This window comes from Tachyglossus aculeatus, chromosome 22 (assembly GCF_015852505.1).
Source record: "Tachyglossus aculeatus isolate mTacAcu1 chromosome 22, mTacAcu1.pri, whole genome shotgun sequence".
Classification (NCBI taxonomy): Eukaryota; Metazoa; Chordata; class Mammalia; order Monotremata; family Tachyglossidae; genus Tachyglossus; species Tachyglossus aculeatus.
In genome coordinates, this window is record NC_052087.1 from 20,925,867 (window position 1) to 21,058,271 (window position 132,405).

Below are 132,405 nucleotides of genomic sequence, written 5' to 3' on the forward strand. Positions count from 1 at the left end.
TATTTTATAAAAATTATTTGAGCAGCAGAATGAAATATAAACTGGAGAGGGGAGAGGCTGGAGGCAGGGAGACCTGTGAGGAGACTGGTAGAGCAGTCTATTTGGGATAGAACAAGTGCCTGACTGGGGCACTGCCATTTGGTTGGAGAGGAAGGGAAGGATCTGGGAAATGTTATGGAAGGAAAACCAGCAGGAGTTAGCAACAGATTGAATATGAGAGTTGAAAGCGTCAAGAGTCAAGGATAATGTTATGGCTGTGGGCTTCAGCAGCAGAGATAATTAGAATAGTAGCTAAATAATAATAATAGCATTTGTTAAGCACTTACTACATGCCAGGCACTATACTAAGCATTGGGGCAAATACAACCAATCTGGGTTGGACACAGTCCCTGTCCCACATGGGGCTCACAGTCTAAATCCCCATTTTACAGATGAGGTAATTGAGGCACAGCAAACAAGTGGCAGAGCCAAGATTAGAACCCTTGACTTTCTGACACCCAAGCCCATGCTCAATCCACTATGCCAGGCGAACTGGATGTAGACAAGTCTGCAGAATTCCACTATATGGCCTTGGTGCCAGATTTTTCCAGTGCAAGTGATTGGGACCTTTGAGAGCTCTTTAAGGCCCTTTGGTCTCTATTTGGTACACCAAAACATTTACTTACAATGTAAGGGCCTAAAAGAGTTACTGTCCATTCAAAAGGTGCCTTAGCGTATTCTTGGGAAGTGATCTGTGCCCTGAAACAGCTAGACTCCTCATGTGATTTCTGGTTTTAAAAAGCATCCCATTTCGATAGAGTGATCCCTTGAGCATGTTTGGGCTATACCACAAACCGCAGGTTATTTTTCTGAGCTACAGACAGAGAATTATTTTGATTCCTGTCCAGCCAGAGAAATTTCCCATACATCCTTGTTTCTTTTGGTCCTGCTTTGCCTAAGGCAGTCATGGGTCACCCCATTCAATCTATATTTTAGGTTTGTGAATCCTGAAAATAAGTTCCTCTTCTAAGCTATGGGAAAGTGCCCCATCGTTGACTGTGCCTTAGTGATCCGGACCCATGTTTAAGGGCTGACAGCTCAAAACACCTTTAATGTACATTGAGGAGCCTGAAATTCATCTTTAGATACAGATTGGATCCAAATTACGCATCCTACTTGACAATCCCAACCTGATTATCTTGTATCTACCCTAGTGCTTAGTACAGTGCTTGGCACATAGTGAGTGCATACCAAATACCATAATAATAACGATTATTATCCACCAGTCTGAGCCTTTTCCACTCCAGTGTGGGGAAAGAGATGGGTAAAGGTGTCTGCACGATATGTAAGCATCACACATCATCCTCTAGTACCAATTACAGTGATAAATTGAAGATGACAAGTGATTTTATGACATAAATGCAAATCAGCATTTACTTCACTGCTATTTTCCATTGCACTGGCATTTTAATAGGGCTCATAAGTTTCTCTCACTTGCAGCAAGCATCAGTATGTTCTCAGTCAGCCAGAGAATTTATTTTCAGGTGGGGAGTGCAATGTCAGCACACCGTCTGACTTGGAAAAATGATCACATCCCCTTCCACAAATTATTCACGGAGCTAGTTAGCACTTCAGCTTTGTTGGTGGAATAACACTATAAATACACTTTGTCAGGAGAAATCATTTCCACCTGTCAGATTTGACTCTTCAAATGGCAGCCATTCACAGATTCTTCTTGGTGTTTATAAGAAAACAAACACCTGTTTGGCATCCTTATACAAACTGGTAAGGAAAGGAGGACCCCCCGACTTTGCTGCCAATTCTTTGCCCACATCCTCCCTCTGACCTGCAATCCTCTCCCACTTCTTACCCAAAAAACCACATTCTCCCCGCCCTCAAACCCCACTCTACTAAAATCACATCTTCTCCAAGAAGCCTTCCCTGGCTAACCCCTTATTTCCCCACTCTATTCACCCTCCCCTCTGCATTGCATATGCACTTGTGTTGGTACCACCCCCTTCCGTACTTGGATTCATTCATTCATTCAATTGTATTTATTGAGCGCTTACTGTGTGCAGAGCACTGTACTAAGCGCTTGGATACCACACCCCCAGCTCATCAGCATTTATGTACATATCAATCAATTAATCAGTGTTATTTATTGAGTGCTTACTGTGCGCAGAGCACTATCCTAAGTGCTTAGGAGAGTACAATACAATGGAGTTCCTTATATTCTGTCATTTGCTATATCTGTAATTTATTCTAACATCTGTCTCCCCTTCTATTGTGGGCAGGGATAGTGTCAACCAACTGTATTGTATTTTACTCTTCCAAGTGCTTACTACAAGGCTTTGCACACAGTAAGTGTTCAATAAATACTATTGATTGATCAGTTGGGTCATTCTAGAATGGGCTTGTCTCCCAGGTAATGTCAGTTTGAAGCCTCCCAGGTGATGTCAGTCTGAAGCCAGACTCAGGACCGGCTGTGGGGATGCAAACGGGACAACCAGGCATGTTAGTGCTACCCAAAGCAAGGGGAAGCTGAAGCACAGGGGCAAAGGCAGGCATTACCTGGTTGTGGGGGAGGACAAGCGAATGGTCAGACAGGCAGGCAGTCTCTCCCCAGTAACACCTTGTTGAATTGTTAACTCCAATCAATCAATCATCCAGCATTTAGAATCATGCTTGATACATAGAAAGCACATACATAATAATAGTCAATAAATCAATGGTATTTATTGAGTGCTTACTATGTGGAGAGCACTGTACCATCCAGGATATTAGTAGAAGTAAGCCACTGCAATATCCACAACATCAAAACGATATGAGTTGACAAGGGGGAAGTTGATTTTGTGGATTTTGCCAATTCCATAAGGGGAGATGCTGCTATCTTTTTATTTTGAAGAATGAGAAAAGCAAACATATAGCCTAAAACCTCCTCACAAGGAACTTTTTCTCTTCTCCCAGCCCCTCTGCCTACCACATATAAATGTTAGCCTTAATAGCCAGTTGATGCTTTTAAATACATATCTAATTAATATAAAATACAACTTAGAGAGTCTACTAATTGTTAAATGGAATTTTATAAGGACATAAAGATAATCACAAAATTAAGCCATTAAGAGTGATAATGAAGTAGGTGAACTCTTAGGGGATGTGGGAATAACAAATCAAATAGTTAAATCACGAATGTCACTTTTCCATGCCTAACAAATTCATATCTCAAACAAAGCCCATCAAATAATCGCCATCTCTTCCGATGCTGGGCAGTTTGTTCATTTTTCTGCCTCACACACAACATTGCGGCTTGGAACTGTTTGCTTATTTCTATATGTTCAGCGGAATAGTGAGATTAAATGGTGGGAAATAGCTGCGGAAGCATTTCATATGCACCTCACAGAGCAACAGAGTTTTGCTCTATCAACACTTTTCTTAAGTGCATTGCATTAGGCATTCTGACATGTTACCACTTCAAGGCAAATTCCTTTCCTCTCCCATCCCCCAAACTGAACCCACCATCTCTTCACAATAAGTATTTGATTTTCCTTTGTTCAGAATAAAATGGCATGTAAACTATGTGTTGCCATGGATGCAAAACCCATGTTGCATATAGACCCCTTTGAAGCGGGTACATTTGAATCAAGCCAAGCTGACATGATGTTGAATTAGGCAGAGTCGGGACACCACCTTCCCACAACATCTTCCAACCTGAAAGTTTTTGGTTTGGAGGATAGGCAGTGTGGACATCATGCTGTGCTGAAACTGAGTTTTTGTCTGGAAACATTTCTGGGAGTTTGGTTTGCTAGGCGTTTGCTAAGTATTCTCCTGCAAGAGTATTCTTTTAATTCTCTTTCTCACACTTCCCTGATAAAGTTCCTGAGCAGAATTCTCATGGTCTCTTAAGGACTGGATCTGGGGAAGATTTCCTTGACAGCAAAAACCTAAGGTTAGCCTGGAGGCAAACAGTGTTTTCTGATTCATTTTAAAACCTAAATTTATTTTAGAGCAGCTCCATGGAATCTGAGAGTGGAGGCAAGGACTGCTTCTGGGAAGAGGCATAGTATCAGGAAGGCTGAGGAACCACTTTACTTTTATTCCATCTTGGGGCCTCTCCTATGGAATTCTAAAGAGTTCTAAGAGCCAACGGAAAGGGAACGTTTTGCAGAAAACCCACCACTTTACAGAACAACTAGGTCCTACAGCAAGGGTCCTCTCTGTGAAGAGAGCCAACCAAAATGAAACATTTGAGTGATCAGTGTGTGGAGAGCCAATCATATGATTTATGAGGCCCCCATGTGACATGTAATGTCATTCCATCATGCTGCACATGGCACAATATTGGGGAGAGGGGATGGAGGTGGGAGGAGTGAGGAGGAAAGGAGAGGGAAGTGGGAGGGAAAGGAGAGGGAAGTGGAAGGGAAAGGATAAGGAAGTGGGAGGGAAAGGAAAGAGAAAGAGAGAGGAGCAAAAGAGAGGAGGAGAGGCACAAAGGCAGAGGTTAGTGCCTGCACCTTCGCTTCTTGCCGCCTTTGACCTCCTCTCACTTCTTTTGCCTCCTCTCACCTTTCTACCCCCAGATTTATGAGAGAGGAACTGTGAAGCCTGTTCAGCCGTGACAACACAGCCCCTCTCTCACTGCCCAGATTATACTGATGGAGAAAGGAAGCCCTCATCTTCCCATATGGAAACTGCAATCAGGTTTCCGAAGGCAGATGGATCCTGCTTTCCCCAGCTCAGAGCAGAACGAAGTCCCTCCTTGCTCTTGGGCCACCTGTGAGTTCAGCTGGGGATTCCCCTCCCTCTAGCTACCCCGACATGCAGGAAATCCCCTTCCTGAGCAGAATGGAGTGAGAAGGCTACTAATCTCCTTACCTTTTACCTCCCCAAACTGCCACTTCAGCACTTTTAGAACTCATAAATCCTTTAGTAGTAATAGCAGTAGTAGTAGTATTTATTAAGAAGTTATTGTTTACAAAGCACTGTACTAAGCCCAGAGAAAGAACACATGGGTGAGAATTACACAGGGTCCCTGGCCCTTGAGGGGATCACAATCTAAGAATAAAGGTTGGGGGGGGGGGGGTGCTGATGATGGGCAATAAATGATTAAAACACTGTAAACATAAAAACAAGGGCAAGGATAAATACAAAATAAAATAAAATCTGTAGAGTACTTTGGCTAGAAGAGCAGTTTCAGGTTTTACACTCATGGATTAGAGTCCAACAGTCTCGATTACAGTGGCTGCCACATCTGTGGCCTTCCCAGTATCCTCCACTCTGTGGAGGTGACTCTGCTACTGTGGCTGTCCTGCTCACCGAGATGAAGCCACGCAAGTCCAGAAGGAGGCCCTGGAATATTGTTGAGTCTGCAAGTCTTCCTATTTGTAATTTATTTTACTGTCTGTCTCCACTAGACTGCAAGCTCACTGAGAGCAGGGATCAGTTATACTGAACAAATATATAGAGAACAGGTACACAAAGAAGCAAAGTGGCCTATTGGAAAGAGCACAGGCCTGGGAATTATGGATCTGGGAGCAAGGGGCTGAGGCCTGAGTTCTAATCCCAGCTCCATCACTTTCCGGCTACATGAACTTGGACAATTTACTTAACTTCTCTGTGCCTCAGTTTCCTAATCTGTAAAATGGAAATTCAGTATCTGTTCTCCCTCCCCCTTAATAATTAATAATAATTATGGCATTTGTTAAGTGCTTACTGTGGGCCAGGCACTCTGTACTAACCGCTTGGGTGGATACAAGGTAATCGGGTTGGACACAGTCCCTGTTTTATGTGGGGCTCACAATATCAATCCACATTTTACAGATGAGGTAACTGAGGCACAGAGAAGTTAAATGACTTGCCCAAGATCACACAACAGAGCCAGTATTAGAATCCATGACCTCCTGACTCCCAGACCCATACTGTATCCACTATGCCATGCTGATGAGATTATGACCACAGGTGGGACAGGGGACTGTGTCTGATCTGCTTATCTTATATCTACCCCAGTGCTTAGTACAGTGCTTGGCACAGAGTAAACACATAACTACTGCTCAAATTATCAATTATAATAATAAATGTAATGTACTTTCCAAAATGCTTAGTTCAGGGCATTGCACATGGTTGGTGCTCACTAAAGACAATTCACTGATTTTTATTTATTTATTTATTTTGAGAATGAGCTTCTCAAAATTGAGAATTGAGCTTCTCAAAAGTTGGAGTTTAGAAAGCAAATAAGTGCCAAGACAGCTGTTAGCCTTGAATCCAAGGGTTAGGAATTTCTGCTGGATGAGAGAACTGGGTAGCCATTGGGGATTTTTAAGGGGGCAAACAATGCCCTTTTTTAATGATATTTGTTCAGAACTTACTAGGTGCCAGGCACTCTACTAGGTGCTAGGGTAGATACAGGCTAATCAGGTGGGATACAGTCCATGTCCCACACGGGGCTGAGAGTCTTAATCCCCATTTTACAGAGGAGGGAACAGAGGCATAGAGCAGTTAAGTGACTTGCCCAGGTTCACGCAGCAGACAAGTGGTGGATCTGAGATTAGAACGCAAGTCCTTCTGACTCCCAGGCCCATGCTCTATCTACTAGGCCATGCTACTTCTGCCATCTGAATGGAATTTTAGAAAGATGATCCAGGAGCTCTATGGACTGTATAAAAAAATTCCACAGCTGTACAGACTGAATAGGAGGGATGTTGGAGGTAGGGAGACCAGTGAAGAGGCTACTGTAGTCATCCACCTGAAGGGTGATGAGGATTTGTAACAGAATAGTGGCAGTAAGGGTGGAAAGGAAAGAACCAATCCAGGAAATATTGTGGAGGAAACATTGGAGAATGTGTGGTCCTCAACATCTTGCAAAAATAGGAAACAGCCCTCAGCCTCAAATGCAGTTCCTGAAATTCTCCAGTGGGTAGTACTCAGTGTAGATTCAGAATAATAGTAATTAATAATCATATTTGTTAAGTGCTTACTATGGACTAAGTGCTGGGATAGCTATAATATCATTGTGTCAGACCCTGTCCCTGTCCCTCAGGTATATAATCTCTATTTTAAAGATGAGGAAACTGAGGAATTACAGAATTTAAGTGAGTTACCCAAGGTGATACAGTAAGCAAGGGTCAGAGACAGGATTGAAACCCAGGTCCATAAACCAGTTTTCTGGGATTAATTAGTCAATTGCCCCCCAGGGTCCAGGTGGCCCTTTGGTTGAGCTGAGGATAGTTTCACTCACAGGAATCACAAAGAGCAACAAACCCCGACAGCTTCCCCTGATATCTCTTGGCACCTACTTTTTTCAGTAGGTTTCTTCTAGCCAATCCCAGTTCTCTTAAATGATTTCCTTTTTCATTCCCTTTAGTCCCTCTTTTCCTGAGCCATCCTCAACTTTGTGCATCACCCTCATCCTCTAAACTCTATTACTTAAGAAGTTCTGCAAGTGGTGCACGAATATGTAAATCAGATCAGATATGCAAATTTGGGGCTTTCTGGGCTACCCAGGTGAGGATTTTTTTTATGGTATTTGTTAAGCACTTACTCTGTGCCAGGCACTGTACAGGAACTTGGGTAGATAGGAGCTAATCTGGTTGCACACAGTCCTTGTTGAGAAGCAGCGTGGCCTAGTAGATAGAACACGGGCCTTGGAATCCGAAGGTCATGGACTCTAATCCTGATTCTGCCACTTGTCTGCTGTGTGACTTTGGGCCTCAGTTACCTCATCTGTAAAATGGGAATTGAGACTGTGAGCCCTACGTGGGACAGGGACTGTGTCCAACCCGATTTGCTTGTAACCACCCCAGCACTTAGTACAGTGCCTGGCGCACAGTAAGCAATTTACAAGTACCATAATTATTTTTATTATTACTCACAGCCTTAATCCCCATTTTACAGATGAGGTAACTGAGAAACAGAGAAGTTAAGTCACTTACCCAGAGTCACACAGCAGACAAGTGCAGAGTCACCTCTGCCACCTGGTAGAGGCCTTGATTAAAAACTCCCTTGTTCAGGCACTTATAGGTAATGATTGTCTGGTACTTGATTCTAGAAGTCATGGAAATGGTTTGACTTGATACTACTCAATAAGTGCTTAAAAATACCTTATAAAACCAGAAAGGGATAATCCAGGGAATTTTTTAATGTGCCTTGTGGGCTATAACATTTTCCGTATATTTTGTGGTCTCTGTCAGGTATCTGGATAGTGTATCCTGTTGCTTTAACTGGACACCCTTGCACTGAAATATCAGCTGGCCTTGTAATTTAGCACTGATCTCTAGGCATGAAAGAACTGCCCTGAAATTGTTTCATTTCACAGTCTCTTTAGAATATAGCCTTGCCCATATTAGCCACCAAAATAGTTTCATTCTACTTCAAATTATATCTTCCCCCCAGGACTGCACTGGTATTATTATTGCCTTCACTGGAATCTTGCATATAAAAACCGAGTCTTTCATGAATCCTGGATCACCCTTTTAATGAGTCTAGGGGATTGCAGCTCAGTGCTCCACAAAATCTTAGGGCACATCATATTCGTTTCTCCACAGTAGGTTCAGCTGAACCTATAGAACTGCCATCATGTGCTCCCAAATGGGAGGGGAGCTCAGGAAACCCTGAGAATGAATTAGCCGTTCATTCAAAAGTTCCATTCCTGTGGCAAGGGAAGAGCAGCAGGGGGTAGGGGGTGAAAACTTGTCAGCCATTGTTTTCTTTGTTCAGGAAAGTTTTCTTCCAGTAGGGCTATCTGCATCTCATCTTTCACCAGAATTACTGGGGCAGGAAAATTCATTCTTCTTTGTAACAGAATCACAGCTTTAATAAAGCTATTGTGTTTGACCAGAGGCTTAGGAAATGGTAATATAACATAATAAGAGAAGATCATTAAAGTCCTATAAAGCTGGCATTCGGCTCCAACCATCTCCAACATTCCCAGCCCCAGATAAGAGGTAACCTATTTTTTTAATTAAAATCTAAATAGCAGTAAATTTCACTTTTCATTTCATTTCAAGTATATTTCCAGTAGGTATATGTTGTTCTCCAATTTCCTGCTTAAACCAGATGTAATATGGGCCGAAGGAGATGGATTATAAATTTTCAGAGAGTTTTCCAGACTGCAACCCCCAAATGAGGCTTATGTGGAGCCTATCAAGAAGAAAGAGTTCAGAAAAGAGCAAGTAAAATGATTAAAAGACCAGAGATTGATTTTTAGGAACAAGAGCTAAATGACTTCAATTGGCCAAAGAGCAGCTAATTGGAGAAAATGATAATTCTGTATCTGAAACATTGATGAAAAGCAGGAAGTAATTAGCATGATGCGAGGGTAATTACCAAAGCCAACAAATGAAATTAAGATGAGGGAAACGTGTGTGATTTTTCAGGGGAACTTTCCAGATGATGATTTGTACTGGACACAAAACTGATGGAATTGCTGGCAGGGTTGTCCGTTGAGATATTTCAAACTAAATTATTTAAAGTTTAGGGAACTCTAAATGCTGAGGGGACACATGAGTTGCCCTAGAATACCAGGGGAGGGCTAATTGAACTCTTTCCCATTTTATATTAGCATTAGCATCATCAAAAGTGAAGGCAGGGATGATGGCGGTTGTTCCGGATGTCCATGAAGATCGTCGGATGACTAAAGAATTAGTCAGACAGCATGTGACTGCCGAAAGTTTTAATAAAGTTTTATTGGTAAGGCCGAAGACCGAATAGTGGGTAATGCACCCAGCGGGCTCATTTCCTTAAGGGAAAAGGCCCCGAGTACCCAATGCAACGGGCTTATATACTGCTGTTGCTGATCACAGTGACTGGTAGATTTGAAAACAGCGGGGACCAGATTTGGTGCAGATTTGGTGCAGAGCTGGGTGGAGTCTATCTCCTTATTTTGTTTGGTTCCCGGACCCCGCCAGTGGGCTGCAGGGTCTAAGGCCCATGCCAAATATGGCAACAGGACCGCATACATTCAAACAATATCTGCAACCTTTCCATGGTGCATGGAGTCCCCATCAGCAGGGTTAAATAGTGTCAGCCATATGAGGTGGTCTTTGAACGCGTGGGTGCAATGACAGCAGCGAGGTCTTGGGATAGGGAAGTAAGATCAAGGACCAAGAACAGAGAGCCTTAAAGGACCCCTCTGGGCAGCATATGATGGGTTATTGAGGAGGCTCCAAAGGAGGTGTTGTAGAAGTGTCAGAATTGTGTGAGGCACACCAAGCATCCAACACCATCTAGCATCCAACACCATCAGGGAGGTTAGTGAGAAGAATCCCAGATGTCCAAAGCTACAGAAAGGCCAAGGAGGAGCTTCCAAACCCTGCACAGCAATCAAAACTGAACATGTGGAAACCATTTCCACTCAGACCTAAGGGATGAAATTGCAATTTCAGTGTGATGTGGTTAAAAAAGTTAGCTGCAACAGAATTCATCAAGACATTTCCCTGGTCAAATAAGTTTTCTTTGGATGATCCAGTGATTCCATGGACCCCAGAGTGCTCTCTTACCATCAACAGATGATTGGTGTTCCAACAGGCCCCCCAGCCCACTGTGGGTTTCACAACAGCAATCAGCCTCCTCTCCAGTCATACTTCACTCTGCTGCCCCATCCTTCTTCTAAAACATCAGTCTTCTCCAACTACACCCCAGCTTGCATGCTTCATTCCTCTCAAGCCAACCTCCTCACTATGCCTGGTTCCTTTCTCTCTCATCACCAACCTCTTTTTCGTATCTTCCCTTCCACTTGGAAGTCCCTCCCCCTCCGCATCTGGCAGACCAATGGTCTCCCCATCTTCAAGGCCCTTCTGAAATCATATCTTCTCCAAGTGGTCCTCCCTGATTATTATCTCATCTTCTCAGCCTATATAATAATTAATAATTATAGTAATTATGGTATTTGTTAATAAGTGCTTACTATGTGCCAAGTAGTGTTCTATGTGCTACGGTAGATACAAGCTAATCAAGTTGGACACAGTTCCTGTTCCACATGGGGCTCTGTCTTAATCCCCATTTTACAGAAGAGGTCACTGAGCCCCAGAAGAGTTGCGTGAGTTGCTTAAGGTCACATATCAGAGAATTGTAAGAGCCAGTACATTAGAATCCACATCCTTTGACTCCCAAGCCCGATCTCTTGCCACTAGGCCATGCTAAGTCCATGTTATATCCCTCCTAACTGCCACTTCAGCACTTCTGTATCACCTAAGGACTTGGGTACTCACTTTCCTCCCCCCAGCACCCCACCGCAGAACTTACATACATATCTTTATACTCTATTTGTTCCTCCTACCTGTAATTTTTTTAGTATCTGCCTCTCTGCTAAACTGTAAGCTTCTTGAGGACAGGGATCATATTTTATAATTCTATTGTACTTCTATTGTACTCCTCTAAGGTCTTAATGCAGTGCCTTGCACCCAGAAGATGCTCAATAATTACTATTGCTTGATTGGTTGATTGAGAGAGACAGAAATCAGCATTCTGAGCAGTCCCTCTTGCATGCACTTCCCAGTCCACCCATTCAACCATACTAGCTAGAGGAGAGAGCTGTGGGTGGAAGAACAAAATTAAAGAAGATGACTCCCTAATTGGCCAGGAAAGTCTACCAAATGTGGTCTAGAGAGTGATAAGAAGATGAAGAAATTATCCAGGGTCCCAGTGGGTTTTTTCCCAACTGGAATTGTAGTAGAAGCAACAGAAAGTAAATATCCTATTCATTCATTCATTCATTCAATCAATCATATTTATTGAGCGCTTACTGTGTGCAGAGCACTGTACTAAGTGCTTGGGAAGTACAAGTCGGCAACATATAAAGATGGTCCCTACCCAACAACGGGCTCACAGTCTAGAAGAGGGAGACAGACAACAAAACAAAACATATTAACAAAATAAAATAAATAGAATAAATATGTACAAATAAAATAAATAGAGTAATAAATACGTACAAACATATATACATATATACAGGTGCTGTGGGGAGGGGAAGGAGGTAGGGCTGGGGGAATGGGAAGGAGGAGAGGAAAAAGGGGGCTCAGTCTGGGAAGGCCTCCTGGAGGAGAAGAGCTCTCAGTAGGGCTTTGAAGGGAGGAAGAGAGCTAGCTTGGCGGATGTGTGGAGGGAGGGCATTCCAGGCCAGGGGGAGGATGTGGGCTGAGGGTCGATGGCGGGACAGGAGAGAACGAGGCACAGTGAGGAGGTTAGCGGCAGAGAAGCAGAGGGTGCGGGCTGGGCTGGAGGAGAGAAGGGAGGTGAGGTAGGAGGGGGCGAGGTGATGGAGAGCCTTGAAGCCGAGAGTGAGGGGTTTTTGCTTTATTCGTAGGTTGACAGGCAGCCACTGGAGATTTTTGAGGAGGGGAGTAACATGCCCAGAGTGTACAAAGATAATCCGGGCAGAAGAGTGAAGTATAGACTGAAGTGGGGAGAGACAGGAGGATGGGAGATCAGAGAGGAGGCTGATGCAGTAATCCAGTCAGGATAGGATGAGAGATTGAACCAGTAAGGTAGCGGTTTGGATGGAGAGGAAAGGGCGGATCTTGGCGATGTTGTGGAGGTGAGACCAGCAGGTTTTGGTGATGGATTGGATGTGTGGGGTAAACAAAAGAGTGGAGTCGAGGATGGCACCAAGGTTGCGGGCTTGTGAGACGTAAAGGATGGTACTGCCATCTACAGTGACAGGAAAGTCAGGGAGAGGACAGAGTTCGGGAGGGAAGATACGGAGTTCAGTCTTGGACATATTGAGTTTTAGATGGTGGGCAGAAATCCAGATGGAGATGTCCTGAAGGCAGGAGGAGATGCGTGCCTGGAGGGAGGGAAAGACAGCAGTGGCAGAGATGTAGATTTGGGTGTCATCAGCGTAGAGATGACAGTTGAAGCCTTGGGAGCGAATGATTCAACAAGGGAGTGAGTGTAGAGAACAGAAGGGGACCAAGAACCGACCCTCGAGGAACCCCTACAGTAAAGGGATGGGAGGGGGAGGAGAAGCCCTTGAAGGAGACTGAGAATGAACAGCCGGAGAGATAAGAGGAGAACCAGGAGAGGATGGAGTCTGTGAAGCCAAGGTTAGATAGCGTGTTGAGGAGAAGGGGGTGGTCCACAGTGTCTAAAGCAGCTGAGAGGTCGAGGAGGACTAGGAACCATTGGATTTGGCAAGAAGGAGGTTATTGGTGACCATTGAGAGGGCAGTTTTGGTGGAGTGTAGGGGATGGAAGCCAGATTGGAGGCGGTCAAGGAGAGAGTTGGCATTGAATTTGAGGCAGCGAGTGTAGATGACTTGTTCTAGGAGTTTGGAAAGGAAGGGTACGAGTGAGATAGGGCGATAACTAGAAGGGGAGGTGGGATCAAGAGAGGGTTTTTTTAGGATGGGGGAGACGTGGACGTGTTTGAAGGCAGAGGGGAAGGAACCAGTGGAGAGTGAGCAGTTGAAGATGGAAGTTAAGGATCAGTGTCCATTTCCAGAGGTTACTCTGTTAACCGCAGTTTAAAACAGGAATAACGAACAAACTGAAAGTACTGTAAATTGTGTTTGTAGTTAAGCCTCCTTGTTTCATTCAACCACAGAAGAAGCAGTATTTTAATTTGGATACTCAAACATTATCCACAGCCATTGGCTTGCCCAAGAAATGTTGATTGCTCATAATGGTTATGTTTTTACCTATAATGTTCTCATTCCCTGTGTCCTTTCAAGCAAGATCATATATGGGATATAAAGTGGGAGTGAGTTCCAGGCCAGAAACAGAATAAGGTCACCAAGAAAAAGGAAGCAAATCTTTTGTACTCTCTCAAACATTTAGTAAGGTGCTCTGCACATGCCCAGATCATTGCAAAAGGACAATATGTAAATATAATTTTAAAACATTACTTTTATCAAAATGCTAGTCTGGTCCACAAAATTGAGGGTCTAGTCTAAGCCCTATTGCTGCTATTAGGTCTTTGAAAAAATCAAGTATTCTTTCTGTATCATGGCTTTCCATTTGTTAAATGGGAAAAACAACACCCTCCCCTGTCTCATAGTGATGTTACAAGGATGAATATGAGAAATACCTGGAAAGAGCTGTGTGTTTTGGAGGAGAAGAAAATTTCATGGACACAAGATCCTCTGATAGCACACAGCAAGGTCTACTGGAAAAGAGCATGGGGTTGGAGTCACAAGGTCTGGGTTCTCTGCCACTAGCCTGTTGTGTGACTTTAGGTGTATCATTTAATCTCTCTTTGCCTTGGTTGCCATATCTATTGAAAGGGAAATAATAAGACCTCTGTCTCCCTACCTCACAGGAATGTTTTGACCACCAGATGAGATAATGGATATGTAAAAATATCTTAGGAAAACAATTATTAAAACAGCACTATTCAAACACACACACACACATCACACACACACAAAAGAGAGTCCATCTTAGACAAACCCAGGAACTATTTAGCAAAAGTAATGGATTCAATTCAAAATATTTTGATTGATGGCCTCTCTGGGGTTGTCCTGTAAATTTATTCTTCGTTTGAAGGTTTTTTAGAAACATTACAAATTTACCAAGAAGTGAGCCATAAGCATATATAACTAAACAAGTGCTGGTCATAATTAGCATCTCCAGGAGGGTGTCAGGCAGGGGAGTTGTTTAAAATAGAAGTCAAATTGCATTGTTGGGTGCCTGGAAAGCATCAGGCAGGGATGAAAATGCTCCATTCATTGTATTTTTGAAAGGATTTGATAGGCCAGGGGACAGCATATTTCACTGCCTTGACTCTAATAGGATAAGATGTTGGCTAATATGATAACAGCATGAGATGAGATTAAGGTGATCTCATGGGCATGTCAAGCAAAATGAAATCAGTCATAAAAGTGACAGTCTAATTACAAACGAATGCAATGTGCATACAGGGGGTGAGGAGTCATCAGTACAGCATTATGGTGCATTGAATTCCTCCCTTCTCTCAACTTTCATCAATTTTCACGTAACAAAAATAACACAGTTCAACCCGGTGAAACCAAGATTGTGGTCGTGTGAGCACCGAAGTTCTTTTATTTGGGGGCGGGGGGGTGGGGAGCCGCTGCAATGATTTTAGCAGATGTAAGCCTCTGACAGATGGGGTTGTGTGGGTGGCAGCTCCATTTAGCAAATAACGTGGTGGGCTTGGAATCAACAGACAGGGGTTCTATTCTCAGAGGTGGAAATGAAAATGGTTTACTCTGGGACTTCGGACTTAATTACTGTTAAATTATTTGCATAACATGAAAATGATTTGCATATTGCTGCAGCTGGGTTGTCCTGAAACTCAATTTTGTCTCCCAGATTCCCACCACCAGTGTCTTATCCCAGCTTGACCACTGTTAGGTTTGCTTACTCTGGGAAAATTGTTACCTCTTTGCCCTAGTTTTTCTGAAAACAAAATGATCTTCTCTAGTTCTTACCCTGTGAGACTGGAACTCCTGGAAGTGGAGCATTATGTAAATAGAATGCATTCTTCTCGGTTGAGAATGTGTGTTCTCCTGTGGTGAGAAAATCCTGCCCTCTAGCTCCCTCAAAATCACGGATTGAGCACAGGCATTAATAAACAGCAACTTTTCCCGATTCAGTGTACAGGCTTATGACAATTAGTAAACAGGAAAATTTAAATTAACCAGATCAGACTGGTGACAGGAGATGAGGTCCCTGGAGTCACTTTAAAAGAGTCCCTTGAATTCTGCTCACCTGGAAGGATTTTTACTGTAGTCAGATCAGTCTGGTGTCTGGGATGATTTAATACGTTAGGTACGACTGATTGATTGATTGGGATGATGGGATTGTAACTACACAGCTTTTAGCACAGTATTTGGCATTTCATTCATTCATTCAATCGTATTTATTGAGCACTTACCATGTGCAGAGCACTGTACTAAGCGCTTGGTAAGTACAAGTTGGCAACATATTAGAGACGGTCCCTATCCAACAACGGGCTCACAGTCTAGAAGGGGGAGACAGACAATAAGACAAAACATGTGGACAGGTGTCAAGTCATCATTGTAAAAATAAGTGCGGTCTTTAAGTGGTAAGCAAAGACCATACCTTTCTTTACAATTATGATTACTATTAAAAAACACGCACAACTCCTGCTGCCCGTGTCTATCCCCATCCCCATCCTCTCTTTCACCCTCTGCCCTCCTTTTCCTACCCTTATCTCTTCCATCAGCCCTGCCCAATCTCGTAATTATGGTGGTATCTGTTAAGCGCTTACTATGTGCCCGGCGCTGTATTAAGCGCTGGTGCATATGCAACTTCTGTCCTGTGAGCCCATTGTTGGGTAGGGATTGTCTCTATCTGTTGCCGAATTGTACTTTCCAAGCGCTTAGTACAGTGCTCTGCACCCAGTAATTGCTCACTAAATACGACTGAATGAATGAATGAACTTAATGAGGTTGGATGCAGTAGAGCCCTAGATTTAGTGGTTTTTAGGAACCTTGGAGTAATGAGCCCACTGTTGGGTAGGGACTGTCTCTATATGTTGCCAACTTGTACTTCCCAAGTGCTTAGTACAGTGCTCTGCACACAGTAAGCGCTCAATAAATACGATTGATTGATTGACTGATTCCAGGTGATCAGAACCCGAGCGCACTCTTTCGGGCCAAAGGAACTGCCCTTCCTCCCAAGAGAAGGAGAAATCACGGGCCGGGGAGCAGATGGGTCTTCCAGCTGGTCAGGGCCGCCCCCCGCCCCCAGCAACGAGCTCCCGGCGCGGCTGGGAAGAAAAAGGGGCCATTGCCACTTTAAATGACTCAGGAAGTGAAAAGGAGGCCGGCCGGAGTTTCACAGTGAAAGTGGAATGTGGTCCCGCTCGAGGGGTTTGCGGTAGCCCGGATCAGCAGAGAACGTGGTTCCTGGGCCCGAGGGGTAACAGTTTGGACGCTCTAAGTCGCCACTTGTTCGGCCGCGGGGGAGAGGAAAGGAGCGGCCGGACTCCGGCAGGGAGAGGCCCCGGACCAACAAAGGCAGCAGCTGCAGCCAGTGCGGATTGCAAACTGCAGCCAGTGTGGATTGCAAGCTGCAGCCAGTGAGGTTTGCAAGTTGCAAGCAGTGCGTGCCGCAGCCAGTGCGGAGAGCAGCAATGGAATAGGGCCTTTAGGCGTGCAGCAGGGAGCAGGCCGGAGGCGGGAGCTGCGAGATAAAAGGCTGTAGCTTGCAGCAGGCCCTGCCCTGCTCAACCCCCCTTTCCCGGCCAGGTGAAGGCGGTGGGGAGCTGGGACCCGGGTGGGGGTCGTCTGGGAGCTAGGGGGGGTATCGGGCCCGTGAGTGGGGGGCGCCCAGTATGGCCTCGGAGCGGGGTTTGGACCCCCAAGAGCGGCTCCCCCATGACGGTACCTGCGATGCCTGCGAGCCCGATGAAGCCCAGGCCGCCGTCAAAGTGTGCGAGGATTGTGGCTTTTGCTTCTGCCGGCCCCATGCCGAGGAACACGGCCGAAAATACCGGGCTCACCGGCTGGGGGGCTTCACCACCCACTCCGCGCCCACGACCACTCCGCCCGGCCAGGGAGGAGGAGGAGGAGGAGGAGAACACGAACAAGAGTGTGACAAGTTGGAGAGGAAAAAGTGCGAGGAACACGGGCAAGAATTGAGTCTCTACTGCAAGAAGGATGAGCAGATCATCTGCGTTCTCTGTGCCGTGACCGGTTCCCATCAGCATCACCATCTTATCACACTGGATGAAGCTTATGAAGCTATAAAAGTGAGTATTGGGCAGGCGTTTAGAAACGGGATTGGGTATCAGGAGTCTTAGGTCCCATTTCCACCCTTGCACTGGTTCTGGGTTTAACTGCTGACATCCCACTTTATCCCGCTTTCTCAGTTCATCCATCTGAAAGCCTGGAGATTCCTAGAGTTGGAAAAGGCTGCAAAATATCAGTAGGCCCAATATTTTTCCCTGGGCAGGTAATTAAATCAACTAGGATAGGTGACTCTGATCTTATCAGCAATAGAAGCTGCTCCATGTCCTGCACTTTCACTTAATTCCAATGTTTTGTCACTCAGGCCGTCAAGATGAGTTCTTCCCATTATCCAGTCCAACTCTGTGGAAACTTAAACTTATGTCTTCTTGTTTGGTTCTTTCTGGATATGGCGGACAACAGACCATTGTCATCCCAATGGCCTGTAACATTTAAGTTTTGCCTCTTTTCAGGCTAAGTAACCCCAGTTCCTTTACCCTGGCTTCCCAGGAGCTACTCCTCTTCCCTTTTAAACATTTTTGTCTCTTCTCTGCACCCTTTGTAGTTCTTCCACTTTCTTTTTAAAGTGCTACCATCACATTTAATACAATACTGTAATATTAAGTATTTGCCCAAAGTACAGGACCAGAAAGATCAGCAACTTCTTTTATCTTATGCATGTCCCTTATCTAGTTCATACACCTCAGTATCATGTGGGCTTTTTAAGTAATGGTTCTACACTGATGATTCCAGTTTGTGGTCTGCTGGTTCTCCAGGACTCCTTATAGTCATGGCTAAAGAATCTTTCCGCACCCTGCATCAAGGTATTTTTGTCTCTCATTCTCTTCTACTGATTTTTTTTTTTGCTAGCAGAGCAATTTTTTTAATTGATCAAGGTATTTTAAATTGTATTATCTTATAGAATGTTACCATTTGAGAATGAATGTTACCATTCACGTTACCAACCTGCCCAGTTATCAGTAGTATCACTTGCAAAGTGTTCATTCAACTGCTGGGCAGGGGTTGTCTCTTTATTGCTGTATTGTACTTTCCAAGCACTTAATACAGCCCTCTGCTCAGGTAAGTGCTCAATAAATACTATTGAATGAATACTTTGCACAGGTTACTGGTAGATATTGAGTAACAGAGATCCCAAGACCAAGCCATATGGGATGCCGCTCCAGAGAAGCAGCATGATGTAGTATGGATACTACGTCATAGTAAGTAGGATATGTAGGATGTCTGCTGTGTAATCTTGGGCAAGTTAATTCACATTTTCTGTACCTCAGTTCCCTCATCTGTAAAATGGGAATTTGAGACTGAGCCACATGTGGAGTAGGGACTATGCTGCCAACTTGTACTTCCCAAGCACTTAGTACAGTGCTCTGCACACAGTAAGCGCTCAATAAATACGATTGAGTGATTGACTGTGTCCAACGTGATTTGCTTGTGTCCACCCCAGAGCTTAGTGCAGTACCTTACATATAGTAAACACTTAACAAATATCATAATTATTATTTATTATTATGTTGCCCTGGTTAGCAACCCCAGGTGATCAAGAGTCAGCTGTGGAGTGTGACTCTTGATCCAGCTGTTCCTTGAACAAACTGTTAAATAGTATTAAAACCTTTTCTAGCCTTCAAATGGGAATGGACTACTGGGTATTAGTCTACTTGATATGTAGAAAGTTCTACCTTGCCCCTTTTGTCAGCTCCCTGAAATGATACCTTAGGAGAACTTAATATATGTAAAGCTGGGGGTGAGCTACTAGGCAGAATGTAAATTAGTTAATCACTTCCCTGCCTCCCTCGTAGACGAGTTCTAAGCCTGTAACACTGCTGAGAAACAGGATAGCCTAGTGGAAAGAGCATGGGCCTTGGAGTCTGAAGGACCTGGGTTCTAGTCCTGACTCCACCACTTGTCTGCTGTGTAACCCTGGGCAAGTCACTTAACTTCTCTGCTTCAGTTACCTCACCTGTAAATGGGAATGAATATTGTGAGCCCCATGTTGAACAGGGACTGTATTCAACCTGATAATATTGTATGTAGTCCAGCACTTAATACAGGGCCTGGCAGATAGTAAGCACTTAACAAATACCATAAAAAAACAAAAATAAATTAGTCACAACTATAGTTTTCTGGTGTTCGGAAGATGTATCAGGACTTTTGACTCTGTCCATTGGTTTTCTTTGAATTCATCTTGTTGCACCAAGATCTGAAGGTTTACTTCATTCTGAGATTGATTAGTCAATGGTATTTATTGAGCACTTATGTGCGGAGCACTGAACTAAGCACTTGGGTTCAAAGCTGTTTTGAGGGCACATCTCCAAGAGGCCTTCCCTGACTAAGCCCCCCTTTCCTCTTCTCTCACTCCCTTCTGTGTCACCTTGACTTGCTACCTTTGTTCATTTCCTCCCTCTCAGCCTCACAGCACTAATGTACATATCTGTAATGTATATTAATGTCTGCCTCCTACCCTCCCCCCTTGACTGTAAGCTTGTTGTTGGCAGGGAATATATGTTTATTGTTGTATTGTACTCTCCCAGCTGCTTCATTCATTCATTCCGTCGTATTTATTGAGCTCTGCACACAGTAAGCACTCAAATATGTTTGATTATACAACAGAGTTGGTAGATATATTTTCTGCCCATCAGGGGATGCCTCTGGCATTGACTAATTTGTTTTTTGTTCAGCACCTATCACTTATTGAGGAAGGACCCCTACATTTTTGGTGACTGAAAGCCCCCTTAAGAAATAAAATGTGCAGAATATATAGGATTTGGGAAAAAGTCACAATTGTGTAATCTTAAAAGTACCTTGCAGTGTGTTACAATGCCAAATGATGACATGAAATGTTGAAAGGACCCTTTAAATCAAGTCACCAATCTCCAAAGCATCCTGATATCAAATCCTACAAGCTTCTGAGTTTGGTGCTCTCAAAAGTTGGGCTTGTTTTACTTAGTACAACTTTGTCCATTATAACGCCACAATTATCACTCTGTTATATTTGGAAAATAATTCACCTGTTCCATCTGTTACTCTGAAGTCTCTAGCCCCTAAAAAATCTCCTGAAATAATAATAATAACAATAATAATAATAATTGTGGTATTTGTTAAGCACTTACTATGTGCCAAGCACTCTTCTAAGCACTGGGGGGTTACAAGGATATCAGGTTGTCCCATGTGGGGCTCAGTTTTAATCCACATTTTACAGTTGAGGAAACTGAGGCACAGATAAGTTAAGTGACTTGCCCAAAGTCACACAGCTGACAAGTGGCAGAGTTGGGATTAGAGCCCATGACCTCCGACTTCCAAGCCCAAGCTCTTTCCCGGGCTTGGGAATACATGCTTTGGGTTTTCTGACCCTCACTTACACTTTTTTTAAATTTAAGCAGATCCTTGGACCTGAATCAGATCTGAGATCCCTTCACAGAGTTCAAACCACTTTCTATGTCAGTAACCAGGTGCAATGGAGGCCTGAAGTTCAGTAAGGCCTACACTAGAAATAAGCCGGTTACAAAAAAAACAACAACCCAAAAACCTGCCTAGGGAACAAAGTTGGTTGCTTTAACAAGTGGCTGCTTGATTTGTATTAAGCCTCAATCTTCCAGTCCTGAAGTTACTGTCAGAAGCAGTTATTTCTCCAATAAAGTATTGTGGCAAATGCATTTTTGAGCTTAGGCTAACAATGGAAATAATGGCAGAAACCCAGAAAATAAACTTACTATTGATTTGTCCCCATTTTTGTCTCCACCCATGTATCTCACTGTGTCTCTCTGTGGCTTCAAGGAAATTCTCCAAAAGCTACATTAACTTTCTTGTGGCTGAATTCCCTCTTTAAGGAATTCAACTCAGTACCTATTCAGTTTACTTCCTAAGTGGGTGTGTGTTCTTGTTTTGAAGATTTTATTTGTGTATAGATAAAGCTGAAAAGACTGATGCGCTACTCGCATTCCCTTCCTCAAAGTGCACATGTAAGTTTGCCCTCTGTTATACTGTTGCATTTGCCATATGTGGGGCCAGGCAGCACTTCCGATTTGGTTTATTTATATCACAGATTTTCTTCTGCCCTAACGGAATCACCTCTCCTGAGTGGAAAACAGACTGTTTTTGTTGTCTACTACTGTTTTCCAGTAGTTCTCAGTGTTGTCTGAAGTTGTACCTCACAATGTCTATCAGAATTTTTCTTCTACACTAAGTAATACTGCCTCTAAGAGGTCCTCCCTTTCTCTTGTAGCCTACCTACTTACAACAAATATTTGAGAAGCAGCAAGGCCTAGTGGAAAGAGCATGTGCCTGAGAGTCAGAGGACCTGGGTTCTAATCCTTCACCTATCACTCTGTCTGCTGGGTGACTTTGGGCAAGCCACTTAATTTTCTGTGCCGTTTTCTCATTTGCAAAATGGGGATTCAATACCTGTTCTCCCTCCTACTTAGACTGTGAGCCCCATGAGGGACCTGATTATCTGGTATCTACTCCAGTGCTTACTGTAGTGCTTGGCACATTGTGTTTACCAAAAAAAACCTCACAAATATTTGGTGGTTCAGTAAAAAAACAACCATAACATGACCAAATGGTACTGTGGTAGCCTGAAAGAATTAATGCATTCTCTGAAGATGTTTATTACTCCTTGAAAATAGCTTGGGCACTAAGGAATGTGACCTCTTGTGCATCCTCAAAATAGAGGATTTGATTTCACAACTAAATGACTACTGCTTTATGCCTAAATTGTGTGCTTGTACTTGGGAATGAAGATTCAAACTTCAACCAAGTTTGAAGTCCACCTTCTGCATTTCAATGAGTTAGTATGCTTGAATAAGGGTTTTTTTTTTAAATTAACCTTTGCTGCATTCCTTTCTCTCTTTAAAGAATCTCTCTTTGCAGCATCTTTAGTTAGTGCTGCCAGTGATTTATTACCAAAGTACCGGAGTTGTGAGTTAAGTTGAAAGTCATTCCAATCATAGTAAGAACAAGGCACTTAGTTTAGTTTTATCTGCTTGTCGCCACTTCTGTCCCAGGGCCTGCTTTGATAAATACTGTTTACTGATCTCTGAAAATAAAGAGTCTATATCTCCAACCTGTATCTGATGCAGGTGTTTGACTGGATTCTTAAGGAATGCCCATCGAATTCATGAAAACCAGTGCTTCATTACCCTCAATCCCTCTCATTCCCCATCTGTCTCTTGGTACTTAATGTCTTGGTACTTAAAACCAATTAACCCAGGTAAAATGATTTACTGGGTAGCAAAAACAATGAGTCAGTCCTGTAGTATTTGTTTATTTTGTGCCACACACTATCCTAAGCACTTGGAAAAGTACAAGAGTTAGGCAGGATCCATATCCTCAAGGAGTTTATAATCTAGCTGGTGAGATGCTGAAATAAATTACAGGTAGGGGGAAGCAATAGAATGTGTGGCTATGTACCTGTGTAGAGCTAAGTACCCAAGTGCTTAAGGTACATGTAAGTGTTGAACTATAGCTTGGGGAGATAAGAGAAATCAGAAAAGACATCCTAGAGAAGGACCTTGCAGATGGGGAGAGCAGTGATCTGCTGATTGAGAAGGAGGAGAGAGTTCTAGACAGAAGGGAGTGCACAAATAAAAGGTCGGTGGTGAGAGAAATGGGTATAAGGCACAGTGAATAGGTTGACTTGAGGGAAAGTGGGAAGTTTATCTTTCTTGGAGAGACATGAATCTGGCAAGGTGGTAGTCATGGGACAAAGGGTGGGTAAAGGGAGAGAAGCAGCTTGTAGACCTTAAATACTGCTGAAATTTAAGTTTTAGTCCCAAAGGCACTCATTCTGAGCACACTTTGGGAGCAATTCTGGGCACCTGACTTTTTTTTTTTTTTTAATGGTATCTATGCACTTTCTTTGTGCCAGTCCCTGTACTAAGCATTGGGTAGATGTAAGCTAATGATGTTGGACATAGACCCTGTCCCACATGGGGATCCCAGTCTTAATCCCCATTTTACAGATGGGGTAACTGAGGCACAGAGAAGTGAAGTGACTTGCCCGTGGTCACTCAGCAGAAAAGTGATGGAGCTGTGATTAGAATCTAGGTCCTTCTGATTCTATCCACTAGGAAACACTGGTTTTCAACAGCACTGAAGACAAGACACCAATGTGGGAGGGATTCTTTGGTCCACCTTTACTCTTCCCCCTTACCCTTTCATTCATTCATTCATTCATTCATTCATTCATTCATTCATTCAATCAATCGCATTTATTGAGCACTTACTGTGTGCAGAGCACTGTACTAAGCGCTTGGGAAGTACAAGTTGGCAGCATATAGGGACGGTCCCTACCCAACAGTGGGCTCACAGTCTAGAAGGGGGAGAAAGAGAACAAAACATATTAACAAAATAAAATAAATAGAATATGTACAAGTAAAATAAAGAGTTATAAATACGTACAAATATATATACACAGGTGCTGTGGGGAAGGGAAGGAAGTAAGGTGGGGGGATGGAGAGGGGGAGGAAGGGGAGAGGAATGAGGGGACTCAGTCTGGGAAGGCCTCCTGGAGGAGGTGAGCTCTCAGTAGGGCCTTGAAGGGAGGAAGAGAGCTAGCTTGGCGGATGTGTGGAGGGAGGGCATTCCAGGCCAGGGGGATGACATGGGCCAGGGGTCGACGGTGGGACAGGTGAGAATGAGGCACGGTGAGGAGATTAGCGGCAGAGGAGCGGAGGGTGCGGGGTGGGTTGTAGAAGGAGAGAAGGGAGGTGAGGTAGGAGGGGGCGAGGTGATGGAGAGCCTTGAAGCCGAGGGTGAGGAGTTTCTGCCTGATGCGTAGGTTGATTGGTAGCCACTGGAGATTTTTGAGGAGGGGAGTAACATGCCTATTAGCGTTTCTGGACAAAGACAATCTGGGCAGCGGTGTGAAGTATGAATTGAAGTGGGGAGAGACAGGAGGATGGGAGATCGGAGAGGAGGCTGACAGAGTAATCCAGACGGGATAGGATGAGAGTTTGAACGAGCAGGGTAGTGGTTTGGATGGAGAGGAAAGGGCGGATCTTGGCAATGTTGCGGAGGTGAGATTGGCAGGTTTTGGTGACGGCTTGGATGTGAGTGGTGAACGATAGAGCGGAGTCGAGGATGACACCACGGTTGTGGGCTTGTGAGACGGGAAGGATGGTAGTGCCGTCAACAGTGATGGGAAAGTCAGGGAGAGGGCAGGGTTTGGGAGGGAAGACAAGGAGTTCAGTCTTGGACATGTTGAGTTTTGGGTGGCGGGCAGATACCCTCCATCGTCACTCTAAGGTTGATACCTCAGTGAAGCCCCTCCACCCGACAAATCAGACCTGCCTACTTGGATTTGCCTAGGCTGGTCTTGTGACTTTGTAACAATCCCCACTTTCTGTTCAAGGGCCACCATATGAGGTCAACTCTACCCCACCCAGTCATATCATCATCAATTGTATTTATTGAGTGCTTACTGTGTGCAGAGCACTGTACTAAGCGTTTGGGAAGTACAAATTGGCAACATATAGAGACAGTCCCTACCCAACAGTGGGCTCACAGTCTAAAAGGGGGAGACAGAGAACAAAACCAAACATACTAACAAAATGAAATAAATAGAATAGATAACCGCTTCAGATTCCTATATGATTTGGAGATAAGGTAACTGAGGCCCAGAGAAGTTAAGTGACTTGCCCAAAGTCACACAGCTGACAAGTGGCGGAGCTGGGATTTGATTTTGATTTCCTCAAAAATCTCCAGTGGCTACAATCAATCTGCGCATCAGGCAGAAACTCCTCACCCTGGGCTTCAAGGCTCTCCATCACCTCGCCCCCTCCTACCTCACCTCCCTTCTCTCCTTCTGCAGCCCACCCCGCACCCTCCGCTCCTCTGCTGCTAATCTCCTCACGGTACCTCGTTCTCGCCTGTCCCACATCGACCCCCGGCCCACGTCATCCCCAGGGCCTGGAATGCCCTCCCTCTGCCCATCCGCCAAGCTAGCTCTCTTCCTCCCTTCAAGGCCCTACTGAGAGCTCACCTCCTCCAGGAGGCCTTCCCAGACTGAGCCCCTTCCTTCCTCTCCTCCTCGTCCCCCTCTCCATCCCCCCCATCTTACCTCCTTCCCTTCCCCACAGCACCTGTATATATGTATATATGTTTGTACATATTTATTACTCTATTTATTTTACTTGTACATATCTATTCTATTCTATTTTATTTTGTTAGCATGTTTGGTTTTGTTCTCTGTCTCCCCCTTTTAGACTGTGAGCCCACTGTTGGGTAGGGACTGTCTCTATATGTTGCAAATTTGTACTTCCCAAGTGCTTAGTACAGTGCTCTGCACACAGTAAGTGCTCAATAAATACGATTGATGATATGTACAAGTAAAATAAATAGAGTAATAAATATGTACAAACATATATGCAAAACTATCCTTAAGCGTTTCTCTGCTGCCTCTACTTTCTGCTGTATGTTGAGAAGGCAGGCAAGGGAGAAACACCAGAAAATCTGTCACCTGTAGAGGCTCTGGTGGGTTTCAAATCCTCTTCTTGGAATATGACCTAGCTTATCAAAACACAGCAGGCAGGTATGACTTTTAAGCCCAGGGAATCTTGGTGGAGGTTCTCTTTAACTGTGCTCTCAGAACTGTGGGAACATTTTAGAACTTTGAAATTCCAGTGAGGGAGTAGAATAATAATGATGGTATTTGTTAAGTGCTTACTATGTGCAAAACACTGTTCTAAGCGCTGGAGAGGTTACAAAGTTTGTAACCTTTGTAACCAAAGGTTGTCCCACGGGGGCTCACACTTTTAATCCCCATTTTACAGATGGGGCACAGAGAAGTTAAGTGAGTTGCCCGAAGTCACACAGCTGACAGTTGGCGGAGCTGGGATTTGAACCCATGACCTCTAACTTCAAAGCCCGTGCTTTTTCCACTGAGTCACTGCTGCTTAGATTCAGTAAGAAATAGATTCTTGTTTGTTTAACATTGATGGGCAATGAGGCAGTGTTTACTTTGAAGTCTCATCCTTACATCTTAGTACATAGTATTTATTGAGCACTTAATATGTGCAGAGCACTCTACTAAGTACTTGGAAAATAGTTGGTAGACATGCTCCCTGCCCACAAGGATCATACACTCTATGGGGGAGACACATTAAAATAAATTGTGGATATGTTAATAAGTGCTGTGGGGTGAATATCAAATGTTTAATAGGGACAGATCCAAATGTATTGTCGATGCAGGAGGAAAAGGGGGTGGAAAATGAAGAATTAGTGGGGATGGCCTCTTGGAGAAGATGCACTTTTAATAAGGCCTTGAAGGTGGGAGAGTAGTGGTCTGTCATGTATGAAAGAGATAGTTTTAGGCCATGGGGAGGGTGTGGACAAGGGATTAGTGGCAAAATAGAGGAGATCAGGGTAACCTGTAAATAAAATCTGATGCTTGCAATCCAGATGCCCTTCTTTGAGACAGAATACATGGTTGATGGGGCCATTGGGTCTGATTCAGTATTGCATAATTTTTGTTCTCATTGCTTATAAAGAATGCATTTTCCTGCCAGTGAAATCAGCCATAACTGAGATGGTAGAACTTTTAATTTCCCGCCCCAGTACAGTCATCAATTTCCTATGTGTTTAGCCCCCAGCATTTTTTTCCAATTTAATCATCAAGTTTTCTTCAAGCCCTGGGTTCATCAACATGTGATGAGTACTTTGTTGGGGTTATTTACTGATACTGACATTAAGCAGGTGACTTTGATTAATAAACCTTCAAAGAAAAACAGTATTTTACTGAAGTATTCTTTTCCTGCAAATATTTTTAAATGTATTTGTTAGGTAATGTGGATTTAGTAGTGACTCCGTATGATGGGGCCTTAAGGGGTGGGAGTCAGGACAGCCCGACCAAAGGGGCTGAGACAAAAGGAAAAAAAAGGAAAGGATAACAATAACAAGAGTGATTGGCACATGGTAAGTGCTTAGCAAACACCATCATTATTGTTATCACTAATGTCAATTTTTGTCTGATTTTTGACTAACGGTCTAAATTTCTGATTTGGGGTCTCAGAAGGGAATCCATTATAGGATTTAATGGTCCAGCCTACATTTTATGTGTTTTATTCTTCCCTTACTGCCCTCCTTTTTACTTATAAATGTGGGCCACCATGGAAATTTGAGTAAGGAAAAAATGTCTGGATGGGGAGTGATGTTACAATTCAGGTCCTTCTGGTTTCTCAGACTGGACTGGGTTTGGTAAGACTCCTTGTTTTAAGTCCTTTGTCTAGTGCACTGAATTATAGGAACCAGATTAGGCTGGCTGTTATTTACACTTGTGCTGACAAGACCTTTTTTATCCTGTTACTCTGTTCTTTGTGTGATTGCACAGGAGGCATTACAGACTAATGCAAAGTGCCCCGCCTGGGAGTCAGACAGTTGGGTTCTATTTCTGGCTTTCCCTCTGACTAGTCACTGTTGCCTTTATTTCTGTCTTCTCCCCTTTCCTCTCACCCATTTTGGTTTTTAAAGACTAGACAATCCTTCAAAAGCTTTGCTTGGACTGGATTTCGCTTTTCATCTGGATCTGATCTAGTCCAAGTGCCCTCCCATCCATAGTCAACAGGCAAGGTGAAAGTGTGGAGCCCCTTGTTCGAATCACAAATTAAAACATTTTGCGAACACAGTCAATATGGCGAGGGCACTGACTGCCTTCAGTGGTATTGAGAATAGGGGGATAAAGCCTGAAAAAGATGGTGTTTAAATCCTCACTTAACCCCTTTTCTCCCCTCGGTCCTCCTTAGTCTGCAATGAGACAAAGGCAATGGGTAAGGGAAGTAATTATCTTAACCAGGGTTGAATCAGAGTTTGACTATGTACCAACCCATGTCTGAGGGGCTCCAGGCCAGGATTCTGTAGACTTCCATTGCTTGGGTTTCCAGAAATTAGGGCAAATGGTGAATACTGTCCAGCTCCTGGTAGGCAGGAATCATATCTGTCATTATTGTGTGCTTAGTACAGTGCCCTGCACACAGTCAGTGCTCAATAAATACTTAGGACTGATTATCCAGTTGGTAGTGTGAGATGCCCTGTACTTTCTGGGTTTGAGTTATTCATTTATTGGGCACTTACTGTGTGCAGAGCACTGTACTAAGTGCTTGAGAGAGTCCAGTATTAACAGATACCTTCCCTACCCACAATGAGAGTACACTTTTAGACATATATACCACTGCAATACTCATTCTTCTCACACTACCTCCCAGAGGAGAAGGAAAAAGTGAGCCCATTGTTGGGTAGGGACTGTTTCTATATGTTGCCAACTTGTACTTCCCAAGCATTTAGTTCAGTGCTCTGCACACAGTTAGTGCTCAATAAATACGAGTGAATGAATGAATGAAAAAGGAATGTAAAACATGCTGAAATTTAGCATCAAAGTTGCTCTTCTGGGTGTAATCTCATCATCCTACCCCTAAGGCTGGTGCATGCTGCAGCTTTCCCCCTTACCACCCTACCTTCTCTGGGGCTGTGTTTCTCCTAGAGAACTGGCAGGTTTCATTTCTGTTTGTGGGTTCTCAATCCTACTGAACTTCTCCATTCCTCTGGATAGTAATCTGATACTGGGACTGGCTAGTCTGCCTTGGAATTGAGTTCAATTTGATCATATTTATTTAGGGCTTACTGTGTGCAAAGCACTGTACTAGGCGCTTTGAAGAGTACAGTATGACAGCAGTCACATTCCTGCCCACAACAAGCTCACAGGTCAGAGGGGGAGAGAGACATTAATATAGATAAATTACAGATATATACATATGTGCTGTGGGAATGGCAGGGAGCAAGTAAGGAGCAGCACTGAAGGGAGTGGGAGAAGAGGAGAGGAGTATTTAGTCAGGGAAGGAACAGTGATCTTCCAAGTGCTTAGTTCAGTGCTCTGCATACAGTCAGTGCTCAAATACCATTGATTGTAGACTGTAAACTCTAGGTGTACTAGGCTCTAGACTGTAAGCTCATTATAGGCAGCAAATGTGTCCACTAATTCTGTTGTACTCCCCAGGTGCTAGTACAGTGTTCTGCACATAGCGCTCAAATACCATTGATTAATTTCCAGGCTGCCTCCTGCAGTTGAGTGAACAGACCTGAAAGCTGTGAGCTTTTGGGCTATGGGTCATAATTTTAATACATATCAACAACACATGCCTTCTTAGTGTATAATCTACTTTAGCCTAATGTAATTATTTCAGATCTTTGTCCTAGAGACCCTGGGCTAATTTGCATGAGGAACTGATAATGAATTAGGATGGGAGGGTGAGTTAAATGAGGTTAGACCCACTTAAGTCTGTTCAGACTCAATAATTACTTTTACTTTAAAGCACATTTATTTTCATTTTGATTTCTTATTTTAAAGCTGTTAAAGGCCAATGCCTTACATTCCATTATTGTCCTGAAGAGCATCTCCAGACTAAATCAACACCACTGCTCCTTAGCTGGGTGAGTCAAGACATTTCTGGCCAGTGAATCTAGCACAGTCTTTGCTATTTACCCTTCAGAAATGTCATGTGAAATAAAGCTTCCAAGCCTGCTCAGGGTACTTGTTTAATATTCTATGGGGAGATGCCTTGAAGGTTAGGGTAACGATGCCTTTAGTTTCACGCTTCACAGTTACCCTGGGGTTGTTGATGCTGATGCTTTGTGAAAATGTTCTGTTCAGTAACAATTTTGCTGATGAGCCATGTTTTCTGTGGGAAAGGACAAGGCATAGCTGAATGAAAACAGCCTCTCTGCTGAAGGAGAGGCTCCTTCCTCAATCCCCTGTTCTTGTCCCCAAGGTTTTAGAGCAAAGTTTGAAGCATTACTGTTTGCCCTCATAGTGAGCAAATGGAGAGGGAGTAGTGGAATTTTTTTTTTTCCCCTAAGAGCTTAAAACACACACTAGCAGCTGGGTCATGGGGGAAGAGCTTTCTGAAGAAAAAAGCAACAACTGTTCAGCCAATGAAATGTCAAGTTAGTAGAATGACATCATAAGACAAGCTAAGCTCCTTGTCTGATTATCCCCTGAAAGCAGGGCACTGTTTCTGCCAGTTTAACCCTTTCCTGAATGAATCAATTCTTATTTATTATGGTTAATAATCTTTTGATTTCTTTCACAAGGCAGGTGTGAAGTTGCAGACCATAAGCAGAGGGGTTCAGGGTTGTAAAAATGGTAGGTTTCTGTGTTCATGTGTGTAATTTTGACAGTCCAAACAGGAAAGAGGTTAGGAAATGGACTAAATTATCCAACTATTTCTAAATAAAATGCCTTTGAGGCATTGTAAATGGTTCTTCATTTGTAACAACCCCCCTATATTTGAATCTTATATATGCTCTGCTTAACAGATGTTTGCTAACTCCTTGTAGTAGGGAATGTATACCTATGTATGTACATAAGTGCTATAGAAGATTGTGAATACACTGGTGAATAGGTGGTGTAAAAGTGCTGAAGTGTCATTGGAGAGCTACAATCTACGGAATGTACCGCAAGGTTGTTTTAAGTAGTAGTTCTCGTATTTCGTAAGTGCTTACTGTGTTCTAAGCACGGGAAAGGACTCATAGGAGAGAATTAGGCTCACAATCAGTATTTTTAGTGATTACTATGTGTAGATCACTGTGCCTAGGAGAGCATGGCACAGAGTTCGTAGACGCAATCCATGCTCTTAAGGAGTTTTTCAGTCTAGAAGGGGAGACATATTCCCTTGTCACAATCAAATATTAAGAAGGGGAAGGGGATTGGTAGCAGACCCAAAAGGAACAAATAAAGTAAAAACACATCCACTGCTAGCACTTGCTTTTGCAGTACTGGCGATGGTTTGTGTTGAGCCACCCACGCTCTACCATCCAGACCACCATGTTCAGTGGCATTCATTAAGAATCAGCTGAGACGGAAAATGGGTGCAGACTATGGTCTTGGAACAGGATGTCCCTGAGATTCCAACAGCAGCAGATACCCCTGGGCCCTCACCCAGCTTGTACGCCATCTCTGAGAATGATACCTGGAATCAATCAATCAATATTTTAAAAAAGGTATTTAAGTGCTTACTCTGACACCCAAATCTCTGTCTCCTCCCCTGTTCTCTCTCCCTCCTTCCAGGCTCACATGTCCTCCTGCCTTCAGGACATCTCTACTTGTATGTCCTCCTGCCACCTAAAAAATAACATATCCAAGACAGAGCTCATTATCTTCATTCCCATACCCTGTCCTCTCCCTGGCTTCCATCACTGTGGACGGCACAACCATCCTTCCCGACACACAAGCCCACAACCTCGGTGTCATCATTGACTCCGCTCTCTCATTCATCCCACATATCCAGTCTGTCACCAAAGCCTGCCAGTCTCACCTTTACAACGTATCCAAGATCCGCTCTTTCCTCTCCATCCAAACCACTATCAAGTTAATACAATTACTTATCCTATCCTGACTGAATTACTGCATCAGCCTCCTTTCTGACCTCCCAACTTTCTTTCCCCACTTCAGCCCATACTTCACCCTGCTGCCCAGATTATCTTTCTACAAAAATGTTTTGGACCTGTCACCCCTCTTCTGAAAAATCTCCTGTGGTTGCCTATTAACCTTTGTATCAAACAAAAACTCCTCACTATTGGCTTCAAAGCTGTCCATCATCTTGCCCCTTTTTACCTCACCTCCCTTCTCTCCTTCTACATCCCAGCCCGCACATTCCGCTAACCTTCTCACTGTACCTCATTCTCACCTGTTCCACTGTCAACCCCTGGACCACATCCTAATTCTGGCCTGGAATGCCCTCCCTCCTCAAATCCGCCAATCACTTTTCTCTCTTTGCCCCCCATCCCCACCGCTTCAAAGCCCTCCTGAAGGCTCATCTCCTCCAAGAGCCCTACCCAGACTAGGCCCCCCTTTTCCTCAGCTCCCCCTCCCCTCCACACCACCTCGACTGGCTCCCTTTGCTCTACCCCCTTCTTCCCACCCCACAGCACTTATATATTTATATATTTATACTTCTATTTATTTATATTGATGCTTGTTTACTTGTTTTAATGTCTGTCTCCCCTCTTCTAGACTGTAAGCCCAATGTGGTCAAGGATTGTTTCTCTTTATGCTAAATTGTACTTTCCAAGTGCTCAGTACAGTGCTCTCAATAAATATGATCAAATGAATGTTTCAAGCACCATTCTAAGCTCTGGGGTATATACAAGACAGTCAGTTGGATGTGTACAGTCCCTGCCCCACAGGGCTTCACATTCTGTCAGAGGGAATCAAATCAATTGATTCTGAATCTAATTCCAAGTGCAGAATGCTTAATAAGCATTGTAGACAAATATTCTCTCGTGCTTTACTCCCAAAGTGTGAGTGTTAATGGTCTTAATATTGAGTGCTTATTATGTACAGAGCAGTGTTCTAAGTGCTTGGATGAGTACAATACAACAGAATTACCAGACATGTTCCCTGCCCATATATTAAAAATCATCCCCAGTGTGAAAGTCCAGGGTAAATATAACATAACAAGCTAGAAGTAATCGGGATGGAAGTATAAGAATTTCTCCTGTCACCCACTCTTCTACACAGCCTCAGCTCTTTAGTTAGCCCAGGCACAGTTGAGCCTGAAGACAAAGCAGTGAAAGAATCAGCCTGTTCTATTGCATTTCATTTCCATTCCAGGAGAGTTTCTAGGTTACTTGGCAATTTTTGTTCCCTGGCTCTCTTTGCCCATGTCCAATGTTTAGAAGAGAGCAAGGCAGCCCTCACTGGTGGTTCATGCCTTCTTGCTGATATAAAGAACTGCTTCCTTGGTATTGTCTGTGAGAATCCTGTATGTGCTTGGTAGAACTACAAAGTGCTAGCTGATGACTTTTGACTTTTTTTCTCCCAGAATAGAGAACCTGTTGATCTGAAGGTGGCAATGCTGGAGATGGTGGAAAGGTTAAAGTTCAAGTGTGCGGACCCTAAAGTAAGTGTTGTTTCTGAACTGACTTTTCTACTTGAATTCTTTCCTGGCTCTTCATTCTCCTTGAGCGAATGCAGGGTATTGTTAATGATCATCTATCTGGATATGGCATTAAGATCTAATTAAGCCCATCAGTTAGGAAGAGAGCGTGATTCTCTGATACCAAGAGATAAGTTCTCTCCTTTTTTCCCTTCACCATTCTCTGCCAGCACATCATTAATTGTTTTCCCTGAACTGCAGACAAGTGCGTTTTTAATCTCCTTCACCGGCCCTTTGAGACTGATATCTTCCATGGTCTGTTAAATCCAGCAAAATGTTTTAGACGCACAGATCAGCTTAGGAATCGGACGCAGGCTTCTCCAGTTGGTGTCTGCTGTGAGCATGTCTCCTTTTCTCATTTATAGAGAGCCAGCTGCTTTTTGAGAATGCTTTTGTCCATATGACCTGGAGCCTGATTGGGGCGGTGGGTTAAGCCCTCTGGCTTTGTCTGCAAGACACTGGATTTTGGAGGTTTGGCATTCTGGGAGGTGGCATTCCAAGGTGGGGTGGGGGGGCAAACCAAAGACTGAATATGTTGGAATGATTTGGACTGTATTGCACATCCTCTGTTTCTGTCTAGGCACTTATTAAGGCACTGCCAGGTGTTGGTGCCAGCTGGCTGTGCCTGAGAACTGTGCTGTCAAATGAACAAGAACCTGGACCAAGTCTATTTCTGCCTCAGTATTGGAATAGCCAGGACATATTGATGTGGCAGGGGGGATATGGCGATCCCACTTCTCTCCTCTTCTACTGACCTCCAATAGCAAAGCTATGGAGACCCTGGCCTGGAGCCCCCTCCCTCTTCATATTCAGCACACCACCACTGTCTCTGACATTGAAAGCCTTATTAAAATCACATCTCCTTCAAGAGGTCTTCACTGACAGCCCTCATTTCCCCTACTTGCTCTCCATTCCATGTTGCCTATGCTCTCAGATCTGTAATTAATAATAATAATAATGGCATTTGTAAAGTGCTTACTATGTGCAAAGCACTGTTCTAAGCGCTGGAGGGGATACAAGATGATCAGATTGTCCCAGGTGGGGTTCAGTCTTCATCCCCATTTTACATCTGTACCTTTTAAGCATTTAATATTCACCCCACCCTCAGCCCTACATTACTTTTATACTTTTGTACATACCCTACCGTTTCCCCTGTATCTAATACCATTTTCCCACTCTAATTTATTTCAATGTCTGTCTCCCCTTCTAGACTGTAAGCTTCCTGTAGGTAGAGAAGCAGTGTGGCTCAGTGGAAAGAGCATGGGCTTGGGAGTCAGAGGTCATGGGTTTGAATCCTGACTCTGCCACTTGTCAGCTGTGTGACCTTGGGCAAGCCACTTCTCCATGCCTCAGTTACCTCATCTGGAAAATGGGGATTAAGACTGTGAGCCTCACGTGGGACAACCCGATCACCTTCTATCCCCCCAGCACTTAGAACAGTGCTTTGCACGTAGTAAGTGCTTAACAAATACCATTATTATTATTATTAGAGATTGTGTCTACCAATTCTGTTTTATTGTACTCCCCAAAATTCTTAGTACAGTTCTCTGCATACAGTAAGTATCCAAATACCATTGATGGAATAACCCAGAGCCTGCACCTAAACTTGGACAAAGAATGGAGATGGGCAGAGGAGAAAATCAGGCCCAACATTCATCAAATTATGGTACTATAGTGGTCTGTTTTCGGTGGAGGGGGAGGTGTTGTGAAAATGCTTTGAGATCAGTCAGTGAAATTTGAGTGCTAGCCATGAGCAGAGCACTGCACAGAGCAGTTACCATTCAATACGGTAGGTTCGGTAGGAATGATTTTGGCTTTCAAGAAACTGACCTGAGTATTTTAGTGACTAGAGAGGAATAGAGCATCACCAAGTATTGCTGTCACCCCACAGATGTTTGGGGCCTGCTGGAGAGGGAGAAACTTTGTCCTCTCAGCATCTGATCTGGGATGATAAGTGAGGCTGGGTCCCTGAAGTACTCCACAAAGAATCAAGCTAGATCAGGCACAGCATACCTCTGACTGTGACTTTCCCACAGTCGAAAATCAGGCCCAACATTCATCAAATTATGGTACTATAGTGGTCTGTTTTCGGTGGAGGGGGAGGTGTTGTGAAAATGCTTTGAGATCAGTCAGTGAAATTTGAGTGCTAGCCATGAGCAGAGCACTGCACAGAGCAGTTACCATTCAATACAGTAGGTTCGGTAGGAATGATTTTGGCTTTCAAGAAACTGACCTGAGTATTTTAGTGACTAGAGAGGAATAGAGCATCACCAAGTATTGCTGTCACCCCACAGATGTTTGGGGCCTGCTGGAGAGGGAGAAACTTTGTCCTCTCAGCATCTGATCTGGGATGATAAGTGAGGCTGGGTCCCTGAAGTACTCCACAAAGAATCAAGCTAGATCAGGCACAGCATACCTCTGACTGTGACTTTCCCACAGTCTTTGGCTTTGGAGCAGCTGCTAGCTTTCTGGGTTGTTTCTTTAGACCCAGAATTGCACTTCATGTGTCATGTGCTTTGCACACCTGGAGACAGCAGGTCATAGTGCTGCTTAGCATCCAGGCACTAGATGAGACAGTGAGCTGGTGTGAAAACAGAGCATTTGGGTACTTAACTTCCATCTCAAATAAGATTATTGTGTACCCAGTAAGTCTGCCTAAAAATAAATCTGCTTATTTCAGAGGTGACGACCGTTTCTATCCAAGCCCCCATTGACAAGATCTCTTTTTAAGTTGGTTTTCTCAGGCTGGGTAAAAATCCTTCTATTTTTGTCCTATGTCTGCTCTTTCAGAGGCAGCCTTGGTTCAAGGAGAACTGTTCGCCCTGAACCCACCCTCCCTTCTTTACGTACTTCCTGTAGAATTATCTCCAGTCACAAAGCTTGATGGAGTTCAGGCATTGGAGTCCCACTTGAGGCTTCTTGGCTATCTTTCACCCTTGAGATTTGCCGAGAGCCAGATGAAAGTGTCTGCACTTGGTCACAGTGTACATTTTTCTGACCCCGTGTTCATTCTTGGGTTAGGGATGCTTTTCCTTTCCACACTTGAATTTATTTTATTTTATTTTTCTTTAAGATGCCAAAGGGGCCAATAACTCCAGGAAGGACTGGTTGTAGAGGTGGGGAAGCAGGTGGTGAGGAGGCTGAGAGGAGAGGGCAGCTGCACTAGTGTAACTGTCTGAGGATTCTGAAAGACAAGAAGCAGTGTGTCCCAGTGGAAAGAGCACAGACTTGGTAGTCAAAGATTCTAGGTTCTAATCCCTTCTCTTGCCAATTGCCTCCTTTGTGACCATGGACAAGTCACTTAATTTCTCTGTGCCTGTTTCCTCATCTCTAAAATGTCTGTTCCTTCCTCATAGACTCAGAGTCCCATGTTGGACAGGAACTGTGTCTGTCCTGCTTAGCTTAGATCTACCCCACAATACTTGGCACTTAATAAAAGCTTAACAAATACTTATTGTTATTGTTATTACTGCAGGGGAAGCCATTATTGTTGTTACTGCAGGAGAAGCCAGGCAGCCACCTTGCTCTAATATCTAGAAATGTTTGGGAAGCAGAGCTTAAAGTTTCAGATGTGTGAGGAATTTACGTCTTCCCTCCCACTCGTAAGGGTAGTGCCTTGGGTGCCTCTGGTGCCAGGCCTTAGGGCTAACTCTCATCCCAGTGAACAGTTATGGAAATCAGCGTGTGTTCTCTAACTAGCCAGACTTCTGCACTTCTCATGGGCTTGTAGAGCAGGCATGCTAGACTGTAAGGACCTTGAGGCCAGGGATCATGTCTGCTGACTCTGTTGTATTCTTCCCAGGACTTAATACAATACCCTTCACAGAGGAATCACCAGTAAATACCACTGATTGATTAAACCTGGCATTTAGAGCACATGTTGCTTTAAAGAGCTCAAAGCACTGTGGAGCTTATTGATAAATCATATTTATTGAGAGCTTACTGTGTGCAGAGCACTGTCCTCACACATCCTTTTATGGCATTGCTAATATTCTTATGAATTTTTTTGTTTTATAGCAAGAACTCTCTAAGCAAAGAAATAGATTGAGAAACGAATAATGAAGATTGTGTAATTATGTTTATAATAGTAATTCAGTTTTCTTCCCTAATTGGTTAGCTCTGGAGAGGTTACTTTAGAGAAGAGATTATCTGACTTCATGGAGTGAAAAGTAAAATAATAATAATAGTAGTATTTGTTAAGCGCTTACTATGTGCCAAGCACTGTTCTAAGCACTGGGAGGGTGACAAGGTGATAAGGTTGTCCCACGTGGGGCTCACGGTCTTAATCCCCATTTTCCAGATGAGGTAACTGAGGCACAGAGAAGTTAAGTGACTTGCCCAAAGTCACCCAGCTGACAGTTGGCGGAGCTGGGATTAGAACCCATGACGTCTCACTCCCAAGCCCGGGCTCTTTCCACTGAGCCATGCCGCTTCTCAAGCAACAGAAGTTTTAGCTCTGGCTTGTGATCCCAACTGCCATGCCATTCGAGTTGTGATACCTTTGCTCCTGACGTCCCATGAATCTTACACCCTTCAAATGATGGCAAAATTAAATGCATTTGTGTCATGAGTGTATCAAATCCTCACTTTTCTCCCAACCCAGGGAGAGTGAGTGTTTTTCTAACTTGACTGTTAAAAGTATTGCTTAGCAACATGAAATTGGTTAAATTTGAGATGGTGTTTTATCTTTAGATAGCATTTATATGCATTTAATAATAGCAAAAGAGCCACAATCATTTTTATTAGCAATTTTTGAGGGATGGAATGAAGCCCAGTCATCTCTGCTTGCAGCCTCTAATCAGCCTTTTTTGTCATCTTCAAATTCAGAAATGTTTGTTATTATAAGAAACTTGGAATGCTCATTGTAGGGTGGTCACACCAAGCTGTTACCCAGTGACTCCATTGATCTTGGATCAGTGGTTAAATATTGTTCTGAAGTTTATCAAGGCTCTTTCCTCAGCTGAATAGAAGTGTTTCCCCTGCCTTCCATCAAACAATAACTGTAATATTTGTTAAGCACTTACTATGTAACAGGCAGTGTATGGAGTGCTATGATAGATACAAGTTAATCTGGCTAGACACAGTCCCTGCCCCACATGGGCTCACAGTCTAAATAGGAGGGAGAACAGGTGTTGGATCTTTATTTCACAGATGTGATAATTGAGTCTCTGAGAAATTAAGTGAATTGTCCTAGATCTTAGAGCAGGCAAGTGGCTGAGCTGGGATTAGAACCCAGGCCCTCTGTCTCCCAGGCCTGGGCTCTTTCCATAAGGCCATGATGCTTAACCTTTGGGGAAGGGAGTCAGGGAAGTCCTTATAGCCTAACCAGGCTAGAAATGGGGCTACAGCTTCCCACAGCAGCGGCCTGTCTCTGGTGCGGGGGGCGGGAGGGGTCACTGGTTCATCTCAAGGCATAATAATAATAATGATAGTAGTATTAAGCACTTACAATGAGCTGAGAACTGTTCTAAGCCCTGGGGTAGATACAGGGTAATCAGGTTGGACATGCTCCATGTCCCATGTGGGGCTTACAGTCTTGATTCCCATTTTACAGATGAGGTCACTGAGGCACAGAAGTTAAGTGACTTGCCCAAGGTCACACAGCAGACAAGTGGCAGAGCCGGAATTAGAATTCACATCCTCTAACTCCTAAGCCTGTCCTCTTGCCATCCACCTTTAGCATTACCGTGCACATACATTCAATTATTCATTTCATTCAGTTGTATTTATTGAGTGCTTACTGTGTTCACAGCACTATACTAAGCACTTGGAAAGTACAGGATGGCAACAAATCGAGACCATCCCTACCAAACAACATTTGGTCACTTCACCCCAATATACTGTTGTTAATAACCACTGCATCTTCATTCTTGCTCTTGCTATGCCTATATGATTGACATCTGCTGCCCCAGGACTTCCACAGCAGAGATCATGGTTTGGCACATGGTTGTGCTTACTAGAACAATAAGCACTAAAATACCATCAACAGATTTGACTAACAGTTAAATTCAATAGAGACCAGTGCAGCCAGAAGGTCCTGCCTGGTTTGAACTTTGCTTATGAACCTAATCTTCAGGAAGTGTGACCTAGGTAACACAGTAGCATTACTTATAGCCGCAGCCTATTTTCTCTTGATGAAAGTAGTCATTTCTTGTCACTGAATCCCCAATTTTCTCTTCACCTACTAGTGTAGTTCAATAAAAGTTTTGAATGAGCCCAAATTCAATAGTCCTTATTTTCAAAATAACGTCCAAGTCATCCACCTAATGAAAATTGGAATCTCACGAGGAGACCTAGTCCTCCCATCTGTGAAGCCCACTACGTTCAGCTCTTAGGTTTTATGCAAGTAATATTATGGAGCCTCAGACCTGACTTAAACTCCAGGTGTCTGCTGCATTAAGTATTTTCTTGCTTTACAGGACCAAGATTGCAGCCTTTGATGATTGGAGCTTTATTTCTTTGCCAAAAACAGCCTTGCAGTGTGGCTATGCAAATTCCACCACTTTTCAATGGGATCATGATGACCTGCTGAAATAGCATACATCCGTTTTGAGGGGATAGATCCCTGGCAGATGAGAGCAATTCAGTCTCTGGGCAACCTTTCTACTTTTCATTCATTCAATCGTATTGAGTGCTTAGTGTGTGCAGAGCACTGTACTAATTGCTTGGGAAGTACAAGTCGGCAGCATATAGAGACGGTCCCTACTCAACAACGGGCTCACAGTCTAGAAGGGGGAGACAGACAACAAAACTAGGGTTGGACCCCTCTTCCTTCATTTTGAAGACACCTCGGGAGAGCTGAGTTGGCTACAGAAAACCCCTTCTTCCCAGGTTCCAATGAAATAAGGGGCATCATTTCCTGGAGCTAGTTCTCAGTCACTCAAATAAGTGACCCAAGTTGGTGACCTGTCACAGCCGATTGTTTGTGGGGAGTTGGCAAGGTTCTGCACCTCTCAACGTAGGGGTTGAAAGGAGCGTAAACCTGACACAGAGAATTTCCCCAAAGTACAATGTAGTCTGGTAGCTAATGCAGTATTGGTACTGACACTCATCAACAGTCATTATGACTAATGTACACAACTCTACAGTAACCCAAACAAAAACAACAAAATGCAGTATTAATATTGACAGATATCAGCAATCATTATGACTAATGTACATAACTTTACACTAACCCAAACAAAAACAACACAAAAACCCACAGATGTTTTCTATGCCTGAATTGCAGATCTGTCCTAAAAGCTAGTGCCCACAAGTGGTTGAATTAATATGAGTTATCTATGACAACACACAAGAGGTCAAAGTGGAATGTGGAAAGCAAAATGACTTAGCTTATTAGTAGTAGAAAATTGATTTCTTCATAATATATTTTTATTGAAACCATAACATTATCCACAGGGCCTCATAATTTGATTCAAGCAGTGCAAGATATGGCCTGCCCCTCAAAAGAAGTACAATATTCTTCAAATAGGGGCATGTGTTAGGAAGATCGATTGGTTTCCAAGCATATTTCACCTGTGGTGTGAAAGCATCCTTGGGTTGCTCTATTAGTACTAATTATGGTACTTGTTAACAGCTTATTATTTACCGAGCACTCACTGTATTAAGAGCTGGGATAGATACAGTATAACTCAGTTGGACACATTCCCTTGTCCCACAAGGGAGCTCACAGTCTAAGTAGAAGAGAATAGGATTTAAATAATAATAATGGTATCTGTTAAGTGCTTACTACATGCAAGGCACTGTCCTAAGCTCTGGGGTGGATACAAGCAAATTGGGTTGGACACAGTCCCTATCCCACGTTGGGCTCACAGTCTCAATCCCCCTTTTACAGATGAGGTCACTGTGGCCCAGAGAAGTGACTTACCCAAGGTTACATGGCAGAGCCAGGATTAGAACCCATGACCTTCTGACTCCCAGGCCCACGCTCCATCTACTCTGACATGATGCTTCTGTAAAATGTCTACTATGCCAGCTGTAAAAAGCCCATTTTACAGATCAGTAAACTGAGGCCCAGAAGTTGTGACTTGTCCAAGATCCCACCGTAGACAAGTGGAGAAGCCAGGATTAGAACCCCCATCCTGTGACTTCCACATCCATGCTCTTTCCAGTAGGGCATGCTGCTAAAGCAACTTAAGGAAATACAAAATTTGAGAGTTAGCTCCTTACTAAGGGGACTCAACCTACATGGAACAAGAGCATCAGCTATTGCTCCAGCTCACTAGAGCGCTTAACTGTAGAATTCTTCATTTATCTGCCACATTTTAACATCTTTCAGCCGCAATCCCCAGCAACCTCAGACCTTTTGGTAAATGTAGGAACTCTAGGATTGGAACTGAACCGTGCATAACTGAGGGGCAGGGGTGACTTGGGTCCCATTTCTAACCTGGAGTGAATGCAGATCAAATCTTCTGGGTTCCAACCCAGGCTCAGAAATAGGGTGGCAGGGAAAGGAGAGGATCTGTCCTCAGAATGTGCTCGGTAAAACAGTGCTAATGATAATATTTTTTCAAACATTCTAGCATTCACAGGGCTATACCGCCTTGAACCTCTTCCAAGTTTCAAAAGTTGATTATTGTTAAATATTCTGGGCTATGGTCACTGTCCGTGACGGTCCTCGACAGTTGATCTGCACGATCCTTCAGGATTTGTGTCCCCTTTACCTACAGCACTTCCATGACTGGGTTGCTGCTTAAGTAGCCAACATCTCAGAAACTCTGCATTACAATTAAATACCCCTCTTTACCTCAGGTGACTCTGTCCTGCAGTCTTCTGTGCCAAATGTGACCGCAGCATGAAGCAATCACAAACGGTAAATGATAGTCATGAAAAGAAGAATAAATAGATGTTATGGAAGAATCCAAAATACAAGATTCAATTGACTGATGTTTTTAGGCCCCTCACTTGGAGGGATTCAAGGCAGAGCTCCCCTTCCCCAAGCCGGAACTTGAGGGTGAACTCCAGGGGGAAGGGAGTGGGGGAAATGTCACCAAATGGAAAGCTCAGCTGTTTTGTCACTACTATCCTCCTAAAGTTTTAATATTTAGGTATCGAGGATCCTAAATTAAATGTCAAATACAATCTCCCACTGGAAGCCCGAGATGTTAACGCTGGGGGGGACGGCTCTGACAGCCTCTTGCAGCGCTCCTCAGAGCATTGTCTGCCTTGTAATCAGCTCTTCAGGAATATGAACCAGAGTTGGCAAAGTGTATTATTGAGACTCCTTTGTCTAAGCAGAGCTGGTGGGGGCTGTAAAAGGAGGAGGACAGCAGAACTCTTTCATTTTATTAAGCCATTTAGGGCTCTTTGCTTCCTAGCAATACAGACAGTGGAGACCGGTCTGGTGTTTTGTTTACTTCTCAGTTTTGATTAGGATATAAATTCAATTAAAAACTTTTGGAGGATAAAGGAATGGGAGAGTAACCCACCGGAGATGAGATAAGGTGGAGAATGTTTTACCTTAAAAGCATTTTTTTTTTTTACTTGCAGCCAGGAAGCTTGCTAACTAGAGTTCTTTTCCTCCATAATGATAAACCTAATTGCTTCTTTGCATTGATTGCCTGTTGGTATTGGGAAGATGTAGACCCACAACCTGGATAATACTGGCCCTGGATTTCACGGGGCAAAAGCCAGGTGTGGTATGAGAGAAAGCATTGCCTTTTGTGTGCTTGCTGTATGAAGCTGAACAGTTTTTCTGCATGTCAGTATCACTCTCAGACCTATCAATGGCCTTTGAAAAACTGCAGTATGTGTCACTAATCCTGGGAAGTGTTGATGAAAATTTAGAAAATATTTATAATATTGAGTTTTTTGGGCAGAAGATTTAGTGAATACTGTCCTTGGTTTTTCCATTGTCAGTGATTGCTGCTCCCAGATTATCCTAAACTCCAGCTGAAGTCAGAGGAAGGGGACAGACAGGGCAGATCTTTCCAGGGGATTACCAGTGCCAGTTAAAAAGAACTGTACAGAATCAACACAGTTCTTAATGGCATGTGCCCTTTTACTCATTAATGAAAGGATAATTTGCTACTGGTCTGCAGGGAAGCAGTGTGGTCTAATGGAAAGATCATGGGCCTGGGAGTCAGATGACCTGGTTTCTAATCCTGACTCTGCCACTTAATTGTAGTATTTGTTAAGCACTTACTCTGTGTCAAGCACTGTTCTGAGTGCTGAAGAAGATACAAGATAATCAGGTCAGAAATGTCCCTGTCCCACACAGGTCACACAGTCTAAGTAGGAGGGGGAACAGGTATTGAATCCCCATATTTTACAGGTGAGGTAACAGAGGCACAGAGAAGTTAAGTGACTTACCCAAAGTCACAGAGCAGGCCTGAAGTGGAGCTAGGATCAGAAACCAGTTCTCTGACTCTTAGGCTGTGCTCTTTCCTGCCTGTCTTGCAACTTTGGGCAAGTCACTTAATTTCTCTGTGCCTCAGTTACCTCATCTGTAAAATGGGGTTTGAATCCCTCTGACTTAGGTTATGAGATTCATATGGGACAGGTACTGTATCCAATCTGATGATTTTTTATATACCCCAGTGCTTAGTAGTGTTTGACACATAATAAGTGTTTAAAAAGTACCATTCAAAAAAAAAAATGTGAGATGCTAACCCTGAGACCAGGCAGGGGTGGTTGAAAAGACCATGGGCAATTGATAATCTCCCTGCCTCTTGGTATCCTGATCTTACCCAAAACGTTCACTCAGTGGTATTTATTGGGTACAGGGCATTGTATTAAGTGTTTGAGGGAGTATAGTAGAGCTTAGAGACATGATTCCTGCCCACAAGGACCTTACAATCTAATGGGGGAGGTGGGTATTAAAATAAATTGCAGGTAGGGAGAAAGTGGCGCAGTATAAATATTGCATCCATAATTACTGTGGCGGTGGGGTGAGTAGCAATGTGCTTAGGGGCTCTGAATTATAGGTGACAGAGGAGGGTGACTAGGATGGGGAAGTAAGAGGTTAGTCAGGAGGATCCATGCCAGCCTAGTCTGTCCGCTGCTGCTTTCACCCAAAATTCTATTTCTAAGTGGCATTTTTTGAGCTATGCTTGAGTAAGTTTTAAAATAAAATTATGTCCTGCACACAGTAGGGCTGAAAAACATTGTTAAAGTACATATGATAATTGTATTATGAATATTTGATTTTTCCCTTCAAAAGCTTATTAGCCCTGACAGTTTGTTCAGATGGGTTTGCTAAAGGGAAAGAAGTTTAGAGATTTTGGTTCTGAAGGTTAACTCCTGATACAGCTCAGAGTTTACTTACAAAAGCTTTGAGGAGCAGAACTTGATCTCTCTGCTCTGAGCTTATTTTATTTTTGCCTCTACATCACAAATTGTCTCTGATGCGAAATTCTTGGGTAAGTCACATTACATCAAACTAGAAAAAGAGAGGATATTGTCTGTCAGCCAGAGAAAATGACAGTCTCACCTGTGAACTGAACCAGTGGCATATGTCTTCTCATGAGATTATGCCTTATGAACTCCAAAACACTCAGTAAACCTGTGAGTCCCAAATGGGCTGAATAGGTGTCACTTGGAAATCTTAGCATTTCTGAATTACTTCGATTTGAATGCCTGCAGTTCACCAGGCACTAGTGGGGCTGCTGAGCGCCCCCACAAATACTGGCCTGGGAAGAGCACTTGACATGACTTGTGTTTGAATGGGGATGCAGCCTAATGGAATAAGATCACACGTGCCATTTTGTGACAGCACATAAATTTTACTGACACTTAGAGCGCTTTTCTGGGTGGACCCTTGGTTCATTTCTTTCCTTTCCTGCCCACTTGATGCAAATCCTTTACGTTCCCCTTCCAGATCCTTGCGAACAGGGACGCCATTTCAGAATCACAGAATTCAGAGTCGGGAGCTGTAGCAGGGGAAGCCAAATCTGGTCCTGTATCCGTACCAGACAGGGAATAGGCCCGGTGAAAGCTGGGCAGTCATATGGCCACCAAATTTCATGTCTTTTGTGTCCCTTTTTTTCCTTTGTATGTCATCATCATCAGTGGTATTTTTGAGCACTTACTGTGTGCAGAGCATCATACTGAGTGCTTGAGAGAGTACTATAAAACAAGAATTGGTTGACACGTTCCCTGCCCACAACTAACTTATGGTCTAGAGCGGAAGGTCAACATTAATATAAATAAATCATTTATAATATATAATTTATAGATATGTACCCAAAGTGCTGTGGGGCAAATATCAAATGCCCGAAGGTCACCGATCCAATTACCTGGACAAGGCAGAAAGGACAGGGAGCCAGGGAAAAGATTACTTAATTTGGGAAGGCCTCCTGGAGGAGATGTGACCTTAATAAGACTTTGAGATAAACAAAATAAGGGCACAGGGAGTGAGCTGACGCTAGAGGAGTGGCTAGGCTGTAGTAGGAGATCTGTGAGGTAAGATGAAAGGGGACAAACTGAGTCAGGAGTTTCTGTTTGATGTGGAGGTGAATAGGGGCAACCACTGGTGGTTCTTGAGGAGTGGGGAGGCATGGATTGAACTTTTTTTTAGAAAAATGATCCTGGCAGCAGAGTGAAGTGTGGAGTGGGGAGAGGCAGGGAGGTCAGCAAGAAGGCAGATATCAGATAAGGTACCAAGGTTCCTGCTTGGATCAGGTTAGTACCTATTTGGATGGAGAGGAAAGGGTGGATTTTAGCAATGTTGTGAAGGAAGAACCAACAAGATTTGGTTGACAGATTGAATATGTGGGTTGAATGAGAGAGATGAGTCTATGACAACACCAAGATTATGGGCTTGTGAGACAGGGAGAATAGTAATATGTCTACGGTGTTGGAAAAGACAGGGGAGGACAGGGTTTGGGTGGCAAGATAAGGAGTTCTGTTTTGTTCTTCTGTATTTTTCCAAGCTCCTAGTTTAGTGCTCTGCATGTAGTAGAAGCTCTATAGGAATGAGTAAACCCAGCAGCCCCCAAACAGCTCCCTGGTCAAGGTATTGATGTATTCATTCATTCAGTTGTATTTATTAAGGGCTTACTGTGTGTAGAACACTGTACTAAGCCTTTGGGAAAATACAATACAGCAATGAATAGTGACATTCCCTGTCCGCAGTGAGCTCAGAGTATAGAATGGGAGAGAGAATATCAATACAATTAAATAAAATTGCAGATATATTCATAAGTGCTGTGGGTATGGGAGGAGGGGGAGAGCAAAGGAAGCAAGTCAGGGCAATGAAGAAGGGAGTGGGAGAGGACGAAAAGTGGGGCTTACTCTGGAAAGGTCTCATGGAGATTTGCCTTCAGTAAGACTTTGAAAGTGGGTAGAATTAATTGTCCATCCGATTTGAGGCAGGAGGGCATTCCAGGCCAGAGGCAGAACGTGGGCCGGGGTTGGCGGCAAGACAGGTGAGATCGGAGCATTCACACATTCATTATTTCACAGTGTACTTTAATTATTCTCTTTTCCTTGGCAGATTTTCCCCTGGAGTTTTTCGGGCAGGCAAAGTGGCCTAGCTAGCCCACCACCCTACCATTTGGAAATAGATCAGAAATAGAAAAAGTTCAGAGAAGGAGCCTAGATGGCTGCTCACCCCTTGCCCCTACCAGCAGGGTCTGGATTCCTTGCAGGGCTGGCACAGGCAGGGGTCCCAGCAGCGTGGGCGAAGGGAGCCATTCATGTGGGGCCCTGGTGCCCTTCCCCTTCCCCATCTCTCTCTCCCTTGCCCTCTACTTGCTCCTTCCCTCCCTCAATAGGCCACCCTCCAAAGCTCCAGTACCATATTTGTCCTTTTCTCAGAATGCAGAGTTGGCTTCCCTGAAGCCTGGCAGAACTTAAGCCAGTGTAGAGGCCGTTCCCAGGTAGAGATGTGGGGGAAGCTTTCCCACCCTCCTGCTGCTCTCCCAGCTTTTCTGGCTCGCAGGCTATGCTCCCAGTCCTGGGCCCATGCCCAGGGCATTCCCATCGTCATTGCTGGCCTATAGAACTAGCCAGACTAGCCCTCCCCCCACCTGCAGTGCCCATTCACTGCCACTGTTTTAAATGCCTTGCCATGCCCCTCTCCCTCCCCACATAACAAATGCAATTTTGAATGGCTTCTAGCCCTTCCCATTAAATCACTTCATTTATCCCCTGGACTTCAGGAAATGCTGACAATGCTGACACATTTGTACAGCCATGTTAGTAGCAATAATGAGGGTTTTTATTAAGTACTGACTTTATGCTACACACTGAATATATTGGACACAGGTTTTTGTCCCACATGGGACTCAAAGTGTAAAGGGAAGAAAGAACAGACATTTTAACTGCATTTTTCAGGTGAGGAAACTGAGTCCTAGATAAGTGACTTACCCAAGGTCACACAGCAGATCAGTGGCAGAACTGGGTCTAGAAGCTCGAACTTCTGAGTCCCAGTCCAGCGGTCTTTCCACTCGGTCACAATCCCTACCTTCTAGAAGCTTGCATTCTAAAATCTAGCTAAATGCTATCATGAGGTTGCTGTGGGTAGGCCATTGCCCAAGGCAGTGTTTGTACAGGGTGGTAAGAGCTTGTGTTTTAGCCATAGATTGAAGTGAAGGAAAACAAAATTGGGCTTTTTCTTTGTATGCAAGCCTAATACTCTCTTCACCAATGTTTAAAAATAGTGTCTGCTTGAATAGAGGGCCCCCTTAAACTTTCAGAGTCACTCTCAGCCACCCACTTCCTACACAATTACTTCTGGAGCAGATTCATGTCTTTGTCTTTTATGTGAAGGTTGGAATTGTAAGAGAAGGTGGTGGATGGGGGTGGGTGGGTGAACGGGGGAGGACAGAAAGGAAGTAAAAACACAGAGCTCACTTTTTTGCTTGTACTTACAGCAGAGCAGACTAATATTGTGGGCTTCTGAGAAATTTTGTCCTTGTCATTTAGAGATCCTTCATCTAGAAGTCAGACTCCCTCCATTTCTGTCAAGGGAACAACCTTGAAAGTTTGTGAGATTCCCTTTCCCCATAGGGACATATTTCCTCCCTTGGGATGGGAAAACTGACTGTTTCATGAGAACCCTGAGTGAAGGAGTGAACTGTCCTTAAAGGGTTCACAGCCACCTCTGCTGGTAGCCCCACATCTTGGTTGAACTGACTGCTTCTGAGACCTAGACATTATTCAATCAATAATATTCTCTGGGCAGAGCCCTATACCAACTGTTTGGAAGAGTGTAAGAGTTAGAAGGCAAGATCCCTGACCTTGTATTTTAATGAGGCTGACTGACACTAAATGACAGGGGAAACGACAGTTTAAAAATCTGCACTTAAGTGCTACAGGAGTAGGGAGGGGAATGGTGAGTATCCAGGTGCTTAGAAGGAGGGTAAATCATGCGGGAAGATGAGGTTAATTAGGGAAGTCTTCCTGGAGGAGATGTAATTTCAGAAGGGCCTTGAAGATGGGGAGAGCAATCATCTTCCAAATGAGAAAGCAGAGAAAATTCCAGGCACCGGTAAGGGTGTGAGCCAAAGGCTAGTGTCGAGGGACATGAGAATGAGGCACAAGTATGTTGGCTTGAGAGGAGTGAGATGTGAAAGCTGGGATGGAATGGGAGAGCAGGGGTATAGGTAGGGTTTAAGAGAGCTGATTTGGTGTCTTTAAAGCCAATAATTAGGAAGTTTTGCTTAATGTGAAGAGGTTAACCATGGGAAGTTTTTGAGGAATGGGGACAGTGGTGAAAAACCAGTATTTTAGAACAGTGAAATGGGCAGTACAGCAAAATATGGGCTGGAGAGGGAAGATACTTGGGACAGAGTTCTTAGACCAGGCTGATGCAGTAGTCAAGTTGAGATATGACAAATGCTTGGATCAGAGTGGTGGCAGTTTGAATTGGTCTGGGAGGGGTGGATTCTGGAAATGTTGAAGAAAAACGTGACAGACTAAATTTGGGAGTTGAGAGGGAAGTCAAGGATTATGCTGTGGTTGTAGGCTTGTGAAACATGGAGGATCATGATGTTATTCAACAATGATGGGAACGTTAGGTGGAGGAGATGAGGGAGGAAAGATGAATCCAGTTTTGGACATACTGATCTTGGAATGCTGGCTGGGCATCCATGTAAAGAGAAAGGAGGATTTGGGAGTTTGCATAGGAGTGAGGTCAGGGCTTAGTGAGGTAGATTCGGGAGTCATAGGTGAGGAGGTGGTGGTTGAAGCCATGAGAGCAGGGCCACCAACTGAGAAAGAACATACTGCCACTTTCCCTGTATCTTCTCTGGTACAGATGGCCTTGTGAATGACCAGGGCTACTTCATGGTTGGGGCTTCCCTCCACCCTGCCAACCCCAGGAATTCAACCGCCAAGCTATGCTCCCTTCTAGAGCATTGGAAAGTTGGGTTTTTTTGGTGATCCCCTGCAGAACAAATATTCTAGAAACATGCAAATGTTAGTATAGCATCTTTAGTAAACGTCTATTTGAGCATTCAGTTGAAATGGCAATATTCAACAGACTGGCAGAGGAGCAAAAGAATACGGGGTAGTAATTTGCTATTTCTTCTACCCTCCCATTTAACAGCAAAATAAGCCAATCAGCTGTTGAAGAGAGATGGTCTCCGCAGCTGATTAGTAGGTGCAGGACAAGCTCCAGGGAGTCTATTTCCCCATTTCCCTTGTTAATCACCTGTGAAGCAGGTTCTGGAGAGGCAGAGCTGTAAAGTTATTATTTCTAGCAGGATGAACTCTGCATACTCTTCTCTCCCATTTCATTGGGACTGCTTCTCCAGGCCTGAGAAAGGTGTGGCCAAGCGCTGTTTTACCAGGAGTGCCTTCTGGGCTTTTTCTAGGTAGCGTTTGGTTATTAGCTGCATTAAGGAGACTGTGTGACTGCTGTGTGAATTTGGTCGTCGTTTAACTTCTCTGGTTCTCCCTTACTTCATTTGTAAAATTGGGTTAAGACTGTGAGCTCCATGTGGGACATGAGCTGAGTCCAACCTGATTAGCTTGAATTTACTCCATTGCTTAGTACAGTGCCTAGCACATAGAAAAACACTTAAGAAATACCAGTTAAAAACAAAACAAAAAACCTCTGTGCCTCCCTTTCCTCACCCATAAAATGGGGATTAAATTCCTGAGCCCCCTTCCACCTGAACTGTGGACCCCATGTGAAACAGGGCCTGTGTCTGTATCTGCCCTGAGACTATAAAAAGCCTTCTGCTTTTAGCTTAGCCACAGGTCAATTCCTTTTCAGGAAAATAGGGTTAATGACATGCTTGTCATCAGATGTTTTAAGACTCTCTAGGGAGCATACTGCCCAAAAGAAGCAGTCGTATCATTATTATCCTTCGGGGAGTTCCAGGGCATTAGCTGGTCAATAGCTAGGTTAGGAACTTTTTCTTTTGTCATATCAATTTAAGTGTGCATTCATTTTAGTGTAGGATTAGAGAAAGCCTAATCTTACTCCTCGACATTTTTTTCAATCACCACAGTATTCATCAGAAACTTTGGTTTACCTTGCCATTGTTAGCATTTTCTACTTAACTTTATTGTACTCTCACAGGTCCTTTGTATGGTGGTCTGTACAAAGTGGACACTCAGTAAATATCAGTCGTACTTATTGAGAGCTTACTGTGTGCAGAACACTGTAGTAAGCACTTGGAAGAGTTCAATGTAACAGTATAATAGAGTTGGTAAGGGACCTGGGACTGTTACTTGGGTCTTTAAAGTGAGTCCTGTTTCTCCGCAGCAAAGATCCTGATCATGAATCATGTATATCTTCAGAGTAGGTGAATCACATTTTTGAATGCCTTGTAGGGTCTGCTCAGTAGTTCTTCAGTTCCAAGTTTCCACAGACATTAAATTGTGCCCTTCTGCTGTTTCTGGGACACTGAAGCTCTTGAAGGGTAGCCTTCAGAAGGCAAGTGTTTCTCAAAAGAGCTCATGAGCTATTTGGCCCTTCCTAGTGCTCTTCTTTTTAGAAGGACTGTAATGCAGAGCACCTTTTCCAAAAAATCTGAACTGTCATTAAAAAGAAGAAAAATGGGATGAGGAATTAGCTCCAAGTATAATTGGGAGGGAGGTGGCTTTTTAAAAGGGAGATGAAATTAAATGTTCACTAGTACTGGAATTTTAGTGGTTCCTGCCAAGGACCATTCTGCTTGGGGAGGATATTCAAAGGGGAGCAAGGATCATGGAACCCAGTAGCATGACCTAGTAGAAAGAGCAGGGGCCTGGAAAACAGAGGGGGTTGGTTTCTAATTGTGGCTCTGCCACTTGCCTTTTGTGTGATTTTGGGCAAGTCATTTAACTTCTCTGTGCCTCCGTTACCTCATTTGTAAAATAGGGTTAAGACTGTGAGCCCCATGTGGGACATGAGCCGAGTCTAGCCTGATTAGCTTGAATTTACCCCATTGCTTAGGACAGTGCCTAGCACATAGAAATACACTTAACAAATACCATTTAAAAATAAAACAAAACAAAAAAACCTATGTGCCTCCCTTTCCTCACCTATAAAATGGGGACTAAATTCCTGTGCCCCCTTCCTCTTGAACTGTGGGCCCCATGTGAAAGTAGCCCTGTGTCTGTGTCTGCCTTGATTGTCTTGTATCTATCCCAACATTTAGCATGGTGTCTGGCACATAGTAAGTGCTTAACAAATTCCACTATCATTATATTACTTAACCTCAAATAGTGGCAACCATACTTCACTATCCTAATGGAATCCTGTGCCCATTGCCCATGCCACCTGTTTCAGAACTTTAACTCTGCCCTTATAACCCCCTCTTTCCTCCTTCTCTTGACCCTAATGATCTTGCCCATTACATATATATATATATATATATATATATATATATATATAATGGAGAATCATTCATAGATCATCGAGGGCAGAGTCTAAATTAAAATTCAGACTGTCTCCGTTCTGGGGTTTTTTTGTTTTTTAAAAAATCTGTCACTGCTTCCTGAGGGGTGTTGTCATGTGAAATGAAAACCTCACTAGACTTTTAATACCAGAGACCCAGTCTTGCTTCACACAATCAAAACAGGACCTTCCTCATCATCCTGACTGACTATATTCTTCGCTCAACCACTCAAAGCCGAACAGAGTTCTGAAAAGAAGATGTGGACACTGAAGGAGAACAGCTGAGCCCTTACAGAAGTCTTGGCTTTGAGCTAGAAAGTTGAAAGCTTCCAGCCGGAAGGAGCTGCAGAGCACTGTCGCTGTGCAAGCGAGGAAAACTCAAACTGTCTGAAAAGTCCCATTTACTGCTCTTCAGCTCTTTCAGAACAATGACCATTCAGATAAGCTAAAAGGAACACTTTTATCTGGGCCCATTTTATTATTACATTCTTTACATTCCACCTACATGACAATTCTCTGACCTAAAGATGAGTCAGGAAGCCATTTCTTTCTACTTGGCAGGTAGTCAGTCGAATAGGACTTGCATTTCTGAAGTAGTGCAAATGTTTGTCCATTGCTTATAGCTTCCTGGCCTTGATTCTCCATGTCTCTGAATGTTCATTGAATGCCTTAGCATTGCCTTCTGGAGCTGACTTTTCCCCCTCAGGAAGCAAAGGTTTTTAGTTCCTAAACTTTGTAATGATCCAAATATATGATGGTACTGAAACCTCCTGGTTCAGGCCCAACCAGCTCACCAGGAGTTAATGGCATTTGGTTCTTGGAAGTGTCCTATCAAAGTGTGATGGGTTTTCAAGCACATACTTTTAGTTTGAGGTTTGGGTTATTCAATTACGTGTGTATGAAAACCCGGTTGGTGAGCTCCTTGGGTTTGGCCGACTCTGGAAATACTATTCATTCAGTTGTATTTATTGAGCATGTACTGTGTGCAAAGCACTGGTAAAGCTGCATGGCCTAATGGATAAAGCACAGGCCTGGGAGTTAGAAGGACCTGGGTTCTAATCCCAGATCTGCTACTTGTCTGCTTTGTGACCCTGGGTAAGTCACTTGACTTCTCTGGGCCTCAATTACCTCATCTGTAAAATGGGGATTAAGACTGTGAACCCTATGTGGCTATACTCCAGTGTATCTATTCCAGTGCTTATTACAGTGCCTGGTACATAATAAGTGCTTAACAATACCACAATAATAATAATGATTATTATTATTGTGGTATTGTTAAGCACTTACTATGATTATAATAATAATATAATTAATTATTATTATTAGGGAAAGTGCCATGGGCTTGTTGAGATGACTCATGATGCAAATCTATCTTTTTATGGTTTTTACTGAATGCTTACTATGTGTCAAACACATAGTCAAACAATGTGTTCTAAGTGCTGGGGTAGGTACAAGTTAATTAGGTTGGACACAGTCCCTGTCAATCAATCAATCAATCAATCGTATTTATTGAGCACTTACTATGTGCAGAGCACTGTACTAAGCGCTTGGGAAGTACAAATTGGCATCACACAGAGACAGTCCCTACCCAACAGTGGGCTCACAGTCTAAAAGGGGGAGACAGAGAACAGAACCAAACATACCAACAAAATAAAATAAGTAGGATAGAAATGTACAAGTAAAATAAATAAATAAATAAATAGAGTAATAAATCTGTACAACCATATATACATATATACAGGTGCTGTGGGGAAGGGAAGGAGGTAAGACGGGGGGATGGAGAGGGGGACGAGGGGGAGAGGAAAGAAGGGGCTCAGTCTGGGAAGGCCTCCTGGAGGAGGTGAGCTCTCAGCAGGGCCTTGAAGGGAGGAAGAGAGCTAGCTTGGCGGATGGGCAGAGGGAGGGCATTCCAGGCCCGGGGGATGACGTGGGCCGGGGGTCGATGGCGGGACAGGCGAGAGCGAGGTACAGTGAGGAGATTAGTGGTGGAGGAGCGGAGGGTGCGGGCTGGGCAGTAGAAGGAGAGAAGGGAGGTGAGGTAGGAGGGGGCGAGGTGATGGAGAGCCTTGAAGCCCAGGGTGAGGAGTTTCTGCCTGATGCGCAGATTGATCGGTAGCCATTGGAGGTTTTTGAGGAGGGGAGTAATATGTCCAGAGCGTTTCTGGACAAAGATAATCCGGGCAGCAGCATGAAGTATGGATTGAAGTGGAGAGAGACACGAGGATGGGAGATCAGAGAGAAGGCTGGTGCAGTAGTCCAGACGGGATAGGATGAGAGCTTGAATGAGCAGGGTAGCAGTTTGGATGGAGAGGAAAGGGCGGATCTTGGCAATGTTGCGGAGCTGAGACTGGCAGGTTTTGGTGACGGCTTGGATGTGAGGGGTGAATGAGAGAGCGGAGTCGAGGATGACACCAAGGTTGCGGGCTTGTGAGACGGGAAGGATGGTAGTGCCGTCAACAGAGATGGGAAAGTCAGGGAGAGGACAAGGTTTGGGAGAGAAGACAAGGAGCTCAGTCTTCGACATGTTGAGCTTTAGGTGGCGGGCAGACATCCAGATGGAGATGTCCTGAAGGCAGGAGGAGATGCGAGCCTGGAGGGAGGGGGAGAGAGCAGGAGCAGAGATGTAGATCTGGGTGTCATCAGCGTAGAGATGATAGTTGAAGCCGTGGGAGCGAATGAGGTCACCAAGGGAGTGAGTGTAGATTGAGAACAGAAGGGGACCAAGCACTGAACCTTGGGGAACCCCCACAGTAAGAGGATGGGAGGGGGAGGAGGAGCCTGCAAAAGAGACTGAGAAAGAACGACCAGAGAGATAAGAGGAGAACCAGGAGAGGACGGAGTCTGTGAAGCCAAGGTCAGATAACGTGTTGAGGAGAAGGGGGTGGTCCACAGTGTCAAAGGCAGAGTGGGTCCTGAGTGGGTCTCATAGTCTAAGTAGGGAGAACAGATATTTAATCCCCATTTTACAGTTGAGGAAACTGGGGCAAAGAGAAGTTAAGTGACTTGTCTAAGGACACACAGCAAGCAATTGGCAGAGCCAGTATTAGAACCCAGATCCTCTGGCTTCCAGGTGTGGACTCTTTCCACTAGGTCATGCTGCTTCTCTTCAGGGCAGCTAAAAGGCCAACATTCTTACTTGGTTAGTTTGACCAAGGGACATGTAAATCACAAGCTATTAGATTTAAGAAGTGGGGAATTATGACAAGCATTTGGGACTGGACATAAGGAGACCTGGTGGATACTGGTCCCACTCTGCCTCTGGCCTGTTGTGTGACCTTGGATAAGTCTCTTAATAGCTGTGTGCCTCAGTATCCTTATTTGTAAACTAGGGATAAAATACCTTCATTTTCTCTGTCTTGGATTACAGATGGAATGAAAACGGTATGTCCAATCTAATTACCTCATGTACGTCCTAGCCAGTAAGAGTTTAATAAATACTTACAGTAGTGTGAGTTAAAAAGCGATATTTTCAGGTCTGTGCTTGAGAAGGTTTTGTTTTTATAATAGAGCCCTACTAACCCAGATACTGCAGACTTCCTCTCCTTGCGGCACTTTGTTGGATTCTACTCCTGATTCAAAACTAGGGCAGGAAGGGAATGGATTAGCAATTAGAGACAAGGAATCCTGGCATGAGTTCTTTTTACTCCTCCCCCTCCATGAGTCTCAGAAAATTTTCCTGATGCTGCGTAATTCCGATTCAGGTTATTGGGAATGAGAGGATAAAAAAATAAAAGACCATAATCTCAAGCTTCGTCTAACTGGTCCATACTTTTCTTGGCTGTGAACTTCATTTTACTACATTTGTAATGGTTGTGTGTAACTAAAAAATATGTTGTCAATTTTTATTATACTTTTCATTTTTGGTCCCTAGGACCTGCTAAAGAATTATCAAAACATTCTGAAAATTTTATTAATAATAGTAATAATAATGGTATTTGTTAAGCCCTTACAATGTCTCAAGCACTGTTCTAAGTACTGGTGTAGATACAAGGTAATCAGGTTGTCCCACATGGGGCTCACAGTCTTAATCCTCATTTTACAGATGAGGTAACTGAGGCACAGAGGAGTTAAGTGTCTTACCCAAGGTCACACAGCAGACAAGTGGTGGAGCCTGGGTTAGAACCCATGTCCTCTAACTCCCAAGCCTGTGCTCTTGCCACTTAGGTCATGCTGCTTCTTGACCCCAAGCTAAAATTCTAATGTTTGGCTTCAGAAAGAAACACTGTTTAATTTCAGTGATGCCCAGTCAATAAATCAGTTGTATTTGAGTGCTCACAGTATTTAGAGAGCACTGTACTAAGTGCTTGGGAGAGTTGCATAAATTCTCTGTAGTAATAATAATAATAATGGTAATGATGGTATTTGTTAAGCGCTTACTATGTGCCAGGCACTGTTCCAAGCTTAGACACTTAGTAGTGAGTGGACACCTCAAGCCTTGACTACATGAGTCCACTGATGGGCTGTCTTTTGCAGGTGGAGAGACTTCCTATATAATCAGGAGAGTTTGAGTGCAGTTTTCCAAATCACTTCCGTAGTAAGACCTGCCTGCATGCACCAGCTCAATTTACTATTTTGTACTGCTGTGCTAACTGCAACCAGGAGGACTTGAGGAGGGTAGGTGGGGAACTTAATGGGTCTGAGGCAGGAGAGTGGGTCAGGATCCCACCTCATCCCTAGCCTTCTGGAGAAGCACCACAGGTCCTGGAAAACTCGGTATCCTTTCTGCAAAATGTTGTTATCCTGCACATGCTGTATAATGCATGTGACGTTACCGTGTCCAGTATTTCTGGATGAGTTAATGATCTCCTTACTAGGCTTCAATCCTCCCACCTTTAGCTAGTTAGTGTACAATATAATTAGCCAGTAAGGAGTGCATGGAGAGTGTTTTTAAAAAAAAGAAAGTTTCAACATGCTGTCATTCATTCATTCAGTTGTATTTATTGAGTGCTTACTGTGTGTACAGCAGTGTACTAAGTGCTTTGGAAAGTACAATCCAGCAATAAAGAGAGGCAGTCCCTGCCCACAACAAGCTCACAATCTGGGGTCGGGGGCAAACAAATAAATAAAATTTCAGATATATACAATAAATCCTGTGGAGCAGGGAGAGGGAGGAAAAGCAAAGGGAGTCAGTCATGGTGACGTGGAAGGGAGTGGGAGATGAGGAAAAGTGGGGGTTAGTCTGGGAAGGCCTCTTGGAGGAGATGTGCCTTCAGTAAGCCTTTGAAGGGAAGAAAGTAATTGTCTGGCGGATTTGAGGAGGAAGGGCATTCCAGGCCAGATGGGGGCCGGGTCTGAGCCCTGCCTGGCAGATTCCTTTCTCAGCTTCCCTGCCTGTTATCAGGCAGGCCTGGGCAGTCTGCTTCTTTTGTTTGTGTTATTTTATAAGTTAACTTATGTAAGTTAAGTGCTTACTATGTGACAACCACTGTTCTAAGCTCTCGGGTGGATACAAAGTAATCAAGTTGGACACAGTCCTGATCCCACGTGGGATTTACAGTCTTAATCTCCATTTTGTAGGTGAAATAAGTGAGGCACAGAGAGGTGATTTGCCCAAGGTCAAAAAGCAGACAAGTGGTGGAGCTTATCTGGAACATGCTCTGCCTCTCCCATTCCCAACTCCTTCCCTCAAACCTCCACGTAGGTAGACCTCTTGTACCTCCCCCCATCAATTGGAGTTAAGGGCACCAGAATCGGGATACTGACTACTTAACCTGGCCCCCACACTCTGCCCATCTTCAAAGCTCTTCTAAAAAATCCCATCTCCTTCCTCTCTTTCTGCACTCCTCTTCCCCACCCCACTAGACTGCAAGGTCCTTGAGGGCAAAGATCATATCTACCAACTCTATTTTATTGTACTCTCCTAAGCATTTAGTACAATACACTGCACAGAGTAAGTGCTCAGTAAATACCCCTGACTGATTAAGGTGGGGGAAGGCAGCATAGGTGGTGGTTAGGGCCGAGGTCAGCAGACCCAAAGGAAAAAGACATTGTTAACTGCTACAGGGACAAATTTTACATCTCTCCCTTCCATTGGGATTCAGGGGGGGAGTGACATTTTTGCGGATGACTCTGGAGGTATCAGGGATCTCTGTTGCTAGAAATAATAAGAAATTAATCAAATTCCCCAGGCCTGTCTTTTCACTTTCCTTAGTTTGTTACAGTATACTGGATAACACAGTACATATTTGGAATTCATGCAAATGTACAGGCTGTAACCCAAGAGATTCAATTAAATATGAAATCCACTGCAGTAATTTCACGATAAAGATTTCATTTAAAAATAAAATTTGGCTATAAAAAAGTTATGGCTGTCAGAGCAGTGTCAACTTTCCTACTCTGTTTAGATGTAGTATTTTTGATCACTGATTAGCCTATCAAATCACTTACCCTCCAACGAATGAGTCGTGTGGACAAGTTCCTATGGAAACCTTAGTTTTAACTCCACTTGTGATGGCTTAGAATATTTTGTTGGCCTCCTTCATCTATGCCGCAGCCTGTCATCTTTCAATCCATCAGTAGTACTTATTGAGCACTTACTGTGTGCAAAGCACTGTTCTAAGTTCAATACTAAATATACCCATTGTTTGTTGATCTTCAGTTTCTCCCTGTATTTGTTCCTGCAGCCTCTGGATGTGGGAATTAGCAACTAAGAGTTCAGGACAAATCAATGATACTCAGAGTTCAACTGAATTAAATGTCCTTATAATAAATCCTCACAGTATATTTAGATCTAGTTAAGGCCGATTGAAAGTACATGGAGAAACTGCATTATGATCTAGCAGTTCTAAATAACTATATCCTGTTTAGAAAGTGTGAATTTATGCATTAAGTATCTATCTCTTGCTCAAAGAATAAGATTTTTCTCCTAGGCAGAGTTTAAAATAGCTAGAAGGATTTTTGGCTTCTCCAGGCTGGTCTTTAGAGGAGCTAATGTGACCCAGAAAGTCTGGGGTGGGGAGTGTGTGACCCACAGGACTACGTGGTATTTCATAACTCCATCCGAATCTCTTCATGATCAGAAGTGGGAATGCTGTAGAGTTGAGGCACCCTTGTAGTGAAAGCCTACAGAACATGTGAATGCATAAGTTATTCTCTCTTTCTCTCTTTCTTTTTTCCTTTCCCTTCCCTCTCAACTGCTTCTCTTTCTTCCTCACCCGTGATATTTAGTATAAGCCTGTAGATTAAAATAATATTATCATGGTCTTGTATTTGCATAACACTCTTCTTTCCCCCCCACCCCGCAGCAATTTCACATTATTTCATTTTATCCTCACAAAATCTCTGTGAGGTAAGGAGTGGTGGTTGTTATGCCATTTTACAGATGGAGAAACTGAAGCCCAGAGAGGTCAAGTGACTTGTCCAGGTTCTCACATCAGGCCTTTGGCAGAGCTGGGACTAAAGCTCAGTTCTCTTAATTTCCAGCCTAGCCCAGCCCCAGGACCATGCCTCCTTCACAGATCATGCTCCCAACAGACACCAGACTGCAAACACACATGGGTTGTATATAAATGTGAACTCTGACCCCCAGTTCTGATACATTTTTTTCAGGCTGTTGGTGTCCCTGTCACCAGACCTCTATCTGACACAGGAAGGACTAGAAGAGGGTGGTGACAATTGATGTGGGTTGATGAGCAAGATTATCCTAGCTGCAGAATTATTTTGAGAATGGTCTCCTGTCCACAGTAAAGATGTGTGACAGGGCTCAGGGATGCTTCTGACTAGTGCTGCATCAGCCATAGCTTCTCTACTTCCACTCCAGGGTGTCATTATCTCTCTCTTCCCCCTGTGCTCTGCAGGTAAATCGGAGTGAGATGAAGCTGTGTGTGCAGCAGGAGTTCGAGAAGGTGCGACAACTGGTCAGCGAGGAGGAACGGAAAGCTATTCACCTGGTGGACCTCCAGGAAGCCGTGGCCACGGCGCACGTGACAGAGGTCCTGGCAGAAATCCACTTCCACATGGAAAAATTGATGACAGACATGGTGGAGGTCAAGCGTCAGCTGGGTGCTTTTGATGAATTAGCTCTGCTCAAGCCAGAGGTAATTGGGAAAGTAGTTCACCTTACCTATATGGCTAGAGGGGAGGGGGAAGTAGAGCCCAAGGACCCCTCTCTTAGTGAGTCTTATTGGGCTCTTTACTCGACTTCCAGAGCTAGTAGAGAGGTTGTTTGGTGGCAAGATGGAAAGCCAAGTAATATGGTAATTTGAAAAAACGTGAGGGGTTGGGATTCTTAAATGAAGCAGCATGGTCTAGTGGAAAGAGCATGGACTTGGGAGTCTGAGGGCCTGGGTTCCAATCCTGGCTCTGGCAGTTGTGTGCTGTCACTTCACTTCTATCCCTCAGTTTCCTCATATGTGAAATGGGGATTCAATCTTACACCCTCCTATTTAGACTGTGAGCCCCATGTAGGACAGGGACTGTGCCCAACCATATTAGCCTTTATCTACCCCGGCATGTAGTACAGTGCTCAGTACATAGTTAAGTGCTTAACAAATATTATTATTATTAGATTTTATAAAACTTAGAATATGTTTCTCAACTGCCCATCTTCAATCAATCAGTGGTATTTATTGAGCATTTACTATGTTCAGAGAGCACTGTACTAAGCGCTTGGGAGAGTACAATACTGCAGAATTAACAGGCACATTTGTAATGAAACTTAATGAGCTTACAGTCTGGAGGACTATACTAGCTTTGTGTTCTCCATAGGAAGAGCAGTGAACTTAATGAACTCTTGGAAGAATCTACTGAAGCTAGTGGGCCAGGTACATTGGGAGGTATGCTAATTCAAACCTTTAGAAGACACTCTGGACTACAAGCTTCTTGTGGGTAGGGAACAACAAACTCTGTACTGTCCATTGCGTCTAGTACAGTTAAGCGCTCAAAAAATTCCATTGATTGATACAGCATGTTTGCAGAGCACTGTGTTAGATGGTTGGCAGAATTAGTAGACATGATCCCTACCCTCAAAGAAGTTACAGTCTAATGGGGAAGACAGACACTAAATTATTTCAGATAGGAAGAATAATTATTTAGGGGTACCTTGGAGGTCCTAGATACTTGGCTTCATCACCAGAATGATTTGTATCCCAAAAAGTGCTCTATGAATAACACTATCTTCCAGCCCCTTTTTGGCTTCCAAGACTCCTGTATGGGCTCAGATCATTTGTTTAAGGAAGTTGTAATCAAACATCTTCATTGGAGGGGAGACTGGACAAGCTATCTAAGGGAATAACTAGGGCAAACCCCTCCATGCCCTGTTTGGGGGATTTGTGTGTCTTTTGATTGTTCCTGAAAAAGGAGAACTCGGATTAGGCTTTCTCCCCATGTTTCTAAAACCTGTTTCCCACCTCATAGAGTAATCTGCAGTATGGGCCGGTTGAGCTATGGCTTCCATGTAGAGATTAGGATGTGCTCTGTCTCTTGCAGAACTTAGCCTTAAATATTACTTGTCAACCTCAGGGTCCAGTGGGGAAGCAGTGGGTGTGTGGAGTATTCGCTAGACAAGAATAAGCATTCATCTGTGTCTTACATGGAAAATATTATGAGCACGGGGCCCATCCTATCAAAAACTGCGGCGTCCCAGTCACTATTGGGAAACTGTGCCTTGGTTGAAAAGACCCTGGCTAGAGAGATGAAGACATGGAGCTAAAGTCTGAAATGAATCGGGTCTTCTGAGTAGTCTTGACCAAACCTGAACTGGTCACTCAAAGACCTTCCCTCCAGTGCAGAGCCAGCATGGTTTAGTGGATAGAGCACAGGACTTGGATTCAAAAGGTCATGGGTTCCAATCCCACTTCTGCCACTTGTCTGTTGTGTGATCTTGGACAAGTCACTTCACTTCTCTCTGCCTCAGTTACCACATCTGTAAAATGGGGATTGAGCCTGTGAGCTCCACGTGGGACAAGGACTAAGTCAGTCGTATTTATTGAGCACTTACTGTGTGCAGAGCACTGTACTAAATGCTTGGGAGAGTACAATATAACAATAAATAGAAACATTCCCTGCCCATAACAAACTTACAGTCTAAAGGGGGAGACAGACATTAATAGAAATAAATTAGTTATGTACATAAGTGCTGTGGGACTATGGACCTTATCCACTCCTATTTGCTTGTATCCATCCCAGCGCTAAGTAGTGTCTGACACATAGGAAGCACTTAAATACCACAATTATTATTATTAGAGATGCTCAGTTACATTTAAGTGTCATGGAAAGAATCGGCTTGTGCCTACTTTGCTTTGAAAGATGAAAGAATGTCCATTTTTATGTTTTTTGGAGGCCAAGAATTCCCATTCGGAACACCACAGTGCTTTCATTGTTATCTGTTGGTGAATAGCAGTGATGGTACGTTGTCCTGAAAGCATTATTCCTCAAGGATTTATGGGTGGGCGAACAAAGTCACTTCAATGGGTTGAAGTAATTATGGTGCTGCCCACAGGCTGTGGAAAGAGGCTGGCATCATGTCTTGAGCCAGGGCTGGCTTCGGACATTTGGTCTCCCTGGCCATAGGGCCAAAGTGTCTGTCCTTCGTATTCCATGCAACACCATCATGTCATACTGCATGTGCACATCCCAATGTGTACATAGTGCAATATGCTTTTTTGTCGCACTGCATACACGATGCAGCACATTGATGCGCATCCCACCCATCTTACTGCCCCTGAGGCAGCTCAGCTCGAACTTCCAGCCCCCGCCTTCCTTCACTTCCCAGCAAATCACTTCTGTCCCATTCTGTCATTTTAGAGAAGGGTAGGGGCGTGGCCATCTTTGACAAGTGGCCACTGCCCAGCCTCTGAGGCAACCTGTGACATAACTGACCATCTGAAGTGAGCCCTACGTTCTTCCCAGTTGTTGGGAAAACCTACCATGAGATTTAGCACCCCAGCTGGGGCCCTGCATGGGTTTGGCCAGGTCAGTTAGGGTGGTCTCCAGAAAGGCAAGGCCTGATTAAACTGGCCTGTGTATCCTTACTTTGGGCCTTCTGTGGTCTGGGAGAACGTGGGCAGAAAGTACCAGCAGATGAGGTGGCTATGTTGCTTTGGTTTTGGAAAAAAATATACAGTTCCCAGCTGGGATTACCATTCCAACATCCCACGGGGAAAATTATGTATATGCAAAATGTCATGCATAAACAGCAATTCACCCATTTGAAAGCATGGCCAGAGCTTTTTCAGGCTGTATTGTATCCTTACTCTTGGGTATGAGCTAGGACTGGGTTTTAATCCATGCAGCCTCGGTATTCCTGCTGGTCTTCAGTAGGACTGGCTTGAGACCTCCTTCCCTCCACCCCCCTCATTGTTCTGTGCACATTCTGTACAGTTACCCTGGGGCCTGAGTCTTGAATTTGAGGGGCCACAATGGTATGAGGCCTGAACTGAGGAGAGCGACAGTTGGGGTGGGGCATTGAAGGGATAAAATGGAAAGAGAAGAAAGATGAGGAGGTGTGGGAAGGAAGTTTAGCACTTGCTGTGCTCTCAGTCCTGATATGGGGCTGCTCTTGCTCCTTCCCCTGGTGCCTTTGGGCATCATTGCTTCTAGCTGATAGGAGCTGGGGATGGTTGGCATGCCAAGATGGAAGGGAAGGAGGGCAGGTAGGCATTAGATAAGGGGATCGCTCCCAGGTTGTTGGTGGGGGTGGGGAGAGGAGGTGGAGGCGAGAACAGCTCCAGCTCACCTTGCAGCCAGAGAGGATAATGATGAGAACCTCATGGGCCCACATGCTGAGTTAAAGCCAAGTCATGCCAGCTGAGGGCAAGGAGTAGAGCTGCCATCTCAGGCTCCACATTTGGCCCTTTTCCAGCTCGAAAGGGTGGGGTGGGATAGTTAGGTTTACACTTCTTGTCCAGAAAACTGGGCCAAACTAGTGGTGTCACCCCCACTTTGTCAAGTTCATGGGCACCTTCGCTCCCATCATTACCAAAGATTAGGTCCCAAATTATATGTCAGCCTTGTGATGTCAAAGGTGCAGGATGCTGTCAGCATTTCCCCATCAGAAGGACAACCAGGCCACATTCTGAAGTAACTCACACTATACCAGTGTGTAGTTAAATCACTTGCCAATGCTTGTTGTTTGAAAGGAAGAGTGGGATGAAGTTACCTTTCTACAAGCCACCCTCCACTCACCTCCTTATTTTCACTTTAAAGGAATTAAAAAGAAGCCAGTTCTCCCTTGGCAATAAGCCTCCATTAAGTAAATCTCCCCTGCATTGTGCTCCTTAACAGTTTGAATAGCACTTGGGAAGGGAGGGGTGAAAAAGACCCAGGATCTTGCTATGCATAATATACACTGTTAGTAACAATAAGTAACAGAGCCTTTTCAATAAGCCTGTTATAATCTAATAGCCTCTGTTCCAGCTAATCTTGTAATTCACTGGTCAAAGCAAATTCCCAGCGCATCTCTTATACCCAACAAAGGAGTACAACAAAGAGGAGAAAATTGTATGCTTATTAATTCCAGAGCCTTTCTCGCAAGGATAGTTTTTCTTCAGGACTCCTTAGTGTTCCCCTTGTGTGTTGTAAGATTTTAAAAAATACCTCCAGCATTTTGAATCCTGTTCAAGAGTTTAATATTTATTATACTGAGGGTATTAATCCCCAGTCAAATAATGCCCATATAGAAGCCACATAGCCTAGTGGATAGAGCATGGGTCTGGGAGTCAGAAGGACCTGGGACTGTGTCCATCTTGATTATATTTTATCTACTACCTCAGTGCTTACTCAGTGCTGTTTTGTTTTGTTTTTTAATGGCATTTGTTAAGCACTTATATGCCAAGCACTGTTCTAAGTGCTGGGGTAAATACAAGATATTAGGTTGGATTCAGTCATGTCCTACATGGGGTTCACAGCCTTAATCCCCATTTTACAGATGAGACAATCAAGACACAGAGAAGATCACCTAAGGTCTCCTAGCAGACAAGTGGCAGATTCAGGATTAAAACCCAGGGCCTCTGACTCCCACACCCCTGCTTTTTCCATTAGGCCATCCTGCTCTTAGCTAAAAGACCGAGAAGCAGTGTGTAGCACATAGAGCTTAACACATACCTTTTTTTTTAAAAAAAAAAGAGAAGACTTGAGCTCGTAAATATTTATAATTAATAAATTCAATGATTTTGTTTTAATAATAATGTTGGTATTTGTTAAGCGCTTACTATGTGCCAAGCACTGGTCTAAGCGCTGGGGTAGATACAAGGTCGTCAGGTTGTCCCACATGGGGCTCACAGTCTTCATCCCTATTTGACAGATGAGGAAACTGAGGCCCAGAGAAGTTAAGTGACTTGCCCAAAGTCACGCAGCTGACAAGTGGCGGAGTCGGGATTAGAACCTACTACCTCTGACTCCCAAATCCGGGCTCTTTCCTCTAAGCCATGCTGCTTCCCTGAGTTTTAAGAAACCAAGAGGTAGATAGCTGTAGGATACCGCTTGCATTCTTATCTTTAATAATTGTAATTTAGCCCTTGCTATGTGCCAAGCACTGTACTAAGTGCTGGGATAGATGTAAGCTCTTATTGAGAGCTCCTGTGTACAGATAAACTCTTAAAATATTTATTTCACTGATCCTAGCATCTGAAATGCAGCCCCATAAATAGGTTTTGAGGTTATTAGTTCACGGAAGTCATTTCTGCAGGTTTTTTGAATGGCTTCTGGCTGAGTTTCTTGGGAGAATTGCAGTATCAATCCCAGGAGTATCAGAGTGCATCCGTTTTCATCCCACTTCCAGCAGAGAGACAACAGCCCCACATTGAGGTTAAATCAAGTAGGAAGTTGTTTCTACAGGGATGTTAATTATTCCTTGTGTTTTAAAGTAGGGGTCTAGCCTGAAAGTTTGCCAATAATCAGACACCCACAGTTTGAGGCATAAGAAATAGTCCTGGTTACATCTGTCATGGTTTCTGTGTCTTTGACTCCGGGAACCAGAGAACAAAACAGATTTGTAAGCAGTTTGAGCCTGTCAGGCAATGCCGTTTGTCTCCGCATCCTCAGTGCTCACTGACTGTGTCTGGGAAGCTCCCCAGACCCAACACCCAGAGAAAGAGATACTTGGTGATGAATTTGGAGGCTTTTGATTTTTTTTTTTTTTTGTCCGATGGTGTTTAAGCACTTACTATGTGCCATGCACTGTACTAAGCGCAAGGGTAAATAAAAGCTAAGCAGATTGGGCACAGCCCCTGTCCCATGTGTGGCTCACAATCTTAATCCCCATTTTACAGATGAGGTAACTGAGGCTGAGAGAAGTTAAGTGACTTGCTCATGGTCACACATCAGACACATGGCAGAGCCCGTTTATTGACTCCTAGACCCGTGCTCTATCCATTAGGCCACGCTGCTTCTGATTCCATGCAGAGAGATGGCAGTTGCCGAATCCATCCCCTCCTCCTCTTCAGGTCTGTGGAAAAGTGAAATGGGCTTTCCTCCTCCTCCCTCTCCATAAGAGTGGGCAGAATCCACAACCCTGTCACTTGGCTCCCAAGAGCTTATTGACTCAGATTTTTCATCCAGATTGTGTTTGAGCAGAGTGCAGAGGTTTGCCTGGGGACCCAGATGCCACCACTTCTGAAAGTTGCCATCCACATGGCTGGGAAGAGCATCGTTGGGTCTTAGAAAGACCACTAAACAACTGGTTTCTCTGGAAATGCCATCATTTTTAAAGAAACTCAGGAAGGGGGGAGGCAGAAAATATGATCCCAAAGTAAAGCTTGTTCTCAGCTTTCATTGGAGATTCCATTCTATAAGTCAGAGTTGTGTATTTAGATATCCAGAGATGATTGAAAAATTGTGTTGAGTTTTAACTATGTCATCGATCATTATGTAACTCGTATTAAATCCAAATTACATGGCTGTTTTCCCACCAGATTATAGTTCCCAATAGGCACACCAATCCTTCAGAAATAAAAGGAGGCTGACAGAATTTTCTCTTCTTTCTGAGAGCTTGGTGGGTTTTTAAAATCTTTTTTTCTTCATTCAAATCTTAGTGTGTCTCCTGTTTCTGTGAGTTCTGTTCTCTTTCTCCAATCCCTAGGGGAACAGAGTATCCATAGTGTACCCAGAGGAGAGTGGGGTGTCATCTGGGTATGTTTGCAAACGCTTCCCTCCCCACTCTGAGGAGGTAAATATCCATAGGGAGACTCCCTGCCTTTTGGTGCTCTTGCGAGTCCGTCACAACAAGTAGAAATTAAGACCCACTTTGGCAATAGGTAAATGTGCTGTATCTCCCAGGGGATAGGTTCAGGCGAAGGCACTGTAGACCTTAAAGGAAAGATCTGTTATTTCCATAGGCCAGGCCTCAGGGGAATCGGCTGTGATCTTTGGAGGCATTTTTGGAGCCTGAGTGGGAGACCTGGCTGGAATAATAACCATGGCTTATTGTTAAAGTGACAGAGAAAGGGGAAGAAAGCTGTTAGGTGTCAGGGTGGCCTCAGATGGCAGTTGAAAAGTCTGGGCAGAAAGTGTTTGGCAGAGATGCCAGTGATTTAAGAAAAATAGTAACAGTGTTTTGGTTAGACAGTATGAGGGACTGGTTGTTATTCTGAAGTAGAGCTGTATTGCAGAAACCAAATGCCACCAGCCTTACAGCAGAAGACGGTGAGAGAAATGATTTGATTCCTAAATTTGTCTCCTCTGTTTTTTCTAGTTGCCTGTTCATCTCTACTGGGTGGCCCTTAGGCTTGTTATATCAAACCCTCTATGACCCTGCATTTGTCTTGGACATAATAAACATGCCTGCTAACACTGGTGAAATCTGGATGGAAATAAGAGGAAACAGCATGGCTAAGGGGAAAATTTGGGCCTCAGAGACCAGGTTTTAATCTTGGCTGTGCTACTGGCCAGCTGTGTGACCATGGACCCATCACTGAACCTCTCTGGGTTCATTTCCACCTCTGTAAAATAAGGATTGGAAACCCACTCTCCCTACCTCCTAGATTGAGTTCTGTGTAGAAGAGGGTCTGCGTTCAATTTGATTATGCCAAACGTACCTCAGTGCTCAGTATATAGGTGTTTAATGAATACCATTATTATTATAGAAACAAAATTTGAATGTAGACCATACCATAATCCTGATCCCAACACTCTTTCTTTCTGTTTATCTTTCAGAGAACGGTCAATGAATTAAGGTAAGACCACATTTTTGTTGTTGGTATCTGAATGCAAAAAGAGCTGTTCGTCAAACTTGAAGGGAATAGACCTAAAACGCCTCTTTATACATTAGTCCAAATCCCCCTGAAATGTGTGAAATAGTCAACTGACACAGGAATAGGCTTGTTTCCCTCTATTGGGATTTTTCTTTTTTCTTTTAAGGGGTGAGGTTCCCTCCTCAACCTGGCCAGCTCTACAACCCCTCCCCCTACACCCCAGTCATTTCCTGTAGAGAGACCAGAGCTGAGGAGATCCTGCTCACCTAAGCCTCTTCAGCCTCAAAAGTTGTGATAGATGTAGTTCCACTTCACTGTAACTTGTTTGAATTATAGACTGTCACATGAATTGAACCTTTACTTTTTTATACCTAGATTATTTTTCTGAAGGGTTTCAGATCCAATATCCTTTAGTACATCTTGCATATCAGACTCGGGATAGTGATAAAATTTGTGTTAAATAGTATAAATGAATGTCTTATTTTGTAAAAATTCATTGTTCAGAAAGAGAATGCTTATCTATTTTTACCACTTTGATGCTGAATTAGAAATAATAATAATTGTGTTATTTATTAAGCACTTACTATGTGCCAAGCACTGTACAAAGCACTGGAGTAGATGCAAGGTAATAAGATTGGTCATGGTCCCTTTACCACGTGGGACTCAGAGTCCAACTAGGAGGGAGTAGGAGTTAACTCCCAATTTAAGGATGAGGAAACTGAAGCACAGAAAAGTTAAGTGACTTGCCCAAGGTCACACAGCATAAAAGTGGCAGAGCCAGGATTAGAGCCCAGGTCCTCTGACTCCTAGGCCCATGCCCTTTCTGCTAGGCCATGCTTGCTCTGTCCATAGTAAGTGCTCAATAAATACCACTGATAGAATTACAAAGCTGGCATTAAATCACTGCTTCTTCTGTAAAGCTCTTAGTAGTGGGTTCTGGACCAGTTGCTTTACTTGCTGGAGTCATTTTAATAATGAAAATAGGGCATGTGATGGCTGCAGCCAATAATATTTGAGACATTTTCTTGGGCAAAGTAAGCTACAGTCCTTTGGTAGTGGGGGACAAGCCGAAGGAAACGTTCTGTGATAGCTTCCTGAACTCGTTGCTGTCTCCACTTTTCTTTCCTCTTCTGATGCATCCCTTCCTGCCATTCCCTATTCCCCTGCGTTTCTTGTGGAACTGCTGTCAGATTGGATCAAAAAGCAGGCTACCCTGCTGGCCCAGGACAAGGATCTGTTTTTCCAAAGGGCTGATTTGCATGTGCTTATAGAAAATCTTTGTCAGGATAAGCCTCTTCAGTACTGGCTGACTATTTGGACTGGTAGAAAAGGGGAGTGTGCATGAGGAGGACATAAGGAGATGGGTGAGAAAGAGTTGTTTTAAAAAAGTGAAACATTAATGTCATTTTAACATTAAAAGCTGTGAGGCCCAGAGGTACTTTACTGAAGACCAAGATCGCCAGCTGTCTGCCGAGAACTACTGTGCCCTAGTTGTTGGCAGGGCACAAATTGGGCAGGAGCTCATGAGATCTCAGAGACATAAATCTCTTTATTTTGTTACTGAACCCAATAATCCTCAGTTATCAGGCAGGCAGAGGAGATGTTCATCAAGGTCCTTTTCCTAATGCCTTTAAATCTGTGGTTATTGGTACTGATTAGTTTGTTTGTGTTGAACCACCATTTGGCTCCATCTGTTCTAATTAACACTTCAGACTGATCTAGAATTTCTCTTTCATTTATGATGTGTATTTTACCCTTCCAACAATTTCCTTTTCAAGGCTGCTGGGTTGTTGGCAGTATTGGATTTGGGAGAACTAGATAGAGAGAGAGACAGAGACAGAGAGAGAGAGAGAGAGTGGGTGTTGGTGAGGGGCCGGGGGAAGGATGGCTCTGGATATCCTTTGTGGGGCTGTAGTTCCAATTCAGCTTGGGCGGCACCAGCCCAACTCATGTGTGATCCATTCTGCTCTTTCTACCACTTCTTTATCACTAGTAAATAGATGTTGAGAAGCAGAGTGGGGCAGGACACCAAACCTCTTCCAAAATAGGTATATTGGGAAGATCTTTTTTATCTAAACATTTTGCCCCCCAAACCGGAACATTGCTTATCAACTGAAGCATCACAGCTTTCTTTGTTATATCTCAGTGCTGGATGAAGTCAACTGTCCAAACACTTTGTCTTTTGTTGCCTGTGTCCCAGAGCCATTCTCTCAATTCAAACTATACTCATCAGCTAGAGCATTTGAAAATCCCAGTGACCATGAGACCATCACAAAAAAGTCAGAGCAATAGCTTTTGTGCATCATATCTTTAAATTACGTATTATAAATTACTTATTTATTCAAATCAGTGTCTCCCTCTGTAAACTGTAAGCTTGGTAAGGGCAGGGAACATTCCTAATTCTGTTGAATTGTACTCTCCCAAGAGCTCAGTATAGGGCTCTGCATATAGTAGGTGTTCAATAAATATGATTAGTTGATTGATTTGTGAGCTGCAGGGTAAGTTAGAATCTGAAGCAAACACCTCCGCTTTCAAAACAAAATACAACAAGACCAATGGCAAGGGACGATGACCTCACGTTAAATGTCCAACAGTATTGAACTGACCCATACCTACATTTATCAGGCAGATATCCAATCCAGGAGATGTGTTCTGAAACCTATACTCATGAATTCATTCATGAAAGAGCACAGCTCCAGAAATCAGAATATCTGAATTCTAGTCCAAGCAGGTAGGGGCGTGTTTGCTGGGGTGACCAAAGAATAATTCCTGACTAAAAAAAACATTTTGGTATTTCCCAGGAATACTAAAAGATAGTTACCTGATAAGGGCAGGGAAGATCAAAACAGCTACTAAGTTAACTGCCTAAATGGCTCTGGAGGTTTGGCACTGCACTTGACGCTATGATTAAGTCTTTCTGGCTGAAATATGTCTTGTGAGTGTGGGGTGGGAGTTGCGGGGAGGAGAGAAAACCTTAGCCTGTACTATAGTGAGCTGTGCCCCTGCCCACCATTTTTTCTGTGGTATTAAAGTGCTTACTCTGTGCTAGGTACTATGCTAAGCTTTGGGGTAGATACAGACTAATCAGGTTGGACACAGCCCACTTTCACATGGGGCTCACAGTCTTAATCTCCATTTTCAGATGAGGTAACTGAGGCATGGAGAAGTTAAGTGACTTGCCCCAGGTCACACAGCAGACATGTGGTGGAGCCAGATTTAAAACCCAGGTCCTCTGACTCTCAGGCCTGTGATCTTCAATTAGGCCATGCGCTTCACTTGCTCACTGCACTCAGTGCCCCAGCAGGAATCTGGTTGGCAGGCAGGGATGAGAGAATGGGTGTGATACAGTAGGAACTACTATAATCAATTCCTTCTTGCCACTTCTCAGTCCTGAGGCTTCAGGATTAAGGTTCATCCTTTGTTCTCATCAAGAAACTTTCCTCTAGGCTACTCTGCTTCCTCCAACAAGGAGCAAGTGTTGGTTTTTCCCTCTCTTTCCCCCCATGAAAACTAGGGCTGAATACCTTCCCTGTCTGCTAGCCACAGAGGGCTCTATATGAAGTCGCACATAAAGTCACTGCCTGACAGACTCACTGACAAGCTAATTGGAGTTCATCATACCAATACATTGCAAATGGAAATAAAATGTGCACTTCCCTTGGACTGACTGAATTAATCACATGGTTTTGCCAATTGTCTTTCTGCTTCCCTGCCTCTGTCCATCCATCCATCCCCTCCCCCCCACCCTTCCTTTTCCTTTATCAATCACTGGTATTAAGTATTTACTGTGTGCAGCTCCTCATTCTCAGCTTCAAGGCTCTCCATCACTTCACCACCTCCTATCTCATCTCCCTTCTCTCCTTCTACAGCCTGTATACTCCACTCCTCTGCCACTACCCTCCTCACCATGCCTCATTCTTGCCTGTCCCGTCATCAACCCCTGGCCCATGTCCTTCCTCTGGCCTGAAATGCCCTCCCTCCACACATCCACCAAACCAACTCTCTTCCTCCCTTCAAAGCCCTACTGAGAGCTCACCTCCTCCAGGAGTCCTTCCCTGACTGAGTCCCCCCTTTTTTCTTCTCCTTCTCCTCCTCCCTTATTGCCCCCCTGCCCTACCCCCTTTCCCTCCCCACAGAACATGTATATATTTGTACATATTTATTACTCTATTTATTTTATTTGTACATATTTACTATATTTTATTAATGATGTGTATATAGCTATAATTCTATTTATTCTGATGGTATTGACATATATTTGTTTTGTTTTTTTGTCTGTCTCCCCTCTTGTAGACTGTGAGCCCATTGTTGGGTAAGGACTGTCTCTATACGTTGCCGATTTGTCCTTCCCAAGTGCTTAGTACAGTGCTCTGCACACAGTAAGCACTCAGTAAATACGATTGAATGAATGAATGCAAAGTACTGCACTAAGCACTTGGAAGAGTATAATAGTCAGTGGACACATCCCTAACTTCAAGGATTTTACAATATAGTGGGATAGACAGGCACTAAAATAAATTACAGGTAGAGGAAGGAACCAAGTGTAAAAGTATGTACAAAAAGGCTGTGAGAACAGGGGGTGGAAAGAATAGGTGGGGTGGGAAGTACCCAATTGTGGAGGGTCTATGAACTCAAGTTCAAAGGTTACATATGAGGGAAGGAAAATTGGATTGGGATAGGGATTATTAACGTGTATGAAATAATTATGCTTCGTCATCTTTTTAAGAAGGTGTTTTTAAAACACTGATTTTTTTTAAAGAAAAAGCAGTTTACAGTTTGAGCAGTAATTTTCGGTCATCTATACTATTCTGGAGAATTTGTGTTCACTCTCTCATAGATAGGCTGTACCTCTATTCTTGCTGATGCCTGCTGAGAGGTAATATTTATTTGAGGAGAGAGGGCGGCAGCTGTGATGTGGACCTGCACAATCTGGGGGACTATTGTAAAATAGAAACTTTAGAAGGGACAAACCTTCCTCAAGTTCTTACGCCTGGTGGCGAAGAAAGGCTGATGTTAGAATTTGGTTGTGGTTTTTGTTTTCAGTGAAAGGTAAATTGACTTTTTAAAAATAGTAACAGCCATATTTAGCACCTCGATAGCACTTTTCATCTTCAAGGCTGTCTTTACTCAGGCAAAACTGGAATTGATTTCAGCGTGAAGCTGACTCATGCTGAGTCAGTGATCAAAGTGGAAGCATGTTTTAATGGAAAACATGCTGATGGGGAAGTCAGAGGACCTGGGTTCTTTCTATTCCTGTCCCTGACTCACTGGATGACCTTAAGCAAACCCACTTAACTTTTTGGTGCCCTATTTTTCTTTCCCTGTAAAGCCAGGGCTAATAATACATGCCCCCATCTCTCATAAGAATTCAGCTGGGAGAAGGAATGAGGTGAGACTGATCTGGAATATTGAGTGGAGATAGAGAGAAAACCTCCAGATTGGGAATTCTAATAGCCTTAAAGATGTGGTGAATTTTGTTCTTTAAAAAAAATTGGCACTAGAATCTTTTTTTCTTTAAAATCATAAAAAAAGTTCCTGGGTTTGAATAGTTTAGCAGAAATCCCTTTGTGTCTGTCAAATGCCAAAGGCAGCACAGGATGTAAAATCAGGTAAAGATTCAGTCTTTCCATTAGTCTGAACAACAGTGCACTTGGCTTTCAGTGCTCTTGGTGATGTGAATTCATTGTTTTGTTGTTGCATTATCTCCATTTCAGTGGGCTTAGCTGGAAGCCGAAGCAAATGGCTCAGAAACTAGTGAAATGGAGAGGAAGATATTGAGGCTGTTTATCATTTGCAGTGGTATTCCAACATCCATGTTGGACTGATGCATAAAGTGACTCTCCACTGTCACATTTTCTGTGAAAGCTACAATTGGTTCCCCCCACCCCCTTTCTTTCTCTACATTGTACAGATGAAGGATGCCGATATACTGAATCACTTTGCTTATCACTGGCAAAAGCAGAGCTTCTTCCAAATGTAATTGATTTTCAGATGTTTTGTCATGTGAAAGTCCCAACTTTATTTGGTAAGTTTTGACTCACAGTTGAGAGATTTCTTTCACGGTGGAAAGTTCAGATGGATGTGCTGGCATCCTGTAGCTGAATACTGCAGGTGGTAGTGGTTAAAGTGATTAGGAATGACTTGGATTCTTACACCTTGTCTGGCTTTTTCAGAAAACAGCCTTAGGAAAATGAATTTCAATTGCACACATGCTGTGGGTCCTTTTTTAAGCAACTTTTATGTTCAAGTAAAACAGTGATGGTGCTGTATCCAAGTGGCTGCTTGAAGCAGTTTTCACTGCACCAACCCCATTTGTGTTTTCACCTTAACAGGTCTGGATTACTGCAAATGCTCAGAGAGCCACATTAACCTCAACCGTCCTTCACCCCACATTCCAGGATTTGTAAAGCAGTGAAGCTGTACTCTCATTTTCTCATGGATAGACACTGTCTTAGAGTTGGGAGTGGTTAATTCCAGCTCCTCTTGCTGGATGATTGTGTGGCTGTGAGCACAATACTGAACCTCATTGCCCCCATCTGTGCAATGGGGAAATGGTACTTGGCCATATGCCAGCAATGAAAAGCAGTTGAGGTGACCGAAGATTCTAAATAAGGTACAGTGCCCTTCATTTTAGTTTTGTCTCTACCTAAAACTCTTCGGTCACCAAAACCTGCCGGTCTCACCTCCACAACATCGCCAAGATCCGCCCTTTCCTCTCCATCCAAACTGCTGCCTTGCTGCTTCAGTCCCTCATCCTATCCCGAATGGATTACTGCATCAGTCTCCTCTCTGATCTCCCATCCTCCTGTCTCTCCCTGCTTCAGTCTATATTTCACTCTGCCGCCCTGATCATCTTTGTACAGAAATGCTCTGTGCATGTCACTCCCCTCCTAAAAAAATCTCCAGTGGTTGCCTGTCTACCTACGAATCAAGCAAAAACTCCTCACTCTCGGCTTCAAGGCTTTCCATTACCTCACCTCCTCCTACCTCACCTCCCTTCTCTCCTTCTACAGCCCAGCCCACACTCTCCACTCCTCTGGCGCTAACCTCCTCACTGTGCCTCATTCTCTCCTGTCCCGCCGTCGACCCCTGGCCCATGTCCTTCCGCTGGCCTGAAATGCCCTCCCTCCACACATCCGGCAAACTAGCTCTCTTCCTCCCTTCAAAGCCCTACTGAGAGCTCACCTTCTCCAGGAGGCCTCCCCAGACTGAGCCCCATTTTTCCTCTCCTCCTCCCTATCCCCCCCCACCCTACCTCCTTCCCCTCTCCCCCCAACCCTACCTCCTTCCCCTCTCCCCCCCACCCTACCTCCTTCCCCTCTCCCCCCCACCCTACCTCCTTCCCCTCTCCCCCCCCACCCTACCTCCTTCCCCTCCCCACAGCACTTGTATATATTTGTACAGATTTATTACTCTATTTTACTTGTACATATTTACTACTCTATTTATTTTGCTACTGATGTGCCTATAGCTATAATTCTATTCTGACGGTTTTGACACCTGTCTACATGTGTTTTTTTTTTGTTGTCTGTCTCCCCCTTCTAGACTGTGAGCCCGTTGTTGGGTAGGGACCATCTGTATATGTTGCCAACTTGTACTTCCCCAAGTACTTGTATAGTAAGCACTCAATAAATACGATTGATTGAATGAATGACTGAATAAAACGTGCTACTCTGGGAAAGGAAAATGTCTGTAACTATATTTGAATCTAGTGGCTTTTTTCCTGGCTTATTCTGTATAGGTCAGTATGTAGAGTTGGGTCTTGACCTGTAGCAGCCTTCCCCATAGAAAACAAGAAATAAACTAACCTTCTTTAAGTGTATATTGAGGGTACTTGTAAGAGAGGAAAGGGTATACTAAAATACATATTTATGAAATATGCCATTTTATTCATATTAATGTCTGTCACCCGCTCAAGACTGCATCTTTCTTATGGGCAGGGAATGTGTCTGCTAATTTTGTTGTACTCTCCCAAGTGTTTAGTACAGTGCTCTGTGCATAGTAAGCACTCAGTGCGATTGATATATGCCTGTTGTCAAAACGATAGTTGTTTTGAATGGTTTTCTTGGCAGTTGCATGATGCATTACAAAAATAATCAAAGGACGAATGGTTGCTCCAGAAAATAGTTCCCAAAACCAAGATGCCAGAATTGGACCTGCTCCTAAAGTGTCTGAATCCTGCTCCGCATTGTTCATCTCCACAGCTGTTTCTGCCTGATAGGAAAGAATAATGGGTTTACTGCATCTCCTACAAAGCTCTGTGTTTTTTGTTTTTGTTTTTTTCTTTAAAAGGTGCCATTTCAGAGTGACCAGAGGGTACTGGTACTCAGTGCAACCAGAATTGGTGTTGGTTAGGTTTTTCTTTACCTTTTCCCCATGGTCTCTGTCTATTCCTTTTTATGGCTGTATTTTTTTTTATTGTATCAATGGTATTTTCTGAGGTCTTACTGTGTGCAGTTCACTGTACAAAACACTTGGTAGAGTACAGTGCAACAGAGGAGCTTACGGTCTAGAAGGGAGACAATCATTAAGGTAAATATCTAAATTACAGATATGTACATAAGTGCTTTGGGGCTCAGGGTGGGGTATCAAGTGCTTAAAGGATACAGCTCCAAGGGCATAGATGACATAGAAGAGAGGGAGTAGTGGAACTTGCATGCATTACCAGCATTTGAGAGGTAGCAAAGAGTAAATAACACCACTTTTCAGCAGGTTAAGCTGTAACCCTCACTCCTGCAGATGGTATCTGGGTGGAGAGTCTTTACCTCTTTTTTTCTGGAACCTCTAGAAAGGTTTGGTAACAAGTTCCTATGTGCATAGATTTCAAGAGAATGTGAAGAATGACTGCTGACAGGCAGCCTTTAAAATAATGGCTGAGTGTAAAAAATTCGTGGGACTTCCAAAGTCAATCAGTCAATGGTATTGGCAATGTACTGCATGCTAGGGAGAGAACAATACCTATGTACTATCTACTATTGACACCTATCTACTTGTTTTGTTGTCTGTCTCCCCCTTCTAGACTGAGCCTGTTGTTGGATAGGGACCTTCTCTGTATGTTGCCGATTTGTACTTCGCAAGCGCTTAGTACAGTGCTCTGCACAGTGTAAGCACTCAATAAATACGATTGAATGAATGAATGAACAGTACTGTAGAGTTGATAGATATGTACCCTTCTCATAAGGAGCTCACACAGGAAAGTAAAGTTATGAAATCTGATTCATTCAATCGTGTTTATTGAGTGCTTACTGTGTGCAGAGCACTGTACTAAACGCTTGGGAAGTACAAGTTGGCAACATATAGAGACTGTCCCTACCTAACAGCGGGCTTACAGTCTAGAAATGGAGCCAGGTTGTAGCTTATCTAATGGGTAGGCCCACCTGTCTAGTTCTGATCTCAGAAACCTGAACTTTTAGTTCTAAACTCCCTAAGGCAGACACTGTTTGTCACTTACAAAACTTTGGGGAAGAGAAAGCACTTTGATTCCTTTTTCCCCTCTCAAATTGTTATTGTAAGTTCCAAAGTCTTAGTGAAAAGGGTTTTATTACTTTGGTAGGAGCAGTGATGACGTTTATTAAATGCCCTTTTTTCCAGAGAACTGTACTAAGCAATGGGATGAGAACAGCAAAAAGATCTTGAGCTTGTTGGTGCATTATCTTTAAAGGTTTTGTGAGGAAAAGTTTTAAAACGGAATTAGTGATTTGGACAAAATATCCATGAGGCTTCACTAGAACTTCTCTGTTTGACTATTTTAAAGTACTGAGGTTTTGCCTGGCAGGTAGATAGTACGGTATAATGAATGGGAGCTTTTCTCCCCTGGTGGGTAAACATTGGTTTTTTCTTTTACTTGTGTGAAGGCAGCAAATGCTGTCGCCTCTGTGAAAGTGCGACTGTTTCACCCAGTGGCAGGTGCAGGCCAGTTGTTGTCATGGCAACACCAGGAGAGGCAAGCAGCTTAATTCCAGAATTGATAATTAACTGGGGGTTGGTGGGGGAGAGGATAATTGTAGCATGAGGGGAAGCTCACAATTGCAGGCAAGCAGAGCAGAGGAAAAGCAGGGTCCATATGCAGTCCATGTTCATGACCCATGCTACCACTGGTCATCCCTCTGACTGGAAACTTTTTATCAAAAACGGCCATGTCCTGGTTGACTAAAGCTTATTTTGGAGGTCGATCAGGATGAGGCTAATATTGGGCTCAGGGGGTGGAGAAGGGTTGTGCAGAAGCCTAGTTGAATCACCACCTTGATAATAAATGTGGTATGTTTTAACCATTTTGTGCCAAGCAATGTACTGAGGTAGATGCAATACAATGAAATCAGACCCAGGCCCTGTCCTACAGGGGACTCAGTATAAGAGGAAAAGAGGAAAAATAATTAGTCCCCCTTTTACAAATGAGGAAACTGAGGCACAGATAAGTTTCGTGACTTGCCTGAAGTCGCCCATCAGGCAGTAGATGGAGCCAGGATTAGAATCTATTTCTCCTGACCCTGACCTGCAGTCTTTCCACTTGGCCACACTACTTCTACAGGCTGCTTTTGTTAAACTGCATCTTGTCCTGCAGATGTTTCATCCTATCCTGACTGGATTCCTGCATCAGCCTCCTCTCCGATCTCTCATCCTCCTGTCTCTCCCCACTTCAATCCATACTTCACGCTGCGCGGATCATCTTTGTGCAGAAACTCTCCGGGCATGTTACTTCCCTCTTCAAAAATCTCCAGTGGCTACCAATCAACCTACGCATCAGGCAAAAACACCTCACCCTCGGCTTCAAGGCTCTCCATCACCTCGCCCCCTCCTACCTCACCTCCCTTCTCTCCTTCTACAGCCCAACCTGCACCCTCCACTCCTCTGCCACTAATCTCCTCACTGTGCCTCGTTCTCACCTGTCCCGCCATCAGCCCTGGCCCACATCATCCCTCTGGCCTGGAATGCCCTCCCTCCGCACATCCGCCAAGCTAGCTCTCTTCCTCCCTTCAAAGCCCTACTGAGAGCTCACCTTCTCCAGGAGGCCTTCCCAGACTGAGCACCCTCCTTCCTCTCCCCCTCCTCCCCATCCCCCCGCCTTACCTCCTTCCCCTCCCCACAGCACCTGTGTATATGTATATATGTTTGTACATATTTATTACTCTATTTATTTATTTGTACATATTTATTCTATTTATTTTATTTTGTTAATATGTTTTGTTTTGTTGTCTGTCTCCCCCTTCTAGACTGTGAGTCCGCTGTTGGGTAGGGACCGTCTCTATATGTTGCCAACTTGTACTTCCCAAGCACTTAGTACAGTGCTCTGCACACAGTAAGCGCTCAATAAATACGATTGAATGAATGAATGAATGTCGTAGGTGTTATCCTACAATCATCTGGATTGACTCTCTGAGATGAAGCTTATTATGGGCAGGGAACAGGTCTGCTAATTCTGTGGTATTGTACTCTCCCAAGCCATTAGTATGGTGCTCTGCACATAGGAAGCATTCGATAAATGCCACAGATTGAATGATGAAATGTGGCCCTCAAAACCCTACCTGTTGCACATTTTTTTTGGAAAGTGGAGTGAAGTCTTTGACTAGTATCGAGGAATGTGTTTTTTAAGAAAAGCGAATCAACTGAGGTGAAGTCTGGGCTGGTACGTTAGTATTAGTATGTGTTGTGCCTCCCGCTAAAGAACTCCAAGGCCCTTAACATTATCTTGGGTTCCCAAAGGTCCCTCAGTGGTGTAGGTGGTCAAAGTCACCTGCTATGCGGTAATGAACAAAGGCCCAGGGAAGAAAGGTGATGTCTACTAAGTTGCTGGAAAAAGAAAAGCAGTGTGGCCTAGTGGATAGAACACAGGTATAGGAGTCAGAAGGACCTGGGTTCTAATTTTGACTCCACCACTTACCCAGGGTCACAAAGCAGACAAGCCAGTTTACTTCTCTGGGCCTCAGTTACCTTATCTGTAAAATGAGGATTAAGACTGTGAGCCCCATGTGGGACAATGACTGTGTCTAACCCAATTAGCTTGTATATACCCCAGCACTTACTACAGTGCCTGGAACATAGTAAGTGCTTAACAGCTACCATTTATAAAAAAATAGAGAACGTAGAATTCTCAGCTTCTGTCTGTCTTTCATTCACTACTTTTCCCAGTGCATAAGTGCCATGCTATCAACCCCTTGCCCACGTCTTTCCTTTGGCCTGAAACTCCCTCCCCCTTTATATCTAGCAGACCACCACTCTCCCCACCTTCAAAGCTCTCCTAAAATCATATCTCTTCCAAGAGGTCTCCCCTGATTAAGCCTTCATTTTCCGTATGTACACTCCCTCACTGTTGATTATGCACTTGGCCGCGTACCCATTAGGCACTTTGATACTTGCCCCACAGCACTTATGTAAATATCTTTATATTTTACTGTTTCCCCTATCTGTAATTTATTTTAATGTCTGTCTTCCCCTGCGATCATGTCTACCAACTCTATTATATTGTTGTCTCCCAAGCTTTTAGTGCAGTGCTCAACAAGTACCATTGAGTGATTTATTTAGTATTTGTGGGGGGAAGAGTTTAGCCAGGAAAGGATGACAAAATGAAACAAATTGTTGTTTGTACTGCCTTTTAGGAGAGAGTGTCCATCTCTGAACACATCTTCATCTTAACCCTCTAGACTGTAAGCTTGTCCTTTAGACTATAAGCTCCTTATGGGCAGGGATGTGTCCGCTTATTGTTATATTGTACTCCCCCAAATGCTTAGTACAGTGCTCTGCAAACAGGAAGTGCTCAATAAATCCGATTGAATGACCATATTTCTTATCTACCTGGAAAGAGAGGTGATCGTGTGTCAGTAGGCTAATCCTATACACTTATACACTGTCCTTGTAACCAGGACAGTGCGGAAGGGCTTCTAGGCATTCAGACTTCACCAAGAACAGGAAGTCTATTGAAAACACATTTAATAAATCCTACTGCTTCTGGTGGTAGGCTCCCTTGGCTTGGAGTGCAGAGCTGAGACCTCAGCCGACATTTGGGATGCTTGGGGAGCTGCCCATTTGGGATTGGATGGGAGACAATCCCCCACCCCCATATTGAGGGAATATACACCTCAGTTCTCCTCATATCTTCAGTAAAAGAAGTTTTCTTATTAAAGAAGTGGGGGAGATATGGGAGAGGCATCATTGTGCTGAGAGCCTGTTTCTGCCTTGAGTACCTCTAGACACGTCAGTAGAATCAAGTGACGATTCCCCCTCCCACAAGTTAATGCTGCCGCTCCCTCCCTGCTGCAAATTTTCTTAAATAAATGACAGTATTATTGAAGCCAGAATTATCAAAAACAAATTTTCTGCTCTTGAAGATTGGGGGCACAGTAAAGCTGTAGGCAGTGATAAGTCTAATTTGGGAAGCAGGAAAAAAAGCCTGGTTCCCTGTATGTCACATGGAGGCAGTGGTGTAGGCTCCCTTCAGTTCAAGAACATGTAAACTCATTGTGTGCAGGGAATGTGTCTACCAACTTTATTCTGTTGGACTCTCCCTAGCTCATAGTTAGTGCTCTGGATGCAGTAAGCGCTTCAATACATATGATTGATTGATTGAGGGGCAACCCAGAAAATTCAAGCTTATCACAGCCAAAATGGGACTCATAACCAGATGGTTTTAGACCACATGATAAAGTAGGCAAGTGTGTACCTTTGGGTGTTTACACTGATGATATATGAACATTCACCTTCCTTTCTGGAGGGTTTTGATGCACTAGAACGTTACTGCTGCCTTTCTAAGTGACACCATTAATGCTAAAGTTCAGGTGCTTGACTGTTGCAATAATTACAATGGAAAATGTAATTTTCTCATCATATTGGAGATGGGATTATTTCAAGGATATCTCATTAATATACTATTTCCCAGCGAAGTGCAGTGTAACATCTCCCTTAATAAGATTAGCTCTGGGTCATCATGCACAGGATTGTTGGATCATTTTGAAACTTTTGTTCTAAGGAAATGATCTCTGCTGCCTGGAAGGGTAGGAGCACACGTCATATAAAAGCACTCAATAAATACGATTGGTTGAATGAATGAATGAATAAAAAGCTGGGCTTCCACCATTCCTGCATTGCCTTTCTTCTCTTGATCACTAAGAACCGGTTAATATGGCTACTCACTCTGAAGTCAAGGGCAGTTATCAGTGATTCTCCCCGGATGGTTTGGACAGTGGTCCTCCAGGATGGTTTGTGCCTAGAATCTCTTTCTTTTGAATTGTGTTGATGTTTTACACAAAGATGTAGCATAATCATCGTACAACTCTCCTGAGTGTAATTTGCACACTGCAGTTTGGAGAGTTTTCATTGCATTTCTAGACTCTCCTCTGGGTTGTTTAGCATTAAGATGGGACTCAGCAGCAAGGCCACCATCATTGGCTCGACACTAATAAGGTGAAAGCTGGTAATAGTAGTAATGATAATAAAAACTTAAGTGCTTACTATGTGCCAAGCATTGAACTAAGGGCTGGGGTAGAACCAAGATAGAGAGATCAGATATCCCTATCCCACATGGAACTTACAGTCTAATTTGGAGGGAGAACAGGTATTGAATTTTAGTTTTACAGATGAGGAAACAGAAGCACAGTGAAGTTACGTGACTTGCCCAAGGTCACACAGCAGGGAAGTTGCAGAGCTGGGACTCCTAGGCCTGTGCTCTTTTCATTTAGCCACACTGCTTCAAGTTAGTAAACTTCTTTTTAGGATGACAAATTCAAAGCTATTTAATTGCATGGCTCAAATATTTTTTATCCTTCATAGCAATAATTCAAAGCAGTTATAGACCAATATGCAGTCCTTACAGATCACTGGCCCAGTAATCCAGTTTTTGTCTCAAACTTGAAGTCATAGGTATTTAGAAATAATAGAAATGAAAGTAAATCATCTAAGAACTAGGAAATAGTAAATTCAGTCATTCTAGGACAGGAAAACTTAAGAAAAAGGAAGGCCCTTTCCCTGGTCATTTTCAGACCCTGTTTTGTGTTCCTGGGCTTACCTGGCTGCCGTGTTGCAGTTAAAAAATGGAGGAATCCAGTTTGTCAGGACCTCAAACCTGGAGTTCAGAATGAAGTAGCCTCTTCCCAAGGGGTTGTCAAATTGATTTCTAAGACTTAGGCTTCCTGTTTTGAATGTTGTATATCCAACATCTGGGAAGAATTATTTTTAGCATTCAGACCCAAGTTAGTCTACTTTACTTTCTCCCAGGCTGTAGTACACATTGATACCACTTCCATTTACTCCTAATTTTAAGGGCAGGCTTTATCCCCCTCCACCAGTAGTGATCAGTTGTATTTGTTGAGCGCTTACTGTGCACAAAGCACTGTACTAAGCACTTGGGAAAGTACAGTATAACCAAGTTGGTAGACACATTCCCTGCCAACAATGAGCTTAAAGTCTAGAGGGGTAGACAGATATTAATATAAATAAATAAATTATGGATATGTACATAAGTGGTATGAGGCTGTTTTGTAGGTGGGGAGAGGTTTTGAAGGTGGGGAGAATGATATGAAGAGGGTGGGCATTCCAGGTCAGAGGCAGGATATGGGCAAGATGTCTGTGGTGAGATAGATGAGATTGAGGTACAGTGAGAAGAGTGGCATTAGAGAAGTTTGCGGACTGCATTGTAGTAGAAAACCAGTGAGATAAGGTAGAAGGGGCAAGGTGATTGAATGCTCTAAAGCTGATGGTATATATCACATATAAATGTGTGTATATGGACCTGGGAGTCATAAGGACCTGGGTTCTAATCCTAGCTCTGCCACACATTTGCTGTGTGACCTTGGGAAAGTCACTTAACTTCTGTGTTCCTCAGTTATCTCATCTCTAAAATGGGGATTAAGAGTAAGAGACCCACTTAGGACCGGGACTGTGTCCAACCTGATCAACTTGTATCAACCCTAGCGTTTAGAAGTGTTTAGTGTATAGTAAGCCTTTAACAAGTAGCTTATGTATATTAATGTCTACCTCCGTCTTTAGACTGTAGGCCCCTTGCACTTGGATTTGTACCCTTTATTCACCCCACCTTCGAGCCTACAGCACTTATGGCTATGTATATAAGTTCTGTGGGGCCGAGGATGGGTTGAATAAAGGGGACAAATGTCCAAATCCATAACTTTTTAAATGTGTCTCTCCCCTTCTAGACTGTAAGCTCCTTGAGGACAGGGAACATGTCTACCAACTTTACCATGTTGTACTATCCCAACCCCTTAGCACGGTGCTCTGCAAGCAGTAAGCACTCAATAAATACCATTGATTGATCGATTGATAAGATATTTACATAAGTGGAAGAGGGGATGGTCGTTCAACACCTCGGTACCCTGGTCAGTGGTAAAACCTTGCACACAACAAATTCTCTCTACAACCTACAAAGGCAGTAAAGAGCCTGATGAGTTGGTTTAGCTGTGAAGGTGGATGTTAATCCAGAGATTCAAATGTCAAGAAATCTTATGCACCAGGTGCTTGTGTGCTTTGCTTGCCCCAGTACAGAATACGGTGGGGAATTCAAGCCAGCAATGTTGTGGTCTGCTGCCTTTAAAAAGCAGTGTGTGAAGTTACATTGTTTGTCCTGAGCAGTCTAGTCTTAGAAGACAAGTCCCAAAATAAACAGACTTCACTGCTGACTCCTACCTTCCTTCCTGACAATAACAGGCCTAGTCACTTCTAAAGCCCTTCTAAATGAGCCTCTCTTAACTTCTCTTTCTCTCTCCTCCCCGCAGCTTTAATGAAGGGCCCAATCTCTGAGAAGGCAGAAGTTATCTCCTTTTGAAAGGCAGACCTGACAACTACTGAGAATTTGAGCTTTGTCTCTGAAACCCTGAAATGGTTTGATCAAAAGAGCTCAGATCCTAAGTTTGGCCTAGTAGAGCTAGCTGGGATCTTATAACCTCACTCCAAAAACAAGAGATTACATATATCATGGTTCTTTGGGTTCTGGTCCCTTCACCTCTTCCTGTCCACCACCCCCCCCACCCTTTCCTTGTCTTGTTCATGTGGAGGTGCAGAAAGCATGTGTAATCCTACCTGACTTCTAAGGGATTGGTATCTGAGCACTGAATGGCAATTATAGTATTTGTTAAGTGATTATAATGCTTCAAGCACTGTTCTAAGCCCTGGATTATCTACAAGTTAAAAAGATCAGACACAGTCCCTGTCCCACATGGAGCTCACAGTGTAAGTAGGAGGGAGAGCAGTCATTTGAATCCCTGTTGTACAGATGAGGAGTGTGAGGCACATAGAAGTTAAGTGACCTGCCCAAGGTCACACAGCAGGTAAGTGATAGAGCCGGAATTAGAGTCCAGGTCCTCTGACTCCCAGGCCTGTTCTTCTTTCCGGTAGGCCACACTGCTGCTGGTGTGTGGCCCCTTCTGGAGCCCAAGCACCTCAGTAGCCTCTCGGCTTGTAATAATGTCTTCGGAGCATCTCTGAAATGGGAGCCAAAGAGTACATTCAGAGTTTTGAATGGAATTATTCCATTTGTGTTCTGTTTCCTCAATCTGTAGATGGGGAAACTGTTTCCAAGAAAGGAATTAGTTTGCCCACGTTCCCGTAAACAAATGGTTAGCCGAACTGAAATAGTCACCCTGGTCCTCTGCTTCCTACTTCTGTGTTGGCATGTTAGATCACATTTTGGGAAGACTCTCAGTTTGTTTAGGAAACTTTAAGGAAATAAATCAGTTGCCATTTTGTACAAGTCCTTTTAGGTAAAGCAAATCCAACCAACTTAGTAATAGCACCTCCAGGAAGAGGGGAAAGGTAACAGATGCACCATGTCATTGTCAGCATCAATCCTCTTCTAAATCTAGGAATTAATAATAATAATAACTGTGGTATTTAAGTGCTTACTAGGTGTCAAGCACTGTTCTAAGCTCTGGGGTAGATACGAGATTCTTTGTGCTTTGCTTTTAAAGGGAGAATCTCTGCAGTTCTTTGTCTCTCCGTTCTCTTTTATGAGCAGAGTTGTGACTGGAAAGAACAAGGAATAAGCTTAAGGACTTTTTCCCTGTCCACTAGCAGCATGGCCTAGTGGAAAGAACATGGGCCTGGAAATCAGAGGACCTGTATCTATTGCCAGCTCTGCTTGGGTGACCTTGGGCAAATCACCTAATGTCTCTGAACTTCAGTTTTCTCATGTGTCAAATGGGGATTCAGTACCTGTTCTTCCAACTTAGACTGTGAGCCCCATGTAGGACAGGGACTGTGTCCAGCGTGGTTGACTTGCATCTCCCCCAGTGCTAAAAGCTTGGCACATAGTAAATACTTAACATATTAATGTGGGACAGGGACTGTGCCTAACCTGATTATCCTATGTTTACCCCAGTGCTTAGAAAAGTGCTTGGCACATAATAAGTATGTATCAGATATTTATCTCTGTGGCTGCAGTCTGGGAAAAAGTCAATTTCCCTAATTACTTTTAGTTGCTTCTGGGCCTTTGGCATTTCATTCTGTACAGTGGTAGTCAATTGGCTTGTACCTTGAGCTCTATCTGCATGGGGCAAATTTATGAGGAAATAGAAAACATTTTCAGACTTTTGTCTTTTTATTTGCTAAGTGCTTACTGTGTGTCAAACACTGTTCTGAACTCTGGGGGTCAGGGAGGGGAGGTACAAGTTAAATAGTTTGGACACAGTTCTTGTTCCGCATGGAACTCCCAGTCTTTTATTATTATTATGAGCATCTCTCCGCTCAGCAGGCAGCAACTGCCTTTTTAACAGTCTGGTCCTTTGCAAACAATTTAGGTGTACATCCTCCTGTCTCTCCCCACTTCAATCTATACTTCATGCTGCTGCCCGGATCATCTTTGTGCAGAAGCGCTCTGGGCATGTTACTCCCCTCCTCAAAAATCTCCAGTGGCTACCAATCAACCTATGCATGAGGCAAAAACTCCTCACTCTTGGCTTCAAGGCTCTCCATCACCTCGCCCCCTCCTACCTCACCTCCCTTCTTTCCTTCTACAGCCTAGCCCGCACCCACCGCTCCTCTGCCGTTAACGTCCTCGCTGTGCTTCGTTCTCTCCTGTCCCGCCGTCGACCCCTGGCCCATGTCCTCCCCCTGGCCTGGAATGCCCTCCCTCCGCACATCCACCAAGCTAGCTCTCTTCCTCCCTTCAAAGCACTACTGAGAGCTCACCTTCTCCAGGAGGCTTTCCCAGACTCAACCCCGTCCTTCCTCTTCCCCTCCTTCCCCTCCCCATCCCCACTCCTTACCTCCTTCCCCTCCCCACACCACCTGTATATATGTTTGTAGATATTTATTACTCTATTTTAGTTGTACATATTTACTATTCTATTTATTTTATTTTGTTAATATGTTTTGTTTTGTTGTCTGTCTCCCCCTTCTATCATCATCATCATCATCAATCGTATTTATTGAGCGCTTACTATGTGCAGAGCACTGTACTAAGCGCTTGGGAAGTACAAATTGGCAACATATAGAGACAGTCCCTACCCAACATTGGGCTCACAGTCTAAAAGGGGGAGACAAAGAACAAAACCAAACACACTAACAAAATAAAATAAATAGAATAGATATGTACAAGTAAAATAAATAAATAAATAGAGTAATAAATATGTACAAACATATATACATATATACAGGTGCTGTGGGGAAGGGAAGGAGGTAAGATGGGGGGATGGAGAGGGGGACGAGGGGGAGAGGAAGGAAGGGGCTCAGTCTGGGAAGGCCTCCTGGAGGAGGTGAGCTCTCAGCAGGGCCTTCTAGACTATGAGCCTGCTATTGGATAGGGACCGTCTCTATATGTTGCCAACTTGTACTTCTCAAGCGCCTAGTACAGTGCTCTGCACGCAGTAAGCACTCAATAAATACGATTGAATGAATGAATTTGTTTTTTAAAATCGAGTCCATTTTACTGTTATCCCTGTTTTCACAAAGCATTTGGTTAGAATGCTAAAGCAGTCTTAGGAAGCATCTTCCAATGAGGCACACCTGTCTCTTAAGAGTGTGAAGCGATCTCAGAAGTACTACTTTGCACATGCAGGTGGCATTACACACTCACACACTGTGTCCATCCTAATACCCTATTTCTTAATCTGGGGTTCGTCAAGAATATGACCCCCACATTTTAGGAGAATGGACTGTATTGCAGCCCCGACGAAGAATCAGTCCTCAGAGGCCAAGCCAACCCCCCACATAGCCAGACTCCTTGGCGTTTCGGGAGGGATAATGCCCACAAATAACCAAAGTGACTCATCTCTTCTGCCAGTGTGCCCCTTCAGAGTTTGTTGTGAAAGCAGTAGGCGGGCCTGTAGCTTAAATACAGTCTTCCTATGCTCACTTTCAGTGATTAAACTACAAAACCACATCCACCTACTCATGCACACACTGAAAAAAGCCACACATATATATGCACACACACACACACACACCAAAAAAAAAAAAAAAACAAGAAAGGACTATCAGGAGGTTGAAATCCAGGACTGAAGAGTTAATGAATCTATAGCAGTGCATTTCAAGTTCTTTGTGTGTGTGTGTGTGTGTGTGTGTGTGTGTGTACCTATACTACCCATAGCACTCCAATGGGAGGCAGAGACAGCTGATGGATCCAGAACAGAGAACAAAAACAACACTGACAGGGATATAGCAAACCTACAGTAAACAACCCTTTTATATTAGACATCCACTAGTTACTTGTTTTCCTGTTTGTTCCTGACATTTAGTTAGCCTGCCTTTATTGATGGCATCATGGCATTTATTGAGCATTGACTCTGCATAAAACTGTACTAAGCTCTTGGGAGAGTACAGTATGTCAGAGTTGGCAGACATATTCCCTGCCATACAAGGAGCTTACCTTTATCCTCCCTTTCGAAGCAAGCACTACACTAAGGATCTTGGCTGAGTTCCATCTGGAGTGTTGTGAAGTACCACCAATTGAAAAGCACTAATAGAGCCACATGGACTTTCTGCCTCCAATACCATAGTCTCTTTGGTCATTTGTTGAGGGAGCAGTGGAATTTGCTCAGTGCTATAAAGAAGTAAGAATCACTTGTTTATAGAGAGAGGTGGTTGAGAATGTCAGTAGTCACAAATCAGAAGTCTTTAAGATCCCACCCATTCTATCCCCCTGCCTCCAGGTAGACTGACTTTTAAGGTATCCCATTTCCACAAGCACTTATTCTATTTTCAGGAACTCCAGAGAAGGAACTGCCACTGTCTTCTTCAGCCACCCAGTGTTAGCAACCCTCCTTATCTTCTTTATGGCCAACCTAAATCTATTACAGCTTCAATCTGTTTCCTCCCATCTGACTGCAGTGAAGATTTGAAAACTGATGGAACATAGGGGGATGATAGGGGAGGGATGGAGTTGATATGAATGTAGCATAGTTCCTCCAAGAAACGTCTTTACGCAAATAAGGAAGCTGAACTGGAATCTGTAAGTTGGCTTCTAAAAATGATATAGGTGTATTTTTGTTGACCAAACCTCCAAAACGTTTGTTGTATGGACAGGGTAGGCAGAAATATATGTTGTTAATGCAAATTGTAAGATGCTTGCCGTTTGGGATTCAGCTGGGGCCTTTACCACCTGCCTGCCATCCCTTTTCACTGGTAGTGAGGGTTTTGGGGAGCAAACAGAATTGTTTCTCAAGAATGAAGGGTGACATTTGGGGCCAAAGCATGTCCCCAGATATTATTCCACCCAAAGATGAAACCATTGAGTTTGAGGGAGGGGAGGAGAAGGGAATGTCATAAAAGTATGCCCAGGAGTGTAGGTGCTGGGGCTGATGGCCAGAAGGGTCATTGAGGGAAGTGTCAGGGCAGGAAAGAGATGTCTAGAGATGCTACCAGGGTCCCAGAAACAGAGGCAGAGACTCAAGGGCATAGTCAGAGATGCTCCATCCGAGTAAACCAGGATGCTAGGAAGAACCAGGGGTGAAGTCGGGAACATACCAGAGATGGACCTAGAACCAGATCCTCTCCCTGAGATGGCCACAAAGAGCATAGCAAAAGGTTGACTTGGAAAGGAGAAATGGAAAGATGGAGAGAGATATAGGTGCAGAGATAGGCAAAGGCAGGTAGAGAGGGAAGAGATTGGTCAGTAGGCAGGCTGACCAGCTTGCCCTCCTTGGGTCTTCATCCCAGAGGTAGAGCCTAGACCACTCCTATCAAAGCAGGGAGGCGTGAGACCTGCTGCCATCCAAGCTTGGATAGGAGAGAGTCTCATCTGCCATCTTAGCCCAGCCCAGCCTGTAGCAAAGGGGTGGGTTGACCTAGCCACACGTCATGTCTGGTTCTGGTGACATCATTTCCTTCACCCCAACCCTGGGGTGGGGGCAGTCATTCCCATCATCCTTCCAAACTTGGCCTCCCTGCCCAGAGAGCATTCGAGCCCACATAGTGACTGGCTTGTTCTGGGCCAGGCAAGTTTGCTTCTCGAAGGTTATTTTTCCAAGGAGCCACTGGAGTGGGTCGCAGTGGGGTAGTGTTAGAGTGACCAAACCCTAAAGCAACAGCTGGCAAATGGAAGAATTCCCGGGAGTTGGTTTGGAGTCAAATACTAAGATACCATCCCTCAGACAGTTTCCCCAAGCTGAGTTCAATCTGATATTGTTCTGCCCCTCGGAACTAAATTGAGACCAAAATACTAATAACAAATCCTGTTAACTTTACCTGGCCGAGGTGTCAAATATCATCGGTGCTTTTTGACACCGACAAAAACCTTTGCAGTTTTCTTTTCCACCTGCCCTCTGAAGGCAGCCCTGGATTCTCTTTAAATTGTCTTTGGAGGATTTATTACTCTTAATTTTCATTTCTGTTCATAGACTCCAAAATTGCAAACAGCATTAAGTCATCTTGTCAGTTCCCCTGTCCCCAAGACTACATCCTGAACAGATGAAATATTTTGTTTTGAAGAGGAGATTCCTCTACCACCCTCTGAAACCCATTCCACAATTTAACAACCTTCTTAAATCCCTCCTATTGCAGTCCTCTGCATGCAGGGCCCTTCTTCCTTTTCTGTCTCTTAACCCTTCCCATGCCTATTTTAATCCTCCATCTTCAGGCTCATAACCTCAATTCCTTTAACCTGTTTTACAACTGTTTAATCAGTCATCTGTGTTGCTGTCCAGATTTTCTGTTCATTTATTTGATGAGGGAGTCCTGAATGGAACGAGGACTTGGGAGAGGATCCAATCAGAGCTGAGTGTGTTAGGGAGATTACCTCATAATTCTGACCTCACGGGAGTTCTGTTAAGTCTAACGTTGTGCCTGCTGTCTTTACAGCGGGGACTGCATTTGTACTCATTCCTAAACTTAGTAATATTTGCCTTTATATATTTTGCTGTACATTTTGTAAAGTGCCTTGCATTACATTTTTTATGGGTTAATCCTTAAGAAACTTCCAGTTTTATGGAGTCATAGTAAACACCCTGACATTTTTAGGGAAGAGGAGTTGAAATTATTTTAAGTAGATGGTATTATTCAAATCTATCACCTAAATGTAAAAAGAAGGCTCTGAACACTACCGTTAGTAGTGGTAGTATTTATTAAGGGCTTACTGTGTGTAGGACATTGTACTAAGGAAGAAGAAAAGAGTACAGAATGGGAACTAGTTATGGTCCCTAACTCACAGTCTAAAAATTTAGAAAGTTCAGAGATATGGGACTGGTGACAAATGCTTAAGGAGGGGAAAATAGGAAGAGCAATGTGGTGTAGTGAAAAGAGCCCAGGCCTGGGAATTAGAGGACCTGTGTAATAATGGCTCCGCCACTTGCCTGCTGTACCTTGGGCAAGTCTTTTAACTTCTCAGTGTCTGTTTCGGTAAATCTGTAAATTGAGGATTAAATCCTACTCCCTCCTACTTAGATTGTGAACCCCATGTGAAACAGAGACTGTGTCCAACCTGATTAACTTGTATCTACCCAAGGGCCTAGAACAGTGTTTGACCTATAGTAAGTGTGCAAATATGTTTGTGTATTTGTGTACACACACACACACACACACACACACACACACACACACACACACACACAGAGACAAAATGGTACAGTGGCTAAAGGAGCGTTATTAGAGGCTCTTTGTAGCTCAGGGTCCAACATTTGCAACCACAGCCACAGTGGCTGCTGCAGCAGACGCTACCACAATCTCCCGAAATCTTGTGAAGGCAGCACCAGACTGTGGGTGCTTTTCTCTGTCTTGCCATGGTGGTGGAAAGCAAAATGTGGTAGGGAGGGGTTCCTTGGTGAAGTGGTGGAGAGCTAGTGCTGGATCCTGGACATACAGCACAGTGGTCCTGTAGGGGACGATGCCAATGCCCTGGGGGCTTGTGATTGGATCAGGTGGTAGGGTGGCAGGTTCCCAGAGGAGTCACGGGGCTGTCTGGTAGAGAAAGAGGGCCTGGGGAGAAATCTGCAGCTGTTTAAGTCCTCCTGGCCCACTGGGCATAGGCATGCTGGGATCTGTGATATATATGCATATATATATATATATATATATATATATATATATATATATATACACACACACATATATATATATATGTGTGTGTGTGTGTGTGTGTGTGTACACATGTGTGTGTATACGTGTGTGTGTGTGTGTGCGCGTGTGCGTGTGGTGGAGGATGGGGGAGAGTGTTCGGAGGGTGGCAGGTTCCCAGAGGGACTGTCTGATGGAATCCCTTACAATTTAAACGTTTCTTGTAAATAAAAGAAATATTTCTTACTGCAGCACACTAGCTTCAAGGATCGTATCAGGGCACTAAGCCCTTGAAGCCCTGTTAAGTCCCTTAATTTATGTGATCCACTACTGTTTCTTCATTATCACTTTTATAGACAAGGAACCCAGCAACACATTATTTTAAATGTTCTGCCATTATGAATGCATTTGCTTTTGTTGTAATAGAACCATCGTAATGAATACATTCTGCATTCCTGCAGATGTCATGGGTGTTTTGGAAGCTCCAGTCTAATTTATATTGGTAAGTGGACAATTAAAGTGTTACCCAGACTCTCATTACTCTGTAGCAAGAATGAGGAAAGAAGACACTTCACACATAAGCAAGTGTGTGTGACTGTGTCTAGCCATGTTGAGCAAAGAGACCGTCTTGGTCCAAAGGAAAACTTTTTATTTTTACAGTTAATGTTTAGCCTGGCTTGTCTCATTGGCAAACTCTAGGAGTGGTACACATTTGAATGAATTTGCTGTGTAGCTGGAAAGCACTTCTGTCTATATACCATAGGTATTCTACTGTGATTTAGCACTTAGCCCAGCTTAATGGGCCATTGGAGACATATGCCTTGGAAAGAGAAAGCAACCCTCCAATTCTTTATGGCAAGTGGCCTTCCCTGTCAGATGCCAACGTTGGCTTCTTGCACTCATGAGCATGAGGATGGGAAAAGCTGGGGTGGGGATGATATGCTCACTTTTGGCGGGAGCACTGTCAGTTGGCAGAATGAAATCAGCCTTCCATGAACTGTCAGGAGACAGATGCCTCCTAGAAAGCAAAATGCATCAAGCGCCCAAGAGATTATGTGTGTTGATGTGTGTGTGGTAGTAGCATGACCAGAAGGGTAGGCTTCAAGAGTTCACTTTTTTTAATATACCCCTCTCATGTGGGAAGTTGGACTGTGAGGGCTGGATGTTGTCATGATGAGCAGCCCTTAGTAAACGGGGCCTGGCATCTTCTTGTAGTGCATTGCTATTCCCTGCTAGGATCAATCAGTCAATGGTATTTATTGAGTGCTTACTATATGCAGAGCACTGTACTAAACTTTTGAGTGAGTACAATACAACAGAATGTGCTTATCATGTTGTGTGCTCTATGACCCTACCAATGTAAACTCCTTGAAGGCTGGAATCATGTCTGCTTATTCTGTCATACTCTGCCAAGCGTTTAGTACAGAACTCTGTACAGAGTAAGTATTCAGTAAATATCAGTAATTGGTTACACAGTCTCTGGAAACAACTGACTTACCACCACCCTTTCTCTAGAGCTGGGACTGCATTTAGCATGAAAACCTATAAATACCTTTTGTATTGTTAGATTTTTTTTATTTTTCCAGTATGCTGGAGGAGAGCATAATGGCCTAGGCTGCTCCTTATACTCCTCCAAAGAGGTTCGACATGAGATATCAGTTAATCAATCAATCAATGGCTTCTCCCCCTTCTAGACTGTAAGCTCAATGTAGTCAGGGACTAGGGCTACTAACTCTGTTATGGTATTCTCTCAAGGGCTTAGTACAGTGTCTGCACACAGTAAGTGCTCAGTAAATATGCGTGATTACTTTTTTGAACACCTTCTTCATAGAAAGAACTGAACTAAGCATTTGGAAAAGTACAAAAGAGTAAGAAGATACAATCTCTGCCCTCAAGGAGTTTGTGGTCTAGTGTGGGAGGAAGACACTTAAATAAATTACAGATAGGGAAATAATAGAGTATATAAGATGTGCATCTAAGTCATTTTGTGACCATGGGTCCTGAAGTGTTTAGTTGATGCAGGAAAAATGAATCAATCCGTTGTATTTATTGAGTGCTTACTGTCTGCAGGGCACTGTACTTAAGTACTTAGAAGAATACCACACAACAGTATAACAGACACATTCCCTGCCCACAACGAGCTTATAGTCTAAAGGGGGAGTGAAGGGGCAGATGGAGAGTTATAAAGCTTAGAGATAAGGGGATGTCAGCAGTTCCATCCTGTAAGTGGCCTGACACCTTGGGGATTAGCCAAGGCTGCTAAGGGAAGGTGAACCTTCCCTCACTCCAGGACCTGAAAACTGCTCCAATAGAAACCCAAGCCTACACACGGGCTAGCCGAAGAGGACCTATCCATTGGAATGTATTACCCTTCACTACCTAATTATCAACTATCCAGCAGCACTTGGACTCAGAGATGATACAGTAATCTGAACTTGTGAACTCTTCAGGAATCATTCTGCAGAGGATGATGGGTTGAAACATGCCTAACAAGGGCTTCTCTATCTCTGAACTGCATTTTGGATTCCTGAGTCATTTTCCCCGGGGAGTTGGCATGGCAAATGATGCCTTGTGTTCCATGCAGTTGAGTTAAATGGAGCGGCTGTGCAGAAAATATTCTTTGGAACTTTAGTCTGAGTATTACTCAGTACAGCACCTGTGTCCCCAAAGGTGACCATTTCTAGCCATGCTTCCTTCTACCTCACCTCCCTTCTCTCCTTTTACATACCAGCCCGCACATTCCACTCCTCTGGTTCTAACCTTCTCACTGTGCCTCGTTCCCACCTGTCCCGCCGTCGACCCCTGGCCCACATCCTATCTCTGGCCTGGAATGCCCTCTCTCTTCAAATCTGCCAAGCTAGCACACTTTCCCCCTTCAAAGCCCTACTGATAGCTCACCTCCTCCAGGAGGCCTTCCCAGACTAAGCCCCCCTTTTCCTCTTCTCCCCCTCCCCGTCGCAATTGCCCTGACCCACTCCCTTTGCTCTACCCCTGCTCCCCACCCGCAGCACTTGTGTATATATGTACATATTTATAATTTTAATTCTATTTATTATTAATGATGTGTATATATCTATAATTTTATTTATAATGATGCTACTGATGCATGTTTACTTGTTTTGATGTCTGTCTCCCCCCTTCTAGACTGTGAGCCCGTTGTGGGCGGGGATTGTCTGTATTTGTTGCTGAACTGTATTTCCCAAGTGCTTAGTACAGTGCTCTACATACAGTAAGCATTCAATAAATACGATTGAATGAATGAATTAATGCTGTGGGACTGTGACCTTGTAGCCGCTATGGTCTCTGCCATTAGCTGGTTATCTTACAAAATTCCCGCTGGACCTGACTACCTTTTAGGATATTCCAAGTGGTTCTTTGCTTAGAAATCTGTACCACTGATGAGTTAGCCTCAGGAGTTAAAACTGGCACTAAAGTCTAAAGTTCATGATTCTCAGAGTGGTGTTCTTCTCAGTGGGCCAGCAGCATATCTGAGTGTGTAGAGTCCATGGTGCATGGGAGTGATGAGGGTGATGAAAGTGGAAGATGGGGAGGTCTCCACTCTGCCAGTTCCAAAGGTATGCCGTCACACCCCCTGAAACTGCAAAGAGAGATTTGAGCTTAGTGGTACTAGAAACCACAGCAACTGATCTGACATGAACAAATGAAATGAGTTTCATCACCACTGTCAACATCAGCAGCACATATTGAGCATCCACTGTGTGCAGAGCACTGTAGTTGGCCTTGGGGAATATGTAATGGAAATAAAAGATGTGGTCCCTATTCTCAGTGAGCATATGCACTGATGGCTTTGCAAAAGAAGGAATTCTGAAAGTTGTTTTACTTATTATGTTGTGGTATGTGTTACAATGTGCTTAGAAAATGTGTCTCCAGACACCTTGTTGTGTTGTAGTCACAGCTGGAGAATGGTTGGCATACAAAATCCTAGCAGCTCTCTCAGTGGCATGCCTGAGTGTTGGAACCAACTTTGGTTTTTGTTGGGGAAAAAAAGACAACTCAAAGGAAAGAGATAGGACATGTGGAGCGTGGGTTGATGTTTTTTTTCTTTTGCCCTCTGTATCCTGGAGCTTTCCCCAATGTCTTTCCTCCCCATTGTGATTTCCTAAAGTGTTTTTAATGGCTGCTTGACACAAGAAAGCTATTCCCAGCACAAGCTTAATTTGTAATAGCTGCTTGTTGCTTGACATGAACTTGTGAGTAACCCCCAGTAAAAGAAATATTGCCGGGGGGAGGTTAGTGGGGAGGAAAGAGCTAGATTTCAGGCAAGAAGTAAGATTTTGTGTGACACACTGGATAGCAGGTAGGTGGAGAGCTGGAGGGGAGTTTCTGAAGATTACTCTCACACCTTCAGTCATCCCCTCTATTGGCTCTGGAAATGCTATTCACAATACATTTGGGTAAGGACAAACTCCTCTGCACTGAAGAGAGATAAGAAGTCCAGATGGTTAGAGTTCTCCCTATTTCACCACTATCCCTGCAGTTGTCAGCTTTGGAATGTGCAGGTCCCAGGAGGGGTTGGTCCTCCAGGGTGGGGATTGTCTGAGCTCTGGCTTTTCTTTCTTCCCTCCAATGACACATTTTGGGGCCATTTCACTGTGTACTTGCACCACTTTCTGGGGATGGACCAATGCAGAGCTACGAGGTAGAAATCATATTAGTATATGCTGTGGCCTGCTGGAATCTCTATTAAAGATTTGGTTAAAGGATGTTCTGGAAACACGTGGCAAAAGGGAAGATTGGTGATTATATATGGATTTGAGTGATTTGTGCTATCCTGATGTATAGACTAAGGATTGTTTAATAGTATTTAAGTGCTTATTAAATGCCAGGCACTGTACTACGTGCTGGTGGAGAAACAAGATAATAAGGTGAGCCATTTGGGGTTTACAGTCTTAATCCCCATTTTGTAGATGAGGTAACTGAGGCACATAGAAGATAAATGACTTGCCCAAAGTCACACAGCAGAGAGTTGGTGGAGCCGGGTTTAGAACTCAGGTCCTCTCACTCCCAGACTCATGCTCCTTCCACTAGGCCATAGTGCTTCTCATGGATAATGGAAAGTTGGCCATTCTTCAGTGATGTTGACAAGCGGTGTGGCCTAGTTCCTCCAGAGCATGGGTCTTGGAGTCAGAGGGTCTGGGTTCTAATCCTGCTCCACTTTCCTGCTAGATGGCCTTAGACAAGGCACTAATTTCTCTGTGCCTGTTTTCTCATATATAGAATAGGGATTAAATCCCTGTTCTCTATCCTTCTTATTGAGCCCCATGTGAGACAGGGACTGTGTCTAATCTGCATATGTTGTATCTGCCCCAGGCCTTGGCTCATAGTAAGTGCTTAACAAAGGTTATTATTATTATTATTATCAACTCCCTGATTGGGGAAAAAGAATGCAAGGGCTCTTTGAAGTTGAACTTAACTTCCTTCTAACTAGAGGGCAGAGTCAAACTCCAAGTCAGAGTTTGGACTTTATCTTTAGAACTCAACATATGATAAATGTAGTTCTCAAATAGTTATTCTGAATGCACTTCTATCTGTGGGTAATAATCCCATTTCAGCTTCACGTTGAACCAGCTTCTTTCAGAGACATAGCTCTCCTGATTCTAGATTTGGAAGCTTGATTAATTCCTGCAGGTCATTAGGGTACCATTCGGTGTACCCGGTTCTGTTATAATGTAGGTGTGACTATCTTGCAAAACTCGCCCTAAAGGAGTGCTCTGCCCACAGTTAAGCGCTCTGCACACAGTAAGCACTCAATAAATACGATTGAATGAATGAATGAAAGCGGTATTTTAGTAGTCACTTTATCCAGTGCAGGACACATGCATATGTGGGCATGTGTACAAACAATTTCTTCTGACACCACGGCACCTACCATAGCCAAACAGGCTCACATTGTTGGATGAAAATGGTCTCTAATTCCCTAATAGCACTCTACCCAAACCCACAGTGAAAGCACCCATTATAATGGTACTGGGTGTATTTTGAGGAGCCCCCAAAGGGTTAGTGTATCTCTCAAAGGGGTTTAATTTGCCAGCAGAAAGTATAATGCATCTCTCAAAGGGGTTTACTCAATTTGCCAAAAGGAAGCAGATTAGGTCCTGGGAGAATCTGACGCATGCTATGTTTATGTAGCTCCTCTTGGTGGGCTTGTCAAAGACAAGGGGTTAGGTGGGTGGGAGGGGGGAGAGTAGGGGCTTTTTTTTTCACACTCCTGGAGTTCTTGATGGAATCTCTTTTTGGTTGCCCCCCCTACTGCTCTCTGCCTTATCATTCCTTTCTTTTTTCTCTGAGATCGTGACTGTGACACAGTTACTGGAGGGAAAGCTAGACCACCGAAGACCTAGATAATGCTGATGTCATCTCATTCTTGCCTCCAACTTGGTGTCTGACCTAGGGAGCTTTACTCAGAAAAAAACTCCTGCCATTTAAATGACCATCACCCTAGCAACACATCTAAAAGAACATTCTTGTTTGCCGGTAGGGGACAAAGATCTAACCGTTTGCTTTGTAAAGCAAAGTTGTTGGCCCTTTAGGAATAGTCTGATAAATATGATGATTATGGATACTTTAAAGATAGCCCCACACCCATGCCTCTCTTTCTGTCTCTGTCTCCATCCCCGCCCCCACACAGATCTTTCTTCTATGCTCCCTGCTGTCCCTCAGATTAAAATTCCAAAATGCTAACCTCAGCCTCTGGAGCAGACTGTTTGATGGCAAAGATAGGCTCATCAGTCATATAAACTGCGGCTAGCTTTCACAAGGCTGTAAATTGACAGCTTAGTCAATCGTATTTATTGAATGCTTACTGTGGGTAGAGCACTGTACTATGGGCTTGGGAGAGTATAATATAACAATAAACAGACACATTCCCTGCCCACAGTGAGTTTGCAATCTACTGTCCCTCCCAAAGCAACTCTGTCAGGGAGGAGGGCTGGATTAAACAGTCTCCTAGTAGTGTTCTGAGGTCAGAGAATTGGGCTGAAAGGAGGCATTAGCGCTGCTGAGATGAATGGCAAAGGATGACCCCAGGGATAGTTTACATTTCTACCTGTGTAATGTGTGTTGTACCTAAGGGTAAGGTGGTTCTTCTGGTGTCAGACCTTAGAGCCAGTGTCTTAAAATGTTTCAGAGATAGCTGGTTAGGGAGAGATTGACACTTAGAGTTCCAGTAGAATGAACACATTTATTGTGAAAAAATTCATTGCAATTGTCCGTAACTGACATCTTTAGGACTTCCAAAGTGATTTAGAGGCATCCCTAATGAAGAAAGAGGGGGCGGGGAATGGGTTTTTAAATAGCACTGGCACTATTTCCAGGACTGGTGTCGGGGGCGAGGAAGCAGGCATTGGTCACCAGATATAACCAATGATCAGCAAAAGTGCTTATTAAACTCCCTATTGCATAAAGCTATGTGCTTGGCTCTGTGCATGCCCCTGGATGACCCAGAATCTTCAGAACCCCACTCTGGAAAGCGGGAGTGGGAAGCAGCAACTCTAAAGGAAAATTATCTTCCTCTTGCCAGGTAAATACAGCCTTACAGTTTTGCCAAGGGGTGTTCTTGGAATTTTTTTTTCTTGATCATTTTTACCTCCCTAAAGTGTTGATTTATTGTGCTTGGAGCGTATCATGTTTGAAAACTTTATAGTACTTGTGTTGAGCACTATCTTGTTGCTTTACCTGAAGTTTCTTGATACTATATAAAAGCAATTCACAACGAGCTGTCTTTTCTTTTGGCTGTGCTATTTATGTTTGTAACATTACCTATTAGAAACCACTTGCTGGGCAAAATCAGGAGTCAGATTTGTTCTGAGTGTTGAGGCGATGGTTAAGTGGGTGAAAGAAGAGGGTTCCCCTCACCGCAGCACCCATTCGCTTAAGCCCTGGAATCATGCCCAGGAGACACAGGGTGCTGGATATGCCTCCCATCAAGCCACAACCTTTCCGTTCTGTATTTCATCAAAACCTCAAGAACTGTGAGGATTCAACAAATCCTCAACTTCGTCGGGGTGGGGAGGTGGCGGAGCTGCTCTTCACAGCCGTGAGCGTCCTTGCAAGGTGAGCTGAGGTTTCCGGTCTCCAACTCTATACTCCAAGATCTCTAAGGAGAACAGTCGAATAGTCCGAAAGCGTCCTCCTGCCCCAGTTGATGGAGACCGGGCACAGGAGTCTTTGGAGGCAGCTTCAGCAGGGAAACACAGGGTCAATTGGCTTCTGAAGGACAATTCCCCCTGGGTCCTTTTTTGAGGATGATAACTGGATTGGGGAGGGACTTTAAAGATCAGTTAATCAACCAATCAATGGTATTTAGTGAGAGTTTAACATGTACAGAGCCCTGTACTAAGCAGTTGGGAGAGTACAGTACAATGGAATTGGTAGACACATTCCCTGCCCGCAGAGATTGTACAGTCTAGAAAGGGAGACAGACATTAATATAAAAAAATTATACTCCTCGATCATTGAAGAGTCTAGAAATAAATGAGTTTGTTTAAAAGCCAGCCATTGTGGAAAAGTTATGTTGGACATGGTGGAAAGCATTATTTTACCTTTTTTTAAAGGAACCTTGATTAATTTATTTAGGCACTTACTGTCACCTTCTTAGGAACTGTCTCACCTTTTTACTTTATTTTTTAAGGATATTTCCAATAATATAATAATAATAATAATAATGGCATTTATTAAGCGCTTACTATGTAAGAACAGTGCAAAGCACTGTTCTAAGCGCTGGGGAGGTTAAAAGGTGATCAGTTTGTCCCACAGGGGCTTACAGTCTTAATCCCCATTTTACAGATGAGGTAACTGAGGCACAGAGAAGTTAATGGACTTGCCCAAAGTCACACAGCTGACAATTGGCAGACTCTGACTCCAAAGCCCAGGCTCCTTCCACTGAGCCAAGCTGCTAGGCAGGCATTAATGATGATGATGGTATTTGTTAAGCACTTACTATGTGCCAAGCACTATTCTAAGCAATGGGGTAGATACAAGGTAATCAGGTTGTCCCATGTGGGGCTGACAGTCTTAATCCCCATTTACAGACGAGGTAACTGAGGCACAGAGAAGTTAAGTGGCTTGCCCAAGGTCACACAGCAGACAAGTGGCAGATCCGGGAGTAGAACCCCTGTCATCTGACTCCCAAGCCCATGCTCTTTCCACTAAGCTACACTGCCTCTCTAGGTAGGTAGGAGGCTTAGTCTGGATATTCAGCCTCTGGAAATCCCAACCTTAGGGCTAATGGCTGTGACTAACTCGTTCAGTAGTGCTGAGGTTACATGTCCTGGCTCATCCCTCAGCCCCTATCAACCAATGGCATTGATTGAGTGCTTACTCTATGCAGAGCTCTCTATTAAATACATCGGAGAATACAATATTATAAGGAGACATGATCCCTGCCCTCAAGGAGTTGACAGTTAAGCAGGAAGAGACAAATATTAAAATAAATTACAGGTAGAGGAAGCACAGAGTATAAAGATAGGTACAGAAGTGTTATGGGGGAGGGGCTGGGGCAGGGGTGGGTGTCATAAGTGCTTCCCCCTCTAGACTGTAAACTCGTGGGCAGGGAGCCTACCTAGCAACTCGTTAATATTCTACTTTTCCAAGTGATTAATTCAGTGTTCTGAGCACAGTAAGCACTCAGTAAATATAACTGATTGGGGGTACAGACTTGAGTTAGGCTATACGAGAAATGCATGCTTGAGGTGAAGATATGGCATAGTGAATAGAGCATGGGCCTGGGAGTCATAGATGGTTATGGATTCTAATTCCGCTCCGCCACTTGTCTGCTGTGTGACCCTGGGCAAGTCACTTCACTTTTCTATGCCTCAGTTACCTCATGTGTAAAATGGGGATTCAGACTGTGAGCCCCACGTGGGACAGGGGCTGTAACCAGTGTGATTTGCTTGTATTCACCCCAGCACTTAGGGAAGCAGCATGGCTCAGTGGAAAGAGCACAGGCTTGAAAGTCAGAGGTCATGGGTTCTAATCCCAGCTCCACCACTTGTCAGCTGTATGACTTTGGACAAGTCACTTAACTTATCTGGGCCTCAGTTCCCTCAGCTGTAAAATGGGGATTAAGATTGTGAGCCCCATGTGGGACAACCTGATCACCTTGTATCCTCCCCAGCACTTAGAACAGTGCTTTGCACATAGTAAGCGCTTAACAAATGCCATTATTATCATTATTCAGTGTCTGGCACATAGTGCTTAACAAATACTGTAATTAATTAATTAAGATATGTTTTGCTGACATGAAGCAAAGAGGATTGCAGGGGGAAGCTTACGTTTACGTTTGCTTCCAGAACTATCGGTTCTGACCCTCACATGGGCTCACATCACCCATATCTAAATTTCCAAAGGGTGAAGGGAGTATTCAAGGATCTGTTCTGCCTTTGTTTTTCCACTTCCCATTTGGCATTTTCAGTCATAATTCTCCTGAAGAGAGCAAAATGCACCTGCAAACTAGAAGCCCATGCAACTGAAAAGGTCCATAGGGAGGAAGAGGGGAGTGTCGTCTCATAAACTAGCCCCAAGACATCATCTTGTCTGGTATTTCAAGGTCTCGTTCCAACAGTCACTCCCCAGTAGAGCGTTTTTTCCCTTCTTTTATCGACCTCTGACCCTCCACACTGGACTCGGATGCTGCACCAAATCTCCTCCTGGATATGTTTATGTAATATTTCCCTCTCTTCTCCTCTCCCTCCCCTCCCAAGCTATCAGGCTGTTCTTTCTAACTAGCAAGTGCCTTCTGGGGATTCAGTAGATGTGGCTGGTATGGTCAGGTGAAGGTAAATTGGGTATGACACTCTTCCTCTCTGCTGACTGGACCGTGCAGCCCTCCTCCTGATAGGGACAGATTAATAGTAAGCAACTGTGACACCACATCACCCACCATTAGGGATTAGACTGTTTTCTCCCATGTTCTCTTTTTAACGGGCAGAATCAGGACCAGGAGATCGTTTCACTTGTCATGCAGCCTGAGTTCTCCTGAGAAATAGACAGACCAGACCAGAAAACGGTGGCCGCTGTCATTTCAGCGCCCTCCCTTGTGTGCACATTCGTGCCCGGGTAAACATGGAGCTTAGAGAACACATCGTGGCTCAGGGGTAATGTGACATTTGTCTTCTGAAACAGGTTTTTCACTGAATGCTAAATTAATAGAGTACACAGGAAAGATTTACTAAGCCTCCATTCTGGCTCCCATCCAAAGTCCTCATGTTCTCTGATCAGACATTCCTGGCAAAGAGTAAGTCGCACGTGAGTCAAGGAGTCAAATCTGTTCTATGCTCTGCCTGAGGCAGATGTAAATTTGCTCTTCCTGCACCACATGTAATGACAAGCATCTGCATTACCATTCCGAGCCCTTTCTCAAGTTGCCTATATATGATATCATGTGGGATAAACTTGGTGCTTGAATGCCCCACGTTGGCCCTATGTTGAATTGCCACTGGTTCCTTCATTTCCTTCAACATCTGTGTTTGGTGCTGGGAGAGGAGGGGGAGGATTATATTAAACACACCCCTGATATTTTAAATGTTTTGTTGATTTGTTGAGTCCTGGCAGGGTGCTAGATCCTGAATGGAAAAGAGCAATCCCTTCATGAATCCTGCTCCAACTGGGGTGCCCCTAAACAGGAAAAGCCCAGTACCAAGCACAAGAGTATCGGTGGTTTGTGCTGGTGAGATGATCACAATCCCAATTTGGCCTATGAATTAATCAAGGTGTGCTAAGAAGTACCATGGGCTCTTCTGCTTGGTCAAGCCCATGTCATTTTTCTTTTAAGTTACATCTTTCAGAAGGAAAGAGCCCCCACCCCTACCCCCCGACCCCGGCAAACCCCAGGAGGCAAAGTTGCCACACATCCCCAAAGTAGCATGACTGATACCAATCTAAGGCAGGCTTGCAGTGATTGATTGATGTTATGTGGTGAGCAAGCTGCCCAATAGACATGGAGGAAGCAGACAGAGCCCAATATGCCTTATGTAAATGATCCAGGAGAATGTTAAGTTTCACAGTCCTGTGATCCTGCTTGGTGGAATTAAAGAGAACAGAAATGGTACCTAGAAAAGGCCCCTTCCTTCCCTTTTGTCTCCAGTCGTGAGTCCCACATGGGATCGAGACTGTGACTTGATTACCACATATCTGTCCCAACGCATGGGACACGTGGCTCATGGCTCTCTACACAACACATGGCTAATAAATAGCATAGTTCTAGAAATGGGAAGCTGCTTCTACTGTACACAGTTCACTCACAAAAACAATAGAATGAAATTGCCTTCATTTAATATTGGCATCCTCTGTCCAACCACTGCGTAATGAAAAATTTGCTGCTGCCTCTAAAATTACAAAGTATATAACATAAATGAAAGTAGAATCAGGGTGGAGGATGCCCCAGAGGAAACAGACTTAAGGCCAAATACATAGCAAATCTAAAAATAGCCTGTCTTTAGGACCAAATTGCCCTTCTTCCAAGAAATTTGCATTTATATAGAAAACCAAGCAGTAGTATTGATTACTCCCCTCCCCATCGCTCCCCCTCCCTCTCCCCTACCCCTTTCCCCTCCCCACAGCACTTGTGTATATTTGTACATATTTATTACTCTGTTTATTGGATTAATGGTGTGTATATAGCTATAATTCTATTTATTCTGATGGTATTGACACTTGTTTACTTGTTTTGTTGTCTGTTTCCCCCATAGACTGCGAGCCCATTGTTGGGTAGGGACCGTCTCTATATGTTGCCTATTTGTACTTCCCAAGCACTTAGTACAGTGCTCTGCACACAGTAAGCACTCAATAAATATGATTGAATGAATGAATGAATGTGCAGAGCATCTGCTAAGCTCTCAGAAGGGTATAATGCAGTAGAGTTGATAGCCATGATTCCTACCCACAAGGATCCTAGAGTTTAATGGAGAAAACAGACATTAAAATAAATTACAGATGGGGAAAGGACAGAATAAAAGGCTGTGTACATTAACTGATGTGGGGATGGGTAAGGGGTGAAGACCAAAGTGCTTAGTGCGTATAGACACAAGTGTGTAGGTGACGCAGAAGGGAGGGCAAATAGGGTGGGGAGAGACTGTGAGCTCGTTGTTGGGTAGGGACTATATATGTTGCCAACTTGTACTTCCCAAGCGCTTAGTACAGTGCTCTGCACACAGTAAGTGCTCAATAAATACAATTGAATGAATGAATGAATGTGCCAAGTCCATATCCCACCACCTCCACCTCCCGAGTGTCACATACACCTTGATTCAGGACTCATTGTTGAGAAATCAGCATGGGATGCACTCAGGGCCATTAGCAATAACTCATTTCTATGGACGCAGCCCAGGAAGGCAATGGTTCTTACCTCCCCTTGTCCTGCATCAGGTACACTTGCTCATGTCAAGCATCCCAGTATCATGCTTTATAGACCAGCAAGATTGCTTTGATTTTTAACCTTTGGTGATCTCAGGGGCCTCTCTCTGTGTTTCTTGTTCTGAGCTACGTGCGTGGCATAATTGATCCTCGAGCCATGCTCAAGTGGGTTGCAATTATAAAGCTGCTTCTGCTGCCAGCAGCTCCCATCCAGCTTTCTTGTTGGGCACGCTGCCTGCTTGGAGAAAGGGCCTGCACACAAAGGTCAGGAGAATTGAACTCATTCTGCCCCACAGGCAAGAGGCTTATTGTCTCTAAAGCTGCAGTGGACAGGGGAGGGATACAGCAGCAAGGTGATGGATAGGAAGAGATGGGGCTGACTTTGGAAAGGTATAGGGAGAGCGAGGGAGGGAGGAGTGTGTGGGCTGCAGCTATTTGAGAATACAGTTCCCAGCTGCGTGGGCTCTGCCTGTGTCCTGAGAACTTTAACCCAGCAAGCTTGGATTTGGTGTGGTGCTAGTTATTAAATGCCCAATTCCAAGTGCCCCTCTCTTTGCGAGAAGGTAGGGGTGAAGGAGAGGTCTGAAGACTATGTGCCTAACAGATGAAGCGGAGGAAGTCAGAGAAAGCCCTAGTCTATCCTGTAAATGCAGGTGCCTGCTTTAGATCATCTATTGTCCTCCAACTTTCCCTTTCTCTCTGGTCTGAGGCTATGGGGTAATATAGGGTGGAGGAAGGCGGGATTGTAGGGATGCTGGATGTTGGAAATCAGAACAGCTCATAGCCAGATGTGGAGTTCACCAGGTTGCTACGATTGCACTTGTTTTATGGGGAAGACAGTTGATTCACTCCTGGAGATTAATAAGTTGGACAAGGATCCTTGTTTGTGGCTGGGTGGGGCCATTTCTTTTTTTCTGTGGTATCTGTTAAGTGCTTACTATGTGTCAAGCACTGTTCTAAGCACTGGGGTAGGTACAAGTTAATAAGGTCAAAGTCCCTATTCCACATGGGGCTCTCAGACTAAGTAGGAGGGAGAACAGTTATTGAATCCCCATTTTGCAGTTGAGGAAACTGGGGTAGAGAAGTGGTGACTTATCCAGAGTCACTTGGCAAAGAGGCACAAGCAGTTGGCAGAGCTGGGATTAGAACCCAGGTCCTATGACTCCCAGGCCCGTGCTCTTTCCCCTACGCCACACTGCTTCTTTTGCCGATTTCTCAGTGAACTAACCTACACTCTGATGGCCAGACACATTTCATCTTGCCAGTTTGTGTCAGCAGCTGGTCTGATCTGATCTCATTACCATCAAGGTTTCATCATGGTAGTTTAGAAGAGTAATCATTGTCGATGTAGTCTCATTTGAAATGCAGTTTTGAGAATGGCTTGGGTGTGTGTGTTTTGATTCCAGTCAAAGGCGATTAAATAACAGACTTAGCCTTTGTTTACCTTTCATTCATTCATTCATTCAATCGCATTTATTGAGCGCTTACTGTGTGCAGAGCACTATACTAAGCGCTTGGGAAGTACAAGTTGGCAACATATAGAGACGGTCCCTACCCAACGGCGAACTCACAGTCTAGAAGGGGGAGAATACTTGCATTATTATTTATTGTAGCATCATTGAGCAGTGGCTGAGAAGGCCATGGGAAGTGTTTCTAAAATCAGCAGATGGATTACTGTTTGAGTAGGTGAGGATGAATGGCAAAGTAAACAAAAATTTATGAAACATCTCACTGTGCTTCAGAATGGCTGGAGAGGGAATTTGTGAACCAGTTCATGACTAGATGGTGGCCATCCCTCAGAACCACCCTTGGAGCTGGGCAAATATACCCATCTTTTCTGTCATGAAAGTTACTTTCTTTTGTTGTCATGCGTATAAGAATTTCAGTCTCCTGGGTTGTAGTGGCAACCAAAGTTGAAATATGATCAATCAATGCTATTTGGAGGGCATTTACTGGGTACAGAGCACTGTACTAAGCACTTGGGAAAGTATAGTAGAGCAAGTAATCATGGATCCTACCCACAAAATGCTTACAGTCCATCGGGGACCTTAATACAAGGTCACGCTGGATTTATAGCTCCTGGGGACAGGGCCATGAAAAATCTGCAGAGATTAGAGATTAGTGCTTAGAACACACTTATTTATTGATTCTTCTTTTTTTCATTTTGGTAACCAGTATGCTAGAGAAACTCAGGCAACAGGAAATTTAAAGTCCAGTATTTTATTACTTTTTTTTTTCCTGAAGAATTCTATGGCAGAAAACTGCTTCAGAGAGATTTAGTTTCCATTATCTGAAAGCTGAGAGGAGATGAGGACATTGGGGCAGAGGAAGGTTTTTGAAAGTGCCAAAGTCAGGGAAGGTAAAACCCTTCTAGCTTTTTTTTTTTCCATTCTGATGTCGGTGAGAGGGTGTTTGAGGCACCTCTGCACTTTCATTTACCACTCGACCCAGCCTGACATTGACCTGACTGTGTACAGAGATACTGCCATGCTCTTGCCTGTTTTTCAGGCAAAAAAGGGACAAAGATGAAAGAGAAAACTGCCTCTTTCTTTCTCCCTCCCTCCCCCTCCACCCTATGACTTTCATATGCAGTGCAACAGGAAACCAAATAATAAAATGACACTCTGATCCAAGTATGAATAAAACACCACAAAAAAAAAATGCATATACTTGCTCTCCTTCCCCTCTCCCTCTTCAACTGAGAGTGAAATATTGACAGGAATTCTGCAGTGTGGGACTCCATCTTGAACAAAGGACCCTTGGGATCCAGAGGGTCATTGGCAAACATTTACTTCTGCTCACTGGGTCCTGCTTCTTTGCTGATTGCAACTGAGCTAGCTTGCTGCTGTTCTATTCCTGTTCAAGAAAGCAGCAACACTGTCATCCCTTGTGGGGAACTAGAAAGACAGATGTACTGAGAGCCAGCCTGACTGTAGCATCTGGATCAAGGGGGAGCTCCTTGTGGGAAGGAAACATGTCTACTGACTCTGTTGTACTGTACCCTCCCAATTATTCAGTGCAGTGTTCTGCATGCAGTAAGTGCATAATACCACTGATTGATTGAGGAGCTGCCCACCTGTTGTCTACTCCTGAGATGGCTTAATGCAGCTGAGGCAGCCGGGATTTAAGGTTCCTTACTAGGCAGAACACAGTGACATCTCCTGTTGTATGGACATGGGCATAATACAAAGTGGCATCCTTTTCCTGTCTTGTTTTTCCTCCAGGTGTGGTTTGAGTACCTTAGACTGTAAGCTCCTTGTGGGCAGAGAGCTTGTCTGCCAACTCTGTTGTACTCTCCCAAGTACTTAGTACAGTGCTTTTCACATAGTAAGCGCTCAATGAATACCATTGATTGAAGAGATAGAGGGACGTTAGAGGCCAGCTCTAGTTTGTTAGTGTCTTCAGAATAAGATTGATAAAGCTTTATGGGAGGTTCAGTCCTGCACCTTTGTGGCTAAGAAGGGAATATCTCATGGGGCTGCCTTCTGTTTCCTTTCTTATTCAAACAAGGAGCAAGCTACCTGTCTGAACCAGATTTCCTTCTGTAAGATGCTCTACTGACAAGTTTGTGGGAGTAGCTTCCCCTTTGTTGGACCCCAGCAAAACCCAGTTTTTTATGGTATTTTTTAAGCACTCAGTATATGCCAGGCACTGTACTAAGCTCTGGGATAGGTACATACTAATCAGGCTAGACACAGTCCCTGTTCCACAAAGGGCTCACAGTCCTAATCCCCATTTTACAGATGAGATAATTAAGGCCCAGAGAAGTTGTAACTTGCCAGGGGTCACACAGCAGACAAGTTGCAGAGTCAGAATTAGAATCCAGGATCTTCTGACTCCCTGACCTGTTCTATATCCACTAGGCAATGCTGCATCTATAGAATCCTTATTAAAATGAGACATTGATAGGCCAGGATCCTCTTACCTGTTAGGTGCACTTACAGCTTAATATAAAGAATGTTAAGTTGAGCTTCTCTCCCTCACTGATGCTTCTTAGTTTCTCCCTCCTTCTGAGTACCCTTTTCAGATTTAATTAGCGGATAACAAAGGACTTAGAAGTGATATATAGAAAAAGTGCTCTAGCCGTTAAGTTGTATTATATTCTTTTTTTCAACTCTCAAAAATGCCAGTACCAGAGAACATCCCAGATCATTTCTCAACTAGCAAGATGCTGTTATGTGCGTCCAAAGAATATCACAGCTGAACAACTTAGTGTTGGTTTGTAGAATGGCTAGAAACAGGCTGCAAATTTCTAGTGGGTTGCTGCCCTTTGGTTCATGTAAATTTGGGCTTAGATTTGATGGGGTCCCACCATGTTGATTTGATCACCTCTTCATCTTTGTCCCTTTCCAGGTTTGATCCCTTTCCTCCTGCCTCCCCGAACAGAGAACCCCACCAATGTGCCAGAAGGAATCCCTCCTCATCCAATGGACCCTGCTGAGAGGGAGACAGGATTTTGCTGCAGTGGAATGTTGGCAAGTATTTTTCTGAACACAAAACTCCACTTAGAACAGGTCAAATCTCACCTCACCCTGGTTAGCTGTCTGCATGTCAGAAGATCCAGTGGTTTTCCCGTATGCCCCGTTAGAGCAATGGCAGAGGAAGTGAACAGCTCAGAACCCCCTACCCTGCCCTGTCCTCCCGACTCAGCTGTGTCACAGCTGTCTTCCATTTATAAAAGAGATAATCGGCATGGTTCCTCCATGCAGATATACATCATAGGTCAGCCCAGGGGTACCTTTTCATTCTAGGGGAATTCAAAGGTCCCTTGAGCATTACTGGTGTGGCTTAAATACTGAGCTTTGGCGTTGAGAAGATTTTGCATGGGCGGGGATGTGGGGGGGAGAAAAAATATTTAACCTCGGTCTGTGAATCAAAAGGCAGTGGTAATGACCATAACCACAAAATTGGGGGTCATGCACTGAATTAATCCAAGGACGCAGGTGTTCCTGGGCTGTATGTAAAGGGGCCACATCCTAAATTTTAATAAAGATCATCCCTGCCTGCATGACCCACCTCTGTCTGGTAAAACCAGCCCTTGAAGTTGTCAAGCTAGGGATGTGGAGTCATTTGAAGGACCTTCAGAGAAGAGCAGTAAAATTGAGAAAGGGGTTGAGTAGAAAAAGGTTATGATTAATCAATCAATCATTGGTATTTATTGAGCACTTACTGCATGCAAAGCACTGTATTATGTGTATGGTGGAGTACGGTAGAATAGAGTTGGTAGCTGTGCTCCCTGCTGCATTCACTAAATGTGAAAAGCTGCATCAGCTGTACAGTACACCTTATATGCTCCTGGAGGGAAGGGATCGTGTGTCATAAATCTGTTGAATGCTCTTAAGTTCTTAGTACAGTGCTCTGCACAGAGGAGGCACTCAATAAACACTACTGATTGTTTGATATGCTGCTCTAAAGAAGACAAGGAATCTTTGGGAGCTGGTCAGGGGCAGGGACAAGAGATAGATGAAATCATGCAGATCTCAGGCAGACACTTTGACAGTGTACAGTTGGAATAAGCAGAAGTCTTTTGAGGAAAGAGGCATCTGCTGGGCTGTTGCCATTCCATTGGTCCCAACCCTAAAAGCCATATTCTAAAGCACCAGTTTTCTCAGCATTGCTTGGTTCTTCTAACGAAATAAATTTATGGCATGGGGAAAGGGCAGTGGAGCCCTGCTAGATGGACCGTATATTTTCAGTGCTTTTTTGGAGTTTCTCCTCCCACTCAGAGTAGTAGAACTAAAATGTGAACAATGAAGTCTTGATTTGAGTTTAATACCAGGAGGGCGGGTATGGCCAGAGTTCAAACTCAGCCCAGCTTCGGGTGGGAAGCTTTTACAAAAAGCACTCTGTTCCTCTCGGGACAGATGCCATCAACTAGTGTGGTTCTTGTTTTCATTATTTTTCCATTGCCTGGCCCTGGCCAGAGATGCCTCATCTAGTGACTTGCCTGGATAGGGAGACTGGGAGAGGGGGACAAGGAGGGGAGACAAAATTTGGGATTTGCTTTCTGTGTATGGCATGATGTTCCTGGGGCGTGTGACTGTGTTGGTTTGCTCTGACCCCTGGGATACCCTTGCCATAGTTTATGAGCCTCGTCTCTTCCTTTTCATTTAATGAAGGACAAGAAATCTGCTTCACGTGACATTTCCCTGATAATCCCAGTTGTGTAGGAAAGATAGGAATCAAGAAATAAAAATTTCCTGATACACAGCCAGTGGTGGCTGACTCCCCCTCCCTCTCTTCCCCCCCACCTCCATCCCCTGCATCTCTCTAGGAGGATGAAATTATGTCCTCCCAGCAAGTATTCCTTTAGGCTGCCTGAGAGACCCCATCTGCTTAGGAAGGGTTCTCTGGAGCTGTAAGGACAGCGACCCCCAGGGTGGGAATGGAGAGACTGCAGTGAAATTCAGAAAAAGGGATTGCTCAACTGGATAAACCATTTTTTTAAGAGTGTTTGTTAAGGGCTTACTATGTTCATTCAGTTGAATTTATTGAGGGTTTACTGTGTGCAGAGCACTATACTGAGCACTTGGGAGAGTACAGTACAATACACACACACACATCCCAACTTGTACTTCCCAAGCAGTTAGTACAGTGCTCTGCACACAGTAAGCGCTCAGTAAATACGATTGAATGAATGAATGAATTCCCTGCTCACAGTGGTCCAAGGTATTAAGTGCTGGGGTAGATTCAAGCTAATCATGTTGGGCACAGTCCCTGTCCCACCATGGGGCTCACAGTCTTAATCCCCATTTTACAAATGAGAGAACTGAGGCACACAGAAGTACAGTGACTTGTTCAGGGTCACCCAGAAGACACATAGTGGAGCTGGGAATAGAACCCAGGTCCTTTTGACTCCTAGGACTATACTCTATCCACTAGGCAACACTGCTCCTCAAGGGATTGAGAAGCAGCATAGCCTAGTGGAAAGAGCACAGGCTTGGGGGTCATCGGACATGGGTTCTAATCCCAGCTTCGCCATTACTTGCTGCGTGACCTTGGGCAAGTCACAACTTCTCTGGGCTTCAGTTACCTCTTCTATAAAATAGGAATTAAGACTGTGGGTCCTGTGTGGGACAAGAACTGTGTCCAATCCGATTATCTTTTATCTACCCCTGCCTGCACTTAGTACAGTGCCTGGCATATAGAAAGTGCTTAACAAAAACCATAATAAAAATGATAATAATAATGACATTATTATTAGTATTAATGATCTGGGAAACTGGCAACTTTCTGATGAATCTCACATAGCATATTTAAATCCCATATTTGTACGAATAACTCTGAGGTCAACAAGTCCTTTTTACTTTTACAGTAGGATTCAAGTTTTGTCAGACCACAGGATATGTTTTTTCAGCTTTGGACTTTTTCTTGGTCGGGACAGAGGACTGAGACACTGAAGGGTGAGAGAAAGAAAGCAGAACTGAAGACAAGCCTCCCTCTTGCCTCCTTCAGTGGTAATTGACTCCTACCATCTGTCTGCATCGACAGTATCTGATTAGGGATGTACTAGGTGTAATAGTGCTGCATACCCAGGCTCTATTGATTCTTAATCATAATAATAATTATTATTATATAATATTATTAAATTGTGGCATTTGCTGAGCAATTACTATGTGTCAAGCACTGTTTTAAGCTCTGGATGGATATTAAGTAATCAGACCCCCCCTCATGGGGCTCTCGATCTAAGTAGGAGGGGGAATAAGTATTAAGCCCCCATTTTGCAGGCACGGAGAAGGTAAGTGACTTCAAAGTCACACAGCAGGTAAGTGGCAGATCCGGGATTAGAACCCAGGTCTTCTGACTCCCAGGCCCATGTTCTTTCCTCTCGGCCACACTGCTACTCCTCCTTCTTGGACTCACCAGACCGGACAGGTCTGTTGCTGCCTCTGGGACTCCTAGCCCAACTTCTTGGCCCTTTGACTACCTTTTTCGTAGACATCCCTGACCTATTTTTTTTAGGTCTGGCCTTCTTCCCATCACTCACTGTACTGGCAAGGACCGATGATGCTTTAACATTAGGTTTCACAAGAACCAACGAGAAATGAGTTGGGTTCTTTCCAAGTGGGAAATGGCACAGCAAACCATTGGGAGACTGCTGGGCCCTTGGCTGATAGGATCACCAGAGGCAGGCCTTCAATCAGTTGTATTTACTGAAAGCTTACAGCGTGCAGAGCACTGAACTAAGCACTTGGAAGAATACACTATGACAGAGTTGGTAGACTCGTTAGAGAAGCAGCGTGGCTCAGTGGAAAGAGCACAGGCTCTGGAGTCAGAGGTCATGGGTTCAAATCCCAGCTCCACCAATTTCCAGATGTGTGACTTTGGGCAAGTCACTTAACTTCTCTGTGCCTCAGTTACCACATCTGTAAAATGGGGATTAAGACTGTGAGCCCCCGTAGAACAATCTGGTCACCTTGTAACCTCTCCAGCGCTTAGAACAGTGCTTTGCACATAGTAAGCACTTAATAAATGCCATCATTATTATTATTATTATTGTTCCTTGCCCACAACAAACGTACAGTCTAGAAGAAGCCTATCCTTCAGCTACAGGAGGGGAAGCAGCATGGCATAGTGGATAGAGCACAAGCCTGGGAGTCAGAAGGTCATAGGTTCTAAACCCAGCTTGCTGTGTAACCTTGAGCAAGTCACTTCACTTCTCTGTGCCTCAGTTACCTCATCTGTAAAACGGGGATTGAGGCCGTGAGCCCCACATGGAATAAGGACTGTGTCCAATCAGATTTGCTTGTATCCACCCCAGCACTTAGTACATTGCGTGGCACATAGTAAGTACTTAACAAATACCATAATTATTATTATTATTATTATTATTATTATTATTATTGTTATTATTCGGTGGGCAAGAGGACCCTTTGGGAGGCAGGGGTCATAATGGAATCCCAGACTTTTTCTGTTTCAGAGAAAGTAGATTTTATCCTGCAGATGAAAGTCAGCTGGCTTCTTCTCACTAGCACTTCATTTTCCGGGGAACTTTCCTAAACTCTGGTCCCTTTTCAACTCTGCCAAGAAATCTTGACTAATCAGATTCTCCTTTTGCCTCACAGGGGAGTCCTTTCTGTGCGGCCTGGCGAGTCAGGAAGAAGAGCAAGATATATGGACTCTTGCTACAACCCTGGAAAGTCATCCCTTCTTTGTGTGTCTCTGTGTGTTCTGATTTCTGTATAAACGTTCCTAAACCAACTCAGTTTCCATCGCATCTGAAGACATTTTGACCATTTTACCAGGTTATTTTCAAGTTGGCCCATTTCTTCTGTTTACTGATTGATTTTCCCACCACCCTGTTGAAATAAATGCTTCAGAAACAGGCATAAGAAAATCACTTGGAAGCAAGTTTGAATGTGTGTATCCAGGGCAGGATGCAGTGATAGCAGGAAAACCAGGGTTTGGGGTCCTGTTAGCAGAGTAATCCTTCTATCATCCAGGAGAGTGACCCGGGATATCTTGTTCCCAGAGCCCTTTTTAATGTATGGTGCCAGCAATTGTAGTAATAATAATAATTGTGGCATTTAAGTGCTTTTCTATCTGCCAAGGATTGTACTAAGCTCTGAAGTAGGTACAGTGTAAGCAGTCCCTGTCCCACGTAGGACTCACTTCCTAAATCAGAGGTAGAACAGGGATTATTACAGATAAGGAAAATGAGGCACAGTCAAGTTAAGTGACTTGCCCAGGTCCACATAGCAGACAAGTGGCGGAACTGGGATTAGAACTCAGGTCCTCTGAGTCCCAGACCTGTGCTCTGTCCACTAGGCCAACTACTACTAATTAAGATGAAGGATGCATTTTGGAGAATAAAAAAAAAATCAGTGTGGAAACCACTGAATGCTTTTTAGGAAAGGGCTTCTCCAGAGCTTCAGCTTAGTAGTTCAGTGCTATGGAGGTGATTGAATGATAGGTTTGGCCTTAAACAACAATAATGGACTGAAGAGGGGTAGTAAAGTGTTGGATTTGGAGCACTCTGAATCTTGCCACCTCCATGGTGATGTAGCGACCAACCCAGAAGGCTAGGGAGAGTCTATGTGGTGAAAAATGTTATGTTCAAGACCCCTCTGAAAAGGTTAACAATTGTCCCATGCTAAAAGACAAGAATAATTGCTAAAATGCCAAATGGGTAGATTAAGAATGGATGTCCTACCTCCCAGCTGCTTCTTCCTTGCTTCACAGCAGAGCCTAATTAATTAATCCTGGCCAAGATATGGAGATCCAGATTGAATCCCTGGTGTTTGAATGATTGGCAGGTGGAGTTCATCTAGCTTTCAGATTCAGTTTCCCTCTTATAAGACCACTAGACTATAAGCAGCTCATGGAAGGCAGTGATCATACTTTCCATCTGAATTATAGTCTCCCAAGCACTTAGTACAGTGCTCTGCACAAAGTAAATGTTCAGTAAATACCACTGATGGATTGATAAGAATGTGAGTGTCCTTCTTCCATTGGCCCCTCCCAACAAGTCCCCTCTTCACCTAGGACTCTTCTCCAGCATCCTTGGCCTCTCCAAGATAAGGATGTCTCCAAGCAGCCAGCCATCCCAGGTGGGTGGGCAAAAATCAGTGCCCTGTACCTGCCAGAGCCCAACATCTCAGTATTTCCCATTGGTCCCAACATATTGAACTGGCATAGTGGATAAAGCACAGGCCTGGGAGTCAGAAGATTATGGGTTCTACTTTGCCACTTGGCTGCTGGGTGGCTTTGGGCAAGTCACTTCATTTCTCTGTGCCTCAGTTACCTCATCTATAGAATGGGGATTAAGACTGTGAGGCCCGTGTAGGACACAGACTGTGTCCAAACTGATTTGTGTCCACCTCAGTGCTTAGTACAGTGCCTGGCACATAGTAAGTGCTTAACAAATACCGTTATTAATAATATTATTATTATCTGAAGCTCTATTGGCAGGAGCACCTTCCTTCTCAAGATTTGTTCTTTGCTATGTGTCACCATCTTCTATTTCTAAGATTCCTAGACCAGAACCAAAGGAAGAGTTTGCATGCTCACTGGATTCAAACATGCAGCCCTCCTTAGTGTATCCATTCAACCAACCATCTCCTCCCCCACTTGATTATACCTTCAGAGTACAGCAAGGGAAGTACTGGGTCATGTGGCAGGGGAGTCTTTTTTACCTGATAACCTCCAGGAAGCGTTTTGGGGACAAATCATCACTCAAACAGAGGGTAGAAATGGAAAATGATTTATGCTAAGGGCCTTTGATGGTGTTGCTATTGTTCATGTGTCAACTATGAATTGGTTTGTGTAAGGACAGGATTGGGAATCTAAAAACTCCATCCCTGTTGCAGTCTCTGTAAACCATCGCCAACCTAGGAATCAAAGATTTTCATGACTTGTTCACTGTGTTCAGAACTGTGAACAATTGTAGCCAGGTAAGAAAGAGATCGTAAGGGACTGATGTTATTGAACTGTATGTATTCTATTGCTTAGCACAGTACTCATAGTAAGCATGTAACAAATACCACCATTATTATTAGTGTTAGTATTATTATCCTTATTAAGATATTCTTCCTCTGCACAGGCATTCCTGCAATTAGGGAAGGGAACCTCAGGTATTTGTCTTCCTTCCAGATGCCAAGATAGGTGGATTGGTCTCCCCTCTGCCTCTGTATCTCCATACCATCATCTGAACAAAGTAATTTTGAAGACAGATCCATTAAGACAGGTATAAGTGTCAAAAAAATGGAGGAGTTAAAAGTTTTACACGGCCTTTTCCCATCAGGGATTGGCTGTTTTCAAATAGAAATTCAGTCATAGACCTAGGATTTTCAGGGCATCCACAAGTCCATAATGGCACCAGCCGAAAAAAAGCATTTTCGATTTATAGCCTGATTTTGGACAGCCTTGAGTTTATGTGATGGTTATGACTATACAAAGGAAAATATTCTGTGCATTCTGTAGAAAAATTATCATATCTCAGTAGTCCACATGGGAGAGGCATTTGAGCTAGTTCTGAGAGAAGATTTCAAATTTGTTTTATGGTCTCCTGCTGTCTTCAACACCTGATAAAACTTTAACCAGGGAAGCATTAAATACACAGCAGTGGCTTATACCAAAATGCCCCAGGTTCCTGCCTGCTGCATTTATCAGCTGAAATCCAATGATGCTTTCTTAAGATTTAGGACCCCAGCCTCCCTGAACAGCAGGATGCTGTTAGTCCTTGAGCGTCAGGATGACATTGTTTGTGTTTTACTCTTGGGCCACGCTAGTTCCGGTACTGATGTATTCTTTAGATGGCACCGCTTGATGTTTTGATTTGATAGAGGCTGTGGGGCTTAACAGAACTGTTCAGGGCGGCTTTGTCAGGAGACTAGGTTATGGCTTTGTGATGCTAATTGTGGGTGCTGGCTCATTGCTGCCCATAAGGCGTGTCAGAGAAGCTTCCTGATTTGACAGGTTTCATTAAAGAAAATATTAGCCCAAGGAGGCAGTGTGGGTTGGGGATAACAGTGTCCTCTCTGTCCTGAGTCTCCCAGGGGAATACAAATGCCAGAAAGGGTTTGTTTCCCTGTTTTAACTATCCATCCCCATTTCCACCTTCAGAATCCCATACTAATGCCTTCTTGGGTCTAGAGTTTGAGCTGAGAAGTAGCACCTGATGCTTTACTTCTGAGTTGAATACTGTAAACATACCTCCTACAACCCTCCCTGTGATGGCACCAGTGTCAGACTCCAAAGTTTCAATGTTTGTAACCACCCTTTCTGAAACATTAAGATCAGTTGCAAAATCCCATAATGCAGTAGTACACTGCATTTAGCACTGTCAGGAAGGGCAAATGAGCAGTGACATATTCCCTAGCCACAAGGAGCATATGCTGTAATGGGAGAGGTGCGCATAAACGAAGAGAAGCAGTGTGGCTCAGTGGAAAGAGCACGAGCTTTGGAGTCAGAGGTCATGGGTTCAAATTCCGGCTCTGCCAACTGTAAGCTGTGTGACTTTGGGCAAGTCACTTAACTTCTCTGGGCCTCAGTTCCCTCATCTGTAAAATGGGGATTAAGACTGTGAGCCCCCTTTGGGACAACCTAATCACCTTGTAACTTCCCCAGCGCTTAGAATACTGCTTTGCACATAGTAAATGCTTAATAAATGTCATTATTATAATTATTATAAAAGTATTTATAGAGTAATCAAAATAAATGCTTGAGTGTATAATTGAATAAGCATATGTACATAAGTGCAGAGGATGAGTATATATGAATACGTAAGGTCTAGATATGACTGATGGATGTGTATGATGGGATGCTGGGAATTAATTGGGGAAGGCAAGTTGGAGGAGGTACGCTTTCAGGAGTGCTGGATTCTGACATATAGAAACTCCAAGCCATAGCAAGAGTGAGCAAGGGGATGCAACCTGGCTTAATGGGAAGAGCACAGGCCTAGGAGTCAGATCACCAGGGTTCTAATCCCAGGTTTGCCCATGGCTTGCTGTGAGAGCTTGGGCAAATCACTTAACTTTTCTGTGCCTCAGTTTCCTCAACTGTAAAATGGGAATTACATAACTGTTCTTCCTTGTATGTAGACTGTGAGCCTCAAATGGGACAGGGACTCTGTCCAATGTGATTAACTTGTATTTACCCCAGTGCTTAGAACAATGCTTCTCACATGGTAAGCCCTTAACAAATGCATTAATAATAATAATAATAGAAGCTTCAGAGTGAAGAGTGAGGTCCTATTAGTGAAATGAGGAGAGCAGAGTTTTTTATGGTATTTGATAAGTGCTACTATGTGCCTGCCACTACTAAGCACTGGGGTAGATACAAGATCATCAGGTTGGACCCACAGTCTGTGTCCCACATGGGCCTCACAGCATTACTCCCCACTTTACAGATGAGGTAACTGAAGCACAGAGAAGTGAAATGACTTGTCCAAATGTCACATAGCAGACAAGTGATAAGCCAGGGTTAGAACCCTGGTCCTTCTGAGACCCAGGCCCGTCCTTTATCCACTACACCGTGCTGCTTCCCTTGGAGAGTAGGAGGTGAAGTCTCCTCTCAGGATCACACCTGGAGAGTTTCCAGTACTCTACCAATCTCAACTATCGGAGGGAGAGTCAAGCAGGGGCATATCCATTCCATTACTAGCTTGGGCAGTGGCTAGAAAGTGGAAGGCAATCTGCTACAAGTCAAAAGTCACCTGTGCTGGGCAGCAGCAACATGGGAGAGAGTCGAGGGTGGAGACTCAAATTTACTGCTCAGAAGGAGGCAATGGTAAACCACTTCCATATTTTTACCAAGAAAACTCTATGGCTCCACTACCAGAACGATTGCAAATGTTGGTGGGGCATTCTGGGAGAGATATATCTGTGGCGTTGCTATGGGTCGGAGACAATTCAACAGCATAAGACAAGGAAATGAAGTGAGCAGATTTATGCAAGGTAGGGGAGTTGGTGGAGAGTCTGGACCACTTGGGAAGCATTGAGTGATCTAGCCTGTAGCCTCTAGGTCTGGTTCTCACCTTCAGCTTTTACAACCCCCTGCATTGACTTCAGCAGCCTCTGAGGAGCTCTGCTTCACTCCGGCTTTATAAAACCATTGACTGCTGATAACTTAGTATATTTACTCCTCAGTCAAACCCTCTGCTCAAAAAGTTACTGGTGGTCAATATAGCATGTCCCCTTCTCCCAGGATCTTAATACAGTGTTCTGCACACAGTAAGCATTCAATAAATATGAATGAATGAATCAATCAATCAATCAATCGTATTTATTGAGCACTTACTATGTGCAGAGCACTGTACTAAGTGCTTGGGAAGTACAAATTGGCAACACATAGAGACAGTCCCTACCCAAAAGTGGGCTCACAGTCTAAAAGGGGGAGGCAGAGAACAAAACCAAACATACCAAAAAAATAAATAGGACAGAAATGTACAAGTAAAATAAATAAATAAATAGAGTAATAAATATGTACAACCATATATACATATATACAGGTGCTGTGGGGAAGGGAAGGAGGTAAGATGGGGGGATGGAGAGGGGGACGAGGGGGAGAGGAAGGAAGGGGCTCAGTCTGGGAAGGCCTCCTGGAGGAGGTGAGCTCTCAGCAGGACCTTGAAGGGAGGAAGAGAGCTAGCTTGGCGGAGGGGCAGAGGGAGGGCATTCCAGGCCCGGGGGATGACGTGGCTCGGGGGTCGATGGCGGGACAGGCGAGAATGAGGTACAGTGAGGAGATTAGCGGTGGAGGAGCGGAGGGTGCGGGCTGGGCAGTAGAAGGAGAGAAGGGAGGTGAGGTAGGAGGGGGTGAGGTGATGGACAGCCTTGAAGCCCAGGGTGAGGAGTTTCTGCCTGATGCGCAGATTGATTGGTAGCCATTGGAGGTTTTTGAGGTTTTTGAATGAATGGCTAGTTGGATGCCTTTTCTGAGATGTTCTTGGTTTTGAAAGGGAGAATCGGACTGCTACCTTTTCCTCAGCTAAAATAGTGGCCCATGAGTCAAAGGAGACACTTGGCATGGGGAAACAGCTTGTTCATTGTCTCATCTATACACTTGGCTGGGTACCCTTTAAGCATTTGATATTCAGCACAGCCCCCCAGTCACTTAATGTACATATACTTAATGTACATATCCTTAAACTCTATTATTCCCTTATTCTGAAATTTATTTTAAAGTCTGTCTCTTTGGACTATAAGCTCCTGGTGGGCAGGCATCATATCTACCAACTCTTTGTATTGTTCTTTCCCAAGCGCTTAGTACAGTACTTTGCACATGCATGTCTTCTGTATTTTTACCAAGAAAACTTTAAGGTTTACACTACCAGAATGATTTCAGATAGGCGTGGGGCATTCTGAGAGAGATGTGTCCATGGTGTTGCTATGAGTTGGAGACAACTCAACAGCATAAGACAAGTGCTCAGTAAATGTCGTTGATTGATGGATTAATTGATTGCTCAGTGGAGATGCTGATTTGGTGTTAATCGCTTAAAAAAGGACTAAGTTCAGGCCTTGCCATTACCAAGCATTGTGCTACGTGGGGTCATCATTACTTCCCAATTGCTGCCAAGGATGAGAAAGTCTCCCTCCAGTCAAATTACAACACTGACATACTAAACTGAGCTCTAGCAAGGTTGTTGGTTCCGGAAGCTCTGAGCTGAGGTGGCATCCTAGGAATGAAAATCCTTTCACTAATCAAACTGGCAAATGAATCAAGGGCCTCTTGGGAGTCTGGGTGTTCAAGTGTTGGTAACTGGAAAAATCTGAAAATCCAATTCAAGCTTCAAAGCCCTGGGTCCATGGGTCTTTTCCTTATCATGTGACAGACACAACCATTCCTTTAGTACAATAACAAATCAATGTGGCCTAGTAGCTAGAAAATGGGCCTAGGAATCAGAAGGACCTGGGTTCTAAACCCTGCTCTGCAACTCATCTGCTGTGACCTAGGGCAAGTCACTAACTTCTCTGTGCCTCAGTCACTTCATCTGTAAAATGGGGATTAAGACTGTGAGCCCCATGTGAGACAGGGACTGTGTCCAACTTTTTATTGGTTATACCATTATAAAACAAATGCCATTATATACCATTATATATTACATTCAGACTATTGATTAAGACTAAGTATGGTACTTATTAAGAGTTTACTGTATGTGCTTAGCACTGGCCTAGACTCAAGGTTATCAGATTGGCTCACAGTCTATCAACCCATGTTACAGATAAGGAAACTGAGGCCCAGAGATTAAGTGATTTGCCCAAGTCCACATAGCAGACCAGTGCCAGAGCCGGGACCAGAAGCTGCATCTCCTGACTCCCAGTATGATGCTCTTTCTACTGTCTAATATCTTTGACTTTTCTACAGTGCCGCCTGTAGCACTTTTATATGTAGCCTACTTAAACACTCACTTAAATATCCACTTTCTTTCTATATAATTATTCTAATATCTGTTTTCCCTGCTAGGTAGTAAAACTTGAGGGCAGGGATCATGCCTGATAACTATTGCAATTTCCTAAACATTACTTAGTATCAGGTTCTGCACATAATTAGGGGTTCAGTAAATACATTTGATTGATTTTTTTTTTTCCTCTGTAATCAATTCATCCTGGTTTGGAGTTAACCCCTCCTTGAGATTTCTAACGTCCCCAGATTATCTGCCTACAACCTTAGCTTTCCCTTCAGGTATCTATGAATTTTTCCAAAAGCTGCTTGAACCTTTTGTTGTTTTCATCTTGTACAGCTGCTTGTGGTTACATATTCCATATGTTTATCACTTCACCAAATAAAGAAATGTTTGTTTTGACCTCCTACCTTGCAGCCGAGGGAAGTGGTCAACAGAAGTCTGCCTCTTCCCTTCATGATTTGCTAAACTTCAATCACACCATCTAGACTAAGCTCTTGATGGTCAGGGAACACGTCTACCAACTCTTGTATTGTACTCACCCAAGTGGTCTGCACACAATAATCACTCAGTAACTATCACCAATTAATTAATCCTGGCTCTGCCCTTGTCTTTGCAGTTTTAATCTTTAGAGTAACCCTATGTGACAGAAAGATCCCTTTCTTTACCCATTCCAGATTCACCTCATGTGGAAAGGGGCAGATTTCTAGATGGGGGAGCTTGCAAGCTCCAAGGGAGAACCCCACCTGTGTGAAATCAGAATGCATTCAGTGTGATTTAAAAAAAAAAAAAAACAGGATACCCACTGGTCTTTTTCCTTTTCATTCTTTCCTAAATGCAATTCCTCTTTACCCAGCTTTTCCCATCTTTAACCTTTTAGATTAAATGAGGAAACTCTCAATCTTAAAGAAGCGCATATATGAGTTTGTTTCAGTATATCATTTTCATACTTTAAATTATTTCACTAGATTGATTTAATACTCCCCTAGGTTGTTTAAACTGGGTGCCTTTGTACTTTTGAAAATCAGTAAAGTATTCCTGAAAATCTAATTTGTCTTTCAGGAGTTTTTCCACAAAGGCCCTGCTTAAATGTAAATATTTGTAATGATATGCATATGTAACAGTTGAGATTATTGTTTTAATGGATATTAGATGTGGGAGTCTATAATTTACCTTCCCTGACTTCCCCTGAATGTCATGGCTCTGATAAATGTTTAAAGCAGACCTAATTTTAAAACAAAGGAAAATTTCTATGTAAATTTGTAGGGCAAAGAAAAGTTGAGCAAGACTTAGCTGCATCAGGACAAATGGGATTCTTCCTGAATGGGCTGAGAGTGTCTTCTCATTATCCTGCAGTCATTTTTATCATATCTTATGACTAGAGAAACTGGGTCCATGCAGTTCAAGGACACCTTGTGAGCCAGGAACAGGCAGAGAAGCAGTGTGCCCAGAGCATGGGCCTGGGAGTCATAAGGACCTGAGTTCTAATTCTGGCTCTACCACTCATCTGCTTTGTGACCTTGGACAAGTCACTTCTCTGAGCCTCAGTTACCTCATCTATCAAATGGAATTAAGACTGTGAGCCACAAGTGGGACAAGGACTGCATCCAACCTAATTAGCTTGTATCTACTCCAGTGCTTAGTGCAGTGCCTGGCACAGTGACCATTTATACCAATAGAAAAAAGAATGAACCCAGTTTTCCAACCTACCAGCCTCCTCAGTAAGCACTAGACCCGAACCACTCCTAAATGAAAGGAGTTGGCTTTTCTTGAGTTACGGAACCAGGTAAGAAAGAAATAACAAACTGTTTGCAAATCTCAGAGATGTGCTTTCGTTTTGCTTTTGCAACAGTCGTTTTCATCCACCTCTATTTAATTTCACTTCATAGTCCCTCTAGACTGTAATCCCCTTGTGGGCAAGTATTGTATCTACCTTCTCTATTTGATTTTTCTCTTCCAAGCGCTAAGTATGCTCCTCTGCCCCCAGTGAGTACTCAATAAATACCATTGATTGATTGATGTCTGCATCAAGCATAAATTACTGACCATTGACTCTTAGGCACTCGGCTGCTCCACTACTTCTCACCATTCTTCTCCTGTTACAATCCATTCCTCACACTTAACTCCTCTGATACCAACCTACTCACTGTGCCTTGATGATATTAGTAATAATAGTAATTGTTAAATGCTTACTATGTGTCAAGCACTGTATAGAGTATGGGGGATATGCAAGATAATCATGTCCAAATGGAGAGCACAGTCTAGGTTGGAGGGAAAGCAGATTTTGAAACCCCATTTTGCAGATGAGGAAATTGGGGCACAGAGAAGCTAAGTGATCTGCCCAAGGACACACAGCAGACAAGTAGCAGAGATGGCAATAGAACCCAGGCCCACCTATTTTCCACTCGGCCATGCTGCTCCACTCATTTTCATGTTGCCATCAGTCCCTTGCTCACACCCTCCCTCCTGTCTGGAACTCCCTTCCTCTTCACATTCATTCATTCAGTCATTCAGTCGTATTTATTGAGCACTTACTGTGTGCACAGCACTGTACTAAGCGCTTGGGAAGTACAGGTTGGCAATATATAGAGACGGTCCCTACCCAACAACGGGCTCACAGTCTAGAAGGGGGAGACAGACAACAAAACAAAGCATGTAGACAGGTATCAAAATATCTGACAGACTGCTATTCTCCCAATCTTCATAGCCCTTATAAAATCACATCTCCTCTAGGAAGCCTTCCCTGACTACTCATCACCCCACCCTAGTTCCCCTCTCTACTGCATCATCTAGACACTTGAATCTTTACCCCTAGGCACTTAGGCACTCACCCCACAGCACTTATGTACATCATCTTATACTCAGTTGCTTCCCCTACCTGGAACTTATTTTAATTTCATTTACTTTAATGCCCGTCAATTGTAAATTCTTTGCATACTCTTATTGTACTCTCACAAGAGTTTAGTATAGTGCTGTTTACAAGAGTAAGCTTTCAATAAATACCATTGATTGATTGCTAGTCCATGACCACTGAGAATTTTGGTTTCCATCTTCCCAGATGAAAGCTGGAACCCTTTATTTCAGCGTATTGATCTTTACGCTGTCCAGCCAGTGGGGCTAGAGTTTCCATCTCGATGACAAGAATGGAGAAGCCTCAGCCCTGGAGGAATAGCTTATTAAACTTCTTAAAAGGTGCCGGAGCAAAACCAAAGCACCCAGGTAGGGAATCAAGCTGTCAATTTTGATTAGTAGAGGAAGATGAAATAGATGGAAAAATCCACTTGAAGTGGATCAGGTCTGGGACTGGGCTTCATCTTTTTAATCCTGCAAGACCATATAATTTCCATCTTGTGATTGCCATTTATGGGTAATTAGTGTGTGATAGCTAATGTGTTTTTGAAGCAAGTGAAATTTCAAGCCTCAACACATTTTGCATCTCTGTTTCTTTGAGAGGAGTGGAGAGGTTGAATTTAGGGCAATAGTTGAATCTGACACATTCCCTAAGGCTGCACTTTATGCCTTCAAGGTAGCTTGAAAGAAGATATAAGTGTATTATACAGTCCACTTGTCATCTTTCAAAGGCATAAATAGTGGAGTCAAGAAGAGAGGAAGGGGTATCAGGAAAACTGACTGCACTGTTGGCTTAGCTTTCTGAAAACTGGCCAGTTTATATTGTTCTATCATATATCTTGAAGGCACCACTGATCACTTGGCATGAGTTCAGTTTTGTATTCCTGCAGTTGGAGTAGGATAGCAGTTTGAACAAAATTTTGCCCATTTTGCAATTCATTTGCTAGGTGCACCTGCATTACCATACCAGGTTGTTAGCTTTATAAAAACCTGTATGTTCTTTTAACCCCAAATAACCGTAGTCATTGGATTGCCTCTGGTTTGGATATGTTCTCTTCCAATTGTGTTTTATCTTTGCATGTTGGAGCTCACTCAGCCAGTCATGGCTTATGATGAATGAAGTGGTTGGTCTTAACTTGTAGCTAAAACTCAGCGTTAGACAGGACAGATGACTGTATTGACCTTGGTATATAAATCTTCAAAGTTCTATTCCAAGGAATAATGCCTCCTTGCATGTGTATTTCCATTTATATAGTTCTTCCTCAAAACAGTGTAAGGGATTAAATAGATATCGTCACCTAGACAATTCAGTATAGGGTTTTGATTACCAGAAAGAATAGAAGGAAAAAGCCAAATTGCCCCCACCCCCGCTTCAAGGGATGCGATTTGTTCATCTCTAGGTCATAGTTCAGACACGCAGGCAAAAGGTCAGTGGTTTCTAAGTGTGTTTTGACTCCTTTCATAAAGTACACTGGATTAGAACCCTAATCGATTTCCCATGGGCCACTGAGTGGCTAATAGAGAGCAACCACCTCTGTGTTGACCTGAGTTGGATTTAAAACTGATGACTTGAAAATAAAAAGGTAAAAAGTTCAATAGAGTCATCTTGTCTCCCATGATGCACTGCTCCTAATGAGACATAATTTTATTCACACATACCAACTTGATTATGTACAGTAACAGTCTGTAAAGTTAATCAGCTGTGTTTTATTTGGTGTATGTGCCATTGACTTCTGGCTGCAGGAATTTTCCATGATGATCCATTTTTTGCTGGTAGCAAGATGATGAGTTTTGTGATGAGTGTTACAGCATCTACTCTTTTTTCCTCAAATCTCTATAAGACTACACTGCTAACAACATAGTTTAACATCTCTAGCAGCAGAGGGGATTAAATCATAATTCATTCTTGAGAATGGCATAAACAGTAATAGGAAAAGAGGGAGGGGGGAAAAGCTCTGAGCTCTCCTTTTACTGATGCCTGACTCTCAACCCAGATTCCAAGTGGATTCTGAGGAAGTCAATAAATTCCAACCACTGCACTTGGAGAGGTAGCAGCCAGTGCCCCATCCATAATTCAAAATGAGAAGCGAAGCTCATGTAATATGCTCTAGTTAGCAGAATGGATTCACTTCCTACTAATTTTCCCCCTAAACTTAAAAGAGTCTTCTAATATTTACTTCCCCAAATCCAGAAAGACAGATTAAGTAAACATGAAATACATGATTTTGCTTTTGGAAACCTGAAGTGAAATTTGTTTTTCTAGACTGGAAAACAATCCGGGGGGATGGGGAGAGGGTGGGTGGGGTGGGGTGGAGGGGTGTTTTGGGGGGGTGAGTGGGTGTGGGTGTGTGTATGTCTCTTTCACTCTGTGTATGTTTTGAGTCCTGCCTTTTTATAAAGATATCTAGAGCAATAGGATATTTGTTAGGAATCAGCTTTTTCTAGTATGTTACTATGCTTATTCCCTTCCCAGGAACTGTGTGAACCAGATAAAGTACACTCAATTCTGTCGTAATGCTTTTCAATATACATTTTGGCTCAAATGTGATAAGGGAATTAGGGAATGTTTTTCTGATACTGCTAGCCTGTTTGGGCTCCGTGTATCATATGTTGCCGACCTGTACTTCCCAAATTTAGTACAGTGCTGTGCACACAGTAAGCACTCAATAAATGCAATTGAATGAATGAATATTGAAGAATAAAATGCTTATGCACGTGAGGTTGGCATCGAAATGGGTGAGTTTTCTTAATGTTAGTTTTCACAAGAACAGAACCCTTATGTGACTTTAGAACTAGGCGCATATGTGCCTGAGGAAACAATGTTGGACATTCTGTGTGAACATTGACCATATAGGATATTAAAAATGCTAACCCTTTAATGAATTTTCTGTAGGTGGAGAAAGCTAGTGATGGAAGACAAAGGTTCTATTTTTCCTTTTAAAGGGGAAAGAATTCAGAGATACTCTCAGCACCACACACACTTCCATTACCCTGACAGACCAAGATGTTGTCTAAACAGTTTGAGCAGTTGGTCAAAGTTGCCATGTTCGTGGAGGGAATTGGTGCCAGTTGGTTCTAACTCATCTCACTATTCAAGAGCCTAGGCACTCATGGCAGCCTATTATTACTACTACTACTACTACTATTACTACTACTACTACTACTACTACTAATAATAATAATGATAAATAATAATAGTACTTATTAAGCACTTACCCTGTGCCAAGCGCTGGGGTAGATACAAGTTAATCAGGTTGGATATAGTCCCTGTCCCACATTGGGCTCACACTCTTAATCTTCATTTTACAGATGAGGTAACTGAGGCCCAGAAGTTAAGCGACTTGCCCAAGATCACACAGCAGACATGTGGCAGAGCTGGGATTATAGCCCAGGTCCTTCTGGCTCCCAGACCCATGCTCTATCCACTAAGCCATGCTGCTTCTCCAAACAGGGGACCCATTCCTACCACCCCCCAGCCCCTATTTGAAGAACCTACTCATGCAGCTGTTACTACTTATGAAAATAATAATAACAACCATGGTGTTTTTTAAGTGCTTTCTAAGCACTGGGGTAGATCCAGGGTAATCTGAGTTCCATTGGTTTGAGTGGGGGCCTCGGTGGGAACATTTTGCCTGACCAGTGGAAAAGGCCTATCTTTGCCAGACATGGATATGGTAGAGTAACGAGCAGAGGGGAGGCAGCATGTGCACAAAGGCTCTTCAAGTGGGCAAATTCCCACAAGCACTCAGGGTAGTTCCTGGAAGGTTTCTTCCTGGATGGGGCGAGGAGCTAGGACAGGAAGTGAGAAAGGAGAAAGTTATGCCTACTTTGACAGGAACTTGGTTGGCAGTGAGTGTGGAGGTGATCAGGAGAGGGCGGGTGGAGCCAGGGAGCAAATTCATGTTGCCCCCGAGGGGGCAAAATGATACTGACACCCCAGCCTATGAGCCAAGGGGATAAATGTCACCACTGCTTCCTCCTGGAGCCACCGCCTTGCTCAGAGAGCCCTGGTGATCATGTGTTAATTCTGGGAACACCTGCAAAGATATATTCCTGTATAGAGAAGCAGCATGGCTCAGTGGAAAGAGCATGGGCTTTGGAGTCAGAGGTCATGGGTTCAAATCCCAGCTCTGCCAATTGCCAGCTGTGTGACTTTGGGCAAGTCACTTAACTTCTCTGTGCCTCAGTTACCTCATCTGCAAAATGGGGATGAAGACTGTGAGCCCCACATGGGCTCACCTGATCACCTTGTAGCCTCTCCAGCACTTAGAACAGTGCTCGACACATAGTAAGCACTTAATAAATGCCATTATTATTATTATTATCATTATTATTATATTCCTAGTCTTTCAAAGCCTTAGAGAGCTATTTCCTTCCCTCTTGACCTCCCAGTTCTCTTGAGGTGTTTCTCCCCACCCAGATGGAGTCCCCACTGCTGTCCCAGTGATGCCCTCTGTTTGGATGAGAGAAATATTCCCAGGGATCCCCGGGCTTCAGAGAAAATCTTGGCTTTCCCTTTCATAGCCAGAGTCACTGAGCACCGTCATTTCCCGGGAGCAGATTGTTGCAGCATTGCTGCTGGTGTCTATGTCCTAGCCAGATCACAAGTCTGTCTGGATCATTCCTGGAGTATGCCCAGAACAAGGACTGCTGCTACTGCTGCTTACTGAGCATGAGGTTTGAAGCCATTCTTCTCCCTGGAGAAGGTAACCGGGGCAAAATCGAGCCACTAGCCATATAGCACAGAATACATCAAATCCATAATCATCATGGTGTTTGTCAAGTGCATAGTATGTGCCAAGTCCTACTGAGGTAGAAACAAGATTATCAGGGGAACAGTCCCTGTCCCACACAGGCTCACAGTCAAAGGGAGAGGGAGAAGATGTATCGAATCTCCATTTTACAGATGAGGAAACTGAGGCACAGAGTCATTAAATGACTTGCCCAAAGTCACATGGCAGGTAAATGGCCAAGTCGGGATTAGAACCCAGTTCCTCTGACTCCCAGGGCTGTACTCTTCCCAGGTGCTGCTTCTCATGTAGGTAAACCAAGGGAGAGGTGTGCAGAATAGTAGGTTTTTCATGGGAAAGGTGAGAAAGGTAGGTGAACACAAGATCGCAAGAAGTTAGACTCTGGGCATGTCTCAAGTCTTATTTGATGGGTCAGTCTAGCTGAAATCCCTCCTGAGAGCAGAACCCTGGCTTTATTGAGATTAAGCTGCTGGGTTATGATCCCCAAAAGCAGAGCTCTGACATAACTAACTTCCTAATCACTCGTGCAGGAAGCGTAACTGGTGCATGTCTTCCAGAGCTGGCTTGTTGTCAAATGGCAGCCTAGCAGACAAAATAGCAAGATCAGTCTTGGTTTACGATGCAGTCAGGAGTGATCCAAAGTTCAACCTTTTTAATTTTCCTTACAGTTGCTCCATCTGAATTCCAGGCACAAACGCTCAGATTTCAAATATTTGGGAAATGTTGCTCCTCGGGTCACTCTTCCATGGGAGGAGTGTTCAACTTGGGAGGAAGAATAGATGAGACCCTTCCAGAGGGGAGAAAATAAATAAGAAGGGTGTGTGTGTATGTGTTGGGAGTGGGAGGGGAGCGAGCTGAGCTGCAAACCTCACACAACGCTTTATATTTGAGAAAAGAGATTTCAGTCTGTCCCCAGGGAAGAAACCAAAGGAAAAACAAAGTCTCTCCCTTCTTGCAGGGACAGACACTTAGCATTTGGCTTTAGATAAGGGAGTTTTAGGCATTTTGGTGGAATGCAAGGAGCTGGTGGAGCCAGGAGTAATGGGATGAAATGGAAATCATCCTTATCAATATCTATCTTCCCTCTAGGCCGTGAAATTGTTATGGGCAGGGATTGAGTTTGCCAATTCTGTTATATTGTACTCTCCCAAGCGCTTAGTACAGTGCTCTGTATATAGTAAGAACTCAGTGAACACCATTGACTGATTGAGTGATGGCAGTATTAGTGCAATTATGAAGGAACACTTTCCAATGGTGAAATCTGTTCAGCTCTCCAGGAAATGGGCTGGAGTCTCATCCCTTTGCTCATTTGAAAGCCGGCAAGGCAAAACCTTTCAGGAACAATCCAGTCTTTCAGGGTGAGTGATAGTTTGGGGGATTCCTTGGGTCTTTCCACAGTGGGCTTCTCTGCACAGATTCCCATTGATCCTGACTCCCACCCCTGGTTCCTAGATGGAGTGATCACTGGTCTCTCTCTCCCAGAGAGCGAGCTTCTTGAATGGGACAGGTTTTTTAAGGTGAGGGGTTTGTTTTTTCAATAGTATTTGTTAAGCACTTACTATGTGCCAGGCACTGTACTAAGCGCTGGGGTAGATACAAGCTAATGAGGTTGGTTACAGTCCACGTCCCATGTGGGGCTCACAATCTTAATCCTCATTTTACAGATGAAGTAACTGAGACAGAGAAGTTGTGAGTTGCCCA

The 132,405-nt window shown here is 43.8% G+C and overlaps 1 protein-coding gene and 1 non-coding gene across 2 annotated transcripts; both read left to right on the top strand.

Annotated features, from left to right (window-relative positions):
• Nucleotides 1-17,229: 17,229 nt before the first annotated feature.
• TRIM44 (tripartite motif containing 44) lies at nt 17,230-115,491 on the top strand. The gene is made up of 6 exons (XM_038764579.1): nt 17,230-17,646; nt 33,451-33,528; nt 60,136-60,375; nt 68,429-68,448; nt 110,614-110,735; nt 115,326-115,491. Exons 1-5 carry the CDS (start codon nt 17,230-17,232, stop codon nt 110,699-110,701), a joined length of 843 nt encoding a protein of 280 aa, XP_038620507.1. The 3' UTR covers nt 110,702-110,735; nt 115,326-115,491.
• A 4,776-nt stretch (nt 115,492-120,267) lies between these two features.
• On the top strand, nt 120,268-120,405 carry LOC119944322. Its single transcript, XR_005455813.1, has one exon. It is a non-coding gene; the product is annotated as a small nucleolar RNA SNORA7 (small nucleolar RNA).
• Nucleotides 120,406-132,405: the final 12,000 nt, after the last annotated feature.

What these genes read in the sequence shown, in the direction of transcription:
- TRIM44 (XM_038764579.1), top strand. Translation starts at nt 17,230, where the DNA reads ATGGCCTCGGAGCGGGGTTTGGACCCCCAAGAGCGGCTCCCCCATGAC. An exon ending in AAGCTTATGAAGCTATAAAA is followed by an intron (nt 17,647 to 33,450) that starts GTGAGTATTGGG and finishes TTTTTCTCCCAG; the next exon opens with AATAGAGAACCTGTTGATCT. An exon ending in AGAACGGTCAATGAATTAAG is followed by an intron (nt 68,449 to 110,613) that starts GTAAGACCACAT and finishes GTCCCTTTCCAG; the next exon opens with GTTTGATCCCTTTCCTCCTG.